The 132471-nt window shown below is 33.3% G+C and overlaps 21 protein-coding genes, 7 long non-coding RNA genes and 1 other non-coding gene across 40 annotated transcripts in view; 12 read left to right on the top strand and 17 right to left on the bottom strand.

Annotated features, from left to right (window-relative positions):
- Positions 1-10779: 10779 nt before the first annotated feature.
- On the bottom strand, positions 10780-20036 carry LOC124442304. Its single transcript, XM_046992805.1, has 7 exons — positions 19686-20036; positions 18476-18568; positions 17970-18119; positions 16472-17237; positions 15374-15780; positions 14860-15087; positions 10780-11230 (listed from the first exon to the last, which is right to left on the bottom strand). Exons 1-7 carry the CDS (start codon positions 19845-19847, stop codon positions 11087-11089), a joined length of 1950 nt encoding a protein of 649 aa, XP_046848761.1. The 5' UTR covers positions 19848-20036; the 3' UTR covers positions 10780-11086.
- Positions 20037-21600: 1564 nt separating this feature from the next.
- LOC124440402 (galactose-1-phosphate uridylyltransferase-like) lies at positions 21601-23614 on the bottom strand. The gene is made up of 2 exons (XM_046990798.1): positions 22793-23614; positions 21601-22696 (listed from the first exon to the last, which is right to left on the bottom strand). The coding sequence occupies exons 1-2, from the start codon at positions 23231-23233 to the stop codon at positions 22085-22087; spliced, it is 1053 nt and encodes a 350-aa protein (XP_046846754.1). The 5' UTR covers positions 23234-23614; the 3' UTR covers positions 21601-22084.
- Positions 23615-23773: 159 nt separating this feature from the next.
- On the bottom strand, positions 23774-29421 carry LOC124440392 (exonuclease 1-like). The gene is made up of 12 exons (XM_046990787.1): positions 29101-29421; positions 28883-29002; positions 28687-28810; positions 28461-28598; positions 27930-28139; positions 27649-27830; positions 27264-27360; positions 26922-27189; positions 25147-25354; positions 24446-25079; positions 24296-24350; positions 23774-24190 (listed from the first exon to the last, which is right to left on the bottom strand). Exons 1-12 carry the CDS (start codon positions 29259-29261, stop codon positions 24045-24047), a joined length of 2343 nt encoding a protein of 780 aa, XP_046846743.1. The 5' UTR covers positions 29262-29421; the 3' UTR covers positions 23774-24044.
- Positions 29422-29876: 455 nt separating this feature from the next.
- Positions 29877-33987, bottom strand: LOC124435647 (proton-coupled folate transporter-like). Its single transcript, XM_046985611.1, has 6 exons — positions 32898-33987; positions 32551-32802; positions 32387-32470; positions 32163-32319; positions 31747-31841; positions 29877-30200 (listed from the first exon to the last, which is right to left on the bottom strand). Exons 1-5 carry the CDS (start codon positions 33715-33717, stop codon positions 31751-31753), a joined length of 1404 nt encoding a protein of 467 aa, XP_046841567.1. The 5' UTR covers positions 33718-33987; the 3' UTR covers positions 29877-30200; positions 31747-31750.
- LOC124435656 (protein FRG1-like) lies at positions 31122-35138 on the top strand. The gene is given in 5 exon segments (XM_046985622.1): positions 31122-31285; positions 34058-34381; positions 34384-34419; positions 34573-34792; positions 34863-35138. Coding segments are annotated over 4 exon segments (774 nt in total). The 5' UTR covers positions 31122-31285; positions 34058-34077; the 3' UTR covers positions 35077-35138.
- LOC124435625 (dipeptidyl peptidase 3-like) lies at positions 35065-39548 on the bottom strand. Of its 2 annotated transcripts, XM_046985599.1 has the most exons (16): positions 39206-39548; positions 39016-39105; positions 38788-38925; positions 38539-38613; positions 38372-38462; positions 38149-38297; positions 37883-38013; positions 37733-37791; positions 37374-37568; positions 36853-36959; positions 36607-36699; positions 36254-36438; positions 35928-36048; positions 35577-35756; positions 35360-35510; positions 35065-35281 (listed from the first exon to the last, which is right to left on the bottom strand). In XM_046985599.1, exons 1-16 carry the CDS (start codon positions 39491-39493, stop codon positions 35142-35144), a joined length of 2193 nt encoding a protein of 730 aa, XP_046841555.1. In that variant the 5' UTR covers positions 39494-39548; the 3' UTR covers positions 35065-35141. The 2 variants fall into 2 exon arrangements, with proteins under 2 accessions (XP_046841555.1, XP_046841556.1); XM_046985600.1 differs by lacking the exon at positions 39206-39548 and having other exon boundaries at positions 38788-38896.
- Positions 39549-39625: 77 nt separating this feature from the next.
- LOC124442859 (phosphomevalonate kinase-like) lies at positions 39626-40437 on the top strand. Its single transcript, XM_046993363.1, has one exon. The coding sequence runs from the start codon at positions 39626-39628 to the stop codon at positions 40202-40204; it is 579 nt and encodes a 192-aa protein (XP_046849319.1). The 3' UTR covers positions 40205-40437.
- LOC124433335 (adenylate cyclase type 10-like) lies at positions 40362-43886 on the bottom strand. Its single transcript, XM_046983100.1, has 11 exons — positions 43723-43886; positions 43219-43394; positions 42858-43005; positions 42685-42776; positions 42500-42618; positions 42200-42296; positions 41755-41870; positions 41570-41687; positions 41437-41492; positions 41035-41162; positions 40362-40885 (listed from the first exon to the last, which is right to left on the bottom strand). The coding sequence occupies exons 1-11, from the start codon at positions 43831-43833 to the stop codon at positions 40601-40603; spliced, it is 1446 nt and encodes a 481-aa protein (XP_046839056.1). The 5' UTR covers positions 43834-43886; the 3' UTR covers positions 40362-40600.
- Positions 43887-54448: 10562 nt separating this feature from the next.
- On the bottom strand, positions 54449-55778 carry LOC124434237 (valacyclovir hydrolase-like). The gene is made up of 3 exons (XM_046984121.1): positions 55323-55778; positions 55052-55249; positions 54449-54770 (listed from the first exon to the last, which is right to left on the bottom strand). Exons 1-3 carry the CDS (start codon positions 55660-55662, stop codon positions 54478-54480), a joined length of 831 nt encoding a protein of 276 aa, XP_046840077.1. The 5' UTR covers positions 55663-55778; the 3' UTR covers positions 54449-54477.
- A 33-nt stretch (positions 55779-55811) lies between these two features.
- On the top strand, positions 55812-58707 carry LOC124434226 (protein-cysteine N-palmitoyltransferase HHAT-like). The gene is made up of 10 exons (XM_046984110.1): positions 55812-56074; positions 56192-56256; positions 56342-56452; positions 56521-56718; positions 56803-57030; positions 57099-57421; positions 57520-57555; positions 57989-58190; positions 58259-58400; positions 58502-58707. Exons 1-10 carry the CDS (start codon positions 55936-55938, stop codon positions 58612-58614), a joined length of 1557 nt encoding a protein of 518 aa, XP_046840066.1. The 5' UTR covers positions 55812-55935; the 3' UTR covers positions 58615-58707.
- Positions 58457-66061, bottom strand: LOC124434245 (RNA-binding protein 25-like). Its single transcript, XM_046984132.1, is given in 23 exon segments — positions 58457-59037; positions 59133-59155; positions 59158-59179; positions 59390-59488; positions 59735-59971; positions 60062-60295; positions 60693-60788; positions 60935-61085; positions 61391-61464; positions 61590-61679; positions 62044-62206; positions 62304-62530; positions 63709-63792; positions 64188-64214; positions 64324-64401; positions 64549-64593; positions 64665-64733; positions 64813-64904; positions 64980-65037; positions 65123-65221; positions 65288-65365; positions 65455-65483; positions 65762-66061. Coding segments are annotated over 23 exon segments (2304 nt in total). The 5' UTR covers positions 65898-66061; the 3' UTR covers positions 58457-58944.
- A 327-nt stretch (positions 66062-66388) lies between these two features.
- LOC124442506 (enhancer of rudimentary homolog) lies at positions 66389-67639 on the bottom strand. The gene is made up of 4 exons (XM_046993018.1): positions 67503-67639; positions 67107-67191; positions 66880-67000; positions 66389-66792 (listed from the first exon to the last, which is right to left on the bottom strand). The coding sequence occupies exons 1-4, from the start codon at positions 67503-67505 to the stop codon at positions 66696-66698; spliced, it is 306 nt and encodes a 101-aa protein (XP_046848974.1). The 5' UTR covers positions 67506-67639; the 3' UTR covers positions 66389-66695.
- LOC124442517 lies at positions 67371-67816 on the top strand. Its single transcript, XR_006947272.1, has 2 exons — positions 67371-67467; positions 67602-67816. It is a non-coding gene; the product is annotated as an uncharacterized LOC124442517 (long non-coding RNA).
- A 2519-nt stretch (positions 67817-70335) lies between these two features.
- Trnaa-cgc lies at positions 70336-70407 on the top strand. The gene has a single exon. It is a non-coding gene; the product is annotated as a tRNA-Ala (tRNA).
- Positions 70408-71344: 937 nt separating this feature from the next.
- LOC124443569 lies at positions 71345-74488 on the top strand. 2 transcript variants are annotated; one of them, XR_006947678.1, is made up of 4 exons: positions 71345-71747; positions 71854-71971; positions 72430-72600; positions 72846-74488. It is a non-coding gene; the product is annotated as an uncharacterized LOC124443569 (long non-coding RNA). The 2 variants fall into 2 exon arrangements; XR_006947677.1 differs by having other exon boundaries at positions 71463-71747; positions 72427-72600.
- Positions 72136-72848, bottom strand: LOC124443577. Its single transcript, XR_006947679.1, has 2 exons — positions 72620-72848; positions 72136-72536 (listed from the first exon to the last, which is right to left on the bottom strand). It is a non-coding gene; the product is annotated as an uncharacterized LOC124443577 (long non-coding RNA).
- Positions 74489-74496: 8 nt separating the features above from the next.
- On the bottom strand, positions 74497-75916 carry LOC124443537. Its single transcript, XM_046993993.1, has 2 exons — positions 75700-75916; positions 74497-75516 (listed from the first exon to the last, which is right to left on the bottom strand). The coding sequence occupies exon 2, from the start codon at positions 75493-75495 to the stop codon at positions 74704-74706; it is 792 nt and encodes a 263-aa protein (XP_046849949.1). The 5' UTR covers positions 75496-75516; positions 75700-75916; the 3' UTR covers positions 74497-74703.
- A 273-nt stretch (positions 75917-76189) lies between these two features.
- Positions 76190-77868, top strand: LOC124443584. The gene is made up of 2 exons (XR_006947681.1): positions 76190-76229; positions 77409-77868. It is a non-coding gene; the product is annotated as an uncharacterized LOC124443584 (long non-coding RNA).
- Positions 76417-90338, bottom strand: LOC124443515 (WD repeat-containing protein 27-like). The gene is made up of 26 exons (XM_046993971.1): positions 90328-90338; positions 82859-83024; positions 82568-82703; positions 82357-82490; positions 82175-82288; positions 82030-82081; positions 81889-81959; positions 81450-81649; positions 81167-81267; positions 81004-81089; positions 80825-80917; positions 80590-80675; positions 80441-80526; positions 79980-80079; positions 79635-79733; positions 79464-79567; positions 79304-79393; positions 78949-79106; positions 78575-78708; positions 78292-78389; positions 78043-78164; positions 77870-77967; positions 77395-77497; positions 76995-77093; positions 76810-76887; positions 76417-76734 (listed from the first exon to the last, which is right to left on the bottom strand). The coding sequence occupies exons 2-25, from the start codon at positions 83009-83011 to the stop codon at positions 76834-76836; spliced, it is 2571 nt and encodes an 856-aa protein (XP_046849927.1). The 5' UTR covers positions 83012-83024; positions 90328-90338; the 3' UTR covers positions 76417-76734; positions 76810-76833.
- LOC124443548 (mediator of RNA polymerase II transcription subunit 29-like) lies at positions 83076-84048 on the top strand. The gene is made up of 4 exons (XM_046994005.1): positions 83076-83379; positions 83457-83527; positions 83606-83693; positions 83773-84048. The coding sequence occupies exons 1-4, from the start codon at positions 83224-83226 to the stop codon at positions 83959-83961; spliced, it is 504 nt and encodes a 167-aa protein (XP_046849961.1). The 5' UTR covers positions 83076-83223; the 3' UTR covers positions 83962-84048.
- On the bottom strand, positions 83737-84558 carry LOC124443560. The gene is made up of 2 exons (XM_046994030.1): positions 84345-84558; positions 83737-84275 (listed from the first exon to the last, which is right to left on the bottom strand). The coding sequence occupies exons 1-2, from the start codon at positions 84396-84398 to the stop codon at positions 84018-84020; spliced, it is 312 nt and encodes a 103-aa protein (XP_046849986.1). The 5' UTR covers positions 84399-84558; the 3' UTR covers positions 83737-84017.
- LOC124443556 (ubiquitin-40S ribosomal protein S27a) lies at positions 84663-85702 on the bottom strand. Its single transcript, XM_046994017.1, has 5 exons — positions 85596-85702; positions 85426-85486; positions 85284-85338; positions 84984-85168; positions 84663-84913 (listed from the first exon to the last, which is right to left on the bottom strand). The coding sequence occupies exons 2-5, from the start codon at positions 85471-85473 to the stop codon at positions 84731-84733; spliced, it is 471 nt and encodes a 156-aa protein (XP_046849973.1). The 5' UTR covers positions 85474-85486; positions 85596-85702; the 3' UTR covers positions 84663-84730.
- Positions 86216-88401, top strand: LOC124443526 (myosin light chain kinase A-like). Its single transcript, XM_046993982.1, has one exon. The coding sequence runs from the start codon at positions 86679-86681 to the stop codon at positions 87681-87683; it is 1005 nt and encodes a 334-aa protein (XP_046849938.1). The 5' UTR covers positions 86216-86678; the 3' UTR covers positions 87684-88401.
- Positions 87846-99165, bottom strand: LOC124443500 (F-box/WD repeat-containing protein pof1-like). 2 transcript variants are annotated; one of them, XM_046993962.1, is made up of 21 exons: positions 97387-99165; positions 96776-96882; positions 96408-96504; positions 95614-95680; positions 95063-95206; positions 93111-93143; positions 92904-92969; positions 92326-92543; positions 92164-92247; positions 91967-92043; positions 91734-91785; positions 91530-91598; positions 91333-91421; positions 90301-90383; positions 90152-90209; positions 89977-90058; positions 89685-89836; positions 89520-89607; positions 89373-89450; positions 88679-88758; positions 87846-87926 (listed from the first exon to the last, which is right to left on the bottom strand). In XM_046993962.1, the coding sequence occupies exons 1-20, from the start codon at positions 98347-98349 to the stop codon at positions 88681-88683; spliced, it is 2685 nt and encodes an 894-aa protein (XP_046849918.1). In that variant the 5' UTR covers positions 98350-99165; the 3' UTR covers positions 87846-87926; positions 88679-88680. The 2 variants fall into 2 exon arrangements, with proteins under 2 accessions (XP_046849918.1, XP_046849912.1); XM_046993956.1 differs by lacking the exon at positions 87846-87926 and having other exon boundaries at positions 88466-88758.
- Positions 99166-100434: 1269 nt separating this feature from the next.
- On the bottom strand, positions 100435-125813 carry LOC124437008 (bone morphogenetic protein 2-like). 9 transcript variants are annotated; one of them, XM_046987025.1, is made up of 6 exons: positions 125752-125813; positions 121439-121502; positions 115621-115711; positions 108891-108990; positions 102265-102624; positions 100435-101745 (listed from the first exon to the last, which is right to left on the bottom strand). In XM_046987025.1, the coding sequence occupies exons 5-6, from the start codon at positions 102563-102565 to the stop codon at positions 100940-100942; spliced, it is 1107 nt and encodes a 368-aa protein (XP_046842981.1). In that variant the 5' UTR covers positions 102566-102624; positions 108891-108990; positions 115621-115711; positions 121439-121502; positions 125752-125813; the 3' UTR covers positions 100435-100939. The 9 variants fall into 9 exon arrangements, with proteins under 9 accessions (XP_046842981.1, XP_046843011.1, XP_046843019.1 ...); XM_046987055.1 differs by having other exon boundaries at positions 102265-102582; XM_046987063.1 differs by lacking the exon at positions 108891-108990.
- LOC124437063 lies at positions 115394-117364 on the top strand. Its single transcript, XR_006945569.1, has 2 exons — positions 115394-115766; positions 116986-117364. It is a non-coding gene; the product is annotated as an uncharacterized LOC124437063 (long non-coding RNA).
- Positions 125814-125880: 67 nt separating the features above from the next.
- LOC124437335 lies at positions 125881-127268 on the top strand. Its single transcript, XR_006945658.1, has 3 exons — positions 125881-126187; positions 126578-126684; positions 126956-127268. It is a non-coding gene; the product is annotated as an uncharacterized LOC124437335 (long non-coding RNA).
- Positions 127269-128118: 850 nt separating this feature from the next.
- Positions 128119-128764, bottom strand: LOC124433324 (E3 ubiquitin-protein ligase RNF12-B-like). Its single transcript, XM_046983088.1, has one exon. The coding sequence runs from the start codon at positions 128762-128764 to the stop codon at positions 128153-128155; it is 612 nt and encodes a 203-aa protein (XP_046839044.1). The 3' UTR covers positions 128119-128152.
- A 258-nt stretch (positions 128765-129022) lies between these two features.
- Positions 129023-132471, top strand: part of LOC124442536 — a 7056-nt gene continuing 3607 nt past the window's right edge. Inside the window, exons 1-2 of the long non-coding RNA XR_006947281.1 lie at positions 129023-129402; positions 130186-130412. This is a non-coding gene — a long non-coding RNA (uncharacterized LOC124442536). The remainder of the gene's footprint in view (positions 129403-130185; positions 130413-132471) is intronic.

Genomic DNA, 132471 nt, shown 5'->3' with positions numbered 1-132471 from the left:
TTTTCATGCACAAAGACTATAATCTACGATTTTCACAAAAGACTATAGTTCACGATTTTTCATTCATAAGACTATAATTCACGATTTTAATGCAAAAAGATTATAGTTCACGATTTTCATGCAAAAGACTATAGTTCATGATTTTTCATGCAAAAGACTATAGTTCATGATTTTTCATTCATAAGACTATAATTCACGATTTCTTACATAAAAGATTTTAGTTCACGATTTTTCACATGCAAAAGACTATAGTTCATGATTTTCATGCAAAACACTATAATCTACGATTTTCATGTAAAGACTATAGCCTTCTTATTTTTCATGCAAAGACAATTTTCACATTTTTCACACAAAGACTATAGTTCATGCATTTTCAAAATTTTCTACATTTTCTCACACAAAGACTATAGTTCATGCATTTTCACAATTTTACATTTTTCACACAAAGACTATAGTTCATGCATTTTCACAATTTTTTCACATTTTCTCACACAAAGACTATAGTTCATGATTTTTCATTTTCACACAAAGACTATAGTTCATGCATTTTCACAATTTTCACATTTTCACACAAAGACTATAGTTCATGCATTTTCACAAATTTCTTACATTTTCTCTTCACAAAGACTATAGTTCATGCATTTTCACAATTCTTCATTTTCTCACACAAAGACTATAGTTCATGCATTTTCACAATTTTCACATTTTCTCACACAAAGACTATAGTTCATGCATTTTCACAATTTTCACATTTTCTCACACAAAGACTATAGTTCATGCATTTTCACAAATTTTATTTTCTCACACAAAGACTATAGTTCATGCATTTTCACAAATTTTACATTTTCTCACAAAGACTATAGTTCATGCATTTTCACAATTTTACATTTTCTCACACAAAGACTATAGTTCATGCATTTTCACAAATTTTACATTTTCTCACACAAAGACTATAGTTCATGCATTTTCACAAATTTTCTCATTTTCTCACACAAAGACTATAGTTCATGCATTTTCACAATTTTCTACATTTTCTCACACAAAGACTATAGTTCATGCATTTTCACAAATTTTACTTTCTCACACAAAGACTATAGTTCATGCATTTTCACAATTTTTACATTTTCTCACACAAAGACTATAGTTCATGCATTTTCACAATTTTCACATTTTCTCACACAAAGACTATAGTTCATGCATTTTCACAAATTTTACATTTTCTCACACAAAGACTATAGTTCATGCATTTTCACAATTTTCACATTTTCTCACACAAAGACTATAGTTCATGCATTTTCACAAATTTTCATTTTCTCACACAAAGACTATAGTTCATGCATTTTCACAAATTTTCTCACACAAAGACTATAGTTCATGCATTTTCACAAATTTTCACATTTTCTCACACAAAGACTATAGTTCATGCATTTTCACAATTTTCTCACACAAAGACTATAGTTCATGCATTTTCACAATTTTCACATTCTCACACAAAGACTATAGTTCATGCATTTTCACAATTTTTCATTTTCTCACACAAAGACTATAGTTCATGCATTTTCACAATTTTCATTTTCTCACACAAAGACTATAGTTCATGCATTTTCACAAATTTTCACATTTTTCACACAAAGACTATAGTTCATGCATTTTCACAAATTTACATTTTCTCACACAAAGACTATAGTTCATGCATTTTCACAATTTTTCACATTTTCTCACACAAAGACTATAGTTCATGCATTTTCACAAATTTTCACATTTTCTCACACAAAGACTATAAGTTCATGCATTTTCACAATTTTCACATTTTCTCACACAAAGACTATAGTTCATGCATTTTCACAACATTTTCTCACACAAAGACTATAGTTCATGCATTTTCACAATTTTCACATTTCTCACACAAAGACTATAGTTCATGCATTTTCACAAATTTTCACATTTTCTCACACAAAGACTATAGTTCACGCATTTTCACAAATTTTCACATTTTCTCACACAAAGACTATAGTTCATGCATTTTCACAAATTTTCACATTTTCTCACACAAAGACTATAGTTCATGCATTTTCACAAATTTTCACACTTAAAGACTAGAGTTCACGCATTTTTACAAATTTTCACAAATTTTCACACATAAAGACTAGAGTTCACGCATTTTTACAAATTTTCACATTTTCTCACACAAAGACTATAGTTCACACATTTTCACATATTCTCATACCAAAGACTATAGTTCATGCATTTTCACGTGAAGTAAAAGACTATAGTTCACGATTTTTCATGCAAAAGACTATAATTCACGATTTTTCATGTAAAAGACTGTAAGTCACGATTTTTAATGCAAAAGACTATAGTTCACAATTTTCATGTAAAAGACTATAGTTGACGGTTTTTCATGCAAAAGACTATAATTCACGATTTTTAATGCAAAAGACTATAGTTCACCAATTTTCATGCAAAAGAATATTATTCACGATTTTTCATGCAAAAGACTATTTTCATGCAAAAGACTATAGTTCAAGAATTTTCGTGCAAAAGACGATTTTTCATGCAAAAAGACTATAATTCACGATTTTTCATGCAAAAGACTATAGTTCACGATTTTTCATTCATAAGACTATAATTCACGATTTTAATGCAAAAGATTATAGTTCACGATTTTTCATGCAAAAGACTATAGTTCATGATTTTTCATGCAAAAAGACTATAGTTCACGATTTTTCATTCATAAGACTATAATTCACGATTTTCATGCAAAAGATTTTAGTTCACGATTTTTCATGCAAAAGACCATAGTTCACGATTTTTCATGCAAAACACTATAATTCACGATTTTCATGTAAAAGACTATAGCTCACGGTTTTTCATGCAAAAGACTATAGTTCACGGTTTTTCATGCAAAAGACTATAGTTCATTTTTTCATCCAAAGACTATAATTCACATTTTTCACACAAAGACTATAATTCACGATTTTCATGCAAAATTTATAGTTCACGATTTTCATGCAAAAGATTATAGTTCACGATTTTCGTGCAAAATTTATAGTTCACGATTTTCATGCAAAAGATTATAGTTCACGATTTTTCATGCAAAAGACTATAGTTCACGATTTTTCATGCAAAAAGACTATAGTTCACGCATTTTCTCAATTTTCACATTTTCTCACACAAAGACTATAGTTCACCCATTTTCACACATTTTCTCACATAAAGACTAGAGTTCAGGCATTTTCACAAATTTTCACATTTTCTCACACAAAGACTATAGTTCATGCATTTTCACAAATTTTCACATTTTCTCACACAAAGACTATAGTTCATGCATTTTCACAAATTTTCACATTTTCTCACACAAAGACTATAGTTCATGCATTTTCACAATTTTACATTTTCTCACACAAAGACTATAGTTCATGCATTTTCACAAATTTTCACATTTTCTCACACAAAGACTATAGTTCATGCATTTTCACAATTTTACATTTTCTCACACAAAGACTATAGTTCATGCATTTTCACAATTTTCACATTTTCACACAAAGACTATAGTTCATGCATTTTCAAAATTTTCACATTTTCTCACACAAAGACTATAGTTCATGCATTTTTCACATTTTCTCACACAAAGACTATAGTTCACGCATTTTCACAAATTTTTATATTTTCTCACACAAAGACTATAATTCATGCATTTTCTCAAATTTTCACATTTTCTCACACAAAGACTATAGTTCATGCATTTTGACAAATTTTTACATTTTGTCACACAAAGACTATAATTCATGCATTTTCATAAATTTTCACATTTTCTCACACAAAGACTATGGTTAATGCATTTTCAGGAATTTTTACATTTTCTCACACAAAGACTATAGTTCACGCATTTTCTTAAATTTTCACATTTTCTCACACAAAGACTATAGTTCACACATTTTCACAAATTTTCACATTTTTCACACAAAGACTATAGTTCATGCATTTTCACAATTTTCACATTTTCTCACACAAAGACTATAGTTCATGCATTTTCAAATTTTCACATTTTCTCACACAAAGACTATAGTTCATGCATTTTCACAATTTTCATTTTTCACACAAAGACTATAGTTCATGCATTTTCTCAATTTTCACATTTTCTCACACAAAGACTATAGTTCATGCATTTTCACATTTTCTCACACAAAGACTATAGTTCATGCATTTTCACAAATTTTCACATTTTCTCACACAAAGACTATAGTTCATGCATTTTCACAAATTTTCACATTTTCTCACACAAAGACTATAGTTCATGCATTTTCACAAATTTTACATTTTCTCACACAAAGACTATAGTTCATGCATTTTCACAATTTTCATTTTCTCACACAAAGACTATAGTTCATGCATTTTCAAAATTTTCACATTTTCTCACACAAAGACTATAGTTCATGCATTTTCACAAATTTTTTCATTTTCTCACACAAAGACTATAGTTCATGCATTTTCACAATTTTCACATTTTCTCACACAAAGACTATAGTTCATGCATTTTCACAAATTTTCATTTTCTCACACAAAGACTATAGTTCATGCATTTTCACAATTTTTACATTTTCTCACACAAAGACTATAGTTCATGCATTTTCACAAATTTTCATTTTCTCACACAAAGACTATAGTTCATGCATTTTCACAAATTTTTACATTTTCTCACACAAAGACTATAGTTCATGCATTTTCAAATTTTACATTTTCTCACACAAAGACTATAGTTCATGCATTTTCACAAATTTTACATTTTCTCACACAAAGACTATAGTTCATGCATTTTCACAAATTTTCACATTTTCTCACACAAAGACTATAGTTCATGCATTTTCACAAATTTTCACATTTTCTCACACAAAGACTATAGTTCATGCATTTTCACAAATTTTACATTTTCTCACACAAAGACTATAGTTCATGCATTTTCACTTTTCACATTTTCTCACACAAAGACTATAGTTCATGCATTTTCAAATTTTCACATTTTCTCACACAAAGACTATAGTTCATGCATTTTCACAAATTTTCACATTTTCTCACACAAAGACTATAGTTCATGCATTTTCACAATTTTCACATTTTCTCACACAAAGACTATAGTTCATGCATTTTCACAAATTTTCACATTTTTCACACAAAGACTATAGTTCATGCATTTTCACAAATTTTCACATTTTCTCACACAAAGACTATAGTTCATGCATTTTCACAAATTTTCTCACACAAAGACTATAGTTCATGCATTTTCACAAATTTTCACATTTTCTCACACAAAGACTATAGTTCATGCATTTTCACAAATTTTCACATTTTCTCACACAAAGACTATAGTTCATGCATTTTCACAAATTTTCACATTTTCTCACACAAAGACTATAGTTCATGCATTTTCACAAATTTTCACATTTTCTCACACAAAGACTATAGTTCATGCATTTTCACAATTTTCACATTTTCTCACACAAAGACTATAGTTCATGCATTTTCACAAATTTTCACATTTTCTCACACAAAGACTATAGTTCATGCATTTTCACAATTTTCACATTTTCTCACACAAAGACTATAGTTCATGCATTTTCACAAATTTTCACATTTTCTCACACAAAGACTATAGTTCATGCATTTTCACAAATTTTCACATTTTCTCACACAAAGACTATAGTTCATGCATTTTCACAAATTTTCACATTTTCTCACACAAAGACTATAGTTCATGCATTTTCACAAATTTTCACATTTTCTCACACAAAGACTATAGTTCATGCATTTTCACAAATTTTCACATTTTCTCACACAAAGACTATAGTTCATGCATTTTCACAAATTTTACATTTTCACACAAAGACTATAGTTCATGCATTTTCACAAATTTTTACATTTTCTCACACAAAGACTATAGTTCATGCATTTTCACAAATTTTCACATTTTCTCACACAAAGACTATAGTTCATGCATTTTCAAATTTTCATTTTCTCACACAAAGACTATAGTTCATGCATTTTCACAATTTTCACATTTTCACACAAAGACTATAGTTCATGCATTTTCACAAATTTTCACATTTTCTCACACAAAGACTATAGTTCATGCATTTTCACAAATTTTCACATTTTCTCACACAAAGACTATAGTTCATGCATTTTCACAAATTTTCACATTTTCTCACACAAAGACTATAGTTCATGCATTTTCACAAATTTTCACATTTTCTCACACAAAGACTATAGTTCATGCATTTTCACAAATTTTTTCATTTTCTCACACAAAGACTATAGTTCATGCATTTTCACAATTTTCACACACAAAGACTATAGTTCATGCATTTTCACAAATTTTCACATTTTCTCACACAAAGACTATAGTTCATGCATTTTCACAATTCACATTTCTCAAACAAAGACTATAGTTCATGCATTTTCACAAATTTTCACATTTTCACACAAAAGACTATAGTTCATGACATTTTCACAAATTTTTACATTTTTCTCACAAAGATTATACATTACGCATTTTCACAATTTTCACATTTTCTCACATAAAGACTATAATTCACGCATTTTCACAAATTTTCACATTTTCTCACACAAAGACTATAACTCACGCATTTTCACAAATTTTCACATTTTTTCACAAAAAAGACTATAGTTCATGCATTTTCACAAATTTTCACATTTTCTCACACAAAGACTATAGTTTACGCATTTTCACAAATTTTCTTATTTTCTCACACAAAGACTATAGTTCATGCTTTTTCACAAATTTTCACATTTTCTCACACAAAGACTATAGTTCATGCATTTTCACAAATTTTCACATTTTCTCACACAAAGACTATAGTTCACGAATGTTCATGCAAAAGACTGTAATTCACGATTTTTCATGTAAAAGACTATAATTCTCGATTTTCATGTAAAAGACTATAATTCACGATTTTCATGTAAAAGACTATAGTTCATGATTTTTCATGCAAAAGACTGTAATTCACGATTTTTCATGTAAAAGATTATAATTCTCGATTTTCATGTAAAAGACTATAATTCACGATTTTCATGTAAAAGACTATAGTTCATGATTTTTCATGCAAAAGACTATAGTTCACGATTTTTCATGCAAAAGACTATATAGTTCACGCATTTTTATGCCAAAGACTATAGTTCATGCATATTCACATATTTTCATGCTAAAGTTTATAGTTCACGGATTTTTACACATTTTTATGCCAAAGACTATTGTTTATGTATTTTCAGGCATTTTCATGCATTTTCATGCTAAAGACTATAGTTTCTTCATTTTCACATATTCTCATACCAAAGACTATAGTTCATGCATTTTCACGTGAAGTAAAAGACTATAGTTCACGATTTTTCATGCAAAAGACTATAATTCACGATTTTTCATGTAAAAGACTGTAAGTCACGATTTTTAATGCAAAAGACTATAGTTCACAATTTTCATGTAAAAGACTATAGTTGACGGTTTTTCATGCAAAAGACTATAATTCACGATTTTTAATGCAAAAGACTATTTTCATGCAAAAGACTATAGTTCAAGAATTTTCGTGCAAAAGACGATTTTTCATGCAAAAAGACTATAATTCACGATTTTTCATGCAAAAGACTATAGTTCACGATTTTTCATTCATAAGACTATAATTCACGATTTTAATGCAAAAGATTATAGTTCACGATTTTTCATGCAAAAGACTATAGTTCATGATTTTTCATGCAAAAGACTATAGTTCACGATTTTTCATTCATAAGACTATAATTCACGATTTTCATGCAAAAGATTTTAGTTCACGATTTTTCATGCAAAAGACCATAGTTCACGATTTTTCATGCAAAACACTATAATTCACGATTTTCATGTAAAAGACTATAGCTCACGGTTTTTCATGCAAAAGACTATAGTTCACGGTTTTTCATGCAAAAGACTATAGTTCACGGTTTTTCATCCAAAAGACTATAATTCACGGTTTTTCATGCAAACGACTATAATTCACGATTTTCATGCAAAATTTATAGTTCACGATTTTCATGCAAAAGATTATAGTTCACGATTTTCGTGCAAAATTTATAGTTCACGATTTTCATGCAAAAGATTATAGTTCACGATTTTTCATGCAAAAGACTATAGTTCACGATTTTTCATGCAAAAAGACTATAGTTCACGATTTTTCATGCAAAACACTATAATTCACGATTTTCATGTAAAAGACTATATTTCACGCTTTTCATGCAAAGACTATAGTTCACCATTTTCATGCAAAGACTATAGTTCACGCTTTTCATGCAAAGACTATAGTTCACGATTTTCATGCAAAACACTATAATTCACGATTTTCATGTAAAGACTATAGTTCACGGTTTTCATGCAAAGACTATAGTTCACGGTTTTCATGCAAAGACTATAGTTCACGGTTTTTCATCCAAAGACTATAATTCACGGTTTTCATGCAAAAGACTATAATTCACGATTTTCATTCAAAGATTATAGTTCACGATTTTTCATGCAAAGACTATAGTTCACGATTTTCATGCAAAACACTATAATTCACGATTTTCATGTAAAGACTATAGTTCACGATTTTCATGCAAAGTCTATAATTCACATTTTCATGCAAAAGACTATAGTTCACGATTTTTCATGCAAAAGACTATAATTCACGATTTTCATGCAAAGACTATAGTTCACAATTTTCATGTAAAGACTATAGTTGACGGTTTTTCATGCAAAAGACTATAATTCACGATTTTTCATGCAAAAGATTATAGTTCACGATTTTTCATGTAAAAGACTATAATTCACGATTTTCATGTAAAAGACTATCATTCACGATTATCATGTAAAAGACTATAGTTCACGCTTTTCATGCAAAGACTATAGTTCATGATTTTTCATGCAAAGACTATAGTTCATGATTTTCATGCAAAGACTATAGTCAACGATTTTGACGCAAAGACTATAATTCACGATTTTCATGTAAAGACTATCATTCACGATTTTCATGTAAAGACTATAGTTCACGCTTTTTATGCAAAGACTATAGTTCACGATTTTCATGCAAAGACTTTAATTCACGATTTTCATGCAAAAGACTATTTTCATGCAAAGACTATAGTTCAGAATTTTCGTGCAAAGACGATTTTCATGCAAAAGACTATGATTCACGATTTTTCATGCAAAAGACTATAGTTCACGATTTTCATGCAAAAGACTTTAATTCACGATTTTCATGCAAAGACTATAATTCACGATTTTCATGCAAAGATTATAGTTCACGATTTTTCATGTAAAGACTATAATTCACGATTTTCATGTAAAAGACTATCATTCACGATTTTCATGTAAAAGACTATAGTTCATGATTTTTCATGCAAAAGACTATAGTTCACGATTTACATGTAAAAGACTATAGTTCACGGTTTTTCATGCAAACGACTATAATTCACGATTTTCATGCAAAATTTATAGTTCACGATTTTCATGCAAAAGATTATAGTTCACGATTTTCGTGCAAAATTTATAGTTCACGATTTTCATGCAAAAGATTATAGTTCACGATTTTTCATGCAAAACACTATAATTCACGATTTTCATGTAAAAGACTATATTTCACGCTTTTTCATGCAAAGACTATAGTTCACCATTTTCATGCAAAGAGTATAGTTCACGCTTTTCATGCAAAGACTATAGTTCACGATTTTTCATGCAAAACACTATAATTCACGATTTTCATGTAAAGACTATAGTTCACGATTTTCATGCAAAGACTATAATTCACGCATTTTCATGCAAAGACTATAATTCACGATTTTCATGCAAAGACTATAGTTCACAATTTTCATAAAGACTATAGTTCACGGTTTTTCATGCAAAAGACTATAATTCACGATTTTTCATGCAAAAGATTATAGTTCACGATTTTTCATGTAAAAGACTATAATTCATGATTTTCATGTAAAAGAGTATAAGTCACGATTTTTTATGCAAAACACTATAGTTCACTATTGTTCATGCCAAAGACTATATAGTTCACGCATTTTTATGCCAAAGACTATAGTTCATGCATATTCACATATTTTCATGGTAAAGTTTATAGTTCACGCATTTTTACACATTTTTATGCCAAAGACTATAGTCAAGCATTTTCACGCATTTTCTTGCCAAACACTATAGTTCACGCATTTTCATGCCAAAGTCTATAGCTCATGCATTATCACACATTTTCATGCCAAAGTCAATAGTTCAAGCATTTTCACACATTTTCATGCCAAAGACTATAGTTCAAGCATTTTAATTCCAAAGACTATTGTTCATGTATTTTCATGCATTTTCATGCTAAAGACTATAGTTCTTGCACTTTCACACATTTTTATGCCAAAGTCTATAGTTCAAGCCTTTTCACACATTTTCATGCCAAAGACTATAGTTCAAGCATTTTCACGCATTTTCATGCCAAAGACTATAGTTCATGCATTTTCATGCATTTTTATGCCAAAGACTATAGTTCATGCATTTTCACACAAATTTCCACATATTTTCATACAAATACTATAATTCCTGCATTTTGAAAAACTGCTTTTGTTTCTATGTATCTGAATACCTTTGTTTTTACTACCCCTGCGTCAACCTTCATGGCCATCTTTATGTCTACCTTCATGTCTACCTTTATGTGTATCTTTATGTGTACCTGTGTTCGTTATAGTGTACGAAATGAAATCTAAAGAAAGAATCTATTTTGGCTTGATTAGACAACGTTGCCTTTATTTGAATATTTAAACTTTTTCTTTTAGGTATGTTAAGTAAAAATACCAACTAAATCATCACTGTTTACCTTAGTGTGGGTTGCTACGAACTAATTGATTAAAATATTACATATATTTACAAAAATGGTTTTTTGAACACGATGATAAGAATGATTCACAATGTGAATAAATGCTCATTTATACTAGTGAAATTCATTAAAATATTGTTCCTTAAAGCAAAATTTAACTGTCAATATTGTTCATAATTTTAAATGGATATATTGTAGACAGTTTATAATCATTTCAAACCAGTTGTCATTTCCGAAATTCGATTTGCCTTTACAGTGAGAACATAGAGAATGATCCCAACAATAATGAATATTATACTGAATATTGACAATGAAATGAGTATGCCACAAGCCAAGCCAAGAATTCCTATGACCTACAAAACAATAAAAATAGGTACGCTGGATACACGAGGGTAAACTGTTACGTGACTTGAGTATATGGCCACGAAAAGAAATAGGTTAATGAACATAGTTCAAATATATTTACATCAAACTTATTCGCAATTTGTGCTAAATGTTCAGTCAAATGACCCTTTCTAAGTCTTTACACCAACTGTCAAACCCTTTTGTAAGCCCGTTCCTGAGATTGCATGTCACGGGTTAAAAGTAGAAAAGATTTCTCACAACTTTAACGTTTAATTTATAATCCTTGTCGCTGAAAACTATTTTTTGCTATATCTTCAAAAAATTATCTTTGAAAAAAGTGTTATGACGTGAGAGAAATTTTGTTTACTAAACCAATAAATCACCATGCTTATGACTTATATTGTTTCACATATGTAGTACATCTTGTATTACTTAATGACAGTGGTCATTGACAGTTGATGATGACAGTTAAAGTGACTGAAGTTTTAAACTTCATGACAGTGGTCATTGACAGTTGATGATGATGGTTAAAGTGACTGAAGTTTTGAACTTTTTGACAGTGGTCATTGACAGTTGATGATGATAGTTAAAGTGACTGAAGTTTTGAACTTTTTGACAGTGGTCATTGACAGTTGATGATGATGGTTAAAGTGACTGAAGTTTTAAGCTTCATGACAGTGGTCATTGACAGTTGATGATGATGGTTAAAGTGACTGAAGTTTTGAACTTTTTGACAGTGGTCATTGACAGTTGATGATGATAGTTAAAGTGACTGAAGTTTTGAACTTTTTGACAGTGGTCATTGACAGTTGATGATGACAGTTAAAGTGACTGAAGTTTTAAACTTCATGACAGTGGTCATTGACAGACAGTTGATGATGATGGTTAAAGTGACTGAAGTTTTAAACTTCATGACAGTGGTCATTGACAGTTGATGATGATGGTTAAAGTTACTGAAGTTTTAAACTTCATGACAGTGGTCATTTACAGTTGATGATGATGGTTAAAGTGACTGAAGTTTTGAACTTTTTGACAGTGGTCATTGACAGTTGATGATGATGGTTAAAGTGACTGAAGTTTTAAGCTTCATGACAGTGGTCATTGACAGTTGATGATGATGGTTAAAGTGACTGAAGTTTTGAACTTTTTGACAGTGGTCATTGACAGTTGATGATGATAGTTAAAGTGACTGAAGTTTTGAACTTTTTGACAGTGGTCATTGACAGTTGATGATGATGGTTAAAGTGACTGAAGTTTTAAGCTTCATGACAGTGGTCATTGACAGTTGATGATGATGGTTAAAGTGACTGAAGTTTTGAACTTTTTGACAGTGGTCATTGACAGTTGATGATGATAGTTAAAGTGACTGAAGTTTTGAACTTTTTGACAGTGGTCATTGACAGTTGATGATGACAGTTAAAGTGACTGAAGTTTTAAACTTCATGACAGTGGTCATTGACAGACAGTTGATGATGATGGTTAAAGTGACTGAAGTTTTAAACTTCACGACAGTGGTCATTGACAGTTGATGATGATGGTTAAAGTGACTGAAGTTTTAAACTTAATGACAGTGGTCATTGACAGTTGATGATGATGGTTAAAGTGACTGAAGTTTCAAACTTCATGACAGTGGTCATTGACAGTTGATGATGATGGTTAAAGTGACTGAAGTTTTGAGCTTTTTGACAGTGGTCATTGACAGTTGATGATGATGGTTAAAGTGACTGAAGTTTTAAACTTCATGACAGTGGTCATTGACAGTTAATGATGATGGTTAAAGTGACTGAAGTTTTAAACTTAATGACAGTGGTCATTGACAGTTGATGATGATGGTTAAAGTGACAGAAGTTTTGAACTTTTTGACAGTGGTCATTGACAGTTGATGATGATGGTTAAAGTGACTGAAGTTTTAAACTTCATGACAGTGGTCATTGACAGTTGATGATGATGGTTAAAGCGACTGAAGTTTTAAACTTCATGACAGTGGTCATTGACAGTTGATGATGATGGTTAAAGTGACTGAAGTTTTGAACTTCATGACAGTGGTCATTGACAGTTGATGATGATGGTTAAAGTGACTGAAGTTTTGAACTTCATGACAGTGGTCATTGACAGTTGATGATGATGGTTAAAGTGACTGAAGTTTTAAACTTAATGACAGTGGTCATTGACAGTTGATGATGATGGTTAAAGTGACTGACGTTTTAAACTTCATGACAGTGGTCATTGACAGTTGATGATGATGGTTAAAGTGACTGAAGTTTTGAACTTCATGACAGTGGTCATTGACAGTTGATGATGATGGTTAAAGTGACTGAAGTTTTAAACTTCATGACAGTGGTCATTGACAGTTGATGATGATGGTTAAAGTGACTGAAGTTTTAAACTTCATGACAGTGGTCATTGACAGTTAATGATGATGGTTAAAGTGACTGAAGTTTTGAACTTCATGACAGTGGTCATTGACAGTTGATGATGATGGTTAAAGTTACTGAAGTTTTAAACTTCATGACAGTGGTCATTTACAGTTGATGATGATGGTTAAAGTGACTGAAGTTTTAAACTTCATGACAGTGGTCATTGACAGTTGATGATGATGGTTAAAGTGACTGAAGTTTTGAACTTCATGACAGTGGTCATTGACAGTTAATGATGATGGTTAAAGTGACTGAAGTTTTAAACTTCATGACAGTGGTCATTGACAGTTGATGATGATGGTTAAAGTGACTGAAGTTTTGAACTTCATGACAGTGGTCATTGACAGTTGATGATGATGGTTAAAGTGACTGAAGTTTTAAACTTCATGACAGTGGTCATTGACAGTTGATGATGATGGTTAAAGTGACTGAAGTTTTAAACTTCATGACAGTGGTCATTGACAGTTGATGATGATGGTTAAAGTGACTGAAGTTTTAAACTTCATGACTTCATAATTCACGCATTTTCACAAATTTTCTTATTTTCTCACACAAAGACTATAGTTCATGCATTTTCACAAATTTTGTTATTTTCTCACACAAAGACTATAGTTCATGCATTTTCACAAATTTTCACATTTTCTCACACAAAGACTATAGTTCATGCATTTTCACAAATTTTCACATTTTCTCACACAAAGACTATAGTTCACGCATTTTCACAAATTTTCACATTTTCTCACACAAAGACTATAGTTCACCCATTTTCACAAATTTTCTCACATAAAGACTAGAGTTCAAGCATTTTCACAAATTTTCACATTTTCTCACACAAAGACTATAGTTCACGATTTTTCATGCAAAAGACTATAGTTCACGATTTTTCATGCAAAAGACTATAGTTCACGATTTTTCATGCAAAAGACTATAGTTCAAGAATTTTCAAGAACTTCATGACAGTGGTCATTTATAGTTGATGATGATGGTCAAAGTGACTGAAGTTTTAAACTTCATGACAGTGGTCATTGTCGAAATTTCTTTGCACTTAACTAACTTAATCAATCAACTTCATTACGGTGACGCATTAAAAACCTCTTATTTAAATATCTCAGATAATTTGTGAATGACTCGATGAACAAATAGGAAAGTGCCCCGTTTCATGTATATTTATTAAAGTTTTATCAAATTTGTATTTTCAATTAACCATGATGATTTCTTACCTTCTTTCTCAAAATGTCTGCATCACTTTTTTTCAATTCTGTACCGTACGCTGCCCATAGAACTGGAATACTCTTCATATAAAGTGTATCATTGACATGGGACATATAACTAATATTGAATGAACCATTGACACGTGACACCTTCACGATCTCAGGTTGAATGGGAATATTAATTTGGAGACGGATAAAAGCTCTGGCTATTAAGCCACTCACTGGTTCAATATCCATCTGCAATAAATAAAGTAACATCATATTTTATGTATACACATGGGAGTTTTGTTGTGTAAAAATTTTGTCAAGTAACTATCTCATCAAGTACGTTTTGTCAAGTAACTATCTCAGGAGACGGATATTAAAGTCAACGTGAAAAATCGGGTTTCTCATTTCGAGATGACAGAATCAAAGCCTGGTTAACTTTTTCAACACCAGACGGCTAGAAAAGGCGATTGTTGCCATTGGTAATTGATAACTTAATTTTGATGGACAGTTTTGATAAAATATCAGTTGATCTTACATTGTGTTGGTGTTTCCCTTTATCAGGATGTTGATTAAAGGATGATGGAGAGGTAATATTGGTAAACAGCATATGTGGTAACGAAAAATAGCTTGGCATTCTTAATCGAGTTGAGCCATCCATGAAACCATTTTTAACCAAACTATGACCTAAATACTGTTCTTTGTTGGGGATAAATCTCTTTAGTTCTAAACCGTAAAATGTTTCTTCGCTTTGGTAATCCAACTTAAGACGCATTCTTATTTGACTGACGAACATTTCGATGCTCTTGTAATCAAGATCATGTGAAAATGCACAAGGTTTATCCGTGTTTTTTGAACGAGGAAGAATATAAGAGTAACCGCGTACTTCAGCTTCATCTTGCGTGACGCCTGGTATCCCAGTGACGTAACGCTTGCCATCGAATGCTAAAATATTAAAAATCATCAACCATTAATTATTTATTAACATTCGAACGTCCAAGAGTCAGACTCGAGGACAGGGGAGGTTACGACCCTCACTTTTCTTGACAAAGGGTGGTTGCCCCTCTCACTTTGCACTAAAATTGGAAAATTGCTGTAAATGCGTATGTATTTTATAGGTCTATTTTCACTGTACATATCTAATTAATGTCAGATTCTCACGTTATAGTATGCAAGCACGTATGTTTACACTTTGGTTAACTAACGCATACATTACGCATACATTATGCATACATTATGCATACATTATGCAGAAAACATAATACGATTGTCGAATTGTTACTCAAAATCTCTACGATGCTCCCTACCTCCCCTCATTTACACAAAATTTTTGACCAATTATTTTCGTGCAATTAAATGTTTTATCTCTGTCTGATGTACTTTCATAACCGAGCTCATTGCATATCTGACGTCATTTCATGTCTTACATCATTGTATGTCTGACGTCTTGTCTTACGTCATTGTATGTCTGACGTTTTATCTTACGTCCTTTATTGTCTGCAGTCACTACATGTCTTGAAAATCTTCTACATGGGCAAAGCATCAGCACATACAGGTGTTCTGAATCTGAGCCTTTGGCGACATTGTCTTTCCGTTTAATTGTAACGAATTTAAATGAAAAAACGATTTGATTTACCTGCCCATTGATGTTTCTTGCCATCCCCAGCATTACAAGTGTAAATCGTTGACTCTTTTCCATATTTTAACGCATCATTTTCTTTTTTGTGAACAGTAATTAAACCTGGGACCTCAACTTCACGTCTAGTGAGTGGATTGATAATGTTTTTCATCCTATAACCAATTGCTATTTCCTTTTGTGTCTTTGTCGTTACAATGTCGTACTTATCTTCGATAAACAACTTTATTGTCAACGAGTTCACATGATTCACATATAGAAAAATGTAAGAAAGTAAGTTGATCTGTCGAAAGCACTTGGTTTGATTTGTTTCCTGACGACACAAACGATCTTCTATTAATTTCAGCAAATTCGAGTTGGTTTTATTTTGTGCTTGAAGCTTTAACTGGGCAGTCATGTGCATTAGGAATCCACACTCGTAGCGAGCCGCGTTGTCATTACACTCGCCTTTTAGGGTCATATTCGTCATAGTGCTGCCAAACATTTCGATATTGCTACCCAAAACACCATATAAACCTTTCATCTCGACGCTAGTAAAGTTTGTTTGGTTTAGTTGTGGATGGGTACTGTGTAACCACTGAGCAAATCCGGGACTTTTGAATTCCGACAGCCAAATAGTTTGCTGTATATTTCCAAGATCAACATAGGAATGATTGAACTTGTTCAGTATGTATTTTATTGTTCTTGATAAATAAGACAATGCAAACTGCTCATCACCACCTAAAGCCTTCATCGTTGCTATGTAACCCAAATTCAAAAGCGTTATCTATTAAACAAATGAAGAAAAGATTTATTATGCATATATTTATTGTTACTAACCTGATTATACAGTTTGAAAAAGATTTACTGCTTCAAATGTACATTGAATGACTTAAGTGTAGTTATTCACAATTCCTTATAAAACAGACAGCGTATAAGATGCCATGAATTGTCATCATAATCAACTGTTTTGTATCAATAATTCTCCAGAGATTGCTATTTGAATCAAACTGTATTAATGATTTGTTTCGATGAAAATTTTTGAGACTTAAAATATTTCTCAGATGGGCGAACAACTTATTTACAGGGTTGAAATCTGATGTTGGGAGGTTAGCACTTCCTGAACACGAGAGAGACATGTGACAACACACATGATGTAAGAAAATAAGCTAAATTATGAAGAAATAAAACGAAGAATAACAACAAGAAAATGGTAAGAGCCGTTTACGACAACCTTAGTTGGTGTGTTATTTTCTGCAAAAAATACATAGAAGGTAGTTACAGTAAGACAGATGTGACAAGAACAGACTAAAGGGAAAAAAAGCAGAAGACGAAAACCGTTGAAATGGGAAAATGGACAAAGAGTGTGAAACAGGCTAAGACACTGCACCTTAACAGTCAATCGGACAGACAGACAAAGATATGGAAATGAAATCACCAAATGAAAACTTAACCTCCCCAAGGTCATTTTATTATTTGTCGAAAAACATCATATTGTAGAGTCAAATGATAGACATACTTTATCATCCTCTTTGCAGTCAAAACAAGATTTGTCTTCATCAAATTTCGCGCATTTTCTCCAAGTTTTCCACGATCGTTGACTATTATTGAACTTCACATTAATCATCTGCGCATTCTGTTTGTACACATATGGACCTCTTTCCTTCAACTAAATAAAAACAGCCATGTGCATGACAAATGGACAGAAAAACTGTTGGGGAGGAGGGGTGGGTAATGGACATGTTCTCTCTCTATGAAAAATATTCGGTTCGTTGGAATCAATGCACAATGGACTTTTTGTGCAAATTTACCCAGTGTATTATCGCGAAAAACGTCATCAAAACCAATTTAAGTTTATCACTTACGTCAATGATAAAAAGACAACAATTATCAATATATATTATCTCCGTCAGTTTCAATAAATAGCAAAAAGTGACAGCTGTGACAGAGGCTATCTTGTTCATGTATATATCACAACTCAATCGTTAAGCTATATACATGATATCAAAAAATATATCCACCCACTTTTGGAAGTTGACCTTGATAAAGAAATTCGTTTTTGTTCGTTATTTCCCAGTAGTAAAGCTTCGTGATGATTGCATCCGTTTTTTCTTTCACCTTTTAAAAAATGATAAAATGAAGTCATTTTAATGTTGATGGGCAAGGTTTTCACTGCGTCATACAGGATGAACTTAAATGTGTTCTAGTGTTGCAATTATAATCAAAAATAGTTCCATCTCTTTTGTGTATGTACAGAGACAAAATTTCACACCATTTTTCTTGTTCATAGTACATTTGGAAAAAGTGGCGATAATCTTTTAAATGCAAACACATAATCCTTTGACAAGCTAGCAACGAACTAGTGCTAGTTTACTTAACTTTCATGTAAAATACATACTATGGTTGCAACTAACAAAATATCAATAGTTAGAAAAAACTGTTAATTTAAACTCTGCCCTAGCAATTTCATTGAGTTTGAACATATGTTTTGTCAATAAAAGACAGTGAATCTGTAGACGGTGTTTAGTACGTGCCTTTGACAATTTCATGTAGATATGTAAGGTTTGAAAATGCTCTTTTAATTAGAAATATCCATATGCATATATTTAAATTTCAACAGCTGTAAAAATGAACACAATATATATGACTACATATGTTCCATAAGGTTTTAAATTACTCATAGACTTATGGACCTTATTCTCAAAATGCCAGAACAAACAGTGGGTTTTCAAAACATTATCTTTGTTTTAATGTTTTTCCTTCTTTACAATCACGTTAAATCCAATTTTCCTAGACTTACATTCCGCCCGTAATGTAAATTTTACAAGAGATATAAGCCTAATTTTGAGAAAATGCAAAGTCGGAACACTTTCTATTAAGTTAAAGATTTTAAATCAAGAGTTCTATGAAGCACTTTTAATGTATTTGAATCGTACAATATATTTTTTATTAATCTCATATTACAGGAAAATTTCAACAAAAGCTATTTCAGTAATGAAACAGAGAAATCAAACGAAATTTATTTTATGTTTTCATAACACCATAACAAGCATTTCAATGTTATAACGATACTCAACTTCAAAAAGTTCACATAATGAATGAGAAGAAGCGGTTTAAACTTAACAAGAGTTTATAACTTATAGAGTTATATAAAATGATAATTAATGGTATTGATCTTATAACTTAAAACTACTCGCAATAGCTTTTATTTGAACGAAATTTTATTAAATCTTACCAGGTCTTCGTAGTTGGAGTCCTTTTTAGAGTTGACGCATGAACGTTCATCCAAAATGGAAATGATAATTTTTGGAATAACAAAACCACAGACAAGAGCAATGATACAAAAAACTAGTCCAAAAATTAAGAAAGTGTACGCGCAATTCTTTTTGGAGCACATCGGTTTTAAACGACTAGGCGCAGCCTTTTAACGACTTTTAATTTAATGAAAAATATCAACTGTCTTTCTGATCTTTTCTCCCGGTGGCTAAATAGGTCCTTCCAATATCGTTTAGACGCACTTAGATCTGTCGGAAAATGACTTTTCTCGTCACTGTTGTTGCCAATGCGGCAAAGTGCAATATAATTATGACATAAAAGAATAATTTCTTTTTCAAATGCCCATTTCCTCCGTAAACAACAAAAACAGGTTTTGATTTCAAATTGTAAGATAGTGTTGAAAACAGGTGAAAGATGCTTCTTATTTGAATAATTACAAAAATAATTTATGCATTGATCAGAATTTACAGAAAAGAGATTAAATATATTTTCGTTTGTCGTCTTTCTACTTCCTTTTCTCTCACAAACTTTTCATTTTCACAAAAATTTTCACACAATATTTTCTTCCGGTCACAACAAAATGTTTTTATCGCCCTTGTTTTACGATCCTACTCATCTTCAACCCACATAATGTAACTGACTTAACTGCTCCATTTTTATAATTTTGATCAAGTAAAGTAGTGGGCTGATAATTTGATTTCCGTACACCAAGCTTTGGTAGTTTCAAAAAACGATGGTTTGAGTCGATTTTTAACATCTTGTAGTTCGTTAGTCGAGGTGAAAAAGAAAAGATCAATTCATTTTATAATGTTATGCATTAGAGTCAAGCGAGCAATTTCATCATATTTTCAAAATACAATTCAAGTTTCCAGCACTTTCAATTTGTATATATTGAAGATTTAGCAAGTAATTATTAAATGATAATTCTTACACACATACTTGAATTTCCTAGCAGTCAGTGGTTTTTACTTCGGAAGAAAAGCAGCTATGGGTACCTTTTGCGCAATAAATGAAATTATATCAAAAAGGCTTGGTTATAACAGATAAATACAAAATCAGCCCAGATCAAACAATATTGGTAATAAGGGGCAATTTAAAGATTTCGAAAGTAGTATTTTATGTACCTACGCAAAATAGAAATATTGCTCCTTGAAAAATACATTTAACGTACTCAGCTGCAGGATACAGAAAGGAATATGCAAAAATTATGCATTTAAGAGCACGTCATAAGCGAACATTGGTACTGTACTTGTTTAGAGATGCTCTCTTCATAGCAGAAATTTTAGTCAGAATCAAATTTTGTGACTTGAAAGATTCTCCAATAGCTCACACCTTCTGATATCTCCATAAAAATTTCCTAAATTGAAAAAAATGTTATACTACAGTGATTTTTCCAGTATTGTGGCTTAGAAAATACACTATCCATTATTCAAACCTGCTGTAGTTTCTCATCACACTTTTGGTTTGATTTCAACAGATTTTCTAAAATTAATGGATTCATACTGGTTAGTTATTTATTCAAAATATTACACTTTACATCATTTCAACAAAAATAATAAATAAATCTGACAATTTACCCTAAATACAAATCATGAAATTGTCATTCTACCGAATGAATAAGTATTTTAATGCAAAGACTGTTATTGTTGGGGGAAGGAGGGGTGGAGGTAATTGGTGGGGGAAGGGTGGGTGGAGGTAATTGGTGGGGGAAGGGTGTGGGTGGAATGAGTTTTGCAACCAATTTATAATAAAAGGCTTCACTTACAACTGAGCTATACACAGCCACCTGCAAGAACATGACTCCCATCATGCATGCTTATGATTAATTCATATGTTTCATCTTGTAAAAGGAGAATCAAATTATACATTAAAGGTTCAATAAAAAAATTTGCAAATTATGTAATTACATTTTTATTGAACAGTTAAAATGACAGTGAACTATCTAAAACAGTTTAGCTTCTTCCATTCTCAAGATATTGTGATATTCAATTTATACAGAAAGTGATGTCACTTTACATAATGATAATTTGTAATATTAAAAAGATTTGCTCATAAGATACAATAAACAGACAGACTTCCTGCTGTTGTAAAGTGGCATACAATTCTGCAAGCGTATTTCATCCAAAAGTTGAGTGAGATACTTAAGAATATTTATAAATTTGCAGCAACTCGTTATGCAATAATAATGTCAATCTATAAAGTGGGCATCTCAAAACTTCAATACATTGAGAATGCAAAGACATAAGACAAAACAAGTCCATTATCACTTTTAAAAGTTCTTTTCAATAAAAAATATTATTTTATTAGAAAAATTTTTGTTTTACTTTTTGCCCTTACATACTTAAAAACATTGTATCTTCATTCTTTGTTCATCACAAGTTTATAATGTACATCAGGAAGTTCTCTTAGTTTCTGAGCTGCATGTTCAGCAGTAAGATCTCGTTGAGGTGATGCCAACATTTCATAACCAACCAAAAACTTTTTCACTGTTGAAGACCGTAATAAAGGTGGATAGTAATGAGCATGGAGTTGCCAATGGGAGCAATCGTCATTATCCATTAATGTAGGGGCACCATGCCAACCCATGGAGTATGGGAATACACAGTGGAATAAATTATCATACTTTGTAACAAGAAGTTTCATGATGGTTGCCAAAGATACTTGCTCATCATTTGTTAAATCAGATAGGCGTAAAATATGTCTCTTTGGTAATAGCAAGGTTTCATATGGCCATACTGCCCAGTATGGTACAACTGCTAGCCAATGGTTGTTCTCAATTACAATGCGTTCTTTCTTTTTAATCTCTTGCTTCAGATAATCCATCAACAATGGAGTTCCATGTTTCAAGAAATATGCTTGTTGTGTTTTATCTTTAACTGATGGTTCATTGGGAAGAAAAGAACTCGCCCAGATTTGGCAGTGAGGATGTGGATTTGAACAACCCATTATTTCTCCACGGTTTTCGAAAATCTAAAACACAAAAATTTTGAATTTAATGATGTTTAATAATGGTAGAATAAAACCAAATTAAGATACCAATCTGCAAATTAAATATAATCACAGCACCTGTACCCAACAATATTTCTTGGACAATTCAATATACTGCTTTATCCATTCTTGTACAACTTTGACTACATCGCTTGTTTCCATAAGGGGTAATATCATATCTGACCATGGATGAAAACACAACACCTTACAAGTACCATGGGCAGGTGCACTTTGAAATAATTCACCTTCATCTTTAAAAATACTTGCATCATCTTCATTTTCCTCTAGCAAAGCTGGAAAGTCGTTTTTGAATACGTAAACGCTGCTGTATTCAGGATTCTTTACCCCACTTGCTCGAATTGCAGATGGTACAAGAGGATTATTTAAATCTCTTCTTGGTATGGTCGTTTCTTCAGTTTTTTCAACTTGTCCTTTCCATGGACGTTTTGTTCGATGAGGCGATACAACAACCCACTCGTCTTTCAACGGATTAAAACGAAGATGAGGTTTTTCATCCATATTTTATGCGTTTTCTTTTAATATTTTTCAATACTCATTCGTTGTGTCATACATGACCTCGTTCGTGGTCGTGATCTCGTGATTCACGCCAATAAAACGCGCCGGAAAAGCCCGGAGAGATTCGTAGAATGACCAGAGGAAAACATAAAAGCGGGAAAATCACTAGTATAACCATTGATATAACATAAAAGTTTGCATTTTTACATGAAAATATATGTTTACTGATTTATGTTATACTAGTGTTTTTTTCGGAATATTACTAACATGATTTCACTTCGCGCATTCTTTGAGTTACTCGACCTCCAAGGACACAAAAAGGACTTATGATGCTTATGACCCTCATTCACAAACCAAAATGCTGCTCTCTGGCTATTCCGCTCTTTTATCGCAGTTTAACAACTCTATCATAGACTCATCACTTAAATAGTTTAAACAAACGATAACTCTCCCCATTCGATCGTAACAGACCGTGCCCTGCAAACTTTGTATTGATTTATTGTAAGTGATTTTTTGGGCCGCCAATGATTCTATGCGACAAAATCGAATTAAAATTCACGTAGATTTATCAAAAAAATTTCTAGTCAAAATTATAATTATATAAAACCTTCTATGGCGTAAAATAATACTCAGTCCTAACGATGAACTTTCATACGCAAAATGCACTACAAAGATTACAAAGGCCTTAAAGCAATAAACATTTCATTCCTTTGTCTTTATTGCATTCGGCACACGACGAGTTCAACGTTTGAACTGAAGCCTGAAGGCTTAAAAAACTTTTTATACTATCCTTGAATGCTTGTTCGGCTATATTTTAAACGGCTTTGTTCCTTCCTTGATATGACAGGCATTTAAATGAAGGAGCCACATTATTATTTTTCTTCGATGTATCTTTAGTTGGGCGACTAAGACCAACAGTTCGACATCTAACCAAGCCATTGGTTGTTTGTGTACGCAGACCTAGTTTGGTCAAAAAATAAGAAAGAAAGTTCATGTTTACTTATTGTATAAAACATTGAATGTTAGCTATGTTAAGTTTTGAAAAGTAGCTACCATTCTACTAACCAAGGAGCCTTGACGGTTTTCCTACAATTTCAGTTTTCGGACACGATTTTTTCATCTATAAAAATATAAAGATAACCGCTACGTACAAACCTTAACATACAAATCATTTATTGCATGATCGTGTTTTGTATTTAATGCTACTTGTTTTACCTTTGTAACGTGTGAAGATTTATCGTAAAATTCTTCAGTATCCACACGGACACGTTTCATGTCTTCTTGTTTAAATAACTGACATATGTTCTCCTGGTTTTCTTTAAGATCTTCCTCCACTCCTTCCTCAATTAGTGCTGTGAAATTTGTCGGTAGACAAAGTTTTCTGGGTGAATTACACTTATCTTTCTTATTAAGCGACAAAAGTGTTTCTTTATTAAAAGCAAACTTGTCTAAAGACATTTGATTTGAAATTGACGTCTCACTCAAACGTTTCCTCTTTCCGCCATTTTTATTCTTTGGTGTTTCAGGATCTTTGGGAGATGTCGTTGTCGAAGTAGATGATGGCATGGTGTGAGAAGTTGAAGGAAAGTCTTTTGGCAAAAGTTCTTTCAAGCTAGAACTATTTTTTATTTCTGGTTCTTCAAGCGGTGTCTTCTCCTGTGTTCCATTGTCGCTAAAATAACCGGATTCCTGAAACTCTGTACCCTCAGAGCTCTGAGAAGTGACGCAACTTTCACTTTCAACATTCGTGTTCGTAAGTTCCTTAATCACCATCACGGTATCACTTTCGATCGAATCATTGCTTGCTTGCTTATTCTGTACAGTTTCCATCCCAGCCAAGCCAAAATACCTTTTTAAAAAAGTCAAATTAAGTCGTTTTATCCGTAAACACTGTAATGTAGAATTTTATATAATACCGACTAACGACTTGTTCCTCTTTCTTTATTTTATACGTTGGACTTCTAAATGGATTGCTTCGTCGTATTTTCAGCTGTGGTTGACCATTCATGCGAAATATTGAACCCGCTTCACTCACATTATGGTTCACATCAACAGTTAATTCATCCTGACTTGTTGAATATAATCTTTCAAGTTTCAAGTTCTCCTCGTTTACTTCATTTATTTCTATGTATGAAAAGAAACAATCAAAGAAATGTAAAGTGAAAAAGTACCATCGCCCACGTCCACACCTTAACCACTTCCACACTTCAACCATCTCTTTACTTCAACCATGTCCTTACTTCAACCATGTCCTTACTTCAACCATGTCCTTACTTCAACCATGTCCTTACTTCAACTATCTCCATACTTTAACCATGTCCTTACTTTAACAAAATCTGTGCTTAAACCATTTCTGCATTTCAACCAACTCCGTTTTTCAAGCATCTCTGCATTTCAACCATCTCCATACTGCAAAACATCTGTGCACTTCAACCATCTCTATACTTTAACCTCTCCATACTTCAATCATCTCCATACTTCAAACCTCTCCATACTTCAACCATCTCCATACTTCAAACCTCTCCATACTTCAACCATCTCCATACTTTAAACTCTTCATATTTAACCATTCTCCATACTTCAACCATCTCCATTTAAACCCTCCATACTTCAACCATCTCCATATTCAAACCTCTCCATGTTAAACTTTTCCATAACCATTCTCCATGAATTTACTTCAAAACCTCTTCATTTTCAACTTCTCCATGAACTCAAACCTCCACACTTCTAAACCTTTTCCATATTCAACTATCTCCATATTTTCAACCTTCCATGCTTCAACCTTCTATATTTTCAAACTTCCAGCAAACTCTTCATTTAACCTTTCTGAGCAAACTTCTATATTTCAACCACTTCCATACCAACCTCTTAAACCTTCCATATTTCAACTATTCTACTTTCTCAACCTTTCTCTACTTTAACCTCTCCATTTAACCTTCTCCATATTTCAACCCATACAAACTCTCCATATTTTCTTAATCCATTCCATATTTAACCTCTCCATTTTCTCTTAACCATATTCAACTTCTTAACTTCAACTTAATCCATTCTTCTTAACCTCTCCATTTAAACCTCTCCATATTTCTAAACCTCTTATAGCAAACCTTCTCCATTTCAAACCTTCCATGGAACTTTCCATTTAACTCTTCCATACTTAAACCTCTATACTTCAAACTCTCTTCTATACTTAAACCTTCTCTTATACTTTCTCTAAACCTCTATATTTCTAAACTCTCCATATTTCAACCTCTCCATAGCAAACCTCTCCACTTAACCATTCTATTTAAACTCTATACTTTCAAACCTTCCATATTTCAAACCTTCTCCATTTTCTTTAAACCTCTCCATACTCAACCATCTCCATACTTCAAACCTCTCCATACTTCAAACCTCTCCATACTTCAACCATCTCCATACTTCAAACCTCTCCATACTTCAACCATCTCCATACTTCAAACATCTCCATAGTTTAAACCTCTCCATACTTCAACCTCTCCATACTTCAAACCTCTCCATACTTCAACCTCTCCATACTTCAAACCTCTCCATACTTCAACCATCTCTATACCTCTATACTTTAACCTCTCCATACTTCAACCATCTCCGTACGTTTTTCAACCATCTCCCAACCCATCTTTGGTCTTTTTTAAGGTTGATAAGAAATTTTTTATTCAACTCAGTTCAAACCAACCTGATTTAACAAATTTTGTTTTTGTCACAAGAGGAGTAACAAAAGTACTCATTGCTTTCTCAGATGATATTTCCTCTCTATAAGCTCTGTTCAAATTTTTTTCCACATCATATGTTGTCATCTTAGAGTGGGCTACATCAATGGCGAACTTTGAGCAGGATTTTTTCTCTTTAGGGCAAATAAACGTTTTAATTGTTGGAATGGATTTCTTTTTTAAATTTTTACCGTCAATCGTCAATGACTGGTGTTTTTCTCCAAATAATAAAACCTTAATGAAAACATTTTATTTATTTTGTTGTAAAATCAGCATATCATTTGTTTTCTTAATAAAAAACAACATACTTTGCTTTGTTTAAAACTTGCAATTCGTTGACCAGTAAGAGGATTTATGTTACCAATCGCTACATCAAACGCTTCTTCTTGTTTCCATTTTAAATTACTGTTAACTTGGAATCAAGGAAGAATTGATTTGTCTTTTTACGAAAATTCATGCCTCAGAACAAGTTGATATCTACTTCAAAACAAGGGCGGTGGGACATTGACAATTGGGGGGGGGGCTATTATTCATGTATGCATGTTTTACTTTATTAGTTTCTATTAAAATCAATTGTGTTTACGGATTATATCATTTAAATATATGAATATAACCTTCCAATTATCAATCTTACGCCACCCTTTATTCCAAGATTCCATCATACTGTGTAATAACTCATGAAATAAAGGATACTGACCAGCAAACATTAAATTAGAAGCAATTAATTCCTTGGGGAGGGGATTCAATGGCACAAACGTGTTTGTTTTCGGGTCAAAAACAATTTGGTAAAGAAACGTCTGCTCGGCTTTCTTGAATCTTTCTTCATAATCTTTTGGAACAATCATCTTTGTATTCAGTCGGAGTGTACTTATAAGCTGCAACAGATTTATAAAAGTGAAACTTTGAGATAAAGCCTTTGATATTTTAATACTATTCTCTGATGACTGCCATTTATGAAGGCATATTTGAAGTACCTTTTCAATGGTGGAGTGTTTTTTCAACATTTTATGAGCTGTGATTAAGCCCATTCCTTTCACAGAATTAAGATAATCACAACCTGAAAGTATGCACATTTCACGAAATTTTTGTCGAGTAAAAGATTCCATTCTCACATTTTTGAGCTTAGATAGCTGCTTAAGATCGACAAGCAAGCCACAACCATTTCCATCCATTTTAAAAATAACCTAGAATAAAAAGAATAGGTCTTAGTACCATACATTTTTAGCTAGAGCTCTGGCCACTTCATACTCCTGAACCACAGTTGGTTATATCAACTGATTAGTTCAAATGTCATAAATATAGGGCCACTTTTGAATTTTCAAAGCATTGTTAATACAAATACATCCTTGAAAAAGTTGACAATGTCCTGTAAGCATCAAGACGTGCAAAGAATATTTTCAAACCAAAATAAAACCAGCGGGATTGTGGAGAAAGAAGAGGGGTACGCTATTACAATTCTTGGATTGCATAAAATGTTGATCTATAGAACCAGATAACTACGTCACCTTCTCACATTCATACACAAGTAAATCTGAATCTTCACTTATAGTACATTGTGTGATTCCGGCTTTCATTAAATATGCAAGCTGGGCATCAGCCTCATATGGTGCTACTATATAATCCACACACTTCTCACGACAAACCTGTTTGCAAAAGAAGACAGACAATTAAATAAATGTGCACAAGATATAGATTTATTGATCTTTTATGGATATAGATTAATTCACTAACTTTCATGACATTAAGTGCCATTTCTGGAGTGATGTCAATAGATTTCTGAAAGCATTCAACAGCTTTTGTTCGATTGCCGTTTTTGAGATGAGCAAGCCCTTGTGATTTGTACTCCTTTCTTTTCCTGAATAGAATCAATAACCATTAAAACAATAAAAAATGTCACATATCAAGATAATTGTTTCAGTTGACTTACTCTCTTCTTTCTGTCTCTTTCTCACTTTTTGAAGGAAGATATCCTCCATCAAACACAAGAATCGGAGTCACTTTGTAATAAAGCATCAGGTTGACTCTCCTCATCACATATTTGATGTATCTGCAAATGTGTCACATCGTTAGAATAAGCACATTTCCAATGTTTACCATAACTCAAAGTTTTATACAATATATTATACAGTTTAATCAGATTATTACAAATCGGAATCTTTTCCTTCGGCCAGTTCTAAAGCGCATCCATACGCCCCTTTATGTAGCCAGCAATAAACATCAACTCCCACAGTACTTCCAGTAAGCTCAGAAAGACAAATCGGTTGTTGTATAGACTTTAATAACGGTAAAAGTCCTTGAATTCCCATGTTTGATATAAGTTACAAAGAAAGCTATTTGTCTGCGATGGCCAATGCTACAATTTGTAAATTGAAAATCCTAAAATTTTGTATTTACAACCACGTCCACGAACACCATAGTAAGCACATTTTTTCCGTCTTTCATGTTGTTGAATTTTAAAAAACTTGATTATTCATCAAATATTCGCGCCATACGAGTACACGACATCCAGACGGCTGATCCCGACGAAAAACGACGTATATTGAATTTTTACTATACTCTTTCCTGCCTTTTTTATTTAGTTTTTATTGACATTTACAATTTTATACAATCTATTTTTTCTTAAAGTGAAAAAGGGCATAGGCCAGATGTTCCGTAAATCTGTTGCTGAAGGTGGACATTTAAAACGAAATATACACCTTTAAATTAGTTTAATATTGCTTGCGCATTAGTAAGATTTTAAAGGAAATGGCAAATTATTTCACACATTAGCAGTTTGTCCAGTTTTTTGTCTTACACAGAGGAATATGCCACCTTCTCCGAATTCCTTGTCTTTCATTTTTCATTCCTTTCAAAAAACACGATTATGTAGATATATATTTCGTGACTGCGAAAGAAAAAAACAACAATTGTCCACCCCACCATTTCATTTTTGATTATCTAATATCAATAATCACATGTTATAAGAGAGCTATATTTTCCCTCATAACTATTAAGTTACTTATTAATTTGTGCATGTTATATATATAATATATAATGAAAATGTACAACTCTATTTCTCCATGTATATATTCTATTTAAACTTTCACTGTTAATGTCAAAACTTCCCAGTAAATACTCATTAGATGTATTTATCATATGTAGGTTATCTATAATTTGTGTAATGATAAAAAATTCAACGTTGATTGATGACATCGCTTGAACTTGTCGATGATTAATGAGAATTATAAGATTGAATGTGCGTCACTCTGTTTTAAAAAAAAATCTAAAATGAATACATGAGATGATAAAACAAGCGTATTGAATATCTTTGCGTATGACTTCATTTAGTTTAAGTACTTCATACATACATACACATATGCTGCAAAGCAAACACAACAGATTTACAACTAAAATTTTAAAGATATACATTAAATCGACGAGTCCGGAGATGAAAACAAATTATAAGCTAAGATATAATTAGATATTACAAACGCGAGGATAATTTCTTCCTTCAAATCAAATATTTGTAACACGAACACACATTAAAAAATAGAGTAAAAAACAAATTCCAAAGAAACAAGGCATCTGAGATTACAAAATATGAATCAGAACAAGACGAGAAGTGAACTGTGAATTTTCGACTTTATTTCAAAGTCATCCTCAGACAGAATGATATTGAAAACCATACAGACACCTCTTGCAACTCTGCTTTTGTAAATATCACACTATTTAATTTCTATTGCTTGACTTCTGTATTCTCATCAAGACAACCTCATATTACATAGTGAATGTACAAGTGAACCACGGAGAAAATATGCTGTTATTTAATATAATTTAATGTGACATTGGATAAACACTATTTCAGACGTAAGAGCATAAATAAGGAACATTAAAGACAATTTTAAGTTTTGATTCAAATCTTCTTTAATCATTAAAGAAGATTAAAGAAAAAATGATTAAAGAATAAATGCCATCCCTGGTTTCAATCGGCTCATAAGCATATGGTTGAATCATGTTTTGATCGTTAATCATTTCTTCGTAGTTTGAAACACTGCTTCCAGAATAATTACTAGAGGAATCGTTTGAGTAATCCGTATCCATTGCGCAAAATAATTTAAAAACTTAGAAAATAAAATGCAACGATGAATATGCTTATGCGTAATTTCTACTTTTGCTAGTATATTTTGTCTAATGTTGACAACGATCACCGCGCAGTGACGTCACGACGAAAAACCGCTGCTGGACTGCGGCTTCGCTTGCACGTACACAATGGCGATCGAAAAATACACACATTTAAGGCATTATTTTTCGAGTTAAATTTGAATTGGAAACCTAGGATTTCGCGAGAGAGGTAAGAACAATATACACTTTCATATGAGCGAAAGTTGTGTTAAGGTCTGACTACCCCTTTAAGTAACAGAAGTCAAGCAATAGAAATTAAATAGTGTGATATTTACAAAAGCAGAGTTGCAAGAGGTGTCGTATTTTAAAAGGATGAATTGAAACAACAAACCAGACTGGTAGAATGAGTGTATTGTAATTTAAGAGAAGAGTTGTAATTCTTTGCAAGCCTTAAGTCTCGTGTTAAGATAAGGTTTGTTATGTTTGATGAGAAGTGCTTCAAGAAAAACAAGAATGTGGTAAGGTACGATAGAAAGCAAAACAGGTACACACTAAGCGTACATGTGGGTAGCCATAATATATATGATAAATAGATGGATACAAAAACGAAATAGTTTAACAAACATAGTTCAATATATAAAAGGCTACTCACAAAAATAAAGAAATGAAAAGTTGTAAAAAATGACTTACCGTGTTAAGCAATACTCTCCTCAGAATCTGCTAATAAAGCTTCGTCGTTAACCCTCAGTTGACTCGTTGTATTGTTCAAAACAATTCGGAAATATCTTTAAAGAAAATATAGACAAACGAACAATGAAGTTGAGTAAAAAACAGGCACCGGATAAAAGTATGGATTACAACAGTAAGGAATAACATAATCATGAAAGAATTCTTCGTGCTCTTTGATACAAACAAAAAAATCAATGAATCTATATTAGGAATACTAATTAAAACAAACAAATATTTTGAGAAAAGAATTGTCAAATAACATCACCTAGAACACTAAGCAAGCCCATTCACCACCAATGCAAATACTTTACTGTATCTAACCTTGGATAAATATGAAATTCTCATCGTAAAAGGAATTTTCATCAAATGAAACTTACATCATGAGCACAAGAGGCAAAACTAACATTCCAGACATGACCAGAAAACATAGTCCAGGTAAAGTGGAAACAGTTTCCTTGTATAAATTGTTAAATATTGATGATGCAACAAGTGTGGACACAGCTGACACACTTGCAGTAACAGCAAATAAACTTCCTAAAAGAAACATTTCAATATGATATAAACATGAAAATCATAAAGGTGAAAATATCCTCTTTATTACCTTGCTCATCACTTTCAACTAATTTTGACATCATGGCCCGAACAGTAGGAATCGTGACCCCATTGAATATCCCAGAAGATATTGCTAAAGAGGTCAAGGTCTTAATGTTATTATGTAGCTTTGTCTGCAGTTAAAAATCATTTCTTATATTTTAACAAACATACCAAGAAAAGCTTGCCAGGGTCTAACAGAGAATGCCATAAACACTGTACTTAATATATTGGTTACAATTCCAGCACAAACAATGGTAGCATCTGACAGTTTTAGAAGGCGGGTCATTATTGGTATGCCAACTAAAACACCAGTACCTTTAACCACAAGTGATACAGCAAGAAAGTAACCTATCAGTTTTGATGAAAAACATAGAGGACGACGGAGGACAAAGAGAATCACGACATCATTGGTACCAGTAAAAACTGCAGAAATAAAAAAATACCCATAAAATTGACATTAGAATAAAAGTTATTGATAATTCTGTAGAAATGGTCACATAGCAACATACAATACTTACTTAATATGGGCACAAAAAATCCCAAAGCCAATAGGAGGACAAGATATAGTCTGCTCTTTCCAGGCCTTTCTTTATACCATACCACAAAACTACCATGAAAATTCTTGAGAGAAAACCATTGGGATGGCTTTGTAGGAAAATATGATTCTTTTATTACAAATACAACATATGCTATTGTTACAAAGCTCAAAGTCAAGATGATAATATAAGGTGCCATAAATCCTGTTCCTTCAATCAATATTCCACTCAATAATTCACCAGTTGCTCCACCAATGAAGGTCATTGACTCCAAAAGTCCAATTCTTAAGGTTCGATTGCTCTTGTCTTTTGTAATGTCTGCAATATACGAGAACAGTGCCATAAGGACAGCACTAAAACCACCACACATACCAGATAATATGTTACCATACAGCAAATGTACAGGCGATGCTTCATAGAAGACAACATTTAGTAGACCTGAAAGACCTTCAATACATAGACCAATCAAAGGCAATATAATGGCTACTTTCCGACCAAATCTATCAGACCACGAACCAAGAAGAAGAGACGAGATGATAGATGGTATAGAATGGGCAAAACTGTTGTAGAAAATCCATTCCGAAGTTGACTTTTGTACGGCGTTTTCTGCATCATTACTGCCGTCGCCACAGCTTCCTCTTGTAAGGTTGTGCGAACAAAATGACTTATTGTATAGATTTATGCACGTTTTACGAAAAATTAGTTGCTGAGTTACTGGTAGCTTAAGAAATGTACATAGCATGAACGCAAACAGAACTGGTTCAACAGTTATCTGGCGGAAGATAGACACCAAACGATACATTTTTGAAATCAAATTTATTTCATATTCTTCAATCCTGAGCCAGTTACGTCACTTGTGAATTGTGACATTCTTGTGACCAATGGAAAAAAATGTGATTGTACAAGCAGTTCCTGTGCTAGTTTTTTCTGTTTTCCGCTGAGTTAGTCTCACAATCTCACCACTCACTACAGTGGTTTTTCTTGTTTGTTTTTATCTAAATCGCCACAGTGTCAGTCACAGCATAGTCCCCGGCACGCAAACTGGCTGTTTCATAAATTGTTTGATTGAATGTTCATCTCACCCATAATCTACCCCCTACAAATCACAAACAATAAAATTTTTCCTGTCATTCATCCATCAGGATTACAAACAAAATTCGTCATGTCGGCTTATCAACAAGTGAAAAGTGGAAAATTGAAATTAAAAGGAGAAAAATCAACCAAAAAGAACAAAACTAAGAAGAGGAAAAGAGAAAACGATGACAACAAAAACGAAGATGTTGATGCTTTAAGACATGGTGGTTGGTGGAAACTTACTAATTATCATCAGCTGGCTTCAACAATTGCTCTTCAAAGTTGTGATAGCGGGAGTTATATTGAAGCTACAGACACTGGTGGCTATGTTATGGGGGAACTAAGAGATTCCGTGAATTCCCCTGCTCCAGTAGAAATATTTACAGCTGTAAAACTTCACAGAACAAGATTGCTTTGAAATCTGGATATGGTGAGCTGTGAGAATTATTATATACATGGAAATACTAGAAACGAGTGGTTATGAACCCGGCAATTTAGCCTTTACATATATTCAGAGAGATTGCTTTGAGATTCACATTGATTGACAAATGAACTAAAGAAATGAAATAACTTACTTTTATAGGTCGATACTTATCAGTAAACATGATGGGAGATGTTACTGGTACAGCTGAAGCAATTGGTCCTCAACAACAGATTGAGCTTGTTTTTGAGAATGACAAAGCTGCACTTCAGACCTATAATGGTTGTTTCATATCAATGACGGACAATGGGAACCTTAAAGCATCACAAAAAACTGCAGACAAGAATGCACAGTTTTACCTTAGAACTGATGCAGAAAGATTGTGAGTGATTATGCATGATGATATTGAATCTTAATCTTGTAAAATTGAAAATGCTTATCTTTCTTTGTAGTACTCAAATAAAAAGTGATTTGCCTGAAGACATACAGGATATGAAAGGATGCGAATTGTCTTATGTGAAGAAATTTCAAAGCTTCCAAGACAGGAGATTGCGCATTAGTGATGAAGCAGTTTCTGACCTTAAGAAAGCTAAGAGACAGGGCAATATTCATGAGAAATTGCTTGATAGAAGAGAAAAAATGAAGGCTGACCGATACTGTAAATAGCAAGGATCTTTTAAGATAATTTAAGTATTTTTTACTAAAATCATTAATTTTGTCATTGTCAATTTTCATGTCTTGTATTGATGAAAAATGGCATCATCCTTCCATAGCTTTTCCAGAACTGAATGCTGGGAAGGATATCTCTCTCTAAATGATGTGATCATGCCAACAGCACTCGGTTCATATTCATGAAGTATGATGTCATTGTCTAATGAAATCAACAATCATCATTGTGTCAAAGGTTAGAAATGGATATTACTGCTTTACAACAACATGGAAGTTTTACCTTGAAGGGTTGTGTTGGCTTGCACCAACATTCGTCGAGGTTGTTTATTCATTAAGACAATCCGACGCAGGTCAAGAAATTTCTCATTGACTTGAGAATAGCCACAGTACATCTTTTTTCCCTTTTCATAATCTGCAGTTGACTTGTAAATCTAAGGAAGCAATAGAAGGAAGATGATGAAAGCCATCTTTAGGAAAATATCCCAACAGAAACAAACCTGTAGTCGCTGAAGAAATTTACCAATGGCATCTTTTCCAACTGTTGGTATTTTTGCTTCATCTAGTTGAATTTTAAGTGTTTCTTTGCCATCTTCATCAACAATTTTGTTGATTGCAACAAGATTCTCTCCAGCTTCAAGTAAAACTTGAAGGATCACATATCTTGCTTGCATATGAGCCTAAATACATGACATAATATATCAATGTTAACAGTTGGTGGTAACGATGATCAAAATAATTACAGATTGTTTCAGTATGTGCACCAAAAGACCAAAACCATGACAGTGAATGATGATAGCAAAAATACTTATACTTCCTGTCACTTTATTAATGAGTGATAAATTGCTAACCTGTCGCCATTTTTTATTTTCTGGGGTGTAAAATTCCAAAGCAATCAAGCCTGCACGAACCATGTTCAACCAATTAATGTACGAAATGTCATTTGCATATTTGCCTTTGTGACCAAATATACTAGAAAACCAAGTAAACATATGTAAAGGTCACAATGACCAAATAAACTAGAAAACTCACAGTAAAGTTCATTAAAAAAATTTGACAGATTTTCCTTTTCAAAGATATTTTATAAACAACTTCTATTTTTTCCCTCTGGTTTTCATAGGTCCGTACCAACCTATCCATTGCTGTCCCACAATCAAAGATGATATTTCATAATCACCTCAATACTTTTTTGTTCAAACAAAGATACAATCCAACACACTCTGCACGACATTCTTCGTATGTGGATGCAATCTCCTGAAATACAATATCCCATGTTTCCCTTGGACGGTACCAACTATCCACTACTGTCCTGGTATCAGGTATTATTGTTTCTCTATCAAAGTTATAGCTTCCATCTTCATTCTATACAGGATAGAAAAAGATGTCATTCTTCTAAATGTTTTAGCATACATGATAGCTAAGATACTTTAATCACATGAAAGTCATGATAAAAATAACATCATCATTGCAAAGACCATTACAATCCTTGCATTAAAATGATTTGGTAAAAGCTGGATTTAAGCCACTCACCAACTGAAATAGCTTACCACTACCGTGCCCCAACAGTTCATGAAGGCCAACCTGCACTTCGAAAGACTGTCCCTTTAAATTGTTGAATAACTCCTGAAAAATGGAAGGACGTATATATGAGAAACAGGAGTATATATGCTGATAGACAACTGTTAAAATCTGTAGTTAGTGGGCTTAGTGATCCTTAACTATTTTCTCTTACTTTGTAAATAAGATACTGAATATTATATTATTATCTGAACTAACTTGATACTCATTTGCAACAAATGTCACTTTTTCATTGCTATTTCGTGATGCCAAAACATTGCCTAATGAAACATTTTTAAATCCTTCTGTTTGTCTGATATCATCATCTGAAAGGAAACAAAAATAGTATTTGTCTGATAAATAATACTCAAATGACTTTACATGTATATGGAACTTGATCAGAGATTATCAACACAAAGTGTCAGCTTCTATGGAGTTTGATGTTCCAGCTAAGCTATTATTGCTGCCATACTTCATTCAAACATCAACATAATACTACATTATTTTCGCTAATATTACACCACATTCATAGTTAACATCATACAATGTCATTCTTCATTAATATTACACCACATTCATAGTTAACATCATACAATGTCATTTTTCATTAATATTATACCACATTCATAGTTAACATCATACAATGTCATTTTTCATTAATATTATACCACATTCATAGTTAACATCATACAATGTCATTCTTCATTAATATTATACATATTTTACACATTTCCACTTACAATTGGGAATATTGATACCAGCAGGCACTCCACTGGAACCAAAGCCAAGAACATCTAGAGATGTGAAGTCCGGTCGAAGAAACTGATCCTTTTCATACTCTTGTGGCCAAGGTAGTAATGGCAACAGATCTGTGGCAGTATTAACCAAATCCGCAAATTTTTTGCTCATTTCTTTATTCACCATTGCAACAAATCCTGTTATATTCAAAGAGTGAGTCTTCCTAAAATAGTTTCATTGTCTGTTTAATTGACATTGAAAGCAAAAGTGTGAAAGTTAATGCAAAAGTCATCTCAATCTAGTTGGGAGGGCAGTTATTGCCACACAGAAACAAGTAGACCATGATTCATACATGCAATACCTTCAAATTCTCCACGAACACCAAATGGATCTCGATAACTCTCTATAAATCCTATGTAACTACAAAATGTTAACAAAAATGATAAATAAACATACAATGAACAAAAAATTATACAAAATATAATACAATTAATGTTTCATGATCCCTAACCTTTCAACCACAGGCCCTTTATCTCGTATCCAATGTCGTGAACCATTCTTGTGAGCTTTTATTGAACCAGTATTAAAGCAATGAATGTAATCGTTAAGCATTGATGATTGATTGTTGTTTGCTGAATATTTCTATTAAATGTTTGAACATCAAAATTATAATTATACATCAATCACTACAAACACTAATGCTTAGAATGATGAAAACCTTATGTCAAATATTTTAAACATTTATTGAAAGCACTTTTATTAAATAACAAGTCCTACCTCAGCTTCAATCAAACATTCTACCATATTCTTTAGAATACCAGAGTAATCTCCTCGGCTTATTTTGATAGTAGCATCTTTGTAGATATGGTCTCCAAGCCAGGTTTGTACTATGTCCTCTTGACCAAGAGGTCCAACCATTGCTACAGCTAATATAAAACATTGCAAGCACTCATGAAATGATTAAGAAAACAAGATGAAATAATATTATATAAATATAAACCTGTGGTAGCCACTGAAGCCAAACGAAGTTCATAAACCACACTGTCACCTTTTTCCACTTTAAAAAGTCGAGTATTATATGGACTAATTTCCTAGGCAAAAATATGCTTCTAGTTAGAGTGAATAAAATGTATATTTTGCAAGCTCATGAAAAGAATTAGTAAGAACCTTTTCCTTCATAAAATCTTGAATAAAAACTACATCCTCCCTTCTGACATTGCTTGAGTAGTATGTTGATAATCCCTAAAAAATGACATTTCAATGAATTTCATCCGCTAGAAAATTTTGAAAATGTAATTAAAATAACTATGACTGATATACATGAGGCTACTTAGATTTTATTTTAAGTTGTAGAAAACATGCAGTTTTTCCACTCTCCAAAAGCTAAACACAGTATTTTTCTTTAATATAGCTGACCTGTTCTCCAAGTCCCAATTGCTTCCTTCTATCACTTAAACTATACATGTCATTGAGAACAGCCATACAAAGTTCCTTGACCTTGTCTTCTTCTTTTTTGTATGCTGCACTGCAAGTGATTCCATAATAGAAAACATCCTTGAAAAAATCAATTTGCACAAACAAGGCAAAAAAAGTTGTCACAAAGAACAAGTAACCTGGGAAGAATGAAGTCAATAAACAACTCACCTTATCTAATGCTGGGATAAATTTGGTGTCCCCAAATGATTTGTAGTTTCCCATATTACCATAGAAACTGGCAACATACGTGAGGAAGCTCTAAAATATAAACCATTATAATGTGTTAAACGAGGCAATCTTCAGTAAAGTTCTTGTTTTTATATAACTTCGACTACTTAGTCGAAGTTATAGAATGTACCTTAATCTGAATGTCTGATAATCCCCGTTCACCAGCCTGCATTGATTTACAAAAACTTTCAACACTTTCTGCGGAGAAAATCTTTTGAAACAGCAGAAATAATCCAGGAGATTCAGGAGAAGTTTGCAATAGACAAATAAGAGCACCATGCCAGGAGGCACAACACAGATAATGTGAATATAACTTTTCCTTGTTAGTTAACCCATCAAACGCTTTTCTACACTCTAAGAAGTTGAATGGTACGTCATTTGATATAAGAAACTGTGAAAGCTTGTTAGTAGTAGCCATTTTACAGATTTTACTTTCAGCTCTTCGCTGAGGTATGAGAACCGTAAAGCCAATGGGTAAAAGAAGGTAAAAAAGCCCCCAACACATCATTTTGATGGATGAAATCAAGTTAAGGATATTGACAGGTTCAATATGGTTGATCGGGCAAGTCCTGTTCTAGTGCTCTTATTCAGTGGAAAAAGAAAATCTGGTAAAGATTATGTTGTTGGCAAGCTAGAAAAGATGATTGGAATGGAAAATTGTGAAGTACTGCGGTTGTCAGGCCCCTTAAAAAGACAGTATGCCCTGGAGCATAACTTGGACTATGAAAAACTTTTAGATTCCTCATCTTATAAAGAACAATACCGTAGCGCAATGGTAGCATGGGGTGAAGCAAAGAGAACCGAAGATCCTGCTTTCTTTTGTGATCTTACGACAATGAACGCGAAAAAGCCTTTGTGGATTGTATCCGATGCAAGGCGCATCACTGATTTGGAGTATTTCAAGTGCAAATATAAAACCATACATATCAGAGTTGTAGCGAGCGAAGAAACTAGATTAAAACGGGGCTGGACGTTTGTTAGTGGTGTAGATGATGCAGAATCTGAATGTGGTCTTGATCATGAAAATCATGACATTCTAGTAGACAATAATGGAGACTCGGATGTATTAACTAAGTCGTTGGAAATATTATCTAGCATCGGGCGAACTCATTTAAAACTTGTTATTTAGTTTTAGCGTAGGACAGATTTCCCAGTAATTCACAAATTGAAGTGCATATAATCAGCATCATTTTCCCTTATGAAAGTTGGGTTTTACTCACATTGACTTCTTTTGATAAATATATAAATGGTACCAGGTGGTGCCAGCTCGCAAACATCAAATGACATTAAAATATGTATATAATTTTCATTCATCACTAAAAAAACACAATTTCAACATTACATCAATCAAAGTCAAGATAATTCTGTTCATGTCTAAGAAAAAGTAATGCCTTATCTCAATAAAACCGAACATCAACCTCAATAAACATCAAAGAAAACAATTTTTGCCACTAAAAACATTGTCCTACAAGTTAACAAATCTATGAATGCCCAAAGGAACATTGAAAAGACACGGTATGTTTGACTACGAAGGTTCGGTTACCACAGAAAGTGGAAACTTGGTTAGTCCATCGTAAATAAAGTTCGTATGAGTTTGCTTCTTGTCGAACCACTCATGTTTACTAAGAATAGCCCATTCTGTCTCCATGACAGTACCCATTCTAGTGCTTATGTCGATGCATTTTGGCAGCAAACTTGATCTTGCTTTTTTGAACTTACAACGTAACATGAAGTAATGCGCCTTAAGATGGTAATATCTTGGTCTTATAACAGGAAAACGTTTGCATATTCGAGATAAAAGTTTTAAACCCTAGGAGTAATAAAAGTTAGTTGTATTGATAATGTTTTACACCAATGCATGTAATGATATCATACTGACCACCAAACCTATAATGCTTCATATGGCCACTTAAATCATTTCTAAAACACGTGGTATTCTAGCGTAGTTTCAGTTCTTACTAACCTTTCTGCAGCTGCTACGAATGACTTTGTTTTGGCGTTTTTCCGGTACATTAACAATTGACACTCGACAACTTTTACGAACCCTCTCGCTGCCATTACAACCTCAAATGCAGCTGGCTCGATGGCTTTAAAGGACAGAAACAGTATAATTAATGTGCGCCTTTATAAGGCCAAAAGTGTGATCAAAACCCATCTTTCTATAATTGTATAGAAACACAGTAATTTTCGCGCAGGTTGCGTTAGAAATTTAAAAGGTAAAATTATATACAATATGTAATTGAAATTAATCAATTTATTTTTTAACATTATATTTCAAAGGCTCTATAATAAACGACTGAATAGAAAGCATTTTTTCGTACAGTTATAGAAACACGGCGTGAATGTTATACAATAAATCACCTTTAAGTGCACTAAGCACTTTCTCTGCTTCTTCCCACTCTTCGCAACGCGCATGCCTAGTTAGCAAAAATATGAAAGAATTTACTATAAATACACCTCCCTATTCTTTCACATAAAATTTGTATTTCCTTACCAAAGAAGCAAGGAAGCATTGAGATAGTATTTTACAATCAAATCCCAAGTAAGACGAGGATCGGCGGAAATTTGAATTGTGAATATTATACAATCTTCCACGCTTTCCAGAATGTGACCTGAAATTTAAGAACAACTTCGATAATAAATAGTTATTTAAGAGTAACCAACAAAATAGAACCACACCTGTCTCCAAGATCAAATCAAAACAATTACAAAAAAATAATGCTCGACCATGAAGATTGTCCATCTCACGAGCAGCATAATTTAATTCTTTCAACACATTATGACATTCCTCGATCCTACATAAAATAGTCTTTATTCATTGTCAGTGAACAACTAAACAATAACCTCTCGCCAGGAATTTGAAATATCTAAAAATTTTTACTCAATTAAATTTCTTGAAAAGAAAAGAGGTGTGTTCATCAAATTTAGAAAAATTTTATTCTCGCATGGCTTTTTTTACAACGTAATCAATGGATTTTGTAATTATTGTGCCAAACTGACACCGTATACATTATATACATTGAAATCACGAATTCCGTCAATTTCCGTAATATAAATTTTTTCCCTACCAAATCCTTGCTTAATAAATATATCAATGATAAACGGTATACAATTTTCTACTAACCGAGACATTAAAATCAAACACTGTGAAAGTGATGGAGTACAGTTGATCTTTAGCATGTGATCGTTCGATTTATTCGCCAGACATAAAGCACGAAATCCTTCAAAATATAGACGAAAGAAATAAAATGAAATAATTTCGTATATTGAAATCTGAAATATTTAAAAAGTAACGTAGATAGGGTAGAAAGTGATTGATCAGCCAATCACGTCTCTATCAAAATCTAAGGAGATGTAAGTAACTTTTCTTATGAATAAGGAAATGGATAAGGAGTGTGTAGTAGCTACACTTAATTCTGTGTACCTGAGGCCACAGCATTTTGTAGATGTCCTTGACTAAGTTGAAACGTACACACAACAGAGTAAAAGTTTGAGACATTGACCAAATCATCAAGAAATAACGACGAATCACCAGGTTTGCATCTATAACGATGTAAAATGTTTCTGAACTTGCTTACTTATGAAAACAACATGAAGTAATAGCAATACCTATTCATGGCTATTTCTTCGAACTTTTCTGCACAACGTGTCCATGATACAAGACCGGCGCATTCAATCACTGATGTATAGGCAGTTAATAACTGTATGGAGAAAACTTAGTCCTTTAACAAAGGATTTTAATCATCTACTAAAAAAGCATGCTCCAAGCTGTATGAACAAACCTCGTGAAAATTATTTTCAAGTCTTTCAGCGGTGTTGAGTTCCTGTAGCGCAGCCATAAATGACTCTTTGTACCTGCCTTCAGCATGGTAAACATGAGAGATGTGAAAAAAACAACGTGCTCGTTCCAACAGAATGCCTTCGTGGTCGCTATGAAAAAGTCGATGTATTGACAAAAATGAACAGTACAACATTCAACATAGTTTGATGTTCTTCTCCACGTTTTGTTGTTTTGACTTTGTGTCGAGTTTTGACTTTAATATCAGGAGTTTCCCAATCTATCTTTCAACATTAAACGAGCTTACTAACCATTTTATAAAGGCGTTTTTCCTATCGATGATAACTTTATTAGGATACTTTTACCTTACAGTTGGCACAACTTTTCTTATTGACAAATAACTTGCTGCCTGTTTCATTAGTTCAATTCGCAGACGCCACCAAATCTTCAGTGGAGAGACTGGCTGCTTTACACCAAGTTCTTTGAGCGCTGCATGAAAATGTTCTAACGCCGCATCAAGACGATTCATGCCAAATAGAGCCTTGAAAACGTAGTTAGAATTTGTGAAGGAAAAATTTTATCTAAACCATGTTGTTAAAATTTTCTTTAACGCAAATCCTTATAGAACTACGAGAATTTATTTTCTATCACTGTACTTTACGTTGCTCTTCACATAATAACGCGTGACTCTCACGTGCTACAACTTTATTATTTACAACCAGTTGTAGAAAGTGAAAGTGAAAGGTGATAACGAGTGTTGTATGTACATTGTCGTTACTTTTAACACGTGCAAGTCAAGATAGTGGGTATTTCGAAGAAAACAAATTTTTCCATACAATAACTTACCAATAAATCTACGTGATAACTACCTGTCCTATAAGGCTTTCAACTCTTGCTTTCTCTTCAATATTTGCTAAAAAAGTCTCTCCTTCCTCTTCTAACATGCGATGAACGTCATGTAAATACGACAAAGCTTGCATATTGTTAAATGTTGCGAGCGCGGCAGCGCCAGATTCCGTCAAATATCTATACGATGGTAGTTGGCAAGCAAATAAAGCTTAGTTGAAAAACAACAACAAAAACGATATCGGTAATGTCATGCAGAAGACTGTGATTTATGAGCAATTTAAAATAGGTAAAATTTGACCAGTTTTAAACACAGCATAAAGCTCGACATGAACTTTTTGGAAATAATTGCATTTACAAACGTCAACAAATGTGCAAATAAAAGTCATCAGTAACACGCACGATAAAGTAAAGTTAATATTTCATTGATAATAATGACAAAATTATTTGTCTATATGACTTACCGAAATGTTTTCAATTTATTGCCAGCGGCATTCCAATGACGAACAAGTTGAGGAAACACGGAAGCTAAAATATCAGCACATTCACAATCAGACAGGTCGTCATTAGGAGCGTCATATGTTGGATCAATCACAACTTCCACTGCATCAGCGTCACTTACTACAACAACAAAAAAAAAAGTATAAAAAATAATAACATTTACTTTCTATGAAATGTTTCTTGAGCCACACCTCTGGTGGAATTCACGTTAGAACTACTTTGTGCTTGTCCAACAAATTTATAAAAGAGTCGATCGGGACTTTTCGTTTTATCACTTTTCTTAGTGATTTCTGGTATGCAATCAACCTCGCCTGCCGTCACTAACATCGGAGTTGCTACATAACACAAAGAGAGAATAACACCTAATACAACGCTACTGATAATTCAATTTTACGAAAAAACACAGAACCGACTCCTTGTATGGCTGGCGTATTTACTAGGTTGAAAGTAAGTGCTTAAAAATTGAAAAAATTCACCCATCTAAGTCATCTGACATTTAAAAGAAATTAGGCAGACATGTGCCTTGTATTAGCACACGTTCAAAGAACAACCTCATTAATAAGCTTTATCACATTCCTGACGTGAGAGAGGACTAAATGATATTCCTGCAGTACACAATAACTACCTGAATGATGATGCATGTTCCTCATATCTCTAAGTTCTCTCTCGTGAGAAGCTTTCAAATTCACATTCATCATCATGACACTATCGCCAATTGTATGAGTTCTACGTGAAGAAGTAACGGCGTTGTCAATGGCATCATTACCTGAGATCGCCTCGCGATTGTTCACTCGACTTATAAAGGCGCCTTGATCCTGAATCTTCTGACGTATAAGACGACTGGAGCGACGCTTTGTTGCATGTAAATTCAAGTGAGCAGCAGTACGACCAGAACCTTTAAAGAAATGGAAAGATAAGAACGGTGAAATTACTTCATCAATTTTCATCCTAAATTTAATGGACAAAGAATAATTGTTTTAACATCACACAAACATCACATACTAACACGATAGACTAACATCAAAGATTAACATCACGAAATAAACTCAAGAATAATATCGCAACATACAACTCAACAGACTAACATCTCACACCAACAGCACATAATAACACCACAGACCAACATCAACACCACAGACTAAAATCACACACTAGCGTCACACACAAACATCTCAGACTAACATCTCAGACTAACTTCACACACCAACACAAGAGAAACACAGCATAACCCTAACTGACTAACCCCATAGACATACCCACTGGAATACTACCACAACAACAGAGTAACTTCACTGACCAAATGAAATGAGACAGAGCAAAAACAAAAGGAAAAACGTAAAAGAGAGCTTACTAATGGTTGTTTGAACTACACTACTGCGGCAATCCGTTTTCTGAAAATACGGAATGGAAGAAGCGCCACCACAAGATCGACATTTGTGAGGTTGAGATTCGAGAAACATTGCAGTCTTTTGATGAAGTCCTTCTCTCTGTCTCTTCAGCCATAAGGCATACGTTGTTTCTTGCACACAATCGTTTGCAAACTTCAAGTAAAGACACATCTTCTTCAATTTGTTGTTAACAAGATATTTTGTCAAGTTCACTACTTTTGTTCCCTGGTCAACATAACAACCACAAGGTACCATATCAGAGACACTACTCGTGATATGGTGATGATGGTGATGGTGGTAATGCTGTGTGTGGGCAATTGTTGCATCAAGAAAACCATGGTGATTGTGAGCATCCTGAAGTTGATGAGCTAAAGTAGCGCACTCCAGTATTCTCTCCTGTTCACAAAAGTCAGTGGATTAATTTTTGAGAAAAAATCTGTGCTCAATGGGCAAACGATAATAATACACATTTTCTAGTCGACTTCAGCCAAAATAACGATCGATAGACATGAGTATAAGGAGGAAGCATACAGCAAAAGCCAATAATGTAGCTAATTACATGTTAATATCAATAAAGTAATGCAGAGGATCAGCTTCTGTGGAAGGAGGTTATTCACTTTGTAATCTCTTAAATACTAAGTTTATAGAAATAGTCTGGGGGGGAGGGGAGGGCAATGCTACAGTGCATGGTATAAAAAGAGATCATTTAGTATAATCATACCTTAACAAGATTATACAAAGCAAGATTTACATTAGCTGCAGCAGACTTCGGCACGATTGCAGCGACTAAGTTACTTGGAAAACAATCTCCAAGTATCGATGAACACTTCAAAACGACTTTCTCCAGGGGGGGTAAGCGATCAAATCTTGCTATGACCATTTCACGCAAAGATTCAGGTACGGGAATTTTTGTGAGATCTTGTCCAGGCGTGACAATACACATATTGTGTGTATCTGGCACCAACGCACTTGGATTTGCATAAACAAAATAATCATGGGGTAGGAAGTAGCTTGGTATAGGACTGAGTACCGTTGCATGCCTTTTTTGCAAATCCGGTGACCTACTAACCTCTGGTATCGAAGGCTCTGTAAATGGTATTGCGTCCATACCCATAAAAATTTCATCGTCACTATCGCTTTCCTCCTCAAATTTGCATGTCGTCTCGTACACTGAGCTTGATTTTCGATTCTGTTTCGAAAACGATTTACGTGATTTCTCAGAATCCATAAGCACTGGTAAGTCTGCGTCTGATGAAACCGCCGCAACGGCAGTTCGTCTAAATGTATTTAATGATGTTAATATGATGTTAATACTCTTTCTTTTTTTCGAAAACCAATGTCGATATGTACTAGATGCACTGGAAATAGAGCCACGAAATGTTCTAGAAGTTGGAGATACGGGAGGAACTGTGTCGAAATGTGAATATTGTCTAACAGCTTCAGTAGCAAGTGATGTACTTGATTGGGAACTTGAAATAATGTTGGATTCCTTGATGTTCTCTGTTTCTGTAGTGACATTTCTTTCCTTCAACACGACAACATCCTTATCTTTAACGACTTTAATGTAGTTTGAAGAAAGCATATCTTTGACTAGCTGCTCGCACCAGCTCCCAACGCCATGGCTTTTCTCGCGGATGATAGTCTCAAGATCACGTGGTATACACGTGACATCCAGAAACTGGCATGCCATGTCAATCATAAGCTCCGAAGACAGCCCTCCTGAATAGGAAATATGCAGTGTGAAAATGAGAAATGTGAGGTCTAAATATCAATATTAATTTATATCGATACATCATACATTTTCTACAACTCAATCTTCCCTAATCAAGTATTTTGGTAAGGAGTTATCTTAACACAAACATACCTAATGAGACCTTGACAGTCTGATCACCAGATATCAATCTCTTTGCAGATTTAGGGAAATTTGAAATTGTATTTAGAGGCTTAAGTGTCACCACTAACACTGCATGTGAATCGCTCACTAGATCTTCGAGAAAATTCCAAGATTCGTTGTCAATATAATGGCCATTTTCCACTGCAAAAACACATGGCTCCTTCACAATTATCTATCAACAAACAAAAATAATCTTTACATCAACGTTCCTGACCCTATCCTTTTCTATCCCAGTCTGTCGTGTCATTTCGTATCCATGTCCCTCCTAACCAATGTTATCCTATTCACAATCTTGTATCCATGTCCCTTCATAATCTTGCCACGTTACTTATCATTATTGAAGCAAAGTTTATGCATTTTATGGACTATACGGATCATTCAAATGATGTTCACACGAATTGTTTCACCGTTTACTTAAAATAGTTCGCCTTCTGCTTTGAATCCTTCATTATTCTTGCATGCACACATTGCTAAGTCAAGTTTTGCACAAGATCTTGCAGACCATGTGTTTTACTATGATCAGGCTGGTGTAAAAATGAATGTCATAATTTTCTTAGCACTCTTGTCACAAAACAATCATTATTACATAGAAGATTAATTAAGCCTTAGACAATGGATTGTAGGCTTTCTGATGAAGATAAAGATAGTGGATTATACATTTTCTGATTTTAGACAGTGCATTATAGGTTTCGATCCAGTCGAATATTTCTCCATCTTTAAATTTCAAAATAACTTCAAAACACCTAGTCAATATCAAATTCTTCACCTGATGTATAATTTCAAATAAGAACAAATGTTGACGTCTCGCAACCGTGGTATCATCCATATGGATAAGTTTCACGTGACCCGGTGCCTAGGTGAAAAAAACTGGGTAACAATCCTTTCCTACATTATGGGGTGTCTGAACAAATTTTATATGTAGTTGAACACGTGATTCTCACTAATTTGGCGCTCGAAAACCCGCACGTGACATCATGAGAGAGAAATATGTACTTACATGTGTGCCCAGAAGTTCATTAAGAAGACATAATTCACATTTCAAATCCTCGTTATCAATACAAGCCAGTATTTTCGCCTCTCTCTCACTTGTCGATTTGCATCCTTCGAGTTGTAAAAGGTTCGTGATAAGGTTCTTCACGATGTAGAATGGAGTCTGTGAATGAATCATGTCGGCTTCTACGAAATCCATTCTAGAAAAAACTTAAGAATTTTAAAATCTTTGCGACACGGGATTAATTCAAATTGTGGTTACTTATTGTGCAGCACACATCTCCAAGAGAAAGAGACATGGAGGCATCTTATTGGGGTGGGTGGGTGAATAATCAATATTCATTTTGAAATTACAATCGATCAAAAAAAAGCAACTGGGCAGAGATGAATATATGAATATTTACCCGCCTCAGTTAGCATTCTAGCATCGCCCTTGTTTGGAACAGAATAATATCTATAAAAACAAAGGTCACTCTGGTGTGCAACGGGTATTTGCATTCACCATTATTGCAGCCAGATGATTTGAGCTTGGTCCCTATTTTCAATCACTAAAATGACTTCATTTCTGATTAATAATTTCAGAAATATTTCAAAGGTTCCAGCACGAGTGGCCATTTTGTTTGTTCTGTATTCTGTTCCCCAATAACAACGTCATAGAGCTACGAAAGAAAATTTTGCCCAGGACCCACTTTTTGGTGATGCTGTGTAAAGATCCTTAACTTTAACAGCAAAAACCAAGTCCAGCCAACAATTTTAAAAAAAAAGTAAATTTCTTCGGAATTTGTTTTTTAACAGCAAACGTCTTAGTTGTTAATGAAAATTTTAAGATCGCAGAAGCTCTTATGATTATGTTACACATCAAGTCAATATAAATTTACGCAATACCTAAACTTTTCGTTTTCTGCAATATCCATAAACTCCTCCAGCATGCGAGATTTTCCAATCCCTACGTCACCCCCTATCAACACAAACTTTCCCTTGCTATCCAGATGGCTGTCTTCGGCCTTGATATTTCGCAGTAATTTTCGAAACATACGTTGTTCTTTCTCTCGGCCTTGAAACAACAGCTTCATTTAGCCAAGAATTTTATGTATGCCCCAAATGAGAATAACTAATGCTATTTCTTTCTAATAAACATCCGTTGTTATAAAAAATATTCAAACAGAAGCAAAGTGGTCAGTTGCAAAGTGGTCAGTTGCAAAGTGGTCACCAGCACTATAACGACACAGTTTTACGTCTAAAGGCGACTGTCCAGTGTGCACATACAAAGGTGTAAATCATATTTTTGTTAGCATTAAACTAACAATTCAAAATTGCCTATTGTTACACAAATATGTACATAAATACCTAGTATTGGATAGTTAAATTCATCGTCTTCTTCCTTGATGCGGCTAATAAACACAATAAAAAAAGAAAAACTAATTTTCAAAAAGTAACGTTTGTACTTTTTAATTTGTATATTTGTTTAGATCTGATTCAAACCTCCATTAATTACTTTCTAAACTAAAGCTCTCAATAAAGAACTAAACAAAACCAAATGAAATACAGATGACGTTCACGAAATTTCGTCAGACCTATGATTTTCATAGCTATAGAAGATCTTACTCGTGATCTTTGTTATACTCGCGAACAATTCCAGGATCAGCAATCCCTTTAACTTTTTCGACGGTAGCGGCTCGAAATCCTGTTTATTCAACTTTGTTATAGCTAATTTATAAGTCTCCTCGTCAACACTAACAATGTTTGGATAGTTCATCATAAGACGAGCGGCCATGTTCACTTTACTACCAATCACTATAAAAGATAAGAATGTTGATCACTTTCAACAGCTTCGTAACCTCTTGTGTGTGTGTGTGTATATAAACTTAGAATGACGTAATGTAGCTAATTTAGTCTATCCTTATATAAAAATATGAAAACTGAAGAGAGAAAAAACAGCAATCGAAACATGGAAATTTCTTCTACATAAATAAATCTAGAAGGCCAAACTTTAAAATTATTATGGAGATTATTTTTTGACGAACTTCATCCTATGAGCAATAAAAACAATCATTTTCAACAATGACAGAAAGTTGCGAGACTTCATCAAATGACCGTGAAAGAGTAATGTATTTACTTTCTACTTGTTACAAATGCCCTGTATATAAAGTGCTACGTTAATAAATATATACCAGTGTATTCATGACGGTCGAGATGACCAACAACACCACAAAATGTTCGACCAGTAGTAATTCCAATTGATTCATTTCTAAATATATCATGTTTATCCTTGCTATAGTTTGTTACAAAGACAGGTATAGTTTTTAAATAAAAATTGACACATGTGTCTAAGATGAGTTCAGTTGACCATTCACAGCCACTTACGTAATTTCCAGTATTGGTCGAAGTCTCTCCATGATTGTGTAGCCTGCACTGACGGCTCTTGCTGCATCATCGTCGTGTTTATCACCGGGTAAACCAAAAATTACGACAAAAGTACAACCCTTTGCGTGAATATGAAAACAAGTAAAGAAATATTACTAAATCATCAGCCTAAACCTCAGAAGGACTCGGCTTACAATTTTACACGATATTAAATAAATAAAATAAGTTCGCTGTAAAATGGAAAGTTGCGTCCTAAAAGTCTAAAACGACTTTAAAATTTTAGATTTGGCTTGAAAAAAACGATCATCTAATAAAAAACGGATCATATTCAACAAGACTCAGCCTTGAAAAAGCAACTGTACAATAATCATAAACTTTAAAAAAACATCACGCTCTTGACGGTCGCAGAGCTTTTCTGTTGCATAAATTATAGTCGTAAACATAAAACCAGTAAAAATCCTAATACCTTATCAAATGAGAAGACTTTATTCAAGTTGCCTGTTTTGTAAAAAGAAAAAGAAAACTAAAAAATATGCCATTTACAATGCATCCGTCAAACGATAAATAATTACCTTTAAATCTGCAGACAGTATCATAGATGACATCATATGCTTTCTGTACAGTCTTGGCAGCTTCGTTAACGTTATTTGGTAAGGACATATTTACAAACAACACAGAAACCTGACGCATCTCCGATAGCCATTCCAGATCTTGATGATGATCGATCTACATCCCATGAAAGAAATTTGAAAAAACTTTATAAACAGACATAGTGAGTACTACGAGAATTTCTATACAAATTTCTTGCCTTATACAACACAGGTCCTGGGATATAAGAACGAAGATCGTCGACTTTTTTATCAGACAACTTGCTATACATCAATAATCTGGCATCTATCATCAATAACAACATGTATTGTTCTTTAAAACATTCAAGTATTAGCATTTTTGGAAGATAATTGAGCACCTACCAGGATCATAAGTCATCAGACCAGCAATACCAGACGAAACCTTCACTTTATCGACAACCATCTCTTTACGATCTTTACGTGTATTGCAGAATATCTTGGGACATTTCCAATATGGAAAATGCTTCTCGTAAAAATCACCTAGATGAGGTCCTAAAGCTCGTTTAGCAATAGCTGGTGCAGATGCACGCATTGAATGGGCGGTGAGAACGCCAGACATTGATGCAACCAAATAGGACATATTCGTCAACTGACATGGCGTCATTACTTCTTGTTGTTTAACTCCTAGCACCTACATTGAATGTTCATTTAAAATAAAACAATATTACTGAAGCAAACCTTACAAACAGTGCTTACGACTGTTTTTATGAAAAACAACAGAAAAAAGACGATTTTCCCAATGTACATGGGCTGGCGAGATGGTGCGTGGCATGAAAACTATACCTTTTGATGATGACCATCCTCGACTAGTTCATGTAAAAACAAGCCATGTTCACAATTATCCCATGCTGTCTGAGATAGCACAACAGAGCCAGGCTCGGCCCATTTCTCTGCAGCGTTAGCGTCATCAATGGCAGGACCAGACATGTCAAACTGTTTGCTGTATTCAAGACCAACGTAGGTAACGTAGACAACACCAACTGCAACAGCAGTTTTAACTTGCAATAAAACACCAACATCTGTCATGTATTTATCGCATTCTTCTTGAATAGCAAGACTACACATCGTTGCACTGTTTACCAGAGGAGTTAAGCTTGATGTAGCGTTTCCAACTTTCCACATAGCAAATAATGCGTCTCCTGCAGTGGAAAATCAAAATTTTTCAATCGAGCAAAAGCAATGGATCTGGTCGTTAATTCAAACGAATGAATAAATTGTTTGAATTTGGAATAGTTATTTCTGGGGTTTTCGAACCATACACTGGCTACAAAGATCCATTAATACGTAAAATACTCATATAGCTACACGCAGCAGTACACCTTCAACTTGATGAAAAAATGGTTAACGAAGACAAAGTATTTTAAAGTAAATGGTTTGAAATCGGGAGTATTGTTACATGTTTCTTCAAAGTCAGATGACTACCGCTAAGGTTGTCGAAACGTCAGTCAACACCAACAACAACAGTCCTTCTCATGACTCTACTAACCTAGACGATCTACAACCACAAACATTTAACAAAGCATTTTCAAGACAAAACATTAAATTGACTACAGTTGACCAATTGACTTATTTCACAAACCTGCAAACTTCAGAACGTCCCCTCCATTTCGTAAAATACCTATAATGAAATAAAAGTTAAACATTAAAACCCAGTTTTAGCCATTTGCAATCACTAGCAAATAAACTTTAAAGTTCAAAAATGCACCTTCAACAATCTTTCCTAAGTAGTTGTTTAAAGTGGCACTGAGTTGATCTGTTCCACAGGTTCCACCATCAGTATCTGACAGATTACTATACTTCTCACAAAGTGCTGTAAATCCTGTACAATTATTGAATCTTTAACAACACATACAATCTTCGAACGTTCATCAAAAAGTTTGACGAGCAAAAATGAAAGATTTATTACCAGATATATCAGCAAACAGACAAACACCTTTGAACTGTTCAACAAACGGTACTCGTTTCTCATGGTCACAGTTGATGACAATGTCTGGTACATGAGTCAATAGCTGCTGCACAGCGATCGTATCGCGTGCTATTTCCACGTCATCTCCTTTATTTTCATCGAGCTCTGATAGAGGTATAATTACATAAAAATAACATAGAAATCTTAGTCTCGTACGAAGTCTTTGACAAGTAAAATTATCACAAATCTTAGCCTTAACGTTCACGATAAACCTTAACATTAAGTGCCATTAAAAAATCGCAGTTTAGACTATTTTCTACTGTCCCTAACTATGTTCTTCGACCCAGACCCAGAGATAGTCGACCATTTTAAGTCTCAAGCCTGAGACTCTCGTCTAGCCTAACGTCTTATAAAGTTTTGTTTTAATTAAGAGCAGAAACCCAAAAGACAAAACAAAACACCTAAGGAAGGTTTCACTAAAATATAAAAACTAAAGTGAGCTTTATCATGGAAAAATCATCAGTCATCGAAGTTCCACCACGTACAACACAAATATGAAGGCCGTCCTGTGTACACTAATAATTGACTGTCGTTTAAAAGAACAAAAATACCCCAAAAACAGCTAATGAAAAAAATAACTACCCAAGACATGTCTAGAAAAAATGCTTACCAAACGGTTCATAACACACAAGTTTCGAACGAGTAGGAGCTAGCATTTTTTGCGCAGAAAACTAGTTCAAAAAAACTATCGCCATATTTGTTGTAAAATCATCTCTCTTTGGCGCGCTTTTCTTTTTCAACAAATGTCGCAAATGAACAACAACATATCATTATGTATTATTGTGTATTGTATATATCATTAAAATGCATATAACACATTCAGTTAAATGTTGTTTGATATATATCAATGACTAGGAAATCTCATTTCTCCATCAATGGCAAGATTTCTACTAAAATATTCAAACAAAGCAATCAGTTGAGTGAAAGCACTGTCTTGGAATAGCTATGATGGCAGAGTAAGTGTGAGTGAGCTTTTAAAATTAGGGCATTAACAAGCACAAAAATAAACATCTTCTATTTGGATAAAATTTCTGTATTTTATTGTATTACACATTACAAAAATCGGTAACATATTTATTGAACTCCTCAGAAAAACGCAAGTGCAGATTGTGACGACCTTCTGGCATGAAATGCAATACTGAATCTTTAACGTTTTTGTGAATATACTGAGGGTGAAATGTGGGCACAAGGGGATCTTTTTCACCATGTATGATCAATGTTGGGCAAGAAATTTTTGATAAAAACTCTTGGCAGATGTTCCCTTCATGCTCATGAAAAATACGAGTTAAACAATCTATCCAGCCACTAAAGAGATCTTGAACACCATCACCATAAAGTTCTTAAACAAAAAATTTATAATGCCAGTTAACATAGATCAAGAAAATGACACTATCCTTGTGATCTCAAATGCAGAGGTGTAACTAGAACGATAATTGGGGGGTGCATATTCATATATTCTGTTGTGCCCTACTGATTTTTTTTGAAAGTAATTTCCAAAGAAACCAGTAGGGCACAACTGAATATATGAATATACACCCCTCCCCAATTAACATTCTAGTTAGCCTCTGCTCAAATGGTAAATTAAACCTAACTCTTTCTTAATTGACACAAGGTAAATACCTTCTAAAGGTTGCCTCATTTTTGGATTCCATTTGGAAACATCTCGAATAGCTTCATACAACTTAAGATCTTCTTCAGTCACAGAAGCATTACATCCCCACACAACCATACTTTCCACAACCTCCGGGTGTTTGCCAGCCAGGATTAAACCACATATTCCACCATCACTCCAGCCAAGAATCGAGAACCTTTCATAACCTTGAATAAGATAAAATTATAGCTAAAAACAGTCCTCAAAACTTAAATGTAGCCTCAAAGATTGAAAAAATACCAATTTGTTTCATAAGACCAACGGCATCCTCTACATCTCGATGGAAGAAGTTTAAAGGAAAATCACGTTTTGGTGGTATCGATTTACCATATCCTCTGGGATCAACAGCCACCAAAGTGAAGTCCTTGGTTAGTGCATCAAGTTGCGGACCAAAATCTGAACGTGTCGAGCCTAAGGCACCGGGAAGACAAAGCAGCACCTTACGTCCGTCTCCAACTTTTTCATAATACAATTCGACATTATTAATGGCGCATTTTCCAGATTCTGCGTGCATGAAACGAGCATAATTTCTGGTTGCACAAAGCTGTAACGCCTGTCGATATACTCTGCTAAGAAACATAAAGAAACTAAGGAGAATTCCTTTCAATATCCAAGAGTTGAGCAAATTTCACACCCCATTCCGTTCACTCAGAAAAGAGTAGACAAAATTCTATGACTTTCTTGGCCAATCAGATTGTCAAATTGGGTTTACAGTATGTAACGGTTTACTGCTAAATAACACAAATAAAAGACTTTAGTCATTTTATTCATTTACATAAATGAATTATGACTTTGTTTGGACAAGTTGTAATTAGATTCTACACTGACTTCGGAATTGGAAAAACCAAATGAAATGGAAAAACCAAATGAAATTGAAAAACCAAAAATTGGTGCAGTAGCAGAATTATCACTTCTGGAAAAGGTTATTTATTTCGCAATATATTTATATTTCTTCGCGATGGCTGTTTACCAAGTTTACATATTTCCACAAGGTAAACAGATCCTTAACATTGACGTATCAATTGTATTGAAACAAGTTTAGTACTAGATTTTCTCATTTGTAAAGCTATAAATTTATTTTTTAAATATACGTTTATTAACGTTACCAGAAAATCCAAAAGAGCTCTATTCGCCAGACTTCACTGATGGTTGGAAAATCTTGGGTAGAAAGAAGGCAAACACTTTCGTTAATTCTATTCACTAGTAGTATGCGTTAAGAAAAACAAGTTTTTGTTGATAATGTACATGTTTATGGATAGGATAACTCAGATTTTGAGTGGCAATATTGGAAAAGGCTGATGGTTCCTTTAATGATTGGGTTGTCACTCCATTCTGTTGGCAATCGTTTGGTGTCCTGGTTGTATCCACAGGTGTCCACAAATCATGCGGATCATCTCATACACAAATGAAACACTCAACACTATACTTTCCCTTGTAGTACAGAATGGCTTACTTTGCAATATTTCCATTTGGTTGTCTGACTTACAGTCTTGGTTGGAAACAAACAATGATTTTTCTGGGGCACAATGTGGTATACTTCATTGCATCAAAGACTAAATCAATTGTGATTTGTTGGTTGCTTTGTATTTCTTTGTTGATATCTTTTGTCTCATTCAACCAGTCAATAAAACTACAGGTAGTTTAAGTTTACTGGTGTTCTGAAATAGCTCAAAAACACTGTTCATGCAAACTGACCAGCATTTTCCTTCATCATTTGTAGTTTTACACTTTTAACAGAAATCGTTGGGAAGGTGATTTTGCTTTAATTACCTCCCTCATGTGTCAGCTAAAGGGAACAAGTTTTTGTTTGGACAGTTGTTATGCAGCAAAGAAAGAAAAATCTACAAACACCATAAAATATGGTTTTGTGGACTTAATTGGATACAATTTTTACCTACCCCTTTTCTGCAGTGGACCAGTAGTCAATTTTGATGACTTTTATATACAGGTTTGAAATTCTGAAATACTCATGTATATGATGAATGCATTATTTACAGAAGATTTCATCTTAAACAGGTCAGCAAACCACCTGCACCATTGTCAAAGAAAGTCTTGAAATCTTTTGCATGGGATGGTGTTCGATCAATATTTTGGCATTTTGTGGTTGAAATCAGTTCTCATTACCTTTATGTGTCATCACTAAGCAAGGATTTATATATCATAGAAAATTACTCGCTATTTTTCTCAAGTGGTCTTGTGTATCTTCAAGTATTATTTTTTTCTGTGAAGTATGTCATATTTTATCGAGTAGCAGGAATGTACTCAAGATTGGATGGCATCAATCCACCTGACATACCTATGTGTGTCTTAAATATTTATCTTTTTACGACTATGTGGAAGTGAGTAAAACACAATGCCAAATTGTCCACTATGAAATTCATACTTGCCAGGCTCAATAATGGAATCATCATCCATACATGTATGCTTTATTTCCTAGGACATTTGATAAAGGATTGCATAATTGGCTAATGAAGTGAGTACCTTATATAATTTATGGGATAATATCCTCTTACCTAACAAAAAACATAGATATATACACTCTAGCACAGGGGTGGGCAACATACAGCCTGCGGGCCAAGTTAGACCCCTGAAGGGATTTTGACTGGCCCGCTGACTGTATCCGACCATCGAATATTGAATATTATTCATGTAATAATCCGGCCCACCAATAACTTCATTCTCTTAAATCTGGCCCGCCGACTGGAGAGGTTGCCCACCCCTGCTCTAGCAGTTGTGATTTGTATTACCCCAGGCTAGTTTTTTTCCCTAAGCTATATGGCTAATATTTGAATGTTAGTAGCATTTATCCAGTTATTGGTGATCATTTGCTAGTGATAGAAAATGGGATAGTTTTTACCATATACTATTGAAGCATTTAACTTAGCACACATTTCTTTCTCCAATAGATACATTTATATTCCATTGGGAGGCTCTAAGAATGGCGCTTTCCGACAAATGCTAAGTTCAATAACAACATTTGGTTATGTGTATTATTGGCATGGTGCATACGTCCATTTTGTATATTGGTCATTAATTCAATGGTTTGGTGTGTTCTTAGAAGCAATGATGGGCAAATTAGAGAAAACCAAGACATTTCAATATATTGAGGTACATACGTGGATGTATTTTGGCTTATTGTGGATCATCATTTTGCTCATTAACAATTTGTGTCATAGCATAATATGTCATCACCTACAACCAGACGTCTTCATGCTTTGGCTGGCATGTGCTCACTAATTTCTGGAATACTTAGTAACAACATATTCCTTATTGGCATTCACCCCATACTAGCCTACCTCAAAGCTGTTTTTCTTAAAGGTAGATTTGACTGTATATAAAAGTGCATTTTAAAAAATTCCCTTCCACATCACATCTATAATTTACCATTATAATTTGAATTATCATTACTTGCTTTGCAGGTTCATCTTGGAACATATTCTGGTTTTTTGCTGTTGCATATTGTTTGGTTCAGGTTATAATGGAGGTTAAAATACGAACTAAACTCAAACCAAAGTTCACCAAAATTACATGACCTAAACGTTTCAAACAGTCTGTAATTAGTTCTTCTCTTTTACTTAGTATGAAATTTTGCTTAAATAACATATGGACATGAATTGATTGAAAACCATTTTTGTATGCTTAATTGCCAATTTCCACTTGAAAATTCTTCCACATGTGTCATTATATTTGCAAAACATTGACTTCAAGTTACTGTGATGTCCAATTGAAATGGATAGGCCATACCAGAGTACGTTTTCACAAAACATGATTCAAGGGTTGTTAAGGCAAACAAAAACGAGCAGATAAACAATAAAAGTGTGTGGCAACTTATATAGTCATGATTACAAAGATGTTGTCATTTCTACTTAACTAATCCAATTTTTTTTGCCTCTGTTTCATAAATAAGCAGTCTCCACATTTTCACAACAAACACTTCAGCTTCATCATCAAGAACCTAAAAACAAAAGACAAATGATGAATATTTATCAGCTGCAAAAGTTTTTTTGTCACATGCAGTAAGAGTTGTGCATTTAACAGCCCTCATCTTACCATTGAAACATCTTTAAGAATATTTTCGGTGGACTTCTTGCAAGGAGCTAAATAATAAGCAACAAATTACATTACTTGTACATAGTACATTAACATATTATATGTATAGCATCTTTCATTAATTATGAAGTTCTAGTTTTAATCAAAACACCACTATCAGAGGTATTTCTATCAAAGCATTAGAGAGGCTTTTAGTAATGATTATGGTATTGGAACTGGTGAAATATTAATGTTATTGATTCAAAAGTTTACAGTACTTTGGAACACATGAATTCGACAAGACTTGGCTCTTCTTCTCCAATATATTCAACAATCTTTTTATTTACCCAAGGACGAATTCGACGATCAATCAAACTCTAAATAGAAAGTGAAAAATTCATCTTTCTGTTTCTCATATGGTCTAGAATATTTACGACTTTGTTCCCATGATTAACTAAAGCTTCAATCCACCAAAATGTCTTGTGTGCTGTCCGTTAGGTGTAATAAATAACCAGTAAAAAATATCAGATGACAGGCAAGAAACTACATATCTTTACGCATTGAAAAAACAACGACAGTTAGAAAACCCATGAGTTATTTGGATAAGGTAAGGAACAGCGTACCTGGTCCACACATTCCCAATCAAGTGAATATGCAAAAAGTTCATTTTTTGCCGTTGGAATTCTTTCTATTAGAGTCTTTATACTTTTCTTTTTCTCTTCTGCACTCTTTGCTGTGGCGACTGCATTTTTTTCTTCTTCAGAATAATCTAGAGGGACAAGTTTACGCTTTGGCGCCAAGGCAGAAAGTGAATCCTCTTCATTGTTAAAGACTGCTTCCAGTTTTTTCCTGTCGGAGGCCTGTTAGTGAGAAAGTAGGGATAAGCGGGTAGATTAATAAGTTTTCTCGTACCATCATGGTCTTCCAGTGAACAGTACTAAAGAACATACTACTGGTCCTTTTGTTTTCATTTCAAGAACAAAAGTTTTCTTTTGTGAAGGAGTTTCGTTCGTTGCGTCCACTTCGCTTTCCTGTGTTTGATGTTGCAGTTGCATCGTTTTTTGTGGTTGTTGTATTTGTTGTTGTAAAGAATGTTGCTGAAGTTGTTGGTTGTTGACTGTGGAGAACGACTTTTGTGTGTCATGCTGTTTTACAGGTGAAGGACTCCGAGAAGATCTTTCCACCTAGCAAACAATTATAGAATAATTAACCATTTTTGAAAAACTGTATACTGAAAAGCAGTTACTGTATAACATTAAACCCGATACGGGAAGAGGAGTAGCCAGCATTCATGGAGAAGTTTATTCAAAGTGAAAAATTCAATGATTTATTGCTAAACCAGGGCATTGTATTGATGTATTCTTCCGGCTATGTCTGAACAGTCAGTCCCCCCCTGAAAAACTACCCGCGTTTACCATACATACGTGGGGAATAACTACCCCCCCGAAGAACTACCCATGTTTACCATACATACGTGGGGGGAACAACTGCAGTCTGCAAACAGTCACTATATTAAGGTCATTTTCATATTCTGTTTATTGCATATTTTTTGAAATATAGCCACATATAAACTATACTAACCACTGGAGCCACAGTTGGTTTAAAGGTCGCCTGTAGTGTCGGTCTTGTTGGCTCCGGTTCAGGCTCCGCTTCTGGTTCAGATTCTGAATCTTGCTGCTGTACAAGAAAAATAGTTGAAAAAAAAGGCAAATATATAGTAAAAATAAAGAAGAGAAACATAAATTCCACAGATACAAATCAGATTCTGAAAAGCGCCAGCGAAATTGTCTTCAATTAAAACAATCCGAACTATTGCCGCATACCATGGGTTCCTCTTGTGGTTCTACAGCCAATGCCTTATCCCCCAGTCTTTTTCTGATTTCTTCGATCTCTTCTAATTCGCGTTGTCTATCTTTATCGTCTGTTTCCATCTCTTGAAGACGAGACTGCAAACGTCGGTCAAATGAACTGCCTCTATAGACGAAACGTAAAATATTGTAAATTGAAACATTGGTAATAGAAAATATTCTTAAAACATATTTGTTTAAAGAAGTGACTGTATATGCCAAATGGAGATAATTGGGTTAGCTTGCAAAGAAAGTGATGTATAAAGTTATCATGTTACCGAATCATTTAACGATAACTGAAACCTTAGTAAACGATAATTGTTCATTATTGTAGAGCAGCAAGTTAACGACTACAGTAAAAAATACTCTTTGAAAACTGTCGTTATTATTTAAAAACAGCTGTCTTTCAGCTTTTTAAATGATTTTAAAAACCTGTAATATTTCGGATCATCTTGATCATCATCGTAATCTTCAAGAAACTCCAGTAAATGTTTCTTTTCTTTAGACTGTAAAATAAAAAATTATTAGTTTTTAATTAAACATATAAATATATCAAAGTGTCTTTAAGTTTTAATTCCGATAAGCAAATACAAACATCGTCCATACATAACAATTAAATTATCTTTCCTACTTGTTCGTTTTCAATTTCTCTTTCTTTCTCAATTTCGCGATCATATTCTCTTGCTTTTTTCCTTTCTCTAGCCTCCCAAGCTTTCAGACGCTTCAATTGGAAACAAGAAAGAAAAATGTCACACTTTCAATGTGTCAAGAGCCACTGAATATTTTATAGAAACATGTTGATTCAAAATACGTTATAAGGAACTATTCGGAACTATTTTTCAAAAATAAAGTCAACTTTCACAACATAAAGCCTGACTTTCACTAATTTTTACATAAAAATCTATGATTGCTGTCACCAATGAGATAAATGGAATTCTCGTTATAAAGATTAGAGTCCACCAAGATTAGGTTTGATTTTATAAATGTATATTTTATAAATACCATAAAAACTATATTGAGAATACATTCAACGTTAATTTATGTTGATCGCGTACAGTACAACAAATCCGTTATAAGCACCTTACCTCTAAATACGCTTGTGTTCGTTCCTTCTGCCGTCTTTCCCGTTTTCTTTTTTCATACGAATCATCCTCATCTATTTCTCTATCCCTAGCTGACCTTGAAGATCCTCTACCATCCCGGATATCGCGATCTCTTCTGTCGTCTCTTCGTTCAGGTTCCCTATCCCTATAGATACACGACAGATACGGAAGTAAAAGTACAGTCTTGAAAGAAAATGAAGGAAATCCCCAAGAAGAAAAGATACATGTTTAATTTTCACAACCTTTTATCACGATCTCGTCTCTCTCTGTCGCGTTCTCTATGCTCCCGATCTCGATCTCTATCTCTATCACGCTCCTTGCTTCGACTTCTACTGCGGTCATCAGAGCGATCTTTGCCTCGTTCTAAACTTCTACTTCGAGACTCAGTATCAGGACTGCGCGGCCGTGCTTTATCGCGCTCCTTTCCACGGTCCTCGTCTTTTTCATCCTTTTGCTGTTTTTGTGAGTCCTGTAAAATAAACAAACTAGATAAAAACATAGCATATTTGAGCAGAAAGAGAGAATTGGTTCATTGTTAAACATACAGTTGACGCTACATGAGATAGAAAAAGATATAAACAAGTAAACAATAAAGCAATTTTAAAAAGATAATATTATAGTTCAAAGCCTCAAACTCACTGCTCAAACAATAGAACAAGGAAGATTCGATGCTGTTTTTTGGGATTTGGGCCGGCTGTTCAAATATGAGATTACTCTAACGGTAATTTTGATGATATGTCGCTAAGTAAAAACAAAACAAATTATTGAATTGTGACCCTGAAAAACACCATTTCATCCTTGAAAGTTCCAAGTTTTTGTTTGTGCCGTGGTTAACACTGATTATTATATTCTTTGAGCAACCAACAAGAAAAAATTGATTTTATAAACTCAAACATACCTATTTGTAAGCTAGAAATTTAAAAACAAGACAACTACATGTTGTAAACAAGAAAGCCGTAAGTGAATGTATATATATCTAACACGATCTAGAGTGGTACACAATACTTTACTAGAACATACACAGAACAATTGCATTAAAAATATTGAAGAATACCTGACTCCACCTGAAAACAAATGCACAGATTGTTAGGCAAAAAAATACTACTTTTCTTAAAATCCCAACTTACATTACGATCAACTACATTCACAAAATTTTATACCACAATTTTCTTGGAAATAAAGACAACGAAGTATGGCTTTGTTTAGCTCTACAAGCATATATATTCTTGATGTGATTTTATTGCGACTTACCCTACCGTAGGTTCATGCCTAAGAACAAGAGGAATTATGACAAAACTGTAGCCACGTGTTTTCTCAAAATCTCGTCATCTCGACACTATTTTGTGGGCAATAATATAGTTAAGTAAGAGCCTCACCTAACACCCAAATGTACAATTCATTGGATTTATTTGTTTCTTAACTAAGTTATCTTGAGATGATATATAGTCATTCTATGTAGTTTTAAACTAGACTTTAGTATCTAAATATTATATTCACATGGATGGACAAAAATCTAATCAACTATTTAAGTATACAAAAAAGTTGTAAGGAAACATTTCAAAATATGGTTGTAAAGGTTAACAAAACGTTTATGGATTAATAAGGATAGTTTAGAACAATGCTGAGTAGAAGGTGAACCAAAATTACCTTGTATGTATCTCTAAAGGATCGAATCTCTTTTGATATCAAATGTTTTCTCTCCTTGTCCATTCCCAAACCTTCCAAGTTCTCCTAATGTTCAAAAATCATGATTTTCTTCAAACCAGGCTCTCTTTGTTTCAATAGCTGAAAATATTACTTAGACAAAGACTTAAGAAAAGAAATGTCAGTTTTGAAATGAAAAAATCCAAATATACATTCAAAACACGTGTATTTCAATTGTACTTCCCACCCCACGATGGTTTCAATAGGTGAAACAGAAATGAATTTATAAAAACAACAAACTACATTAATTAATTACTATTTAATTTCATATGTTTTTTTATTGCCTGAAAAGAAATGAATGGTAATAATGATCTGAAATTCACAAAGCACAAATAAAACTTGCAGGCTGACTTTGCCACTGCTATCAAATCATGAGTCAGTATAAGTAATCTCATGCTGTAACAGTTTTGTTTAAGCATTACCTCACTGCCACTATGTGTTTGCCTCCACTTTGAAACAGGAGCTGAAAAAAATATTTTCTTTTTACGAAAATTTCACGGGACTAGAAATGTGCGGCAAAGCTTCCTACAAAGTCAGTAAGCAAATTTGAATGCAAACCTTTGAATTTCCTGAAAGGACATCTGAGTTTTCATTTAACAATGCAGTAATGGCATTTTTCACTTCAACATCTTGACTCTAGAAGTTTAAATTTCATTAAACATTTAGCATAACAAGAAATTCTAATGTTTTAACATTAAATGTTTAACATTAATCTTTTAATGTTTTAACATTAAAATTTCTTGTTATGCTAAATGTTTAATGAAATATAAAAAATACACAGACCTTTGTAGCCTCATCTAGCTCATCATCATCCTGTTTGACTTCTTCCTGAAAGTAAATGAATAATGGAATAAAACTAGCACAGTATAACATAATAACCAAAGACTTTAATTTCTTACATTTTCTGTTCCTGCTTTTGTCTTTTTATATTCCTCAAGCATTTCTTTTGTCTTTTGGTCAACTTTTACCTGATATAAAAACCAAAACTCCAATTTTCTACATTTTCCTTCTCCAAACTCCAATTGGACAAATATTGTAAACGCATACCACTAAATTTTTCTCTCCAAATGACAAATCATGAAGCAAGCGAATGGCTCGAAGTCCAGTTTCAGGATCAACATACTCACAGAAGCCGAAAGCTGTAGAAAAGAATCTTGTTGTGAAATCTAACTAATATTCATAAGACATTGAAGTTTATTGACAAACAAACATACCTTGTAGTTTACCATCAGCCCCTTGAACCCGCTTCCAATTAATAACAATACCACATTTCTATAGCATTGAACAATAGGCACAAGCAACTTGACACTTGCAAAAACACAACAATTATGTAAATATGCAGATGTAGTCTACATACCATTAATAGTTGTCTAATGAGAGCATCGCTTGCATGTTCAGTTATGTTACCAACAAAAACTGTAACTGTTGGTGCTTTCCCATTGGGAGGTTTGAAATTCTTTATCAATAAAATGTGTTTTTACATTTCATCCAATTTGAACAAACAAACAACACAAATTCAAACCTGTTGAAAAGTCTTTTTATCATAATATTCACTTGCTTTTTTTGCATAATGTGGTTGAAGTCTGTTTTGGTTATTCTGCTGTTTTACATGAGAAAAAAAAACTCAAAAAAATGCATGAAAGTTCCTCGTCTTAATTATATGATTTGATAGTTGTTGCTATATCTTACAGCAGAGTTATTAGAAAATCCTGGACCACCTATATCAAAATAAACAAAATTATATACATGGGCTAACAATAAAGCATTAAACAAAATACTTTTCAATATTGCTTTGTGAGGGTTAAATATGAATGAGAAAAACTCTCCAAAAACGTTCAATAAAACTACTAAATTCAGGTTGATAGTGGAACAGGGATGAAGTCAAGCAATAATCTTCTTGATTATTTATAAAAGCCAAAAATAAAACAAAGCTGAATACCAACTTTCCATGAGATGTACTCAAAATTTTCCTACGTTCTTAAAATAGACCTTATACCTTGTTGGTTTTGAGATGACGGTGGAAAGCCAGTGAAGACAGGTGGTATTGGAGGTGGAGGAATAAAACCAGGCATCAGGTTCCCTTGCACAACAGGAGGGACCATATTCGGCTGTGGAGGGGCTTGAAACGACATTTTCTCAACAATATTACTTTAAAGTCGAACAAACGTGTTCAACTGTTCATCTTCATGTCTTTTGATGTTTCACAACCGGACTCGTGTTTCCATTTTGAAAATTCAAAATTGAAACTGTGCAAGTGCTTCATTTTCATTTCGTCTCCCAATGATCTTCCTGCATCCTGGGAAATAGAACCCAATCTACAGAAAAGAACCATGAAAACGGAAGTGGGACAAGATACAAGCTGTTTCAAGTTTTCAAGTTTAGAAAATAGAGTGAGAAATAGAAAATAAAACTCAAGAAACAAGTAACTTTTTTGATGGAAAACAGTGGCACTGGCAAAGGGGGGAGTGGGGGGGGGGGAAGTCACCCTCCAGTATTTTCTATAATAATGCTTTATATACACAACTTGAATATGTCCATTTAATGAAACTGAGCTTAATATATTTGTGACATTTTGGCGGTGTTTTGCCCCCACCCCCCAAAAAATTAAAATCTTGCCAGCATATAGCATACTCTCCAATGTTCCAAAATATTTATCTGGAAAAAATACATCAAATAACAAACTCTACATTTAACATTGCTATTTATAACACATTAAACACAAAGTAAAAAATAAAAAAAAACTCCCCCAAATGCATTATGTACATTTTACTTTCTTAAAGGGAGACCATCAAAATCATAAACATTTTGTACACAGTAAGTTTCATGCAAGTACTACTTTAATGAATAAACAAATTGTTTCTATTGTTATTACTATGATCAAACGTTTTTCCCACATAACACAACGAAATCTTCAATGCAATGACAGAAAATCAATTCTTTCCCGCCTGTTTCCTTAACATTGAATATATTTGTTCCTTCACCCATTCTTTATCATGTGGTTCATAATTTCCACTTTTTATGTCCAAACTACATGAACAAGAAATTACATGATTAGTAGTTCATTGCATTTAAAATTATTCATCAATACTAAAGATTTTCTTTTGAATTACTTACCAAAGACAAACAACGTCTTGCAATGAGTCAATAAAGTCAAACAGTTGACTTATGTCATAAGTAATGGAAGGACTGTCAGGATTGGATCTTTTTAAATGCTCTTCATAAATTTTACATACACCTGAATAATAGGCATAAGAAAAGTAGAAAATCATTATTATCCTCAAGGAAGAGAAAGTTTTGAGCCTTTTTCAATCCTCCTGAAACACAATCTAAAGAAAACTTACCTTCCATACAATCTTCAAGTTCTTCATAATCTGCATATGTCCGACTTTCTTGGCGATTAGGCTGAATCAATAAGATGGTATGTGGCTGAAACAAAACACGTAAAGAGATTATCAGATAAAACATTTTAAAATAGCTACACTCGCTTACAACAGGTGGTCAATGGTGGTGAAAACGAAACGAAAGAAATTTAGCTTCGAATTTTTGATGATACTTGCAAAAAAAATCCATATTACAATAAGAACATAAAAATAACGGTACAGCATTTCGTTTGTGAAGAAACACACAAGTTTTCAGTCTACACAGATTCAAATCAAGTTGTCGTATGAAAGAATAAATACGAAACTTTCGACGTTATTTCGGGTACTTAAATGGTTATTAAATTAAAAAACACTTACCATAATGATTATAAACTGAGACAACCACAAAGAATTCAATAGATTAAAGATGACCACTGGTAAATATTGAAAAAACGTTTGTATAAATTTTATCTTTAGAATGCGTTGATGGAGTCTAATTTTACAAATTGTTGATACATTGCTTTACATAAAGTATGGGAGATGTATAGTTCTTGACCGCGGAATTGAAAAAACGAAGGCTCACTTAATATAACTTAGTACTTGTATGTAAAATTGAATGTAATTTTATGAGTGTTGCAATTATTTATCGCAATGTATACTTTTCACAATAATATTGTTTGGAAAATGCTTTCTATGTGTCTCGGTTAGTTATCCAATAGAAGTTATTCTTCGTTTTGAAAATTGTTAACAGAAAGTCTGAAATGACTCCACTGTACTTCGTAACCATTCATAACCACTCATAACTCATCCTCATTGAGTTCTATAAGACCTGGAGGGGAAACGTCAACAAAATTACTATAAATTATCAGCGCGCGGCCGCGTGGTCAAAAACATGGCGGATTTTGGTTGTCAAAGTCAGCGGAAAGACGCGGGCTCATAAAATGAAATTTTTTTCGCCCACCCGGATTTGACAACCACAATTGCGATTATATAAAATATCAATGCCAAGCACAAGAACTTTTAGAAATTTTATCTTTAAAACATGCTGCAAACTTGTTTGCTATACGGATGCTGAAGTAATGCCAGAAAAGGAAACATTTCATGACACCGGTAAGCAACGTAAGATTGTTTACTATTTAAAGTGTTCAGTGTTTTGTTTTAAGTCAATACTTGAAGTGTGATGGTATATATTTTGTGAATGTTTTTACTCCTAAGTTATAATTTAAGCTATGTTTATCCAGTCTTATTTGTTCTTTACTTAATCGATTGCTAGACGAGGCAAAGCAACCAGTTCTTATCGAGATATGCATATCTTAAAACTCCTTGTTTCAACTGAGTTGAAATGGAGGATTTTTTCATGATATTTTTCTGAAAATATGAAGCAAATATTAAGGACAGAGCTGTATTGAAATCAAATGCAGTGCAGGATTAATTAATGAGCTCTTTGGTACATGTCGTACAATAAAAATTACCTGTATTAAACAGCTAGCCTGGACAATTTGACAGATTTGAACAAGCATGATGATGGTGTGTAAAGGTTTGCTTTATGCTAAAAGTTTATAAATGCCATCTGGTGTTTCTGTAAATGAATTGTTTGTTACACAGTGTAGTAAACAGGTTAGTACATCAAAATCAAGATAAAAACTACTTTGTTCAATAATGTACCAAATTTTGTTCCTACCTTGAAATATTTGCTCAAGAAAAGCTTATCATGACATGCATGAAACATTAAATACAGTACTGCATCATCTGACAAAATCCATACGTCTTTCAATTCCAGGTGATTAAAAATTCACATAAGATGCATTGGTTGCAATGAAGTTGAATGTGGAAGAAGCAAAAATTAATGGCAAAGAACTTTTTATGTCTTATGAAGAATTACGATATCATTTAAAAGAATAAGAGTAGCAATCTAGTAAAAGAAGCCACATCTGCCTTCAACATGAGACTTTTCCAATTATGTATAGTTACTTTGTACAAAATACTATTTTAGATAAACTTGATTTTAAGTCATTCACTTATTTTACCAAAAGACAAAAAGAAAATTCAATGGCATAATGTAAAATTCAAAAATTTGTCAAGTTGTTTGAACCTAGAAAAATTAGTATAAGTAACTGTAATTTGTAAGGAAACAAAAGAAAAGTAAGGTTAGCATTTTGAAAAATAAGTTCTTGACATACATTACACAAGGCCATAATATCATAAATAATGTCTGTATAATAACAATTATACAACCTGCTAAATATCTTCACCTACATTATAATTATCTTAACAGGTTTGCCTTCATGCAGCAATAAGAAAAGTGTTATGTCAGAGAAAACAATGCACTTTGATTTAAGAAATAGTATTTTAAATGGGAAATTAATGTAGTTCTGTTCAGTAGTAGATCCATGGTTGTCAATAACAATCCAATTTCTAATATCTTGGCTCAAAACAGAACCAGCAACATGATTAGAGAATTTCTGAATTTCGTTCTTTTGCTCTCCTAGTTCAAGATATTTTCCTCATAAGTTCTCAGTAGATTTATCAGAATATCATAATACTTTATAAGACACCCAGAATCAATCCTACCAAAAAAAACTCAAAAAAATTACATACCTACTTATAATATATTTCCAGTCGACTTAAGTCGTAGGGGTAAGCTAACTTTTTCTAACTCCTTTTTGGACATTTTAACTAAGATTTACCCATCTATTCAAGAAAGACAGTTCCACCAAGCTGTTTACAAATATTTAAAAACACAAGTATTGCGCATGGGATTATGCATTAAAGCTTAACGACACATTGACAGTGTAAAGAATGCCGTTTGATATTTATTTCTAATATAGCTAAAGCATTACTTGAAAACATATACGCTATTTTACAGTAGATTTACCTCATTTAAATGTGTGTGTCTATTTCACAAAAACCTGAAGCATTATTTTCAATATTTTATGCTTACGATATCGTGGTTGTTTTCGCTAGTTGTCATTAATACACACAGGAATAGACATCCGGATTCGGGAGGGAGCGAATGTTAAAAATTTTTCTCAAAGTGGAAGTTTTGACAACCAAAATCCGCCATTACCGCCATGTTTTTGACCACGAGGCCCAGGCCCCTTTGCCCCTCCAGGTCTTATAGAGCTCAATGCTCATCCTACGAAATAGAAAGAAAGCTAATACTGAAAAAAAAAATAAGTTTTTCAACTAACTAAGCGCTGAATAAATTGTCGGGGGTGTAGCTCAGTGGTAGAGCGTCCGCTTCGCATGCGGAAGGCCCCGGGTTCAATCCCCGGCACCTCCAGTTTTGCTTTTAACTACTATTTATAAATTTTCTTTCCGCCGCACTATGCCATTACGTTCGTATTCAGTCAAACTGAACCTTCAGTTAAATTTGAATTCTTCCTAATTTCTCTTTCTCGAACGCGAAGAAATTTGTATCTACTAGGAAGGAATATAACCTATGACGTAACTGGAATTTTCTAGTTGGGGGGTGGGTGTGGGAGGGGCCGATTGTCCAATTTGTCAGTAGCTGCCTTTATATCAGAACAAAAATGCAGAAGAAATATGAAGTTAATGTTTAAAAGTTCATGGGGTATGGGATTGTGTAAATTATAACACAGTCGTACTTAGAGACAAATAGAGAGATTTAGCGAACACGACGTCTTTTTTATCACGCCATTTTTACGCCATTTTCACGACCTCTTAGACGATACGTCGTGTTTGCTAAATCTCTCTAATATCTCAAAACTTGAGACTATATTTCAAAGGCAAAAGTGCGAAATTAAATTCGCAAAAAGATATGTATGAATAAGATAAAATGCACAAATGACAAAAGACAAAACGCCACACGTCGCAGGCTAACGGTAAAGCTGGTCTCATTTTCTATCTAGTATTATTTAAGGTGCACACTTCACATAGTGCAATATAAAGTAAAATATATTTTAGCAATGTAGACAGAGGAGGGAGGGTTGGGAGCCAGGCCATCCCTGGGAAAATTCTTGCCCCCCCCCTAAAATGTTATGTTTTACATACATTGTATGGTTTAAGCGAAAGTTAAGGCCCCCTTTCTTTTCTTTTTATGCATCGCTTCACAGAAAATCCTGGCTGCGCTGCAGATAAATTTCCGACAACAAGCCATACTTGTCCTATCGCCCCCCTCTATAGTTAGCCACTGAATATAATGACCGAAGTAAACGACCAAACTGTCGAAAAATGATTTCGGTAAAATACTTTGACTCATCTGCTCAGGCTTTTGGCACGACATGTTGACAAGTTGTCGTGACGTTTATGAATTACGCCAAAGGGGACAAAAGTATTGGATACAAGTGCTGCACACGTCACCGGGTCACGAAGTACTGATTATCGAATGAATTTATCGCTGCAAAAATTTGATGAGATTGTGACCAATTTTTCAATGAAAATACTACATGTCACATAGCATACTAATGTTAACATTTCTCGTGACTTTTAAATCACAGCATGAGCCATGAGATGGAAAAACATTGAAAAACATAAGTTACAAGAATTGTGTAATTGAGCAGTTCCATCCATGAATGCAGAGTCGAGATGTTAAGAATAAATTCAGAGTTTATATGTGGCGGCACAAAGCTTTGTAGCTATGGATGAATACATAATGAGCAGGTAACTATATTGAATTGACAACATTCAATGTAATATAGCCAATCACGAGTTGCGTTATTGTGACGTAACGAAGCCCTTCTGATGTTGATCTTTCAAAAAAAATTAGAATGGCGACGTAAAGTGCTAAAGAGCAGATGTTTTTTGGAAGACAATTTTCAAAGTTGTCAAGAACCTCGAATATTGTATCGTAATCTCAACTCGATGACTCGTATGTTTTGAATCACGTAAGTGCATATGTAGCAAAAATGTGTCGGGCAGATAAATCGATGAAACGAGACGAAACATCTCTCTATTGATCGAACCATTCTGACCTTAGGAAGTTTGTATGTTAATGTTAATTCATTAGATAGCAGTTTAGTGTCAGGGCAACTGCGAATATAGGCGCTAGTACATACGCATAATAATGAATTATTTCAACCAACAAGTGCATTACATAAAAAATTTCGGTTAAATGGGAGATATCGAAACGACGATTTACCTTTAAAGTAATTATCTAGAGATAGACAACTAACAACAAGTGGTAAATATGGATAGACATATCATATCGATTTGCTTGTTCCGTTCTCTTTACTTACAACAATATATCAATATTATGTGTTTAAACGAGTTAATACACATCCCAATCTACCATCCTATTATCCATTATTATATGCCAAAATGACGTTTGTCTTCTATTTAGAAGTGTGGCGAACAATTGCTTTTATGCCATGATCACAATCACAGCTAAGATAACTTATTCAAACTCTATTACATCAAATGGACGCTCAAACGATTGATGATTCTGCTTTCCTATATGAATGGAAGACTGCAGAAGAAGATTTGGAATTTTTAGACTATGCATACTGTTTTGAAGGTACATAGATTCCAATTACCTGCTATTCGGCTATAATTAATTCTTCCCTCCAAATTCATTGGCAGCCGTAAGTCGGTTTAAGCCATTTTTATCATTGATTTATTCCCGGGCATAAAATAAATTCCAGACAATTTTTGCATAAGTCATAATGCAATATGATTTATTAGCGGTAGCAATATACTTGCAGCAGGGGGTTGCCTTAATTAAAATGTATTTCTTATGTTTGTTTCACGCGTTTAACATAGTTGATGACCCAAACAATGCTTTAGCTTCAAAGCCCGTTCTATCGCAATGCCACGAAGAAGACGAGAAACAAAAGTTTTAACTCTATCTGCGCATAAACTTCAGCGTATTGAGGACCCGGAGAGCTGCCTACGTAAAACAGTCCTTATAGGAAATACGTTAAAACGTCTCAGAAGTCGCGATTTTTCATCAACTCGCGATTTTAGGCTTGTCGAAAGAGGCACAAAAGAAAAAGCAGCTGGTTGTTTCGCCAGCACGCTTCCCAGAAAAAGAGCACGCTTACATGTTACAGATATACTTAACTCGAACACAGAACGTGACTTGAAAAGCGATTATGATGATCTTCAGCAGTTATTAACAAGGCAAGATAAAACCAGTACAATGGAAATTACTTATTTGCAACCAAACTCCGTTAGCAACTGTGCAATGACGTCATGTCGTAGCCAGAAAAATGCAACGTTTGTAAGCTCGAGTGTAGACGAAACAAAACGTAATTGTGATCCGATTATATTTAATGTATTGGAATTTCCAAATGTTGTATGTGCTTTGGAGACATGACATCACAGATAACCGAACATTTTTAATAGGCAATGTCAAAGGTCCATTGCACATATCTGAGGCTTAAACGAAATTTTCATAACAATTGGATGCATAATTAGGGAAATATCAATTTGGGAATAAGTGTATATTACTGGCGGGTATTGGAGCCACTCGTTTTTGTAAAGATAAATGCTTGATCTTTGAGTACGTGCGTCAACATGCCTGGATTCACTATTTTACTGGTAATTGGTTGGAACTATTGAGATCAAATTTCGTCGATAGCCTATATTAAGCATTCTTCAGTGTGATTTGAGAGATGAAGTGAAGGGAAAGATATGCTGAGGATGGACAACAGGATGAACAAGTGGACGAAGGGGACTTTCATGGTACTCAATGGATCCATTTGTTTGTCCATATTGTGATTAACATAATTTCATCCTTGTTTTGATTTTTCCATCCTATATATTTCAATGTTGCGTTATCAATCGATAACATACACGATACCTACCTGTTCACAGGATCCTAAAGAAGATCCAACAAATCGACCATTATTTTAAAGTAAAAGAAGGCTATGTACAAAGAGGAAAGGCTACTACATAAAAAATATATCCTTAATTTGTCTAACTATCATCTGGTATTATCGCTCTGATAAAGGCACAGTTAACGTGATCTCTTATGATATGAGAGGGATAGTAAATGGATAATTGCTTATCAGCTAAGAAAATCACGGGTGATGGGCAGTTACATACTGGTCGATCTGGCTTCAATACTTCATCTCACGTGAACATCATGTGAACTATTTATTCAAATGCTTTGAGCATGAAATGGGCTATTTAACTGCAGGAAATTCGCTTTTTTGTGCTTGAGTATCTTCTTAAACGCCGTATTATGAAACTTAATGAAACTTATTTACGAAGAAAATAGATAGTGTTTTTTTTGACAATTGATTGTTGTTGTTGGACATAGGCAATAATGGTGTTGCTTTAACAAAGAAGCAAGTCTTGTCAATATGTAGATAATTTATTTGTAAATTATATTGCTCTTATATATCGGGATATTGTAGACGATTACATTCATTTAAATTATGGAAAGAAGCGATCACAAACAATGCCGTTCATTTGATCAATATATATTTTTTGATAACCATTATCAAATGTTTAATAAGTTAGCTAAATACAAATATCAAATAAATGCAAAACCCGACATCATATACCCAGAGATTAAAAACCGTATAAATAGAAAAGGAGAAGACACATTTACATGAAATGATATAGTCATACAGTTCGACAGAGAAGTCGCTTCTTCGTGGTGAAAACACAATCAAATACTAACTAACACTTGCATGATTTGGTCAAGATCATCTACCAAACTAGTTTCATTAGACTTTTCCAATTTCAAGTCATCGCAACATCGTTTATAGAAAGTAGTTGGTCTTATAGTATAAACTGGTTCAGAATCATCAATAGAAGGTATTTGAGGACCACATTCCGACCACGAATCAAAATCGTACAGTGAAATATCAACTTCTGAAAAATTTATTTCACATTCAGCTGTTGTAAGAATGTTCGAAGACGTCAAAACAGCAGCATCGTCAAATCTGTTCTTGAATTTCATTTCGGTAGATTTTGCTAGATCAATGAACGTATCGTCGCTTGGACACGATTTTACAATTGTTGTAGTATTATTAGAACACCTGTTTTTTGACGTTTCTGAATTGTTTTCTAAATTAAATTCCCCTTTCCATGAATCCAACGTTGGTTTAATGCTTTCCTCGTCTTTCTCTATCGAAATTTGAGTTCGTACCAGTGTAAATACAGTAGAATCAACTTGCCTCGTGTTTTCGTCGCTTGTTGTCTGCCGAGAACAATGGCGATAAGAATTTGAATGGTTCGGCGTTTTTGTTCGTCCGATTTCTATTTCGTATTCAAGTTTTCGAATAGTATTAACAATCATAACAGTCTTTCTTAAAGATGGTTCAAGATTTACTTTAGTATGAGCCTTAGCTAACTTTGAAACAGAAATATCGAGTAAAGTTTCTTTTGGTTGAGATCGGTCATTTTCTTCGAATTTCCGTTTAAAACTTCGTCGCGGTTTCTCGTTCAAATCTATCATTGAATCTTACCAAGAACCACTCTAAAATGCATTATAATTCGCATAAATATTGCAATACGAATTACTAAATAAAATACTGAGGGATTAGCGACAATACTACGCACAATCATCAACAAATATAAACTGTTTGGTAAACTAAACTCAAGCAACAAAATCCATTTGAAACTTTAAGCGCGATAATCTGAAAATTATATGTCAACTTACCAGTGTAATCGACGTCCGAATACGCTCTGGAACGAAACTATATGAGTTCCAAAACCTTTCAATACTTTTTAATAATTAGACAGTACTTCTGTTCTAGTAATTTGCGGGTATTAAGCATGAAATCAGAGCAAGTTTAATTCATTCCTATCTTCTTGTAATAAGGCCGCACTCCCCGCATAAAAGTTCAAATGTTGCAATGCTCAACAGTTAGCTTCCGTGACAGGTCACATGACAGAATATTTAATTAAGACATATGTATCAACAAAATGAATTAAAACGCAAGTCTTAACTATTGAACTACAATTGCATTATATTTTCGTTAATCAATCGCTTTTAATAGCTGCCCGAACATGAAAGTAGCTGTATACGATGGAAATAGTTAACGAATTTCATTGCCAATACTTTGCATCGTTCTCGTCAAAAAACATCGCGGTTTTTTGATTGATCACTCGACGAACTTCCGTCCACATTAAAGACGTCATTCCGCCCAGCGGAAGAGTAAAAGTGAACGCCTAGAAGAAGTGGCCAAGGTAACAATTTACGAAATTCGAGCAATTTTGTTATGAAAAGGCAAAGCTGGTAATATCTGATCAAATGATCAAATAATGCTATTAACTGCGCAATGATGGCGTAGCTTTGCATAAGAGGCACGTGTTAAAAGCTGAAACTCGTGATTACATCATTATTGTTATGGGACATTAAATAAGATTGATTCCGTTTTGATTGACCAAAAACTAATAATCTTACTTTTTAAGAATAGCATAGAAGCATTAGTAAAGATAAATTTGTTTACATTGAATTGTCAATAGTTAAAATTATTACATCATTACGTGCGTCCAAACGTGATTACATCATTACGTGCGTCCAAACGTCAAATTTCAAAATTTCTGACATGGATACGTCTTCGAATAATCCATATTTAGAAAGGGCTATCCAGTAAACTGGCTTTATGAACATAACATGATGTCAAATTGATAATTGATTGATCGAAAAACGATGGTTATCAGGTCAATCTAATAAGTCGTAAAATATCACCTTAAATGGAGACATGTTGAAGTTACCTGAATGACGCACGCAAGGTAACACCCGTAGATCGTTACTTGTACTCACGATGAATTGTCCAGGAAGTTATCATCATGTCTTGTCGATGTAAAAATATATCTTTCCATCCAATGTGGCTGTAACAAGCTGAAGTTTAAGTATATTAACTTCTTTAGCTCTTTTCATCAAGTTACTCAGAAACAAGGAACAAAAAGCATTACGAAGAAACACAACTTTTGCTCGCTACATTATACCTGTGATTTATTTGGATGAAAAGCAACGTCAACCACAACATCAGAATGTTTTGAAATTCGTTTAAAAGGATAGTTATGACGAATATCGTAGATGTATGCCTGTTTGGGGGGTAAAACACGGTTATTAACACGGAATTCGAGAGTGGAGAAAAATGACAGTTCTTGAAGAGTTTGAAACATAAATATCTCTCGCCCAAAACTAAAAATACTGCACAGCAAGAATGCAGTTCAACACAAAGCATTCGCAAATAACCAACACCAAAGTGGTGCTGATGTCATAAGTTGAGAAAGTAGATACTTCTATAAGACTGTGGGATTTTTTAAGTGCCATTGGTCAAATGTGCGTAGATCTGCACTAGATTTTAACAAAAATCAATGCTTGCCTATATCGACAACTTACAGATTTATCTTCAGATCCGACAGCGAAATATTTTCCACACGGACTCCACATCACACCAACTGGATGAGTTCGACTTACGTGACCTTCATATTTGCGAACACATCTACAAGAAAGGTCTGCAAATGTCTCCTCGAAAAGTTCACGTGTACATTTTCACAGTTAAAATTCTAAAATGGCAGATGCTTCAAAAAGTACGGATAATAATGCACATCTTTTAGGTTTTAAATGTAGCGACGAAATGAAATGTCAATTTTTTTATCGCTGTCACATACGGCATAATCTATATGAAGTTTGAAGTTCTTGCATGATCATGAAAACTAAACATTTAAGGATAGTGCAAAGCTTAAAAAACTGCCTTTAAAAAACTACAAACAGCAATGTTACAAACTTTGCACTAAAAATAAGTGAAAGCTGATTTTTTAGAATGTAATATTACACGAATGTTGATTAAAAACTGAACATTGCTTTTTTTCACCTCGTGTTCCTTAAATCCCAAATTTTGACACCATCAGCAACAGCTCCAGTTAAAAATAGATCATAGCATTGAGAGGGGAGTGAGAAGGTCTTGGACCCCTAACAAAAAATAAGATGTAAAGATACGGCGTTGCCCTGTTGCAATTCCATATTCCACCGAAATCTTTTTCTAACCTCGTTCATTTGTACACAGTGAACGCTCCTTGTGTGAACATCTTCAAGAGTTCTCAGACTACGTTCAACATTCATATCAAATACTTGTATTGATCTGGAAGATCCTGCACAAATTACGATGTCTGGAGAGCTAGGAATTTAAGGAAAAACATCTAATCTGGTTTCCAAGCTTTTAAGTAAGAAGTGGAGAGGAGAAATGCGGGAGTTTTGGTCAATTATACAGGCACAATGCTAAACATAAAAGGATACAAGAATAAAATCCGTTTATACAAGTAAAACTTGTCATATTTAAAGCTTTATCAAGAGACAAGGATGTGACCAGTTTGTAATGACCTTTGCTCCGATATCTGCAAAGAAAATTACACAAATTATCCCCAGTAAAAAAAGAATTTACTTTGGGCAATGAACTTACAATAACTTCCGGTGGTTGCATGACGCTTTATCAAAATGTTGACAGCAAATTAATTTTTTTACAAGAGTTTTTCGTCTCATTGTTTCGTGTTATGTGATTACACTTTACAATTTCATTTACCTCTTAAGATCGTCCTTGTTAAAATCCAAATGGTATTTGTATAAGTGCAGGAAATTTCCGGAGCTGATCAGGATGAATTTGTCAACATAGTAAAATGCTGCTCTATTTAAGCCTTTGCAAAAAATTGGATTATCCTATAAGATAAAGATTATCCTATAAGATAAAGATTATCCTATAAGATAAATGCTAAAGCAGATTTAAATATTTCCATTATATAAAGACTTGAAAATCCGTAAAAAAGATTCAATTATAAAATTTGATAAATAGAATGTTCATTCAACGAACAAGACTTGACACGGAACATTATAAATTAACACTATCCTCCTGCATTATGTAAAAGACCGTATAAGATACAGAAGATAAATAAAAAAAACCTTGGTCGTCGACTTTGATGCGTAATTTTGACGATTAAATGATATCAATGGTTCAGTCGTGCCCGCACTCCATAAGCATGCGGTATTATCTTTGGAGCTCGTGAGAAGATATTGTCCGTCAAAGCTCCAATTAACTGAGTGAACTTCACCGTTATGACCTTGATGAAAAGTGTAGAGAAAATTAAAGTTCCTAAATAAAATGGAAATTTGTCAACGATAGTAGTCAAGTTTCATTAAAGAAGATGTACAGATAACTGTAGCCAATCGAATCAAGGAATAAAATACGTAGCGACTAGGTATTCTTCCAAAATGATAATCAATTTTACCAATGTTCTTTAACTTAACCTTAATATACCTGTAAATATTTTTTGTTTACTAGTGTGCGTCGAATCTATCATACACGCGGTGTTATTAGCCAAGCCACAAGCCAGTTTCTTTCCATTATCTAAAATTAAAACAAAACGATATCAGGACGATTACCAATCGTCATGTGATATTACGTCATTTAAACTTACGATTAAATTTGATTTGATTTATGACAACAGACGATGAGCAGATATTAATTCTCTCTTCTAATTCCTCAGGGATAACATAGTTCGATAATAATACTTCGTTTTCGCTACGATAGAAACACTTTGTAAGTATGATTAAAGTTTGAAAAACAAATCCTAAGTTTCTCACTATACCTATGAAGCGCTCTTTGCTTCGATTCATTTGTCTTTTCAAGACTTTTACCTGCATGAGGTTGTTTAGTTGGATTGAGTTTTGGAGAAAACATCTTATTTCTAAAAAAACAATAGTTACTATAAGTATTGTTCAAATATTTAATTATTTTACAGTCATTTGAACACATGCAACTGACGAGTATTTTTAAAGTTTAATGTCTTAAGGAGTGTAAGGGAGGGCACGAATGAACTCTTGATATTTTAAACTACTTAAAAAAGTCCAAGTAATCGAAAAATTCATCCCATAAGTATATCACATATGATTTAACTGAAAAGGTGGAAATAATGATCGAACAATGAACTTGCCTTGGTGAAGCAGAATAACCAGAAGATTTTATTATTTTCCTAAATGTGACAGGATGATCTACGACGGTGCCTTTATTCTTTTTTGCATTCAATTCGGGATCTTTATGGTAAAAGAAGACATCATAGACAGGAGAAGTCAATTTAAAGTAAATGGTTTGAACCCGGGAGTATCGTTATATGTTTGTAAATGATGATCGTCCAGGTTAATAAAGTCCTGAGAAGGACTGTTTTTGTTGTTGTTGACTGACGTTTCGACAACCTTAGCGGTAGTCATCTTCAGATTCAAAAAGACTTTTGACTCTGATAAAGACTACCGCTAAGGTTGTCGAAACGTCAGTCAACAACAACAAAAACAGTCCTTCTCAGGACTATACTAACCTGGACGATCTACATTTACAAACATAGAAATCAATATAAAGTAAATGAGATTTAAAGCTTTGAACAACGTAAAAAAAACTTACTCTTGACAACGCGTTTAGGCAGAATTTTGTCATGATCTTTTGGTACTAATTCTGCTCTCAATGGTGAATTCTTTCTCAAACAAACTCTATAAAAGATGTATAATTTTAAGTACAGACAAAAAGCATTACACTGTACTGTCATCATTTACCTGGACAAAACGGACAGTTCGAATTTTTCATTGTCCGTTGAGCCATCATCAAACTTATCGCCGACGAAGTTAGAGTTTCTAGAACGCTAAATTAAAAAAATATCAGACTTTTAATTTATAAAGTGAAAATTGTCCGCAGTGAAACTCCGAACGCTTTGACGATGATAAGCAGGAACGTAGCCCTAGAATTCGTTCTTCCGAAAATGAAAGAAGACGGTTTCTAAGAGCTGCATACCATTTCTTCAACAACAGAATGTTTTTTCAATGCTAAATTGACGTGAAGAAGACTTATCGAGGTGTCAAATAGATTTCCAAACGCACAGATAATCTGTTGAAAAAATAGGAATAAAAAATGTGGCATAAAAACATGATGGTTTTATTGTTCAAAGTTGAACGTTTTTTGAAATGTCAAACTTTTTCTTGTTGTTGGTCAAACACACAGGAACCGCTGAGTGAGATAGCACATAATTTGGAAGGTTCATCAACATTGGGAATCAGTTCTAAAGATAGCATATTAAAGAATAGTTGCTGAAACTTTGATGTGTGAGTACACACTGAATTTTCCGCAGATATTTACCGCGGTAATCCAACATCTTGACAGGTTGACAAGTGCTGACATCAATAACAAATATGGCACTTACAGTTGCACACACTAACACATCACTCTCATCAAGTTCACTGCAAATAAAGTTATATGAATAAGAAGGTTGGCAATGTACATTTAATGTTTGCCCATCAAAGGAGTTCTTTAATGTGCTTAATACATTTTTCTCTATTGCTCATTGATATGTATTTATGAAGAAGACAGAAGGGAGGGACAATGGTTGAAGAATTACAAACCTTTCATCTACGAAACTGACCTGATAGCATAGTGATTCTTGTCATAAAGTGCATGTGTGGAAGTAAAATATCTATTATAACAAAGTCCAATCACTGCTAAACTTGACTCAAGTTCAGAATCAATCTCAACATGATTTCCATTCAGATATTGAGCATAGCACTTGTTCAAATCCATAGAACGAAGGCACTTAAATTCTCCTTCCAATGAATAAGTTCTTACCTAAGGTATTGGAAAGGGTAAAGTTGATCTTATTATTTACTTGTCATAGAATAAACGCTCATACAAAAAATTAAGAAATTTTAATGTTCTAAAATGAACAACAATGATTTAGTCATTAAATAGAACAACAAATTCATAGGGAGGGATGTGATTTCAATGTTCATGCATAAAATAGGAATAACTACATTGAAAAATAAAAAGCAAGAAAATTAAATATAGAAAAGCAAACTCATACAAACCATTCCATCAACTGAACCAAGACTAAATTTGTTACGATATAAATGGAAATCAATGGAAAGGAAGGGATATGCTTAAAAATTAATAAAAATCAAAGATAATTTGATGATTTAATGCACAGACAATAAAAAAAATATGATTACCAGAGATGATGGCTGAATGATAAAGAACAGATCCTGCCTTGTAATCAAAAATCTAAAAACATTCATGACTTTGTCTCATAAAAACTCATGTTTGTCTTTTCCAGTAATGAAATAAAGTAAAATACTGAAGGAAAGTTGATGAAACCTTGAAGGTCCTATCATCAGAAATAGTTACAATTGAATTATCTTCATGTGGGCTGAATTTTGATGCATTTACATTGCCATGATGACCTTTGATGATAGCATTCAATTCACAAGTCTAAATTGATGAAATTTATTCACTAAAAAAACACATTAACTTTTCATTGACACCACCCAATAGCAAACCTCAATTTTGATAATCCAGACTTCATTACCAACACATAGACTAATAAGGTTTTGCGATTTATCAAAGCTGATGTGTTGTACCGAGCCCAAGTCTTTGGCAACAGTGATATCTCTTATTTTATGGCAAAACTTGCCTGCAAGCAAAAGACAGTGAATAAGAATAGATGTCTGAAGTCAGACAATCATGTAGATTTGGAAAACTAGTTCTCACCATCATCATTAAAATTTTTTTCCAAGAACCAAACAACAACACAATCTTCTGAACCACTTGCCAGTATAATTGGTTCACTTTTGCTCCCAAAAGACAGTGCTGTGATAATATTCTTGTGTTTATGAAAAAGTATCGGCTGAAATAAGCGCAATTTATAATAAAAATACAGATAAAAAGTACTTCCAGATATTTTTCTCACAAATTAAACTATAAAAGAGCATTTTGGCTTTCAATATTTTTACTACATCAAAACTTTTATTTATTTACGACAGCTTCCCTCCCAATTCTTACATTATCGCAAAGCTTTTTCATATTCCATACGCCAAAACACTTCTCGTTATATGGAGCAGCAATCAAATCTTCGTTGCAAGCAATTTGAACGTTTGAAACCAAAGAATTGATGGATAAATGTCCAAAATACCAACATGTAGGCGACGTAGCCATTGTTTGTTTTTACCTTTTAGATATCCCGCCTCCCCACTTAATGTGAGTGTGAGCATGCGTATATTGACAAATGGTATTGACTTGACTTTCTGTGTTTACGGCTTTCTTAGAACAATGAGATACCTTGTGGTGAACATGACTTGAACTGAAATGATTGATAATATGACCGTCAGAGTCACATTTTGATTCAACATTACACAAAAAATTCGAAAATGGCCACTGCTGCACAATCAAGCGGTCAATTGGGTAATGCAAATCAAACACAACTTCCACAATCTAATTCTCAAATGACAAACAAATCTAAAGAACCAGATGATCCAGTCTCAAAAGTGAAATCCTCCATACCATTATTGAGGGAAGTTGTAATGGTAGGAATAACCATAATCATCATAAATCAAACAACAAGGCTTTGCTTATGTTATACATGATGTTTGGTTTTATGTAGAGTTTGTTTGAGCAAGCCAGTGTAGTGGTGCAGTTACAATTATCTGAAGAACCAGTTAATACCGGAGATGGGTTGGTGCTCATATTGGACTTACTAGAATAATTGAAACTTTTTAATGATAATGAATATGTTTCATGTTTATGTCTTAGGGAGCTCACATTGGGACAACAAAATGCAAAGTTGGCAAAAGCTTTAGAAGAATTTCATCATACTTGTGACATGATGGAATGTAATATTGTAGGTGGTCAAAAACATGAAATATGAATTGATTTAAACGTTATAAGCTAAGTATGAAAGCTTTTTAATTTATTTCCAGATGGTTGCAAGAACAGCGTTCATCCAGGCCAATGAAAGCAATATGTTTACAAGCAATCCAGATGCATCAGAATCAGACATGTCAACGCAAGTTTACTCTGACTATCTGTCACATGTTCGTGCACAAGTGACAGCAACTAAAGAGATTTATGATTTGCTACATGACTTCAGCAGAAGCGTTAACGACTAATCATATTGAAATACATTTAAAGTCAAACAACAAATGAAAATTTACACAATTACATTTCATATATTGTCATTACAAGATTTTGGACAATTTTCTGGCTCAATTTCCTGCAGTAATTGTTTAAATACCGCTTTACTTTTTTCGTAAAGTTTTTGTGTGTTTTCCAATCTTTGTCGCAAGTTTTTTCGGTCTATTAACCTTTCCGATTCAACGTCGTTTTCGTCAATTTCGCATTTCAGTGTTTCCGTACTTTTTCTTACAGTTTCAAAGTCTTTTTCGCTTGTTGCTAGTTGTTCCATTGCAAATTCCTCTTTATTCTTAATGCAATTCAGCAAATGAACATTCTTGAGAAGAGTGTTTTCAAGATCGCAACAACGCTGTAATACCTCTTTAAAATCATTATAAATTTTTTCTGGTTTTTTCTCCGATACATCAGCCATGACAGTTGTTATTCCGAAGGATTGATTTGAGCTAATTATGACGTATTTAAAATTGGTTAATTGCTATCATTTTCTTCACCTGCACAAAAAATAGTTTTTCTTATAAATCTTCCACAGTATCTAAACAAATACTGAAGCAACAGTAATATGACAGATTCAAAATTGAAATGTTTGTCGTAGCCATTACTCAAAAATAACATCTTTCTTTTAAGATAGGAGATTGTACAAATAAATGCTAGCAATAAAGAAACACACAAAAATATGTTTGATTGAAAGTGGTTTTATTACACAGACTTATTATGGTTCTACACTATAAAGACAAAAAGATTCATTTATTTGCCTTCATTAGGTTTGTTAAACACATAAGTCAAATGACATTTTCCACAATACTGGCGATCAAAATGACTTGCCATAAAAACTCCCGCACCACATGATTCTGATTGACACTCTCGTCTTAAGCGTGTGATCTTTCCATTTTCGTCTACCTTGTAATACTTTAACACAGCTAGTTTAACCTGAAGTATACACAATGGTTGTTCTATCAAGTTAATGAATGTAGCATAATAGCTTTAATGTGTAAATTACCTTCTTTTTCTTATGCTTTATTTTTTTGGGGGTGGTGTAAGTCTTTTTTTTCTTTTTCCCACCTCCTCGGAGTCGAAGAACAAGATGAAGAGTTGACTCTTTTTGAATGTTGTAGTCACTAAGAGTTCGGCCATCTTCCAACTGTTTTCCAGCAAAAATCAATCGCTGTTGATCAGGTGGAATACCTGAAAAGGAAAGGGAAAAAATTTCCTTGACTATTGGACTGAATTTTTGAACTATATCATAATACAATGCTATTTATGTATAAACTGAAGACATATCAAAGAATATATGTACGACCTTCTTTATCTTGGATTTTTGTTTTTACATTTTCAATAGTATCACTTGGTTCGACCTGAAAGAATCGATAAAAAGCTTACTCATAAAGGCAGTAATGTTATGTTTTATTGGTTTGGCAATAAGAACACGTGAACCTTCTTACCTCCAAAGTGATGGTCTTTCCCGTCAAAGTCTTGACGAAAATTTGCATCTTAGAAACCGTGCTTAAAAAGGAAGATAAAATAAACTATCAGAAACTGTTTAAAACGTACAGCAACCCAAAAACATTCTCAGATAACGAGAAAATATTGTTCTTAAAGACTTATACTTTACCAGATTTTCTTCGGATGGCCACATGAAGGAGAAAGGACGTGGGGAGCTCGCGACTTAAATTCAGGGCTTATAGTCACTGATGATCGCTGGCTCGGTTGGACATGAAAAATCGAAATCCTAAATCTAATCCACCATAGTAGTAATCTTTAATCCCACCATGGACATGATGATGTCAAACAATTTTCCAAATTTTTCCAAATTCATTATTCATCCATGATTTCATTTGATATCATAGGGCAAAAAATTCTACAAATTTAGATTTGTTAACCATTATGGTTTTCCTTCCTTGGCATCGCAAAGCCATAAAAAGTTCATTTCCACAAAGCAACAAACTGAAGAACACGAATTATGAATAAAAAGATTGGCAATATACAATCTCTTGTTGAATTTCCAACTTTCCTTCCATCCAAAGATTTTTTATCTACATTAACTGAGATTGAAGTCAACGCCATAAGTAAAATAGCGAAGTTCAGGTGTAAAAATGGAAAGATTTGAGATGATAAAAAACTACCACAATATTAAGCTAAGACTATAGAGGAATGTGCTAGATAGTTGATCTTTGAACTCTATAAATTCAAATGCGACTCTTTAATTGATCTGCACAATGAGTACTAGTTTTACGAAACTACAACATGTGTGATAATCTCACTTCTTTCGTGTTATTTCGATTTCAAGAGCTTATCTCTCAATCTATGGGAAAATGCGCATGTAGATTATTCCGTGATGACAAACAGTCCACAGGAAGGTGTTATTTTTTACAGAGTTGCAGATGTTGACAAGTGTGATGGAAAGAATAAAGCATTTGATGAGATAACATCATTTTACAAAAGACATTAATCAAGAAGTTCATCAACAAAATTCGTCATAGAGTGAATGAATGAGATTATTTGCAAATTCACAAGATAGTCATTCAACTTGAAAGGGTCGATATATAACTATACAAAATAAATAAACTCCACAGTCGTTTCCGAACATTGAATACACTTAACAAGGCCAAGGTGAAAACAAAGCAAATCTATAACATTTGTGATGAAAATGTTGACGTCAACTCACAATAACATTCACTTGTAGACATCACAGGAAATGAAAAACTGCAAACTGGAACTTCGCAGTGATTTCTACGCAAAATATACAAAGTGTGAATTTATTAACGGGGGAACATACGGCAAAGTTTACAAATGTAAAGACGATGCAAGCATTGATTATGCTGTTAAAATACAAAAAGCTTCGTTGTCAGACGACTCTTACAGACGTGCAGTACAAGAAGCAACAATTTGGAGCAGTTTAGAACACAAGAACATTATAACACTATATGAGTGCTTCTTGCAAGATAACAAATTCTTCTTTGTCATGGAGTTAGCGTCCGGTAACAATCTTTTTGATGAAATATTAAAAAAGTCAAAGTATAGCGAGGAGAACGCTTGTCTGTACATAAAACAACTGCTAAAAGCCTTGGCTTACTTACACAAAAACCATATAATTCATCGTGATGTAAAGCCAGACAACATTATGCTATGTGAAGATAAAAATTTACCAGGCTCAAAAAGTATCGTAAAATTAGTAGACTTTGGGCTGGCACGAAAACTAGAGGAAGAGAAGACACGTATTGAATGTGCACCAAGCGGTGCACCATTGTATTTAGCGCCGGAGACAATAATGGAAGTGGCGCTTGGTTACCCGGTAGATGTGTGGTCTTGTGGTGTAATAATGTACATTTTGTTATATGGATCACCTCCATTTTGGTCAGAAGATACGAGGAAACTTTTCAATGCCATTATAGGAACGGAGGTGAATTTTTCTGGCAATGTCGACGGAGAGCCGGTATCTTTCCTTGCAAACGATCTCATTCAAGAGATGTTAGTAAAAGATCAAAATGAGCGCATAAATGCCATTGAAGCTTTAGAACATCCATGGATAACACAGGCAACTGGTCAGAAACTCTCCGGACAACATAGAAGAAGTACTTTGGAAAAACTTTCACTGTTTCATGGATCAAGCTCAGTATATGAACTACAGGAAACGCTTCGAAGACTTAAAAGTGAACGAAGTTATATCGCTGATAAAATATATAACGGACAAAGTCTTTAAATCATTGCATCTTTTAAATGTGGTCAATGATGACAATATTAAAAACAAAAATTAAGAATTTAGGAGGAATAAAACTAATTTTATGAGAACGACGCTACAAAGCAAACCAATTTTTTCTTCTACAAAGGAAAAAGATAAATAAAGTTTATTTTATAAATAATTTATAAATAATTTTGCTGATAAATTAGAGTTTAAGAAGTTAAAGTTCGGATAGGCTTCGCTACTGTATGAATGAAAATAAACCTAGAATAAAAAGCATAAATTTTTTTTAATCAGATTTATAATCAGCCATTTCATCTATTGTAAGCATTGAAGAAAAATTAAAACTTCAATTTGTTTATTATTGTAAATTTTAAAAGTGTCCGATTACTTCAACTTTTAAAAAATGTTTTCTAAATAATTTAAACAAGAAAAACTCTGAAGAAACAATTTGATCGTAGAGAAATTAGTCGCGTTCTACGTAGTGTGAGTAAGATATTGACAAGAAATAAAGATCCGTCAAATCGTGAAATGGATGTTTAACAATTTTTTATCGATGTATTTGTAGTTGTAGCTTTTATTTATATTATAGAATTTGTTTTATAGTGGCATTTTAATATTCAATTTCTTTCCAAAGTAAAGCAGCCAAAATTTTAAGAAAATAAAAATTCAGCTACATTGATTTTATATGTAAATAGGAAAAAGAAGTAAAGAATATGTTGTATAAAGTTAACCATAATATTGAATGTGTGTTCTTGAGTATTGAGGTAGCCAATATGGTTGAAACAATCACATTATCAGAATTCATTCATAAAATTCACTTTTCTGATTTGGTAAAGTTTACAGTTTTACATACAAAAATTTCCGTTCCAAGTGTTCGTATTATAACCATTGTAAGTTGTACATTTGCATGCAGTATATATTTAAAAAATAGCGATAAATATGATCACATTGTCATAATAGAGGTGAATATGAAATATTACGATTTGATATTGTTTATGAACAGCGCAGTTTACCTTCATGATTTGTCTTCTTCAAGTTCAAGTATGTTGAAAGAAAGCACAGAATTTACGTATTCCTCATGTTGTTCACCAAACTAAATAATGAAATAAATAAAATTTGAAAAAATAACACATTTACTATTAGGCAGTGGTAGATACAAGAGGTGAACAGAGATTTATAAGGGATTGCAGTGGTATACACAAGGGGCAAGCAGGGAATAATAAGGGTCTGTAGTGGTAGACACTAGAGGTGAACAGAGAGTAATAAGAGATTGTAGAGGTAGACACTAGAGGTGAACAGAGAGTAATATGGGATTGTAGTGGTAGACACTAGAGGCAAACAGAGAGAAATAAGGGATTGTGGAAGTAGACATTAGAGGCAAATAGAGAGCAATAAGGGTTTATAGTGGTAGAAACTAGAGGCAAACAGAAAGTAATAAGGGATTGTAGTGGTAGACACTAGAGGCAAACAGAGAGTAATAAGAGATTGTAGAGGTAGACACTAGAGGAGAAGCAAGCAGAGAGTAATGAGAAATATTGAACATAGCCATACAGTGATAAACGATAGACATCAATAAGGTAGTAGCCAATCATTTTACAATCTTAATAATGACGTGTTGTGTCAAACTGAGTAAAAATCAAAATGCGTCCTGATAATTGTATTCACGAAACGCAAGAAGAGAAACAACAAATGGAATATTTGAACTACCTTGTGCAAGTGATCTTCCAAATCCCATATTCTTACAGTTCCGTCTTCAGACGAAGAGATGATACGATTCCAGTTCATCTAACCACGAAAAAAAAACATGTGAAAAACGTAGCAAAATGAGCATTGTGAACATATCTCGTAAATTACCTTGACACTTTGAACGGGTCCTCTGTGACCTTGCAGAGTACGTAGACAGGTCATTGTACCAATATCCCACTGTTTTACTAACGCATCCCTAAAAATGCAATAAACAGAAATGATCAAGAATAATTTTAATGTAACTTCTCATTAATAAAAAGAAAAGCAACGTACCCTCCACCAGAGAGAAAATGGTCTCCCCATATATCAATGGAGTTACAAGGACCATCATGAGCTTGGATGATTGCTACAGGTGACCCAAATCGAATATTCCAAAACATAATCTTGCCTTCGCTTGAGCCACTGATGACGAGAGCACGACAACCCTGGAACGAGTAATACCTTTAGTCATCAAAGTTATACAAGTGGAAAAAAGTACACGTAAAAGCAATATTGATAGAAGTAATACAAATAATTTTAAGTAAAAGAAGCACATAGTTTCAATGGTAAAAGTTGTACAGCTTACCTGAACTGATAAAACTGCATTATTGTGGCCAAGTAAAGTTTTCGCACATTTCCCAGTTTGAAGATTCCATAATTTGATTGTTCTTTTTAAAAGGTATACATCAGTTAAGTACTCTAACTATTCATTAAACTATCATATAAAAATTAAACAAAATTCCTTGCTTTATAACCCGTACTTGTCGGTTGATCCAGTCAAAAGAAGTTTTTCACTCAAATAAAGACAAGTTACTTCACCTAAATAAACAAAATTTCATATATTACATGTACCGATATTATACAATTTTCTGGTAGAACATATGTCTTAGCGTTGTTAACAATAAAATACCTAAGTGCCCCTCGAGGACATGCAAACATTCCCATGTATCCCCATCCCACACTCTTGCAGTCATATCATGTGATCCGCTCACACTAGAAGATAAAACTCAGATTCAAAGAAAAGAAAACCATGACTGGGTTGCTTTAGCAATCTAATGAACAAATATTCCTCACAAAGCTGGAGGTATTAAGAAAAGAAAACCATGACTGGGTTGCTTTAGCAATCTAATGAACAAATATTCCTCACAAAGCTGGAGGTATTAAAAGAAAACCATGACTGGGTTGCTTTAGCAATCTAATGAACAAATATTCCTCACAAAGCTGGAGGTATTAAGAAAAGAAAACCATGACTGGGTTGCTTTAGCAATCTAATGAACAAATATTCCTCACAAAGCTGGAGGTATTAAGAAAAGAAAACCATGACTGGGTTGCTTTAGCAATCTAATGAACAAATATTCCTCACAAAGCTGGAGGTATTAAGAAAAGAAAACCATGACTGGGTTGCTTTAGCAATCTAATGAACAAATATTCCTCACAAAGCTGGAGGTATTAAGAAAAGAAAACCATGACTGGGTTGCTTTAGCAATCTAATGAACAAATATTCCTCACAAAGCTGGAGGTATTAAGAAAAGAAAACCATGACTGGGTTGCTTTAGCAATCTAATGAACAAATATTCCTCACAAAGCTGGAGGTATTAAGAAAAGAAAACCATGACTGGGTTGCTTTAGCAATCTAATGAACAAATATTCCTCACAAAGCTGGAGGTATTAAGAAAAGAAAACCATGACTGGGTTGCTTTAGCAATCTAATGAACAAATATTCCTCACAAAGCTGGAGGTATTAAGAAAAGAAAACCATGACTGGGTTGCTTTAGCAATCTAATGAACAAATATTCCTCACAAAGCTGGAGGTATTAAGAAAAAGAAAACCATGACTGGGTTGCTTTAGCAATCTAATGAACAAATATTCCTCACAAAGCTGGAGGTATTAAGAAAAGAACAATACATCAGGGGGGGAGATTAGTAAGTAGTTTCTACTTACATATAAACTTTATTACATCCAAGGCAAGAAACACATCCTTGATGACCGCGCAAGACGGCAAGACATGTAAACTTAATGATGTCCCAGATCTAAAAAAAACATTCGTAAACAGATCCAAATAATAATGCTACTGAAGAATGGTTGTTTTATGAAACAAAGTGATAAACGTTAGTTCTGGTTCAACTCGTTTTTCTTACCATAACTGTTGCATCCCATGATCCACTTATTATCTTCTCTCTGTCAAATAGGGCACATCGTACTCCACCCTTTAACCATATAAATATGAAATATTTTGAAGAAATTTTGTTACTCTTTAAATTCTTACGCGAAACATTAAAATATATGCTTACTACGGTCGATCTAAGCAAAGTCAATATTGCTTTTTTGTGTTCAGTACTTACCAAGTGACCTGTCATAGTGCTAATGGTTCGACCACTTCGTACATCCCACATTCTATAGATGAAAGTTTAAAACGTCAAATAAACAAACATATTTAACAGTGTTTGCAAGAATTCCTGTTTCTGGCAATGACACATGCAAATAATAAGACCCCCCCCCAGCATTAATAGATAGTTCAACTTAATCATTTATTATCCCTTGGCATCGATAGAAAGCAATCAGGCTTTGAAAATACCTCAATAAACGATCAGCTGATCCTGTCAAACATCGTTTTCTGTCAAATTGTACTGCATATACGCCATCCAGATGTCCCTAAAAATTTTATTTAAGTTGACAATTTACAAGTATAGAACAGCACAAGACTTCATCACTTTGTACAAATAACAACATCACAGCATAATTATGTACAAATAGTAAAAACACATCATTTACTTGAAGTTTGCGTACTCTTTTGACAGATTTTACATCCAAGACAGTTAGAGTAATCATTTGGTGGCTTTCGTTTTGAAAATTTTCCTGTAAATAGATGACAAAACAATCATTGAAAAAAAGAAAAATAAAACAGAAAAATGAAAAAGTATATTTCCTATTTACGATTTCATTACGAGGTTGAACTTTATTTGTTCGAACATCAAAAGCAATTTCCTCTTGATCAACATTCTGCTTTTTGTTCTGCAATTCAGATGAAGCATTTTCCCGTACTGATGCGAGATCTCCACGAATCAAAATTTCATTTTCGTCAAAACACTTGGACGATACAACGTCCAATTTTGGTGAAAGATCAAGGTATGCAAGTTGAATGTCCGTCGTCACTAAGTAAGGATATAAAGACGCAAAGTAAATCTAAAACTTTATAGCTAAACAATCCAAAACAACTAAACGGATGATAGTTACAAAAATAAAAATTAGGAGAAACAATAAGAAAATTTAAGTTTCCTAGTGTGTTTTTGACTTCGTTTATCGATATCAGAGAGCATAACGTCAAAAGTCAATCTTTCATTAAACGTTTATATCTAAAGAAGAGATTCCTTAAATACATATTGCGTGATGTAATTGAGAGGGGGGGCATATTTATATAATCAAGCTATAATAGATGATGACAATTGCTTTCTACCCTCTTTAAGCTACGACACTGACCCGTAAAAACATAATGAACAACATAACCTACATACTTCCTTCTGCCGCTGCACTTGCTTGTGTTCGATTATTGTAATCATCATCTTCTTCACTTTCACTATCTAAGAGTTAAATAAGAATATTCTTTTAAAAAAAATATTATCATGTTTTAACAAATAAAAAGAAAAATTCATTATATCATGTAAACAGCACTGTATCAATAGAAAAGAAAATTCATTTTTTCTCAACACGATTCAACTTACCAAATTGGGAGTCTGATGATGTGCTCACAGATTCTATACGGAAATATAAATAACAATTGTATAACAACCACAAGTATCCCACATTATCCATAAGTCGTAACGTGATAAACAATTGTATAACAACCACAAGTATCCCTCATTATCCATAAGTCATATCATGATAGACAATTACTTATAAAAAACACAGTCTAGATTTCAAGCTCTGTTGAACATGAAAGTATACCATAATGATTGGAAACGAGAAAGATTTCATTTTCAAACAAACTTATCAACCCACTAACGGGTCTACAGCCACACTCCCTAGATAACTACTCAACCCACTAACAGGTCTACAGCCACACTCCCTAGATAACTACTCAACCCACTAACGGGTCTACAGCCACACTCCTAGATAACTACTCAACCCACTAACGGGTCTACCGCCACACTCCCTAGATAACTACTCAACCCACTAACGGGTCTACAGCCACACTCTCTAGATAACTACTCAACCCACTAACAGGTCTACAGCCACACTCCCTAGATAACTACTCAACCCACTAACGGGTCTACAGCCACACCCTAGATAACTACTCAACCCACTAACGGGTCTACAGCCACACTCCTAGATAACTACTCAACCCACTAACGGGTCTACCGCCACACTCCCTAGATAACTACTCGACCCACTAACAGGTCTACAGCCACACTCCCTAGATAACTACTCAACCCACTAACGGGTCTACAGCCACACTCCCTAGATAACTACTCAACCCACTAACAGGTCTACAGCCACACTCTCTAGATAACTACTCAACCCACTAACGGGTCTACAGCCACACCCTAGATAACTACTCAACCCACTAACGGGTCTACAGCCACACTCCCTAGAGAACTACTCAACCTACTAACGGGTCTACAGCCACACTCCCTAGATAACTACTCAACCCACTAACAGGTCTACAGCCACACTCCCTAGATAACTACTCAACCCACTAACAGGTCTACAGCCACACTCCCTAGATAACTACTCAACACACTAACAGGTCTACAGCCACACTCCCTAGATAACTACTCAACCCACTAACAGGTCTACAGCCACACTCCCTAGATAACTACTCAACCCACTAACGGGTCTACAGCCACACTCCCTAGATAACTACTCAACCCACTAACAGGTCTACAGCCACACTCTCTAGATAACTACTCAACCCACTAACGGGTCTACAGCCACACTCCCTAGATAACTACTCAACCCACTAACAGGTCTACAGCCACACTCCTAGATAACTACTCAACCCACTAACGGGTCTACCGCCACACTCCCTAGATAACTACTCAACCCACTAACGGGTCTACAGCCACACTCTCTAGATAACTACTCAACCCACTAACAGGTCTACAGCCACACTCCTAGATAACTACTCAACCCACTAACGGGTCTACAGCCACACTCCCTAGATAACTACTCAACCCACTAACAGGTCTACAGCCACACTCTCTAGATAACTACTCAACCCACTAACGGGTCTACAGCCACACTCTCTAGAGAACTACTCAACCCACTAACAGGTCTACAGCCACACTCCCTAGATAACTACTTAACCCACTAACAGGTCTACAGCCACACTCCCTAGATAACTACTCAACCCACTAACAGGTCTACAGCCACACTCCTAGATAACTACTCAACCCACTAACGGGTCTACAGCCACACTCTCTAGATAACTACTCAACCCACTAACGGGTCTACAGCCACACTCCCTAGAGAACTACTCAACCCACTAACAGGTCTACAGCCACACTCCCTAGATAACTACTCAACCCACTAACAGGTCTACAGCCACACTCCCTAGATAACTACTCAACCCACTAACAGGTCTACAGCCACACTCTCTAGATAACTACTCAACCCACTAACAGGTCTACAGCCACACTCCCTAGATAACTACTTTAATCTATTTATTTCTTACCCTCCATCTCCTTTTCTTTTTCCATTTTTCTCTCATTTATTAGCATTTGATATACTTCTTTGTACGCTCGTTTCCAGTCTACTGAACGGTTTTCAGCAAAATTCTCAATAAGTGACACGATATTTTTAACACCATTGGATAAACCTGCAGATACAGATAAAGGTGATGATCATAACAATTATTGACAGAACTTCATAGAATTACTTCACTTATGAACACATGGGTGAAAAAAATGAATTACAGTCTATCAAATTTTAACTTTTTTCTGGTTTAAGGTCAAACACAAAACACAAAGAACACACAGCAATTGCAAAAAACCGGCGCGAATTTTTTTGAATTAAAACTTTGAATTAAGCCAAAAATACAGTTGAAAGATCCACTTCAACTAAAGTCACAAAAAGTTGAGGGTATTTTTTCAAAATATTAACAATTATGTTGTCAAACAGTTAACTTTCTTAAAGAGAAGGAGTCTAATGTGCAAATCAACATCGATTACCTCGAAGGATAATTTTCGATAAAGAATTTCTTTAACATACTAAATAATTTTGTACCTAACTCTAAGCACTTTTTTTTCCATAGATAATCATCTTCAGCCAAATAACGCCAACGTTTTGACACCTATTGTTATGTGAACAAACTATTTTAAGTTGAAACTAAGCCGTTAAGTTACAAATAAATTATCCGATTTTTAAGAAGCATTAGCAATAGATTATTTAGAGATATATTTGCTCAACATCCCGAGTAAGCCTTGATTGTGATTAAAGATATTTAACAAGGAAAATTATGAAATCTTGGTGACATATCCTTTACGAAGTAGGCTGTCTATGTTTTGCACAAACCTTTTGGAAACTGAGGAAAAGTATTATTTCGCTAAAAGTAATATTTCGCTGTTAATTTATACATTAATATATCTTGCAACTGAAATGGAAATGATTGACAGATAAAATATCTCTTATCATCGCCCATCATCGCCAATCATCGTTTATCATCGTTTATCATCGTTTATCATCGTTTATCATCGTTTATCATCTCTTATCATCTATCTTTGTTTACCATCGCTTATCATTGCATGCCATCTATTTCTTTTCATTGCCTATAAGTTTATCATCGTTTATCCTCTTATATCATTGTCTTTCATTGTTTATCATCGCTTAACATCTTATATCATCGTCTATCAATGTTTATCATCTCATATTATAACTTATCATCTCTTACCATTGCCTAGAAGTTCTTATGATCGCTATCATTGTCTATTATCCTTTATCATCTACTATCATTGCCTATAATCTCTACTCCTTGCTTAGCATCTCTTATGATAGCATCTATGAAAAGTATGAAAATTTACCATTGATAATAGACACAATGTTTCAGCATCAAGATTAGAAAACACTTGAAGCAACGTCTGATCAGGAAGTATAGTTACGTCTGTGTGATTCTTTAACCTGAGAGATACAGAAATTATAAGTATATATTTAAACAGATATGTATATCCCATAATTCACAACTTTCTTAATAAACTTGCTCTAAATAATTAACAAGCTACATAAATATATTGACCATTGAACACAAACAAACTAGCCATTTGTAAGGTATAAACTATCTGAATCAATCTAAAACGAGTTGCGCACAAATATAATTAAAGAAACTGTAAAAGTAAATAATTCAATAACAATATTTTATAAATTTTCAAGGATTTAATAAATCCCACTTTACCTTTGTATCAAACATTGGGTAAAAAAGTTGATTTGCTCTGGTTCTGAGCTTTTGATAACTTCAGATATGACATTGACCTTTTCATGGTCACTGTATTCATCCATCTGCTGTTAGAAAATTCAATTACTCATGAAATTACATGGATAATCATGGATAACTATTGATAACCAACATATGGATAATCTTGGATAACTATTGATTACCAACATATGGATAATCATGGATAACTATTGATTACCAACATATGGATAATCTTGGATAACTATTGATTACCAACATATGGATAATCATGGATAACTATTGATAACCAACATATGGATAATCTTGGATAACTATTGATAACCAACATATGGATAATCTTGGATAACTATTGATAACCAACATATGGATAATCATGGATAACTATTGATAACCAACATATGGATAATCTTGGATAACTATTGATAACCAACATATGGATAATCATGGATAACTATTGATAACCAACATATGGATAATCTTGGATAACTATTGATAACCAACATATGGATAATCTTGGATAACTATTGATAACCAACATATGGATAATCATGGATAACTATTGATAACCAACATGATATGTACTTACTAACCTTATTGACTTCACAAAGTTTTCTTGTGAATTGTTTCCATAGATTTGACCCTTGAGCATGAACAAAAAAATTTTCATTCATATCATCAGACCACCATCGTTCATGCTTGAAACACTTTTGATCTAGTTGATTTTGCCAAGATTCTGAGCCAACAAGCTTAGCTTTCATTTCACTCAAGCAATTGTAACGAGTTGCTGAGAAAAATCTTGAAATTTTTTCTCCAGATTTGTAAACGTTTCCCGTGTGTACATGGCGTAATCTACTCTCCTCAAATGCATTAAAAAATATTGGGTTTGAGACTTTCGTGTCAGACATTTTTTGATAATCAATTAGTTTGTTTGATAATTTTTGCCGTCTCCAATCAGTAAAAGAACTATTCACAGATTCTATACTTTCATTTGATGGTGTTCCACATCTCCTTGATTTAAAGGACGGCCTTTTTTTACACAGTTTTTTATCTTTTGTTCCCTGAAATACACCGCAACCAGTAATTTCTCGAAACTCGTCATGAAAAAGCTTTTTGTTTGCTTTGCAGCTTTGTTTCTTGTCGAAATCTTTGCCGTTGATTAAGTCTTTCTCTACATTGTTGCCTCTTGTTCTTGGCCTTCGAAATTTTGTCGTCGACTTTTGGGAATTTTCACGTTTAAAATTAGTGTATTGACCACTTAATCTGAACAAAAATTCTCTATGGAATACTGGTTTAAGGATTGTAGATAGCAAGACAAGTAAATTCACCGAACATTTCTCTGTCAAGGTACACAATAACACCTCTTTCTGCCAACCTCGCCAAACCTCATACCATTCACAAAGCAGCTTACAAAATCTTTTTAAATCATAAATTTTCTCCACATTCTGTACCGGATGCGGTAAATGCGAGTTTTTTTTCTTTTGGTTCCATGCACATATTATAGGAGGCAAAATTGATGTCTTTTGGGAGATTTTGATCTCATCTCGAGCCGCCATGTTGTTTTCCTCATGTTGCCTAGGTAACTCATGTTGGGAGGTCACGTGTCTCGGTGTTCTTCTGAGCCGTGGTGGTGACAGCCACGGTCACAGGGTCACAGCTAACCCAATTTCATAAAACGTAAAAGTTGTTTATGGACAACCGGGAAGATAAGAAGAATCCAAGGTCAAATTATGTGCCAAATTCTTTTCTTTTAAGGTTTTCCCTTGTTTTGTTTTTGAACGCTTCATGACGTTGTCGGAATTGAGATCGTAATTAAGTTTTCGAGAGTGCCATCGTGGAGGTAAAGCTCACGAGGATGGTATGTAAACAAATCATTTTTACATTTTCATTTTTTCGAAGTTGGCCAAACGGGCCGACAAGGGACCGCGACACCGTGAGAATACCAAAGCAGTGAAAATCCACTTTATCACGCGGTGTATTCTCGACTGTTCTGACCATCTGCTGTTTTTTTGTGGACATTTTTTCATCAATGATACTATGATGTTGAGAAAATATTTAGAATATAACAATAATACTGTGCAAATAAGTGACTTGGTTTACATTCAATCACAGGTAATGAGCACTGACATACGGTTGATGTAAAATCCACCCAGTAATCCATTGAATTGATCTTTGACGCCCCCGTAGTCTTCAGGGGAGATATCTTTCAAACTTCAACGTGATGTTTGGCAAACGACATGACAGTTTTCTGAGCTGATATACTACACATAACTAACATAAATTATATTCCTTATTTATGATGAAAAAAGGCTTACGATGTTTGCGTGTTTTTCTGCGAACGCCAGGTGTTTGAATAATATACCCAAACTATTATAGAGTATTGGTAACAGAAACCTATGAAAATTTTGACAAACCACATACAGATATTCAATAATGCTTTCCTGTGTGCTTATCATCTTGTGTGGTTGTGTATACGCAACTATCTTCATATAAATCACAGTTTTTTACGAGGCGGCTTAAGGACCTCAGCATGAACGAAGCTAAGTCCATAACGACTAACTAGCGTCGCAGCATAAACCTTTGTTTGCTTATTTAGCAAATACGTCTCACATTTGACTAAATTTAGAGAGCAAACCTTTAAACGGATCAAGCGGTTGGGAACTCGGTTTTGGATTCGTGACTGAACAACGGCGGGACACGAGCATGGAAAAAATTTTTTGCTGCGTAAAAACCATTCATAGAAAATGCAATGTAGCCCCATAAAAGGTTACCACATAAAAATAGTGTTGTTTAAATTCCTGCCAAAAAAGGTCACTTTATTGAATAACTTGACCCACTGAGGAGGTCAATTTTTCATCTGTCATGAAGAGCTTCGCGTCATTTCCATTGGGAAGTATTGAAGTATGCTTTCGTTAACACATTAACGATTGTGTGTGATGAAACCTGCCTTGGTATAAGAAACATAATTTTGACTTAATGTACTTTATGAAGGATGAGAAAAGCAAATACGAGCGTAATTCTTATGACCAATGGCAAAAAATTCATTTGCATTGAAGCCCGTTTAATCAACGTCTTCCCAATTTCGTAATAATCTCGTGTTAGCATTTAAAAGTCATTTCACAGCCCCATTGATCTCCATAGAAAAGTAATTGGACATTCCAAACATTTAAAGATTTCACACGATTGGTCAATTTGTTTACAAATATATTTACATTATGACTCGTGCCACCATTTTGCGCAACAACAAATGAACGTGGCGAAAAGCGTTAATTGCAAAAATGTGATAGAAATCCGGTAGTAGAAAGAACGCTTGAGCTTGCTACCATTATAGCGCAATGACTAACGCATGTGTTGTCACTTTTCTGACACGGTCAAACAGCGCAGAAAATTGGTGCAAGTTTTCTACACAAACCATTCCAACATACTTTTTGAAAGTTTGAAAAAGTTTCTATTCACTATATTTTTGATGCATTCAACGACAGACTCTCATCATGTGAAACCATTATCAAAAACATGCAACAAGGCAAATGCAACCTAACCCAAATCTCGACCCAAGTAGTTAAAAATGGTGCTGACTTCTGCTATACGAACAAATATTCGTTGAAATTCTAACATTGATGACAGTTATTGGAAAGACAACATTGTTTCTAACACATATAATCAAAATCATTATATTTACAAAATTCTTTACAAATATATCCTGAAATAATAATATTAATAAACAATAAAAATATACACTATACATTGTTTTGTTTTTCGTGATATAACGATGATATGTACTATAAATTAATGTTTATATGACATCATGTTTTGGTAAAATTTGCACACACAAGACGAGTGACTTCCTAATCCCGTTTCCAAACCCATAATCTCGTTTTGAAGCAACTCGTTACACCACATTGGACAATTTGCTCTAAAAGGCAACATCAGAAACACCTTTTCTGTTTTCACAATCTTTTGGACATAGTTCTGTTTTGAGAAATCGTAAATTTTGTTCACTATGAAATCTGTTCCACATATAAACGGACCATACTTTGCACATGCGCAGAAACTAGGGATGCGAGTGTCGCAAGACATAGTTAGATTATCTGAGTTGAAGGAAGAAACAAGTGCTGGATAATTCGTTTTCCTTTATATTTTATGATATTATCTACATCCACAACTCGTCACAGACATATCTGGATAATCTTTCAGTTCAACTGAGTTACCTTTCTGAAGCAACAACATAACAGACTCAAGTTCCGTAGGCACGCAACACGCAGGTGGTATTTTATCACGATATTTCTTCAAACTATGAACCAGGGTTTGTACCATGGCATGATTTGTAGCGTTCATATGATCAACCAATGGATACACACATTTTCCTTTGCATAAGTAAGCTGAATATGTTGAAGGTTGAATGACCCAATCCCATTTCAAATGGCCAACGAAATCAATGACCAGATCAAAACGCTGGCATTGACCATTATAATTTTTCCATGACGGGGACGCGTTACGGCGTTCACGCTTTTTATGTACATGAGTTTTGGGATCTCGTGAATATACTGCAAACAATGGTCGATGATTGGCCCATTGCTCTATGTTCATCCAATCTGGTTTATCGAAATGAATATGAGATGCATCTGCATAATGCCCATTTTCATTCATCAATTCAAGCTCTATACCATAGTTATCTTTGGGTGATTTATGCCAATGTTTTACCGCTTCAAGAATGTCGTAGCTTAACCATCCGAACGAGGAACCATTAAGCGTCTTCGAGTCGAGTAATTCTCTTTCCCCAGACGGTAAAATCTTATAAAGATTTATGAAATGGCTCGATTCCATCGTGGAACGATTTTTATAAACACGAAACTCGGCTTTAACTAACTCCTCGTGCCAAGGAATGCTTTTCATATCAAGAAAGACGCTCCTCTTTGATCTTACGTTAGTTCCACTGTTCCTCTGCGGTAAATCTAACGTAAAACAAAGACCGTTGTAATTAATCCTAAACCAAGAATAATCTACTTTTTAAGATAAGACTTCCTATAGCCATTTTGCAGAAGCCTAAAATTTACAACCCCCCGGTTCTACCAAGCGAAATTTCCATGATACTATCAAAACATTGTTTCCGTTTAATTTACAATGTCTAAAACATTTCATAAAAAGCAAACTACCGTTCTTTCAAGCACGATTAGATATTTCGTAGTTTTAAACTCACAACATAAATCGAATCAAACTTCCATTTTATAATTACTAGACAAATTTAACAGATGTGAATTTGAGCGCATGCCATGACATCCTCCAAATTGGAGGAAGCAGTGAAATTCTGCATGCCAATTATTATGACAATAAAGCAACGATCTAATAGCTCACGATACGAAAAACTAAAGCATTAGGTCTGCATCACGACTCAGATGTGAACATTACATATTATTTTATAGCGCATTACAATCATTGAATTATTATAATGCATTTGACGTAACATTTCTAACCTTTGTGATAAAAAGAACGAACTGTATTCGCGGTCGTTGCAAAATCTTGAAATATCATATTTGTCGAGATGTAATTAGGATCACGCACACGACTGTTAAATAAATCTAACATATACTGCGGCACAGCCAATTTCTTTGAACCTTGTGGTTTCTCCTTTATTCCAATCATATCGAGAAAACGTTGTTCAAAGGCTTTCAATTTCTCTTCGTTTATTTTTTGGCTTTTTCCCGTCTCCACTAGAACACTTCTTGTTTCAACAAAAGCGACATGTACAGTGATAAAGAAGCACAAGACCAACATTCTTGATAAAGTTTGACCTGCAGATTGAACGAACGACGTCTATGATGAGTTGATGAATTCTAAACAGGAAATGGTTTTACAATAAAAGTCATAGCAAAGTACCCCTCTCCGACCCCTTACTGAGATGCTTTTTTTAACACCTAAAGATGATATGTTAAGTGTTAACTCCGACAAATATTTCTCTAATATGTTAACTACTACAAAACAGTAAGTCGAAGAGGAGGGTGAAACACCCACGTTTAACTCTTACAAAGCTAAAAACCAAAGGCAAGAGAAAACATAATCGGATATTTCAATCTGAAGCATCAATTTTTTATTTTAATTCACACATCAAATGTAATGACTGTCTGAATTCTTTGCCAGGAAAAGGCAAATGTGAAATTCCATTGTTTAAATCTGTTTTTAAGACCTATTTTAACAAAATGGATTGGCTCGATTGCAAAAAATCCTAAAGGAGAAATGATGTAATCTTCTATTGTTTAACATACGTAGATGAAAAAAACAAAAATTCTTCACAAATTTCCAAGCATTATTTTCCAAAATAGATCGGCTCAGTTCTTATTTCAAATGCCCACATGCTTTATAGACATTTTTATAGACAAATGAACTAGCTTTGGACAAATGAGGTGTGACAGACAGTTCGATTTAGAAAAGCGACAAAACTATTTTTCTTCTTTACAAATGAGCTCCAATAGAAACAATAGCAGTTTTGCGCAATCTAGCGCACTTTCGTATATTATAAAATCATGTTTTGTAATTCAAACTGACAAACTGCGTTGGTAATTTATTGTAGGTATCTTATCAAACAGACATCTTTTGCGTGATTCGCGAAACAGCCAATGTGCGAAAAATATGCTCTAACAATTAAACAGCGCTGAGTTTGTTAATTATACTGTCTTTTCATTATCAATAAGGGGAGAAAAGGTACAGATCACTAAGAAGTATTTCTTAATAGAAACAAGGCAACTGTATTTAATCACTCGATCGCCAAAACACAAACGAAAACCCGAGTAATTATTTGAGGTTTGAAAGATAAACGCAAAGAAAGGAAGACGATGACTTTAATTGGCGTTGCGGCACAAGCAGTCAAGCAAGGGGGATATTTATATAAACCATTCGAATCATCAACTTTAATTATGATATCAATTAAATTTGAGTTAAAATATAGAACTTGCTCACATTACAACAAGTGCCGCACGCGCTAACAGACATACGTTCACTATATATAGCAAAGCAATCAATATTTTGGATAGTTTGCGCGCGCACGTGTTTGAATTTATCAAAAGGTGCGAACGAGCACGCATGCGTCGACAAAAGTGAAGATTCACTGATAATTTATAAGAACAGCACGTCGCAATTTTTGTTCGCATTATGATAACAATAATTAACTAGATGAATAAATAATATACAATTAAAGAACAAAATTGAGAAGGCAAGTGAATAACATATAAAATATTTCTCTATGTATAAAAGGAATACTTCTGAACACATACTCGGTAATGTAAAATTTTGATGGGCGCGGTTTCTCCGCCTATTCAAACAACTAAAACTCGTCAAAAAATGAACAATTTAGCAGAATACAGGGCATTTTAGAGCAATTTCGTTACATTCATTATAAATAAATTAACATGCATTATATTGCTGTTGACAACTTGTGTAAAGACATCGAGCAACAAATATCTACATGATAAAATCAACGACACAAATGCAAAGTACAGATTTAACATAACATATGATTAACAGACCGAAGTACTTCAAATATAAAATAATTAAAGACAATAAAAAGCCTTAAATATACAAGAATAATTGAGCATAATCTTTTCAACTAACCAGACAATCGAAGAAGATCAAACATCAAAATACATTAGAGATGAGTACAAGCAACACAACAGCATTCACCATCTGTCACATATGGCATATAAAGGCCCCAGCAGAGGCAATGATAAATAATGACGTTTACGTAATGGATGTATTTTAACGCGTAGCACAATTACCTATTTCAATTGAAGATTAATGGGGTACGATTGCACATAAGGAACAAATTTTCAAACAGTTTAATACCACGCATATTTTACCACGTGGGGTTCAAGAATGTTCGAAGACTTGTGGCTTTATTGCTAAGCGGTACATTGGCAAGAATTTTTCCATACACTCCTTGCTCCCCCCCGGTCGTATACCATTCAGAATAATTTTGGGTGTGTGAAGATGATGATGATGTGGTTATAGGTTGTGTCAAAAAAACACACGCCATTACACATTTATTAATGCATTTTTCAATAGCAACGCCTTAAAATTACGATCCACTATAGTAGATGAACTAACAAAGATGAGAGAAAATTATCGATATCAACTTTTACTACAAGTTAATTTAACATTGCCGTCAAAGGTTAAGAAGATTTTCTTGTCAATACTTGATGACTGGCATATTTTCGTGCCAGACTGTTCAACTGAATCAATATATAGAGAATATCATGTATGGTATCAGACTCCTTAGAGTGTATACCTGGAGGGCTAGTGAAAATCAAGCTGGCTGATACTATTACAATGAAAATCTCTCAAAAAATTCGCAGATTAACCTCGACTTTTTAATATTCCCTATGATATCAACAAGTTTGATGTGTTTGTTTTGAAGACAGCAAAGACTATAATCGCATTCTTTTAAATGTTGTTTAATGACGTTGTAAGAATGCGGACAGTTTAGCATGCCCATAAATATCAAACACGACAATATAACGAATAAAATGCACAAAAATCCTGTTGACGCAGATTGCACTATAAAAAGATGTCTGATTGACCAAAAAACAAATGAAGTATTAACAAAGGGGGCAAAAAAATTTTTAAAAAGTAAAAAAAATATGATTATTTTGAAAGCATCTCTTTGCAACGAATGTTAACTAACAACACAAACGAGTTGAATCAATAATAAATGACGTCATACACTCAGCGACCGCAATGTCTTTGAGATATCAATAATTATAGGCATGTCCGTTTTACAAGACTAGAATTATGTATGACCATTTTAGAAATACACACACATGCAAGTAATTGACTTTGAAATTCAAAAAGATATAATATACAAATTTATACTGTATATGCCCGAGTTTCCATATTACTATGGTATTTTAATACAAAGTATACACTGTTTTTTAATTTTTCTGTTTCGTGATGTCTAAATCTAAAGGAGGGAAGATCTGACAATGTCAAAAGTTTGCACCACAATGGCAAATAAATGAAACATTACGATAACAAGCTGCTATACATAAATTTACGACGATATCAAGGAATGACGGCAGTTGTCAATGAAGACGATCAAAATTATTTCGTTATTTACTGATTTTAATCCTCTTAGTTACCAAGCATAAAGTGAAAAAATTCACAGGCTTAGCATATCATAAAACAGCAAAAGAGAATTCAGCGAAATTAACATTTTTAAGTGATGACATAAAAATGTCTTTCTTTATTGTGAAAGTTCACTGCTTAAATAATAAGTAAATGACATAATTTTACGATGTATTGACACGAATTTCCACAAAATACAATCTTCTTATACATTAAACAAAACACTATCTTTACCATATTCTCAAAGCATAAAAAATACACCAAAACCGTTACATTATATTGAATAGGCATGGTGGTACCTTATGATATAAAACAAAAATTGAAAAAATTCATGCATTTATTGAAAATGAACTCATTTAGAAAGATGAATTCATTCATCAAGTAAATGTACAGACCTAGAGACTAACAACTAGCTAATGTAAATATTTGCCATAAAAAACACGATATATGTAAATATACAGCAAATCAAAATAAAAACACAACACACAAACATACAATCGCCAAGTCCTACCCACAAAGAATAAAAAATATATAAAAAATTATAAAACATGAATATTTCACTAAGGGAATATATAAAACACGTATGCTCCTGTATAACAGATCAATTTAAAACATATATGTTCCTCTATAAAAGATCTATAAAACATATATGTTCCTCTATAAAAGATCTATATGTAAAACATGTATTTTTCTTCATAAAAGATCTATAAAACACACATCTTTCCATACAGAATACAACAAAAAAGATATATTTGCAGCTTTAATTCCTAGTAGCCTTCGATTACATTCCTTAAAAAGCCCATATGTAACTGCAAACTATTTACACCAAAACATGAAAAAAGCTTGCGGCAATTTATACACGGCATTTCAATATACATAGACAGCAGTAAACCTTCTCTGAGATCGCAGTTTAACAATTCCTTTAGCCGGCTCATCCAAAAGTAAACATAATAGCAATATTGCTGAGTTTAATTCAACAAACAACAAAAAGAAACCTCTAAAAATACATATAAATGAAAATATAGCCACGCGCTGCTGCTAAATCATTAAATTTCTCAGTAAATCAACGGTTTATTTTCTGCATACAGGATGGCGTAATTGCTAATCGCTTCGTCATTTGTAATCGCAGCAAACATATTAAAGAAAGTGAAAAGACGAAAAAACGGAGAGAACGACATTATAAAAACGTCATAACTCACTCGCGATCCAAAGATAAAAAACATGACGTATTAAAAAAATTCCTGTTTACAACGAAACATATAATTTCTTAACGCACAAATAAAGTCTTATCGTGCTGTTCACAACATGATCTGATTTTTTCTGCGGTTATAATTTCTCTGCGTTGCACCAGTTGACTACCCAAGAAAATAGAGAAAATTAGGAAGTAACACAGCTAGAATTTAACTGGCTAATTGAACAGTAGGTGTTTAACATCAGCCAATCACGCTATGACTTTTAGTGTTTGTGCGATGAGATTGTCGAGTGGCAAACGCTTTTCTCAAAACAATTAAGTTAATCTGTTCTTGTGTTTAAAAAGGTGCAGAAACAATGAGTAAAGCTACAAGCACTTCCCAATCAAGCTAAAGGAAACAATAAACGGATATTTCCTTCACTACAGGACAAGGAGGAAATTCAGTTTTAAATTCCATGTTATTGAGATGTTACGGAAGGCTTTGGTATTTTATGGGCGTTTTCTTTCGTAAGTAGTTCTTCTCTATTCGATGAATTCAGTAACTAACAATAATAAAAACACTAGTGTATTGATAGTCGGAAATCTTTTTAAGATATGTGACGTTTTACGACCTAGTATAGCGCCAAAATTCACTTTTCATATTCCTCTAAACGGATTTCAAAAAATTAGAATGGAACAATTTCTAATTGAACAATTTCTAATGGAACAATTTTTAATTGATTAGTTTTTAAAATTCAGGCACAGAAGTAATGCAACATAAAAAATCATTGATTGCTTCACATGTTTTCCTGGATGATGGCGTGCTAAAATAAAATGGCCTGAAGCTCCACGAATACCCGTTCGCTTAGCGTATCATAGTAATTTTAAACTTATTGAAGACAAAATCATTGAAGTGGAAGTAATAAATTTGTGCATATTGTATTATGTTGCATTAGAACACCATGCATGACATACAGGTTGTTATGTAAACACTTGAAAGAAAGCGAAAAATCTAATTAGCTCCTTGCGCACGAAGAGTACAACGTTAAAAAAGCAAATTTTTACGACTCCACTCATGTATATCACGTAAAGATTTATAAAAATTTCTGTTGATGGAAACGATGGCACTTAACTCTTTGGGAAACGTTTATATTGTTCTCTACGACAAAAGAGAAGTGTTCTTTTGAAAATGTAACGAGATCAAAAAATCATTTTGATATTCGAACCTTGCATTTTATAATTGCACTTGATTTATAACGCAGTTTTTAGAATTGATATAAAACACAAGTATCTAGAACATACTTATGGACGTTTTTAATAAACATTGTCAATGCTTGCTTTTTCCCTGAAGGCTGTCAAGTTGCTTTGACCCCGAAGGCTGACAAATTATTTAAAACAACAAATCAAGATTGTAAAGAAAATGTAGACGTTGAGTTAAGCCTATTCGTTTAACACATATGGTTTAACATGATCAGAAATAGATCCAAATCTCAACATTTTTGCCGTCAAGATACCAATTTCGTTCGTTTAACGATTAAAGAAAAGATGACAAGCGGGGAAGTTGCGATTTCAATCAGTCAACACATTATCTTGATCTTTCCGAAGCATTTCACAGTCAATGACATTAAATAAATGATCGTAGCCAAAAAAGACCGACCTGTGGTGTGTAAAATAATTGAAAAACCTGTACAACCTATACAGGAAAGTACATGGTTGGATAATTTGTTCAATTGCTCACAATGAATAAACTGGCACAAGCAATATGTCTCGATTAAATATCTTATATGAACAAAGAAAAGTTTTAAAAACACTCACCAAAAGTTGATAGAAGTAAATGAATAATGGTGCAGTAACACGTCAACTTGTGGCTATGTATTCAATCTTTTTCGAAATGAATTTCTTTTGCAAGTTTCACCTTGAATATGAACAGAAAGTTCCTTCAATTTTACAGTAGAAGATAATTTTAAATTTCCTAGCTCTACCTTCGTCCGAAAGCTAGTAACAACTGACGACAATGCGTTATCTCAACCACTTATATATCCGCTTTCACTGGAACTAATTGAAATCGAGGGGGTACATATTAATGTAAACAGAACGTGAATATAATACCTAAAATTTAGATGCTATACCCCTCCTAGTCACAAGTAAATCATTAAAACAACATGAGAACGCATACCAAACGATAAGGTTAATTACGATCGACCCGAAGGCCCCACAGGTCTCCCAAAATGTGTGCAACGAGTCATTTAACAACGGCACAGCGAATAATCATCGTAAATTGTTTGTTCCTCGTGACTACTGTGGTGCTTTATAGTAAATGGTTGGGTAATTCTATCGTGAAAGCGTGTGGTCGAAAATTCCATTGAAGTGTGCAGTAACGTTATGATATGAATCACGAAGGCAATTTAATCTATTTCTCGTGAATTTAATTCTGCCTGGATCAATCACTGCTTTAATTAATCAACTACATTGTAATCCCATCAAATTTGTTAGAAGACCAATTTGACGAATCGACAATTCGTCGAATAGTACACTTTATTACATCAACATTTCAACTACATTTAAATGTTTCAATTAAAACGTAAGATGATTAAAATGAAAATAAAACGTAAGATGATAATGAAAACGATTAAGTTAGATATGAATAAAATAAAGCAATGTTTCAGACAGGAAGACGAACATAGTATGAAGTCATTGAAAATAAAAAAAACTAAATATTCTCTAGTACGCAATTATAACATCAGGAAGTTGTTCCTGTGAAAAAAACCAAACGTATAACTCTCACAATTTGCGCATAAAAAAGTCAAAATAAGTACTAAAGGCGTGAATTTTATTGCTTATTTTCTTTTCATCATTATAAATAATGACTAGTTTCTATACACCCCGCTCTCAAGTACTCGAAATCAGTAATACGACGAAAGATATAATGTATCTAAAATAGCACTTAAAAATGAAGATATTGAAATCCTTCAAACATAATTAAATGATTGGAACACTTCAAAACATGAAACATTTACTGAAATTCCATTCATCCTCTAAAGTTTGCAAAGAAAGTAAATCTTAAGTAATCTTGAACATAAACTACGTCAATGGAATTAAGACGATATACAAACTCGCCTGTGGCGAATGACTTGATTTATGTAAAGTTTATTTATTTATTGAACATAACTGTCTTTAATGACGAGAATGAGAGAAAATACTTGCAAGTATTTGATGTTATTTAGGCTAAAAAATAGTTCGAAACAAAAATAAGGTAGACGATAATAAACCATAGGAAAGGATATAAGTCAATGCTTGTTTTGAGCAGATTTAGTTGGCTTACATCAATATGGAGTAGTTAGTATTATCATAAGGATTAAAAATATCAAAAACTTTTGTTGACATCGTAAAATGGTAAGAAAAACACTAACTTATGTCTTCACGACTAAGTCATTCGTAAAATTTTCAACTGTTTGCATACAGAACATGTTTTTTGCCTACTGCCTAGGAACAGTTGAATTCATTGATGCACTTATGTGAACAAAGCAATATAAGCTTCAATTTGCTGAAATACTCTGACTTACACAGAGCTATGGTCACAAGGATACACTTCAAACTATAAAGATCTCTTAATTAAGGATTAACGCACATTTCAAGTATCTTCCAAAGGAATACATCAAAAGTAATAGGAAAAATATTGAGTATTTCTCCTTAATGTCATGCGAGAAAATTCTTGATCTTGCAATAGGCAATAAAAGCATAAACGCCACAACACAAATAACGGCTAGAAATCTCGCGCAGAGAACAAACAAAGACCGCCTTCACTGCAATACGCAACTTATTAAGGAGTGTTGAGATCCGATATGAACATATGTTTCCGTATAAGGAATGGAAACGAGAAAGGAAAGGCTGAATTCTGGCATTAACGAAAAACACAATTTGATTTCATGGAGCCCACATATCACTATACCATAAAATATGAGTTTAATTTTCGCTGTAATAGCTAAATTTCTTGGTTGGAGCAAAGATGAGAGTCCCTTGTGTTAAAAAAGTGGAAATGATTTCGAAAGATTTAGGTCATTTATGAAGTTGAAAGCTTTCTTTTCATTACAAGGAAACAAGAAGTTGACTGTGAGTAGAAAACGGAACAGAAACATGAGATGATGAAGTGATGTGCAGATGAATATAAAATAAATTTCTGATGATATAAATACAAAGAAATTCCAACTGTAAAATTCCACAATTTCCATGAAAACAAACTCACGCAAGGCAAAATTTTTAATCCACTTAAGAATGAAGACATGTTCTTCAATGTGCATCAAAATTTGCCAGTCATCAAGGCGTAGAATTTTCTTTCTGTAGCCCAGTCTCCAGATTGAAAATTTTTTATAAATGTGGAGTTTTTTCAAAGGTTTCGATACGAAAATTGGGAAGCAGGGAGCACGAGGATTTTTTTTATTTTGATAAATTAAAAATACCATCCGCGTGTATTAAAAAATAAAATTAAAATCATTCATGGAACGATTTTGTATACTTCTCTATGAGTGTATGTGGATGATATTGAGCATTCTATAACTCTTCCCTAACCACAACCTTAATTTAGATTAACAAGAAAAGATCCAGCTTAGCAATAAGAAATATTTTCAGAAAAGATAACGACTTTCTGCTCATGATCAGTCGATGATTTCATCTTGGCATGTGTATTAACCACGTGACTTATCTAAAACTTACTACCATAACTGCTGTAAAACAATAGAAATTAACATAATGTCCTAAAATGGATCGACCCCTCTTGTAAAATATGATATGTGTACTGCCGGAAAAAACCTGATATGTTTTCATCATTGCTATGGTGTCCAATAAATAAAGACCGCAAAGTCGAATAACTTCATCGTTGTAGTTGCCTATATCAAAACAATTGTTCTTATTTTTAATAAATGGTTTTAATGCAAGAACGTTGTCAGTGTTTTTGCATCAGCCATCAAGCAGTATATTCCTAGAGATATTTTCCTTCAAAGTTGATGTAACTAAAGTGCAAATTGGTTCAAAATATACAAAAGCCATAAGCGAACGTATTGCTCAACTGTTCAAAGAACATTTTTCCGTTTTAGTTTTTGACCACACGCAAAGACCCACAAATGGAATTAAAAAATACCAAACTTGCAATATTCAAAAGAGATTGCATTATTGAAAATATTGCAGCTATAACAGGATCATGATCCATTAAAATGATCGAAATATAAACGACCAACCATTCTCCAATATTACAAGAAGAGAATTTTTCAGCGATTATTTTTTAAAGTAATCACATTTGTAAATTGTAACATCTCTTACAACTAATTTTAACGAAAAATGTTGGCAGAAAAGAGAGCCTTTATAAAGAATAACTCTAGTTCATTATAATCTTCTTGCTATGGGTAAACAATCGTTTCTCTCGTCTCAGGCCCTATTCATTTACAACGCGACTTAGCCATGATAAATGAAACTATAATATTTTCTAAGAGCAAAGACTATACATGAATGAAATTCAGTACGTTAAGATTGACCTTGCTTTAAAAATGTCTTCTATACACTTATTTAAAAAACTTCAGTCTTACAAGTGATATTTAGTACGACTGAAACTAAAAATTCTTCATAAACATACTCTTACGTTAGATTGTAACAGCCATAACATTTGACGGACGAAAAAGAATGAAATTAGCATTAAATTTGCTTTGACTTAAGTAAAAAGTAAGTATTGACCTTGACTAAGTGTTTAGGCGAATTCTAAAAAAAAATCGATAAACATCAATGTCTCAAAATTTTTAACATTTCCCTATGCATATTCCAGTAAAAAGCTCCATTCAATTCTTACTATTTTCTTCAAAAACAATTACAAAATTATTTCTCCACCACACCATTAACTTCAGCATGTACATTTGGGAATCTTTAAAGTTCACCAAATCATTGCATTAAAGCCGGTTGTAAACGAGTATATTTCGTGTGACAAACTTTTCTTGACAAAACAATAGCGTATGAATATCATAAATTATTTTGAACATGCTTCATTTTGAACAAATAAACTTTTCATAATTGCTATAGTAAAACATCCATAAAGATTTAGTGCGTTAGTGACAAGCGTTATAAATAAATTGCGCGAGATAATCACTAACAAGTAAGTCAACCTACAAATCATGTATGATAATGACACTTTAATTATCAATTCTGACAGCATCAATATGATACAACCAACTTAAATGTTTAATAACAAGACGTTGCATTGTTGCATGATCGTTAATAAAAGCAGTAGAAATATCGAGATCACTTACAATTTTGTTGTTAAAAATAATATTCAAATGAAAGCTTGACTCAGTACTCTGCCAGTTTCACTAACTTTGATTCGTATAATGCCCAGTTAATATGAAATAATAAAATTGAATACCAGACAATTTATATTAGTACCGCCAACTTCCTCAACAAAGAAACTTGTCACGGAAGCTTCGATTTACATTCAATTCAAAACAATATTTTACTTTCAGGACTGTCCGATACCAGTGCCCACAAGTTTCGTTCTCTTTCAAAGAGATTATAGTCAATCTCAGGAAACGACCACATTTATCAATATTGTCATGTTGGCATAAATTTCGCAATGAGTTTGCATAAAAAATAGTTTGCTAATCACTTTCTGTTCTGCAGTTTGATGAGTAAAACGTTGAGAAGGAAGGGTGATGGTTCAAATCCTGCCGTGTCCAACATCGCGCGGAAATGCGAGGTTTAAGTCCCACACTGACTAACAACTTGGAAAACATAGCAAGATATGAAAAAATCAACTGCAAATGCTGATCATGCCATTTTAGGCCGTTTTCAGGAAAGGAAACCACAAAACTAGCGAAATGACTTTGTACATCCTTTCATTCTATTCCCATTTTTCTTTCCAAAAAATAAAGCAGACCACAATTATATAATATGATGATAAAGCATTAAACGTATCCAAGTGAATAAAAAATTTTCAAAGAAGAGCAAAACTATTTCTAAGAAAAACTAACATAATGGAAATGTAACGACGACTAGAAGCCAAAAAGTAAAAATGATACCAGGTATCGAAATATTTAAATGTGATTCTGATATCTCTGTTAAGATTTATTCAATATTTTCACAGCTTAAAAGCACATTCTCTGTTTTCCACATTAAGTGTAACATGTGACAACTTGGTGTAACATGGGATAACTAGATGTAACATGGGATAACTAGATGTAACATGTGATGACTAGATGTAACATGGGATGGCTAGGTGTAACATGGGATAACTAGATGTAACATGTGATGACTAGATGTAACATGGATAACCAGGTGAAACATGGGATAACCAGATGTAAAATGGGATAACCAGATGAAACACGGGATAACTATGGAATGAACAACACAAACATTTGCTTAAGTCAAACATTCAGCAAGTGAGTTAGCAAATTTACAAGTACACCCATTGACAACGTCATATAAACATGTTTCATATAAACATGAAGTACACGTTAAGTGAGAGCACACGTATCGATACCGTTGACTTTTTATCAAATCATTGTAAAGAAAATACTGAATAGGAATTTTAAGTATATCAAAAATCGTCAAAGTTAAACAGGAACCAAAGGAGTAAGGGAACAGAAGGAAAAGGCAGGAAAGGGAACTAAAAAAAGCAGGAAACAGTCGCTTACTTAAAAATTTACGTCAATTCACCGTCAAAAAGAAGTCTTGTCTATTTTCGCAAGATCCATAAGTGGAAAGAAGTCATATCTATACTGGAATATTAAATTCATCATCACAAGAAGGAAAGTAATTTCCCATAACAAATAAATAAAAAAAAAGTTTACTTTTGTTCATATTTCTCTGTCACAAACCATTATATACTTTCCAACATTGCAATTTATTGTATAAGGATGTTCGAAATATGAAAATATAATAAACAATAGAACGTGGTTTAAAGTGTTAAAATAATTCAATGAGAATTTTGGCGGATTTCCTTATGAATATTATCGATAGTTCTATATATAATCTTACACGTAAGTGCTAAATATATTCGAATCTTTACAGAATCCTATAAAATTCATGCATACAATCTCTCCAAAATAAGACATGAAATTCTCACACAATGTCAATTACAATTAACGTCACAGTACACCCCCCCGGCTATTGACGTAATCACGAGTATGATTGTAAAATGTATGGTCCTCCTACGCAAGAAACGTCATAGTTTGTCACATAAGGTTCACTATCTTGAAGGTGTAAAAAAAATGTGAGAACATATTTAAAATATTTCTATGGTATTAAATATTTGTAACCTTCGCTAAAATATTTCAAGTGGGTGAGAAATGTATAAAAACGAACAAATAATCATAGTGCTAGATTGTTCTGTGTCTAGTACTCCGTTTTTTACGTCTCGTTGAATAATTCGATTTTTATAGAAAATGACAAGATAGAAACGAGCTTTGGACAACACATGACACACAACGTGTTGAGTTTGCAGCAAAGTATGTTATAAAAAACGATTAAAAACTAAAAAAGTGAATAAAGCGATGTACAAGAAAAGACTTACCTTCAAAGCGATGAATAGTTCGATCAAAACCAAAACAGATTTACTGATGTTCCCTTCAAATGATGCAGTCGTCAGAAGTCATAGGATTTATCTGTTCAAAGAGCAAATTTAATGAGAGAGAAGTTCATGTTTGGATTGTTTATGAGGTATATAAACACACTCTAACCTATTTTTGTCAGTCATATTAGGCTAACAATTTCCTGATATTATCACATTTATAACTACAGGATAAATTTATTATAATAAATGAAACAACATCCGTATACAATTATAGACTGCTGCATAGTGGAAAAGCAGTTATGAAACATAACTTTAGTATTTGTGAATAAAACCACGCAGTAAATACATTAAAGTATAATTATTTAATTTGTCTTCCCACGTAGTTTACGTGCAGTGCCGGCGTTGTGGGAATAAAGCCTGATTCAATCCTGTTTAATAAACATAAACACACTGAAGGAAAGACTTTGATAAAACAAAGAAAGCAAATAATACCATCTAAACATTGACAGAAGGCGAAGAAAAGGAAAATTCAAGAAAATCCCTTTCCGTTTGTAAACTCAAGAACAAAATGGGAAAATTCTCAATCTCCGCTAACGAGAAAAGTAAACCGTGTTTTACAACAACGCTAATCAACAGATCTTCATAGACAACATAAAAAGCAAACATTGTTTAAAGCACCGAACAATCTACAAATCACCAACGCATTTAAGTAATTTCTAACATGGATATTAATCGTAGCTTAAAGTGACAAATTGGATAATTATATTCACTGTACTTCTTTTTTTAAGATAATTTGAAACGAAAAACCCCCTGCAAACGGCGTTATTTCGAACACTAAAATAATAATTACATATGTATTATCTGAGACAATTAAATAGGTAGTTGTCTAAATCCTATAATATGATAAAAATGGCATAGGTTAGCAATAAGGATTTACTGAACAACCTTACCAGACATTGTGTCCAGCAATAGTTTGATAAAAGAGAACGATTAAAATGGGAGGAGTTAATTAATTATAAGCAAAGATCAACATATACATGAACAATACAAGTTGAATGTGCTCAATTTCTAACTCTTTGTTCTAGTTCAAGTGTGTCGGTATCTCTTATCGTTTGTTTTTACTGAACAACCATGAGAAAATGCAATAATAAGTCTATTTTCGAAGCAATATCATAGCTAATATGTATAATGTATAAGGGTTCAAAGCTTCTTTCATGAAACTACCGACTGCAATGCAAAAGTTCACTCAACGTTAGGCAATTGGAGGAAGGTACGTCAAACATCATTAAGAATAATGAAAGACAAATATTTTAACGACATTGTTCTTTGATTTTTCATTTATCAACTCAAAGATATCTTTTATAGAGAGTTTGAGATTTCGAACTTGAAACGGAAGCAAGAATATCAATAACGCGAAGTAGAGAAAATGGAATGAACGTGCACAAAAGGACGATGCTTGAACACAAAAAGTGCACGAAATATAAAATAAAGTTAAGCTAACAAAACTGACCACAAAATAAAAACTACCATCAACAAATGGATCTAAGAAATAAACAAAAAATAAATACACAGTAAACTATGCGAACATCGAAATCATTATCTCTTCATAAAAGAACGATAATAACCTGTAACATCGCAGTGATTTATCTCAAATCTTTAAAATGTAAGATGTTGAAATAAACACTTGTGTGTTCTATTGTTAAATGGCATGAATTCAAAAATAAAACATAATAAATACCGCAAATTTAATCTTTCAATAGCTAAATGGTGTGGAGATAAATAACCTGTCTGGCACATATATTATGTGAAAAGTGGGTACCATTTTTTTTTATGTCAGAATGAGGTATTTTCCTATTGAATCACTGATAATCTTGGTTGGACATGTTCAAAAAACTCGACTTAAGAGGCAAAATATAGCTACACTAGATTTTCATTTAGTAAATTGACATAGCCTGATAAAGATTTTTAACATCGAGTAAATGGTGTTAACTTCTTCAACACAATCTAGAAACTAACAACACGTAGATTTTAATCATGCAACTTTCGTCATACATTTAATAACAATACTGGCATAACGCCAACATATGCAAAGATCATATGCACATATTACAATCATTTCCTTTATTTCTAACGAAAGAAGAACACTTATCTACAACAACTGAAATTAAAAATATTTCCTGGCTTTGTATTCATGCTCTCAACAGACCCTTAATAAAAATTTCTTAAAATCTATACACTCATAAGAATTTTTTACATTTTAATATTGAACATTGTACATTACAAGGAGTTACTTTCACAATTTTGATAACATGCAAAAATCAGTAAATGTCTTTAGCAATTTATGGTTGAAAAGATATCCCAAAAAATCAATCAACTCGTGTTCACTTTTATTCATGTTGTACTTCATAAATAAGGCAGATTACGTTTACCACAAGACTACAAAAAAAACCCACAAAACCGCTCAAAACACACATAGGAATATTTTCTTATAACACAATCAACATATTTGAGGTGTAATGATGATGATAAAGATTATTATTAAGGATTTTATGTCATATCATTCTATAGTAACACTAATTATTTTGTGACTTTCAAATATTGTAATGTTCAAACAACTAAGATTCATTATTGTAGTAAGAGATACAAATTTCTTTAAATGATTTTTTTTACACTTTCCCCTTTATGCATTCTCCCTTCATGCGGAGATTAAGTAAATTGAATAATGTTCACTGCAAAGATACTATATTCATATGGTACGAACTAGCATAAAATAAAGGAAAGAGATTTCTGATTAGTTTAATTGAAATCATAAATCATAAATCGACAGAATGAAGTTTTTTTCATAAATATCAAGCAACAACTATTTAATGATTAATATGGTTAAATGGTTAAATGCACTCTCATCCTCTATTTCTAACAATCACGTGTTCCAAGTACAGCATAAAGACCTATACAGTTACAACTTGGATGAAGTAATTAAATATAACAAAAACGAAATCTAAAAATTGCAAAACTATCTCAATTTGCCTTTATCTTTATTGAGCCGACAGAAACAACAACTACAGTCAGGATAAATGGCTGTAACAAAACTAATGTTCAGGTCATTTGGTCTTTTTATTCATGTAATATCATGGTGATAAAGTGATAAAACATGATGAAGTAGATCTTCAGATTTTCACATCCAACAATTATTTAATTACGGAAATGACATAACATCCTGATAAAGGTAAGTAAAATAAAATTCAACAACAACAACAGCAAATATAAGTAAGATTAAAATTCTATTACAATGACTTGCATAATACCTTGAACAACCTTGTTTTTAAATGTCAAATATTTAATTATAATATGTAGTTTCCTTGATATCAAAAAAGATTAGATAAAAACATTAAATGTCGTCAACTTGTAACGAAATATGCTACACAGAGAAACATTAATGTAGATATTTCATAATTCTTGGTGAAGATTATTTACCATCTTCTTTGAATACAACAGCCAACGGTAAAGAATGATGAAAATATTCTTACATTTTCGGTATTATTTAATCGCTATTTATATACATTATCCACACACATACCATTCATTATCCACCTGGATCCACCCTTGTACACACGGAGAAGAAAAAAAACTAGCCTCTATCTTTACTGAATATAGAACTCGTACAATAACCGATAAATATACGAAAACTGAACGAGCCTTTTAAATCTGAACAAAAATTGATTTCTATTTACAAACAAATCGTTAAATATATCTAACATACAATAAATACTGTTTAAGCTCGGCTTGCAAAATCATGAACACAACACTCTGCTTCGTTTCAATATACATAAATAGTTAAAATAAAGTCAGGAGAGTCACTTAAATAAATCGTATTAAATCTCGAAGCCACAGAAAACATCATGTAATTGATTTATCATATGATATAATGTGCATCTACACAGGGAGGTTAGTTTTGGAACAGGGGGATTACATGAACAAGAGGGGTTAAATAAACCAGGTGAATTACATATGCCAGACATTAAAACAATACGAAGGTTTTCTTTACTTTTCCCAAGTATCTCTTTATTTCGATTTTCTAGAGGAAAGATCACTGACCTGTATATCAATAGTAGCATTTTAATTTAATGACGGGAGAAAACAGCGAGGTTGTTGTTAAAATGAAGTCATTACCAAGTGACAACTTTTTCATTCCTCAAGAGAAATCATTTTCAAAACTTTTATTTAGAGTCAAAAACTACGAAAATTGTTTAAAAAGTACTTTTCAACAAAAGGCGACAATGTTTTAATTTTTACACTTGAGAACTCTTTAACATTTCACTATTTCTGGCTGATGGTAACTTTGCTTTCGTGACAACCATTAATTACTAAATGTTAGCCTTTGGTTATAGCATACCGCACTAGCCCTAACACATCTCGGATAAGAAGAGATTATTTACTTTTGAAGACTTTGATGCGGCGTGTATTAGAGGAAGTACGTTATTTTATGTCGTAAATTCCGCATTCTCGTTGCTCTACGAAAGTTGCAAAGAAATAATAATGCATTGTATTCACACAAATAAAAAATAATTTATATACTTTCAAGCATTTACGACGGCCATTAATTTTGCTGTTAAGAAATTTAACCCATCGAGACAATTGAATACTTGAAATTATTATACCACACCCACATCCTTATAGTCCATAACAATTTATTGTGTTGTCGTATTGATCAGTTCATTTATTATAAATTTATATTTTATACGACGACAGAGAATGATATTTAACAATGTCTTTTAAACCAGTGAAGCTATAGCTGCCTTTCATTCAAGTTTTAAGTCCATTTTATCTGTCTCGTTTAGAAAATATACATCAATCCAATCATAAATGATGCAATACTTTAAAGTGTGTTTGTCTGACTTGCGTTGAATCGTGACATAATTGCGTGTCATCAAACAGAGAATTTGGCGATAATTCAAATACAAAATGCTTTCTGGACTTAATATCAATAAAACTTATTGCAAAAAAGGAATCCTAGTAGTAAGTTTTTGAAAAAATGAAAAAGAATTTTGCTAAACAGACAGTGAACAGAATCAATGCAAGTATGTGAAATTAAAGAAAGTACACTTTATCTTATACGATCTGCATATATTGAAATTCTAACGGCAGAAAAGGTGATTTTACAAATTAAGAGACATGATTCGACATTAATGGTGTTCCAAGAGCATTTTTCTCATTCCATGTCCGCACAAATTGAACCAAAGGAACAAAAAATCTATCCATTCTATTTAAAAATGTTCAATTTCTGAAATTCTTAGATGTATCAAAAGACGTTTAAAGAACACATGAAACTATTTATTGAGGAAAATGAAACAATGTACATGACAAACATATTCACATATTATAATTATAAATTTCTTTTGTGTATGAAAATTTATGAAAAAAGGTTCGATTGATTGTTGGCTTACGTAAACATGTATACATAGTTAAAACCACAGCGTTCAGTAAGCTATAAGACTATACATTTGACCATAGAACTATGGTCAGTCATTTCATGCATTTGTATCTATGTAATTAAAGGTAACTAACGATATATTTTGTGTTATAGCTATGTAAGACCTGCAATAATTCATCTTTTAATATTAACTTAATTTAACTTTCTGAATCGCTATGACAATCGACTCCTGCAGAAACATTTATAAAATCCCTAGTCTACTGAGGTGAAACGTCACAATACAAAATGCAATTCTTTTTCAAAAGTCTTAAAATCGCGAACATAAAATTGAGAGGAAAATCTAAAAGGATCTCTCGTTTATGAATATAAGAAATGAAATATAAATACCTTAATAATAAAGCTCCCGGGTTAAACAAGTCCCTTGAGATGCTCTCTTCCAACAAACTTGTTTCTGAAAGACAAGAACAAAGGTCTCACTTTAAATAACATGTTTGAAGGCCGGAAGTGTAAAACTTGATGTTACGAACTGTCTCGTACAATGCCCTAAAGGCTGCATGTATATATGATGTCAAGTATGTTTAAGACGAATTTCTTGTAGAAATTGATCATCGCCTATGTAAAACAGTGAAATAAAGGATAGAAGGGTTTTTCAAAATAGACATGACGACGATCAAGTTTTGTTTCCTCATTTAATGGGGGAACACAACTACGGAGACTCTCTTCGTCACGATTTCGCGGTAATTCTAGTGCAGTTTAATATTTGGTTAACACATTATTAGCCTTTTAATCCGATAACCATTTCCAAATACGTCTGCAGCAAAAATATCAAAGATTTTTAAAAACAGTCGAGAAAAGGCGAGAAAATTTTACATAGTTATACATGGTTATACTCCTTTGTTGTTCAAAAATTATAAAATACGCCACGCTGAATTTCGTGAAATATGAATTATGAAACGGTGTTATTAAAGACATCAACATGGGAAAACTTCGCCATTCGCCATTTAAAAGGCAGTCATTTTTAATCCTTTAATAGTCTACTGTATGCAATTTTATACGATATAATATATATGAAATTCAAAAATTCTACATATAACTATAAAATCGTTAAAGTGCTCAGAAAAAACTTAAATAAATGTTTATGAGGATACATCATAAACATATAGAAAGAACTCGTACAGATTTGAGAAAAAATTGTAATTCTGAGTCATTTGTAAGTTCAGAAAACAGGAAACAATAAGCATTCATTTTATGATCGTCGTCGCTTCGTTTGGATAATCAATTATAATACAGCGTCTGCCTTCAATAAAAAAGAAATAAATCCGAGTGCATTTAGAAGAGTTAAAATAAGTTATCATCATGTGTATTGTTGTAAATAACTTCATAGTTTACTATACTACTTTGTTTCAGTAATTTCTTTTCAAGTCATATATGCTTCGAAATGTACAATAAATGAAAGAGTTTGGTTAGAAATACAAAATAAATTTAGTTGCATTCATAAAGTCATTGGGTGATAAGTTAAAAATCAATTTTCTATTTTTCATAATGCATTCTTTCTGTATGTATCTCACCAGCTTGCCTTATGTTGCATGAACATTCCTGTACACTCCATGTTTTTTTTTTCGCAGCCCGGATATGTTGGACCACACGCAGTGTGCTGTTTAACAGTTTTCAAAGATCACATAAAAAGGATTAGCCAAATGTTATTAAAAAAACCGCATATTAAAATACGTTAAATTTATGAATTCGAGAATCGTCAACAACTAAAAACGGATAAATGGATTAATAAGCGTTCGACAAAAACTGACTGTTCCTATTCTTAAAAAGCTGAGGCACCTAATAATTAACTGCGCGTCTACTTCTTCAGCCATACTTTGTCAATATCTTTATTAGTGGATTTGTCATATACTCAAGCAATGTATAGATTGTGTATCTACAGCAAGAACGAAGGGTACTTAAAGAAAATTACTCCCAATAATCTTTGGAAATACATCGATAAGCGGGTGAATTTAACACCAATAAAACATAAACACTGCAATAAAAAAAACATCTCCAAAAACACTAGGTACAAAATCTGTCATGACACTGCAGCTTCGTTACTAACTTATTCCATACAATATGTGTATTCATACAAAAAACTTACTTTGATAAATGTTTGGAGGCGAATTTCATTAAGTCAAGTTTCCGCTTTAACATCGATAACAAGCACGAATTTGTTTCGAACAAAAATTTCTTGTTGGTAAAACACTTCCTCATGCAGTTGCAGTGCAACAGTAAATTATTCCGCACATTCCTGAATGAATACTTATATATTCGTCTTTAAGTATAGAAAATGCAAGCTTCTCGTTTCAGTACGGTAAACATGCAATGATTTCTGGGAAAGCAACAAGTCAATAGAAAACATTTGAGGAAAAACGATTAATTCTTCAAGAACATAGCTGTCGCTTTTGAGTTAATTGGTATTTTAAAATCAACTTGCATCTACTAAATCTAACATAATCTGTCATATTTCATATTAATGATTCACCCAAGAACCATTTACCTCGAAAGTGTATAGTATTATGTATTACGGTAGTGAAAACTACTTTCAATGTGAAATACTTGACAAAAAACTCCCACATAAAACAAATTAAGCCTACATGGTTTCCGAGCATTCATATACCTCTTCGCCGATCAATTATCTTTGTTAGATTTAATTATCAAACGCCCAAGGCAATCTTTTTGAGCCCAGTGACTCTAGAGTGGTTTATAAGAACTTTATCTCTTCGATACAACCTAACAAGGCTAACATACGCATTATTTTTCATTACACAGATATAATTCATTCTGTACTAAAGTTGCCATTGTATGCAATTAAGAAGTTAGAAAATAACGTCGTTTATTTTGAATTCTTGCTTTCAATGGTGCCGATACGAAACAAAACTATATGATTTACATTACTGAGAGCGTCTGACATGTACCTTATGCTAAACTGTTGCACACACAATAAAATCATGATAAACATGTTAATATACGAAATTATGTCATTTTGCATACTACGAAATTTTACAAATTCATATTTTTATGAAACACTACATTATAAAGTAGTTGAAAGTGCATATAATCGCATAAGTTTGGCTTTAGAATTCTTTAGTCAGTTAATCCGAACACAATCTTTATTCTCACTTATAGAAGTCAATGCACTGAGCAAACTGCGTCGAAATGATTTTTAAAAAAACGTGACTCAGGATTTGATTGAAATTATCGCAATTTCAATAGGAACACAAGAAATTCTTGAAGTAGTATCCCATTAACGATTCAACTTTCTTAGGTAATTGTTTTTTGCAAGTATGACTGTGTGAGTTATGTTGTCCTAAGATGTTCAGAACAACGAAGAATTTATGGATTCTCAAAAATTCATTAGCAAAACAAACATTTTTGTCCAATATTATAAATCACAATCATTAAATCTGCACGACAAAGTTAAGTTAAAATTCTCAGTAGTACTTTGCTTGTTTGAAATAAGTTTTTCGCCTCAAATATTTTTAAACTCCAATTAATGAATTTCATACATTCATATTAACTTTTTCAAAAACTTTTCAATGTTGAGCAATTAATTTTATTAAGAATTCAGTTGACATTAGGGAAAACTTTGGTTAAAATATAATACATTATATATATATGGCAAAATAGTTTGTGTACTTTAAAAAACTATTTTATTATTTGAGAATGCTATGAGATATTAATGCAAATCCAAACTTAAAGTGCTTATGAAACGAAATTCACCTAATTATATTTGGTATGAATCAAAAGTTTAGAATGCATTGAGTATGATGAGCATTTAGCTTTTTTCATAACTCCTATGGATGAAATTGTTTGGGGCACAAAATGGCTGACAATTTTAGTGTGACGGTGTCATTTTTAAATGAGATTTTCTATCCCAAAGAATTGTTTTTATCCGTTAAAATTTTTATTGGACACTTTTCAAGGTTTACATAATGCAATTAGATGAAAATATGAAACCATGAAATTTCATTTCATAACCACTTAAAGGAGTGATTTAATTATGGACTTAGAATTCAACATCACAAATAATTAGAGGTGTGAAATTATAAATGAATTGTAGGAAAATCCTTATAATTCAGATTGGTTTGGATCTCAAATCGTTTACAAAAGCTACAAGTCATATTTAGTAAATTCAACACAGTTTCAACCTGAACTAACAACCCAAATCCCAAATCTAATCCAAAACCTGACACTATATAATCCAAAACCTGACACTATATAATCCATCCTAAATCTAGCCATAACTGAACTCTTGTCATTAAAACTAAGATGGGTCAATTTGATAATAACGTCACAAAATGCCAATTTTATTATTCTAAGGGGTGTTTTCCAGTGCAACCCCCCCCCCCGAAACTTCTTTTGCTATCAAATGACACACCAATGTAAAATATAGAATTAAGTCCCTCAAGATGGTAAATGCCAAATTCCACATTTTATTGACATAAAACTCCAGAAAGACATACTAAATAAATTAAAATTCGATCTTTTCTTCAGCATTATAGGTAAGGAAAAATAAAGTTTGATAGCATTCGTATTTTAAGACGTATCTGCTTCTTTAGGTGCTTGAAATAGTGACTAATTTTTCAAGGGTTTTGAAGTAGATTTATTAACTGCTTAATACAAGTAAAAATGGCTGGGAACCTTTCAGGAAAACTTACCAGAAAACCTTCATTGTTCTTTGCCAAACCGAAGATTTTCGCCAACTGGCCTGACTGTGTTTTAAAATATTGCCATACCATTATCTCATTGAATGTGTAACGTTTTGAGGAACATTTTGAACAGGTTTTGGTCATGTGATTAACATGTTTATACGATTTTACAATGATAAAATGCTGTAGCAACTGAAAATTACATCTGTATACCTTAGGCGATTTGCAAAGTTTGATAATTGACCATATAATATAAGAAAGAGCTGTTGCAAACTTAGAAATCCGCGATTTGAACAAACGTAACGTTTACCAGTTGAAACCCGACGTTTCGTCTGACAAACGTGACGTTTGAAACCTAAACAAACGCGAAAAATTCGGAACAGTTACCAGTTGAACGCAATTGGTAATAATTGGAATTAGTGGAAACTATCTGCTAAAATTTCAGGTATGCAATACGATCACCAACAGAATTTCAATTCTTTTCCAACTTCCTGGTGATATATGGTGAAATAGTGCAGCATGTTGCAAAAAATTTTGTGGTTCTATGTTGTTTGGGGACTTAAGTTTTACCTGTATTTAAGCATAGCCAGCTCAATATATGGGGACCGATATTCATATATTCATGTTTTGGAGTATTAAGCTTCTTTGAAATTGATTGTTTTCTGGGGATTATAACATGAATGATGCCCTCAACCCCACCCCCCACCACCCCCACCCCCCAAATTATCGATGCTGGTTATGACACTGGCTTCTTTCTAAACAAGAAGTGTCCAGACACCTACAAATTCAGCATTTTTCTTAAATGTTAATGACATTGAATAACATGTTTTTACAGGCATATATGAACAGAGCTTTCACTTCAACATGAAGCAAACTCAAACCTTTGAAAATAGAAATGTTCTGATATTTAATGCAAAAGCTAAACAACCAAGTGGGCTTCGGGTAAGGGAAGAAAGTCAACATTAGTTATAAAATTGTATGAGTATATATAACGTATTGATCATACTTTTACGACATAACTTAGTTGTAAACTTTGGTGCTATTTGCACTTGATAAATCTTGAAATTTACATGAAATATGAATGAATATTTTTTTGGAATTGCTCTTCATAAATTCATGGTTTCAAACAGTAACTAAAAGATCCCAGTATGGTCATGCCATTTGAATTATTGATGGCTAAAGTTACAAGTGATTTAATTTTGAATATTTTCAGACTATTTCCAAAGTCACAGCAGAAAAAAAAACATGTTTAGACATGCATGGAGAACATGTGAATTGTGAGAAAATAATTTTATTATTGTTATACTTTCAACTTTTTTTAAAGTATGGTTTTACAGCCTGGGCAGTAGCAGATATTCGGTATGCCTCTAATATCTAGACATAATTAGTGTTTGGTTTTGCTATTCTGAACTAGCTAAATGTGCTTGTAATTTAGACAATTTATGCTATTGAAAATCATGCGAGCAATTAAATATTAAAAGAAAATGGCCAATGAGGCTATTTACTTTTAACAAACAAGATGATCAGAACTCATGAAGTAGTTAATTTTCCCAGTTTTCCCACCATGATAATAATTTTCTAAATCTCATTTGAATTTTTGGTGAACTTTCCTCTATTGTTTACAATATGGGTTACACTCACAAGCTAGGAAATTGAAAAGCAACTTAGGAACATGAAAATGCAAACAAACATTGTTTAGAAAAGAAACAATCCTACAGTATTGTGTGGAAGAAACATAGCACAACATTCACTATTTTCCCACACTAAGTTTTCGTACCTAATCCATTCATTGATGTTAAACCAACTGAGTATAGTATTTCACAAAATGGGTACCCACTGGGAATACCATGTTTTTTTGGTAAAATTTGCACACAGTGTACACCCCCAATTAAAACTTTCATGCTACGAAGCTGTCAATCCAATTGTCAATATAATTGAAGCTCCCACTGCATTTATTAAGTTCTTTTGTCTAAAATTAGACTATGCATGTTTTGGTTTTTCTTTCATGGAAATGTTGAACATTGTCATGTTAAGAAGTGCAGAAAAAGAGACATAACCAATGATTAAACAAAACTTCTTGTGAACATTGTCACTAATAAAATGTAAAAATTTTTTCAGCAAATGCAAAATTATAAACAACATGTTGGATTTTATTTAAAAAGTCCTGAATTGCATCTAAATTGTAAATTATGACACTAAATAACAAATTCCGGTGAGATATTTTTCAATGAAGATAAAAAATATGTTAACAATATAAAGTATAGTAAAATAAAGTATAGAAATAAATTAACCATATTAAATTAATTATATTGCAATATATATTAAATATATTAAACTATAATATATTCATTAATAAAGGAACATAATCAAGTTGAATAACATGTTGATTGTCTTGGATATTTCTGCTATATCATCTACTTAAACTTCTCTTTCTTATGCTTTGACACTTCTCACATCTTGTGGTAGCATTGTTTATGTGGAGACAAATGGTACAAATATACCATGTTTCTCGGTCATTAGAGCTTGGTGATTGTGTTACCTCTGATCCACTGTGCATTTCGCTGTCAGTGTGCATTCCATTCTGCATTCCATTAACCATCCCAGCTTGCTCTCTATTGGGTTGCAATGCCTCATTGCTGTTTCTTCCCATTGTTGAATGTAACAAGTTCCTTCTCATTGCCCTTGACCTATCAATAAACTGCATGGCGTGTAAGAGGTTACCAGAGCAATCATACAGTAACTGCTGTAGATTTAAGACATCTTCTTCTGGAAATATCCTTTTGAGCAATTCTATGTTTGATGGTATTGGCCTTCTACTTGGATAAGGATATGGGAGCATATTAGGAAATCCAACTAATCCTGGTTGCTGCTGTGGTTCGTTTTCTGGTTCTGGTTCCTTTTCCGGTTCTGGTTCGTTTTCCTGTTCTGGTTCGTTTTCCTGTTCTGGTTCGTTTTCCTGTTCTGGTTCGTTTTTCTGTTCTGGTTCGTTTTTCTGTTCTGGTTCGTTTTTCTGTTCATTCATTTTTCTATATATTGTTTTTTTTCTTTGAAACAATGACATATTTCAAATATTAATTTTTGCTCATACGAACATGATTCATAAAAACTTTGAAGTAGTTTGGCACCTCAATGCTTGAACAGTTTAAAGATTAATCTTGTTTATGAAAAAGCTGGAACATAGAAGGGCAATTCTCCAAATTACAGCCTGCGTGGCAACTTGCATGCTCAAAACTACGTTTATAATGTTTAAGATATATTGATGTGTCTATTTCAAGTCAAATTATATGATAATTGGATATGATATTTTATATGTTTTCATCACTATTTCATTTATAAGGTGGTATAAATTGTAGCATACCTTTACGGAACCAAGACACTTCGTTTTTGCTTTTGTCGCTGAATGATCGTTGAGCGTGTCTACAGGAGAACAGGCTTACTTGAGAACGCTACTTTCTTGTTCGGCTACAAGTTAGTTAATGGATCTGTAAAAAATTCAACGGGTTAATCTACAGCATTCTTGAATTCTCATTACTGCATCACAACCAATTGAAAATGAAGACTGGCTGATTTGTATTCAGAAATGCCATATTGACGTCGTCAGCATCTTTTGGCAGCAACATCAATCATTTCTTTTGAATATATCGACTGTCAACTTGTGTGGTACATACTTCATTACAATTCTTTGTTCATTAAACTGTAAATTATTTTGAAAAAGTTTGGACAGGCGTTCGATAATTGTAGGGACCCAAATTCATAGATGCACGACATGCCGTATTAGTTTCTTTTGAAATCCATTGTTTTTTACGGATTATAAAATGTATATATGAATATACCTCCTCCCATTTATCGTTCTGGCTACATGCCTGAGTTTGGACACAAATGAAAGCACTATAAATTCAATTTTGCAATGTTTTCATAACTCTTGAATCGTTGGCAATCGTGGCAAGCATTGGCATCGTGTTTAAACAATACTAAATTTCGTTGCAAACGTCTGTTGAAATAAGTTAATAACTCCATCTCTCTGTGAGGCTCCCGAATTCCTTATATGCTCATGTGTATTCGACATCGTCTTTATACGATTTAATTTTATTGAATGTAATAATAATAAACTGGGTGCGGTCTCCCAAAAATCAGATGCCACAAAAATTATCTCACTTTTCATAAACCACCGTTAAACGTGCGTGTGTGCACACCAGGAAACTGAGGAAATGAAATTCTCTCTGTGAGTATGAATATCGTATTCACTACAAATGAACTTTTGTATTTTAGTAATCTTACGTTAGTGTTTGTTAATGTTATATTGTTATGTAAATATTTATGATAATTCGGATATGTAATTGAACATTAATTGTTCGAAATTAGCATTAATTGACGACCATGTTTCACAAGTGTTGTTTCCTCTTTATTTCCTGCTTTGAGTACAATTCTGTTTTTCTATTGTAGCATAACGCGTGTCTTTTTGTGTAATGATAACGAAATTGGTGGATATGGCTGGATTGTTGTTTTGCAGTTTAGTATGTGTTGTGAGATTCGTAATGGTTCTGCTGCCCATGGGACACATTCAAGTGATAGTATCACCATTGTCTCTGGAGGCCTTGAAGATACACGTTGCGATATACTCGAGCTTGAAATGGTGGACTATAAGAGGTTAAATTCACCCAAAAGATCAGGTAGAGTACAATTTCTTGTATTCTTGTATGTTTGGATATTGATGTATTTATTCAACAATGTCGTACAGATATTTTCTTGTGAGAAGCAGAAACATCATTTCACGATTAAATAAGTTGCATGCAATACAATTCAAAAAGGCAACTATAAAAAACAGGTGCGGTCTTCTTCATGCGTTCAAAGTTCTTTTATAACTTCTGGTGTATGGTTTGTTTTCTAAAACTTTTATATAATGTAGCTTATTATAATTTATATATACATTGAACTGTGTCCGAAAATCGCCAGAGTTATTTTTACTTTTATCATAACACGAGACAAGGGATTAAGTATAAATATCTTAAACAGTGCAAGCTAAAATTAATCGCGTGAATTATAGTCTTTGCATAAAAAATATACTTTTGCTGCAATTATTAACTCTAGTTATATAAGTTAAGAAATGATCCTCACTTGATCTGTACGAACAGTAATTTAGAGCCAACAGAGTTTGATCGATCAATTAATTTGATGTGTGAATAATCGTCGTTTTTTTCGTTGTTACTAAATACAATTAATTTTATTCTTTTAAAATGAAAATTTGCTCTTAGTTTAGAAAATCGAAAGTTGTTATCATTATCGCTGCAGTTTTGCGGAGTAGCTGTGACGAACTATTCAAAACGAAAAAGATTATACACCCGACAGGGCTCTTGTTTCTGTTTGATAAAAGTTTTCATTGAGTAAAAGTTGAATACGGTTAAATTTTCTTGGTAGTGGTCATCGTCAGGGTCTTGCTTTTAATTATCATTTTGTTATTTCATAAATGGTTTTACAGTATTATATACATTAAAATCGCAAGGCTTGAGTGGCGAATTGGTGTCACACGTTGCCTTCCAAACTTGCGATGCTAGGTTCGGTTGTTGCCCAGGTCAGTAAAGTTGATAGAGAATTTACGATAATAAAAACCTGATGTAATTTCACTAGTTGTCTTGATAAGTAAGCATAAAATTTTGTAGTCAACCCATTGAAAAGAAGTACCTTGAAACTCTACCTTCCATTGTTTTATTTTTTGATTGATTACATGATTATCAAACATAATCACATGACTACATTGAATTATAGTCCTTTTTTAGAAATATGCGTAGGGATGCGTAAACTATTACCCTTTGCATGACAATTAGTGAACCACCGTCTTGCACACAAAATGCGTGAATTATAGTCTTTGCATAGAAATATGTGAAAATGCATGAATGTGTGTCTGCATGAAAATGTGTAAAAATGCATGAATTATACTCCGCATGAAAATGTGTAAAAATGCATGAATTATAGTCTTTTCTATAAAATGTGTAAAGATGCATAATGCATAATTATAGTCTTTGCATGAAACTTATTGAAAACGCGTAAATTATAGTTTTTGCATGAAATTGTGTCATAATTTATAATTTATAGTCTACATTAAAATGTGTAAAAACGTATGAACTATAGTCTTTGCATGAAAATGTGTAAAAATGCATGATTTATATAGTCTTTAAATGAAAATGTGAAAAAATGAATGAATTACAGTCTTTATATGAAAATGTTTAAAAATGCATGAACTATAGTCTATTACATGAAAATGCCTGAACTATAGTCTTTTGCATGAAAATACGTGAACTATAGTCTTTTGTGTGAAAATACGTCAACTATAGTCTTTTGTATGAAAATGCGTTAAATATAGTCTTTTGTGTGAAAAATGTTGAACTATAGTCTTTTACATGAAAGTGCATGAACTACAGTCTTTTGCATAAAAATGCGTGAACTATAGTCTTTTGCATGAAAATACGTGAACTATAGTCTTTTGCATGAAAATACGTGAACTATAGTCTTTTGCATAAAAATGCGTGAACTGTAGCCTTTTGCATGAAAATGTGTGAACTATAGTCTTTTGCATGAAAATGCATGAACAATACCCACTGGGAATACCATGTTTTTTTGGTAAATTTGCACACAGTGTACACCCCCAATTAAAACTTTCATGCTACGCAGCTGTTGATCCAATCGTCAATATAATTGAAGCTCCCACTGAATTTATTAAATTCTTTTGCCAAA

This window comes from Xenia sp. Carnegie-2017, unplaced genomic scaffold (genome assembly GCF_021976095.1).
Source record: "Xenia sp. Carnegie-2017 unplaced genomic scaffold, XeniaSp_v1 HiC_scaffold_1, whole genome shotgun sequence".
NCBI classification, from domain to species: domain Eukaryota; kingdom Metazoa; phylum Cnidaria; class Anthozoa; order Malacalcyonacea; family Xeniidae; genus Xenia; species Xenia sp. Carnegie-2017.
Note: the sequence above shows the minus strand (reverse complement) of the source record. Positions and strands in the feature narration are given on the sequence as shown.

What these genes read in the sequence shown, in the direction of transcription:
- LOC124442304 (XM_046992805.1), bottom strand. Translation starts at nt 19,847, where the DNA reads ATGTGCTCCAAAAAGAATTGCGCGTACACTTTCTTAATTTTTGGACTA. An exon ending in ACTCCAACTACGAAGACCTG is followed by an intron (nt 18,569 to 19,685) that starts GTAAGATTTAAT and finishes ATTTTTTAAAAG; the next exon opens with GTGAAAGAAAAAACGGATGC. An exon ending in CAAGAAACATCAATGGGCAG is followed by an intron (nt 15,781 to 16,471) that starts GTAAATCAAATC and finishes TTAATATTTTAG; the next exon opens with CATTCGATGGCAAGCGTTAC.
- LOC124440402 (XM_046990798.1), bottom strand. Translation starts at nt 23,233, where the DNA reads ATGGATGAAAAACCTCATCTTCGTTTTAATCCGTTGAAAGACGAGTGG. An exon ending in AGAAATATTGTTGGGTACAG is followed by an intron (nt 22,697 to 22,792) that starts GTGCTGTGATTA and finishes TTTGTGTTTTAG; the next exon opens with ATTTTCGAAAACCGTGGAGA.
- LOC124440392 (XM_046990787.1), bottom strand. Translation starts at nt 29,261, where the DNA reads ATGGGAATTCAAGGACTTTTACCGTTATTAAAGTCTATACAACAACCG. An exon ending in AACACTCCACCATTGAAAAG is followed by an intron (nt 27,831 to 27,929) that starts GTACTTCAAATA and finishes AATCTGTTGCAG; the next exon opens with CTTATAAGTACACTCCGACT. An exon ending in AACAAAATTTGTTAAATCAG is followed by an intron (nt 25,355 to 26,921) that starts GTTGGTTTGAAC and finishes TTTCATACATAG; the next exon opens with AAATAAATGAAGTAAACGAG.
- LOC124435647 (XM_046985611.1), bottom strand. Translation starts at nt 33,717, where the DNA reads ATGTATCGTTTGGTGTCTATCTTCCGCCAGATAACTGTTGAACCAGTT. An exon ending in ATTTTTTGTGCCCATATTAA is followed by an intron (nt 32,803 to 32,897) that starts GTAAGTATTGTA and finishes TTATTTCTGCAG; the next exon opens with TTTTTACTGGTACCAATGAT. An exon ending in ACCCTGGCAAGCTTTTCTTG is followed by an intron (nt 32,471 to 32,550) that starts GTATGTTTGTTA and finishes TGACCTCTTTAG; the next exon opens with CAATATCTTCTGGGATATTC.
- LOC124435625 (XM_046985599.1), bottom strand. Translation starts at nt 39,493, where the DNA reads ATGGCTACTACTAACAAGCTTTCACAGTTTCTTATATCAAATGACGTA. An exon ending in TTGAACAAAAAAGTATTGAG is followed by an intron (nt 36,049 to 36,253) that starts GTGATTATGAAA and finishes TTGGTTTTCTAG; the next exon opens with TATATTTGGTCACAAAGGCA. An exon ending in AAAATAAAAAATGGCGACAG is followed by an intron (nt 35,757 to 35,927) that starts GTTAGCAATTTA and finishes TCATGTATTTAG; the next exon opens with GCTCATATGCAAGCAAGATA.
- LOC124442859 (XM_046993363.1), top strand. Translation starts at nt 39,626, where the DNA reads ATGGTTGATCGGGCAAGTCCTGTTCTAGTGCTCTTATTCAGTGGAAAA.
- LOC124433335 (XM_046983100.1), bottom strand. Translation starts at nt 43,833, where the DNA reads ATGCAAGCTTTGTCGTATTTACATGACGTTCATCGCATGTTAGAAGAG. An exon ending in TGTTTGATTTTAATGTCTCG is followed by an intron (nt 41,871 to 42,199) that starts GTTAGTAGAAAA and finishes TATTTTATGTAG; the next exon opens with GATCGAGGAATGTCATAATG. An exon ending in TGATTTGATCTTGGAGACAG is followed by an intron (nt 41,688 to 41,754) that starts GTGTGGTTCTAT and finishes CTTAAATTTCAG; the next exon opens with GTCACATTCTGGAAAGCGTG.
- LOC124434237 (XM_046984121.1), bottom strand. Translation starts at nt 55,662, where the DNA reads ATGTTTCTTAGCAGAGTATATCGACAGGCGTTACAGCTTTGTGCAACC. An exon ending in TGGTCTTATGAAACAAATTG is followed by an intron (nt 55,250 to 55,322) that starts GTATTTTTTCAA and finishes ATCTTATTCAAG; the next exon opens with GTTATGAAAGGTTCTCGATT. An exon ending in AATGAGGCAACCTTTAGAAG is followed by an intron (nt 54,771 to 55,051) that starts GTATTTACCTTG and finishes TTTTTGTTTAAG; the next exon opens with AACTTTATGGTGATGGTGTT.
- LOC124434226 (XM_046984110.1), top strand. Translation starts at nt 55,936, where the DNA reads ATGGAAAAACCAAATGAAATTGAAAAACCAAAAATTGGTGCAGTAGCA. An exon ending in AGTTTACATATTTCCACAAG is followed by an intron (nt 56,075 to 56,191) that starts GTAAACAGATCC and finishes TAACGTTACCAG; the next exon opens with AAAATCCAAAAGAGCTCTAT. An exon ending in CAAAGCTGTTTTTCTTAAAG is followed by an intron (nt 58,401 to 58,501) that starts GTAGATTTGACT and finishes CTTGCTTTGCAG; the next exon opens with GTTCATCTTGGAACATATTC.
- LOC124442506 (XM_046993018.1), bottom strand. An exon ending in ACTTGAAGATTGTATGGAAG is followed by an intron (nt 67,001 to 67,106) that starts GTAAGTTTTCTT and finishes CCTATTATTCAG; the next exon opens with GTGTATGTAAAATTTATGAA. An exon ending in CAAGACGTTGTTTGTCTTTG is followed by an intron (nt 66,793 to 66,879) that starts GTAAGTAATTCA and finishes TTGTTCATGTAG; the next exon opens with TTTGGACATAAAAAGTGGAA.
- LOC124443537 (XM_046993993.1), bottom strand. Translation starts at nt 75,495, where the DNA reads ATGATAGATTTGAACGAGAAACCGCGACGAAGTTTTAAACGGAAATTC.
- LOC124443515 (XM_046993971.1), bottom strand. Translation starts at nt 83,011, where the DNA reads ATGGCTACGTCGCCTACATGTTGGTATTTTGGACATTTATCCATCAAT. An exon ending in TGAAAAAGCTTTGCGATAAT is followed by an intron (nt 82,704 to 82,858) that starts GTAAGAATTGGG and finishes CGCTTATTTCAG; the next exon opens with CCGATACTTTTTCATAAACA. An exon ending in TTGACCAACAACAAGAAAAA is followed by an intron (nt 80,918 to 81,003) that starts GTTTGACATTTC and finishes TTTTTTCAACAG; the next exon opens with ATTATCTGTGCGTTTGGAAA.
- LOC124443548 (XM_046994005.1), top strand. Translation starts at nt 83,224, where the DNA reads ATGGCCACTGCTGCACAATCAAGCGGTCAATTGGGTAATGCAAATCAA. An exon ending in TATTGAGGGAAGTTGTAATG is followed by an intron (nt 83,380 to 83,456) that starts GTAGGAATAACC and finishes GGTTTTATGTAG; the next exon opens with AGTTTGTTTGAGCAAGCCAG. An exon ending in ACATGATGGAATGTAATATT is followed by an intron (nt 83,694 to 83,772) that starts GTAGGTGGTCAA and finishes ATTTATTTCCAG; the next exon opens with ATGGTTGCAAGAACAGCGTT.
- LOC124443560 (XM_046994030.1), bottom strand. Translation starts at nt 84,398, where the DNA reads ATGGCTGATGTATCGGAGAAAAAACCAGAAAAAATTTATAATGATTTT. An exon ending in TTTATAATGATTTTAAAGAG is followed by an intron (nt 84,276 to 84,344) that starts GTATTACAGCGT and finishes AATTGCATTAAG; the next exon opens with AATAAAGAGGAATTTGCAAT.
- LOC124443556 (XM_046994017.1), bottom strand. Translation starts at nt 85,473, where the DNA reads ATGCAAATTTTCGTCAAGACTTTGACGGGAAAGACCATCACTTTGGAG. An exon ending in GAAAGACCATCACTTTGGAG is followed by an intron (nt 85,339 to 85,425) that starts GTAAGAAGGTTC and finishes CGATTCTTTCAG; the next exon opens with GTCGAACCAAGTGATACTAT. An exon ending in AAAAATCCAAGATAAAGAAG is followed by an intron (nt 85,169 to 85,283) that starts GTCGTACATATA and finishes TTTCCTTTTCAG; the next exon opens with GTATTCCACCTGATCAACAG.
- LOC124443526 (XM_046993982.1), top strand. Translation starts at nt 86,679, where the DNA reads ATGAAAAACTGCAAACTGGAACTTCGCAGTGATTTCTACGCAAAATAT.
- LOC124443500 (XM_046993962.1), bottom strand. Translation starts at nt 98,349, where the DNA reads ATGGCGGCTCGAGATGAGATCAAAATCTCCCAAAAGACATCAATTTTG. An exon ending in TCAGCTGATCGTTTATTGAG is followed by an intron (nt 91,786 to 91,966) that starts GTATTTTCAAAG and finishes TTTCATCTATAG; the next exon opens with AATGTGGGATGTACGAAGTG. An exon ending in CATTTTCTCTCTGGTGGAGG is followed by an intron (nt 89,608 to 89,684) that starts GTACGTTGCTTT and finishes TTGCATTTTTAG; the next exon opens with GGATGCGTTAGTAAAACAGT.
- LOC124437008 (XM_046987018.1), bottom strand. Translation starts at nt 104,420, where the DNA reads ATGTTTGATCTTCTTCGATTGTCTG. An exon ending in TGATCTTCTTCGATTGTCTG is followed by an intron (nt 102,583 to 104,395) that starts GTTAGTTGAAAA and finishes TTCAATCTGCAG; the next exon opens with GTCAAACTTTATCAAGAATG. An exon ending in TCGTTCTTTTTATCACAAAG is followed by an intron (nt 101,746 to 102,264) that starts GTTAGAAATGTT and finishes GTTTTACGTTAG; the next exon opens with ATTTACCGCAGAGGAACAGT.
- LOC124433324 (XM_046983088.1), bottom strand. Translation starts at nt 128,764, where the DNA reads ATGAATGAACAGAAAAACGAACCAGAACAGAAAAACGAACCAGAACAG.